Below are 137,348 nucleotides of genomic sequence, written 5' to 3'. Positions count from 1 at the left end.
TGTAAATGAATGAAATTAGCACACTTCCTAACACCATACACAAAAATAAACTAAAAATGGATTAAAGACCTAAATGTATGACCAGACACTATAAAACTCTTAGAGAAAACAAGCAGAACACTCTATGACATAAATCACAGCAAGATCCTTTTTGACCCACCTCTTAGAGAAAGGGAAATAAAAATAAAAATAAACAAATGGGACCTAATGAAACTTAAAAGCTTTTGCACAGCAAAGGAAACCATAAACAAGATGAAAAGACAACCCTCAGAATGGGAGAAAATATTTGCAAAGGAAGCAACTGACAAAGGATTAATCTCCAAAATAGACAAACAGCTCATGCAGCTCAATATCAAAAAAAACAAACAACCCAATCCAAAAACGGGCAGAAGACCTAAATAGACATTTCTCCAAAGAAAATATACAGATCGCATGAAAGGATGATCAACATCACTAATCATTAGAGCAATGCAAATCAAAACTACAATGAAGTATCACCTCACACCAGTCAGAATGGCCATCATCAAAAAGTCTACAAACAATAAATGCTGGAGAGGGTGTGGAGAAAAGGCAACCTTTTTGCACTGTTGGTGGGAATGTAAATTGATACAGCTACTATGGAGAACAGTATGGAGATTCCTTTAAAAACTAAAAATAGAACCACCATATGGCCCAGCACTCCCACTACTGGGCATATACCCTAAGAAAACCATAATTCAAAAAGAGTCATGTACCACAATGTTCATTGCAGCACTATTTACAATAGCCAGGACACAGAAGCAACCTAAATGTCCATCAACTGAGGAATGGATAAAGAAGATGTGGGGCTTCCCTGGTGGTGCAGTGGTTGAGAGTCCGCCTACCAATGCAGGGAACACGGGTTCGTGCCCTGGTCCGGGAAGATCCCACATGCCGCGGAGCGGCTGGGACCATGAGCCATGGCTGCTGAGCCTGCGCGTCTGGAGCCTGTGCTCCGCAATGGGAGAGGCCACAACAGTGAGAGGCCTGCGTACCACAAAAAAAGAAAAAAAAGAAAAAAAATGATGTGGCACATATATACAATGGAATATTACTCAGCCATAAAAAGAAACAAAATTGAGTTATTTGTAGTGAGGTGGATGTACCTAGAGATTGTCATACAGAGTGAAGTAAGTCAGAAAGAGAAAAACAAATACTGTGTGCTAACACAGATATATGGAATCTAGAAAAAAAAAATTTCTGAAGAACCTAGGGGCAGGATAGGAATAAAGATGCAGATGTAGAGAATGGACTTGAGGACTTGGGGAGGGGGAAGTGTAAGCTGCGATGAAGTGAGAGAGTGGCATGGACTTATATACACTACCAAATGTAAAACAGATAGCTAGTGGGAAGCAGCAGCATAGCACAGGGAGATCAGCTCGGTGCTTTGTGACCACCTAGAGGGGTGGGATAGGGAGGGTATGAGAGAGACACAAGAGGGAGGGGATATGGGGATGTATGTATACGTATAGCTGATTCACTCTGTGATACAGCAGAAACTAACACACCATTGTAAAGCAATTATACTCCCATAAAGATGTTAAAAAAAAAGAAAAATAAGAAAATGCATGGTCCTACTCTCTAGGAGCTTACAATATAGTACTGGAAAGACAAAATAAACAGTTTACAAAGTAAAATTATTAGCAAAAATGAAGAGTGATATGCATAAGGTATAGTGAGAGTAAAGAGAAAAAGGAAGATCCACTCCAATTGTGTAAAATCAGGAAAGACTTGATGGCAGAAATAAAATTTGAGCAACGTTTCTGATGGCAGGTACAATTTTAGTATGTCAATGTTGTAGAAATATCTGTCCAGTTTTCTGGAATAGTATTAACAAAAGGATAGAGTCTGGCTGGAACACAGTTTCCTCAGTGGAATAGCTAGAGAGAAGCACAGATTAGGGGCTTTTCTTACTAGACTATGGGGAACGATTAATCTTTCTATCCAGATGAGTGTCATAAGTAGAGTTGTGTTTCAGGTACATGAATTTGACCACAATGTGTTGGCTGAATAGGAATAGGGAAGATTATAGGCAGGCATAAAGCAATACTAGATTGCCTTCTAAAGTTTACATTCTCACTCTTACATAAGTGGCAGCTTGATAGAGTGGAAAAAGCACTGGATTTTAAGTCAGAAGGCATTCTCTGACTATGTCTCTTACTAGCTGTGACTTTGGCATGTTAGTTAATATCTGTATCCTCAGTTTCTTTCCCTGATAAGTGGAATTAATGCCTGTCTTTTAGAATTGCTTTGGTAAATGAGATACGCCTCAGAACACAATGCCTTGTACAAAGTAAGTGCTCAATGAATGGTTGGTTTCCCTCCTTTTCTACCGAATTCATATTTGAAAGGTGTTTATTTCTATGACTGTCTTTTAATACAGCTTGAGTTAGTGAACACCCACATAGTTTATTTCAGTATTTTAGATGATGCCAAAGTTTGTGACACAGAAGGAAAGATTACATGACATTTACACTTGGGAGAATACGTTTAAAATCAGGAAATGAACAGGTCTTTGGGTTCTCCAGACAGTCTGAGTTTGTTCAACATTCATTTAACAAATATTTATTGAGCCCCTACATGGGTCTGTGACTGTGCAAGAAGATAACAAAAGTAGATACAACTCAGTCCTGCTCTGGAGAAGTTCCAAGTCAAATATCAGAGATATATCAATACACAGAAAATTTACGAGTTTATGATAAGTGCTAGGAGAAGTTTATACAAAGTGTTACTGGAGCACAAAAGAATGTGTAACTAGCTGAGTTTGCCATGGTCATGGAAAGCTTCACAAGGAAGTAATCCTTTTAGATAAGTCGGAGTGTTCATCTGCTACACAGGTGAAGAAAGAACATTACTGGCAGGGGAAATAGTGTGTAAAAATATGAAGAAGGGAGGGATTGCATTTGACTGCCTTTAACTGAAAACAAAAATAACAGAGGTTTAAACAAAGTTGGGCTTTATTTTTCGTATATACGAGGAAACCTAGAGGTTCAAGGATGTCAGGTTCTAGGTCTTTGAGATTCTTTTGGTCTATATTCCAAAAGAAGCTGAGAAATAAATGTTTTCCTTTATTTATTTATTTTACCTTTTTTTAAGTTGGGCACAAAATTACCCCCAACAAAATCAAAATTCTGTTAAAAAGCAACAAAGTGGAGATGATATTTGGTGTAGGCAACAAACAGCACTGTTGTAGCATTTTTAGGGGATTGCAAATAGTGTGGCAGGATGATGGAATTTCAGAGAGTGATAGATGAGGCTGGAGAGGCAAGCAGATGAGGCAAGGGAAAATCTAAAAGTTTATTTGTGCAATTTTTTCATGAGAGGTCCAAGGTTCCATTGATGGGATATCAGGAAGATTTGCTTAGTTACAGTCACAGCAATAGGAATGAAAAGTTCTTCATTCCCATAACATTTTGGCCAATTGATCAGAAACCTCCCAAGTCCTTGAAATGTAGCCAAGTGCAGGGTTCCCGCAGGAAATACTGGTTGTTTTGTATAGGCTGCAATGACCTGTTTTTAATCTCATGCCTTGTTAAATGATAAAAGTCACCACAGACAACAATATTTCTTTTTTCTTTTGTCCCTCTATTTCTTTCTTCTTTTTGCCTTGAATTTACACCAGTGTGTGGCCCAGTGACTTCATGTCTTCTTCTTAATGAGTTTTCAGCAAGATTCCAAACCCATGACTGAAAGCCAGGCATGTTATTTCTAGGTTCCAAAGTTTCTGAGACTTAATTTTTTTTAAATATTTTTCAAGTTTCCATTGTTCTCTCACATAGTTGCAACTCCTCTTCCTCTTCCCCTGCAGCTTTCCACAGTTCCCTGTAAGAAACGCCTTCAGCACACTCCCCTTCTCCCTCCTGACTTCTTCCCTCCCTGCACACTCTTATCCTCTCTTGCAGGAGGAAAGGTCAGGGAAGCATTTAGTTACCTGTAGAGTTAAGTGCTTTCTAGTTCCTGACTAAACCCCTCCTACCACCAAATTAAACCTATATCCAACATTGTTGATATACACAATGTTTTGAAGATTCTTTTTTTCATCTCAAAAGCAATACCTTTTTCTTATAAAAAACTTGAAAAATACAGACCAACCAGAAAAGAAATGGGACTCATCCATAATCCCACCATCCAAAAATACCCGCTATTAACACTTTGGTATATGCGGTTTCCTTTTAATCTTTCTGTTATGCAAATAGATTGTGTACATTTTTTGATGATATCATTCTGTATATATTGCCTTGTAACGTGCTTTTAGTTAAAAATGCACCATAATGGCTTTCTTTTTCAGTGATTCTTAAAATTTTGAATTTAATATTATTTAAATTACATATATATGCGTGCATATGTATATATATGTATACATATATATTATAGTTTGAAAATCAAATACTATGACATAATGAAAAATAGCAGCAGGTCCCTGCCCCAGTCTGCCCCATCCTACATGTTCATCCCTCAGGGTCAGACACTTGCAACTGTCTTAATTGCTTCTCTTTGAATAGATGTATTTCTAAATAGTAATAATCATAACCTTTATGATTATTTCTGGGTTTTAAATTTCAGACACTGAAAATGTCTACTATAATGGAAGACAAGGACTTAGAACTCATAAACTCCTCCCTGAATGCACATAGGTATTTCCTCTCCTCTTGGAATTGTATAACAATTTTTACTAAATCATCATTTAGTGTTTACATTAAAATGACATCAACACTGTGAATGTACTTAATGCCACTAACTGTACACTTCACATGGTTAAAATTGTACATTTTATGTTACGTATATTTTATCACAAGTTTAAAAAAAATAGCTGCACAAAATAAATAATATCAACATTGTTCAGTTAGTCATTTAATACACTCTGCTACATTTCTAGTACAACTTTTATTTTTCCTAGAGTCGGTAATTGTCTTATGGATTTTTTCCCCTTATTTTCTTAGTTTTTATGGAACTGATCCCAAACTTTCCAACAGAACTATAAAGCCTAAATCAGTACAGCTAAATACATCAGTTCCTTTTGTATGTGTGTGATAACACCCCTTTTGGAATCCTCCATAATCCTGCTCCTATCTGAACTGGAAACAACCTTTGGGACTTCCCTGGTGATGCAGTGGATAGGACTCCACACTCCCAGTGCAGGGGTTCTGGGTTCGATCCCCAGTCAGGGAACTAGATCCCACATGCATGCTGCAACTAAGAGTTCACATGCCACAACTAAGGAGCCCTGGAGCCGCAACTAAGGAGCCTACATGCTGCAGCTAAGAAGCCAGCGAGCTGCAGATAAGGAGCTCGCCTACCGCGACTAAGACCCGGTGCAACCAAATAAATAAATATATAAACATCAAAAAAAAAAAAAAGAAACAACCTTTGTTTCCATCTCTTGTTTCCTGAACCCCAACACTTTTTTATTGCTTTATTGCCTTATTGATGAAGCATATACTTGGGTAACTTCTGGGAAAACTCTATATGGAAGGTAAATTTTTTGTGCTCATGAATGGCTAAAAATGTCTATTATAAACTACCCTCACTTGATTGGTAGTTTGGCCAAGTATAGAACTTTATGTTGCAAATAATTTTCACTCAGAATTTTGCAGGCCTTACTCCACTGTTTTTCAGTTTCCAGGACTGCTGTTGATATATCTGCCATTCTGATTAACTGAAAATTTTCCATGATATCTGATTTGTTTGTGTGGTTTTTTTTCTCTTTAAGATTCTCTCTTCATGCCTTGGGATTTGAAATTCCACAGTGGAATGCCTTGGTATGGATCATTTTTCATTCAGTGTCTGGGTCACTTATGTTCTTTATGCTCTTTCAGTTTAGAAATTTGTTTCCTTTTGTTCTGGGAAATTTTGTTTTTCTGAGATCACTTCTGTCCTCCACTTCACTTTTGTTTTTGTTTTTTCTTTTTGGAGCTTAAATTGCTCAGATATTGGCTCTTTTGGATTGATAATTTTATCTTGTCTTTTCTTTCCTCTTTTCCATGTCTTATTGTTTTCTGGGAGATTTCCTCAACTTTATCTTCTAACTCTTCTATTGAATTTTTCCATGACTATTATCCATGAAAGTTTCATTTTATTTCATTCCTTCCCTTCCTTCCTTCTTCCTTCCTTTTTTTATAAAAGAAAATTCTTTTGTGTATCATGGAAGCTAAAGCTATTAGTGATTTAAAAAAATTTTTTTTCTTCTCCAGTTACTGTTTCTGTTTTTTGGGGTTTTTTTCTAGTTCCTTTGTTTGTTTTGGTCTCTTTGTTGGAGGCATTCCTCAATTGTCTAGTAATCTTTTCTGTTCATATTGAAAGAATCACTAAAAAACTGATTTAATTAGAAGCTCTGTGTGCCTAAGTGAAGCTTGCTGACTGATGAGTTCTCTGCTGTAGAAGGAATAGGACTCCAAATCTAATTGCAAGTACTTTCTCTTAGACTGATCAATTTTGCTAGAGGAGTGTCCTCCATTCTCTTATTTAGGGATGTAGGCCTGACCACCAGTCTAGAATGTAGCCTTACACATACTTACATATAGACATTATTTTTCACAAATGAGATCATACTACACATGTTTTCTGAAAGTTGTTTTTCTTCTAACATTATTATCTAAGACATCTTCCCATGACTGTGTGCATAGGAATACATAGGAATATAAAATGGATGCTTAGAATTTTATAGTATATACGACCCTTAATTTACTTAAACAGTTTCTAATTGATAAACATTTGAGTATTTTTTTCCCAATAACAACCTGCAATTGTAGCTGTATCTTTCTGTACTTGTGCAAGAATATTTGTATAATAAATTTCTAGAAGTTGAATGGTTGGGTCAAAGAGTGTGCATATTTAAAATTTTTACCAATGCTGTCAAAATTACTCTCCAAGAAAGTTGTACCAGTTCACACTACCACCAGTGGTGTGTAAGAGTGCCTGCTTATGGGCTTCCCTGGTGGCGCAGTGGTTGAGAATCTGCCTGCTAACGCAGGGGACACGGGTTCGAGCCCTGGTCTGGGAGGATCCCACATGCCGCGGAACAACTGGGCCCGTGAGCCACAACTACTGAGCCTGCGCGTCTGGAGCCTGTGCTCCGCAACAGGAGAGGCCGCGATAGTGAGGGGCCTGTGCACTGCGATGAAGAGTGGACCCCGCTCGCCGCAACTAGAGAAAGCCCTCGCACAGAAACGAAGACCCAACACAGCAAAAATTAATTAATTAATTAATAAACTCCTACACCCAACATCTAAAAAAAAGAGTGCCTGCTTAATTATATTCTTGAAAATTCTAGGTATTAAACTTTCTCAACTTCGCTATTTTGACAGGATATTTTGAAGTGCATCTAGTTCTTGCTATAAAATACATTTCTTTAGGGCTTCCCTGGTGGCGGCGCAGTGGTTGAGAGTCCACCTGCCGATGCAGGGGACACGGGTTCGTGCCCCGGTCCGGGAGGATCCCACATGCCGCGGAGTGGCTGGGCCCGTGAGCCATGGCCGCTGAGCCTGCGCATCCGGAGCTTGTGCTCCGCAACGGGAGAGGCCACAACAGTGAGAGGCCCACGTACTGCAAAAAAAACAAACAAAAAAACAAAAAAAAAACACATTTCTTCAATTATTAGTGAGGTTAAACAACTTTCTACTATTTTTACTAGCCATTTGCATCTTAGTATAAACATTTTCTTTGAATTCACTGCACATTTTTCTATTGGGTGATTAATCTTTCTCTTATTGTTCAATTTTTCTGTATGTTAAAGAAATTAGGCTTGGGCTTCCCTGGTGGCGCATTGGTTGAGAATCTGCCTGCTAATTCAGGGGACAAGGGTTCAAGCCCTGGTCTGGGAGGATCCCACATGCCGCGGAGCAGCTAGGCCTGTGAGCCACAACTACTGAGCCTGCGCGTCTGGAGCCTGTGCTCCGCAACAAGAGAGGCCACGATAGTGAGAGGCCCACGCACCGCGATGAAGAGTAGCCCCCACTTGCCACAACTAGAGAAAGCCCTCGCACAGAAACAAAGACCCAACACAGCAAAAATAAATAAATTATTTAATAAAAGAAGCTCTGCCCCTTCCTAGCTGTGTCCTCAGGTAAAATTGCTAAAAAAAAAAAAAAAAAAAAAGAAAAGAAAAAGAAATTAGGCTTGTGACCATTATTTACTCTATTTGACTTTTTTTTCACTTCCTTTCTTCCTAGGTTTATTTTTTCCTAATGGAAAATTTATATATATATATTTAATATATTTATATTATATATTTTTATATATGTTTCATCAAGTGTTTCATGATAGTTTTCATTATATGGAGGCACTATAATTTATTTAAACAGTCCTCTATTATTAGAATTTTATGTTGTTTCCCATTTCCTGAAGGCCACATCCTCTTGTTTTGTCCTGGGCTCCCTGAGAACTGAAGAATAGGTGAGTTTCTTCTCCACAGAGCCTCTTCATAAATATGTAAAAATTTTTCTTCTCTAGTTTAAATAATCATAATGACTTTAACCACATTTCATTTCATTTTTTGGATTCATTTTTGTTACTCTACTCTCAAATCCTCCCTCCCATTTCACATGTGCATTAAAATGCCAGTGCCCAAACTTGGCATGATACTTTAAGGTTGTGACCAATTCTAAGTTTAGCAGAGGGATACTTTCCTAACTCTTATATGTCACAGACCTATTAATATATTTCACTATCATAGTTAGCTTTATAAAAACAGCCACACTATACTGCTGACTCATTCGCAGCTGGTGGTCCCAGTCTATCGAATTCATAAAACTAGAAAAAATGTCTCATGCGTTAGATGAAAGAAAAAAAGATTCAAAAAGAGCCTGGAATGTTGGAACACTGAGCCAAAAGATGAAACTTATCAGGAAGAAATGAAAAGCTTTGCATTGAATTTAAAACTGAAAAAACCCACCTGAGTACAGGATAAGAATAATTTCACTTAACACCTAAACACTGAAACATTTTCATTTACTGTAAACTTAATATGTATCAGCAAAAATGTAAAACAGCTGCCAACAAATTTAATGCATTTTTTTAAATTTAATTCATTTTTGACACGAAAAAAAAAATTAATGTCTCTCCCCTCCCTCCTTCAGCCAAGGAAAGTTCTTGTTTGGCAAGGTCAGTTCCTGAGCCTTTTCAAGAGATTGGGGGCTTGGGTAAGAGGAAAAGATTTGATTGTTCTATTGGAAAATTTGGAAAGTTGCAGAAGAAAAAAGTCAGATGCTGAAGACAAGGGGAGGCACTAGAAAGGCAAAAGGCAGTTAAGTGCTGGATAGGAGAGAGGGTTTGGGAGTTTATAAAAGAGAAAAGAAAAATAAATTGGATTAGCTGCAGTTCTGTGGCAAGGGAGTCTTTTTAGATGAAGAAAGAGATTTTAAAGGAAGTGTTGCCATGTGTAATGAATATTGTGTCATGAATATTGTGTCATTTTGTGTGTGTTCTAAGAGACTTTAATAAAACTTAAACATTTTTTCCCAACCATTTTTGGATGTCTGACATGTGTATCTTTGGATGGAACTCTGAGCTGAGAAGCTGCCAGGAATATCTGAACTGTATACAGGTTACAAAATCTTACATGACATCAACAGAACTACAGTGTTCACCATGATAAAGATGTCAATTTTGTCATTTGGTCACACCTGTATTATCTTCAGCCCTGGGTACCACATTTTTACAAGGTATACTGGTTTGCTAGGGCTGCCATAATAAAGTACCACAGACTGAGCGGCATAAACAACAGAAATTTATTTTCTCACAATTCTGTAGGCTAGAAGTTAGAGATCAAGGTGTTGACAAGTTTCTTTTCTCTGAGGCACCTCTCCCTAGTTTATACACTGCCACCTTCTCCCAATGTCTTCGCAAGGCCCTCCTGTTATGTGTAACTGTGTCCTAATCTCCACTTTTTATATGGATGTCAGTTTTACTGGATTAGGGCCCACCACAATCACCTCACTTAAATTTAATTACCATTGTAAAGACCTTGTCTCCAAGTAGTCATATTCTGAGGTACTGGGGGTTAGGATTTTAACATACAAATTTTAAGGGTATACGATTTAGACCATAACACAAGGCTACTGACAAATTCAGTCTTTACTCTCATTTTTAGATCCCTTTGAATTTTTTCTTTTTTTTTAAGTTAATTAATTAATTAATTAATTAGATCCCTTTGATTTTTTTTTTTTTTTGCGGTATGCGGGCTTCTCACTGTTGTGGCCTCTCCTGTTGCGGAGCACAGGCTCCGGACGCGCAGGCTCAGCGGCCATGGCTCACGGGCCTAGCCGCTCTGCGGCATGTGGGATCTTCCCAGACCGGGGCACGAACCCATGTCCCCTGCATCGGCAGGCGGATTCTCAACCACTGCACCACCAGGGAAGCCCGATCCCTTTGAATTTTATCTCTGGTCTTTTGGGACTCTGACCCAAATGCTTATAATCTGTAGACAACCAGAATAGTTTCAATTTTTCCACTAAATTATTAATGCACATAATTTCTATTCCACTCAAAAGTATTTACATTCTGTACTTTGTTAGGTATGTGCAAAATGGTATTATATAAATTGGTCCTTTGGAGATGAAATACATATACACATGAAGAGAAACAATTTCCTTTTCTGCAAAATGAGCAAGTGGACTAGATAATCTGTATGGTCTCTTCCAGTCCTAAAAATCATACAATTCTAGTTCAAGGACAATGAAAGTATGCTGTTAAATATAATTTTTAAACATTGGATATGTTTTATGAAGAAAAGGCAGAGATCAAGTTAGGAACTGTGGAAGTTTTTCTCAAAATTTCAGTGGACAACCTAAAATATCTTGAAGGAAAGTCCTTTAGGTCCGATTGCCAACCTAGCGTTAAGCCTTCAGAATCATAATAACTCATACTGACAGCAATTCAGGCACCTAGTTTCATATTGTTTCTCTAACCAGCATTTTCTTTCAGAGTTGTATATGTTTCAAAACTGACCCAGGAGCGTTGACCATGTACATTCTTGACCTGTTGTACATTTCATGTCTCTTCACAGCTATTGGAAAAATGCAGCATATTTCCCATTTCCTTTACTATTATATCTTATAGTTTGTAGAAATATTAACATTTAATGAGCATTAAATGATTGTCCATATATTTAGGCAGAGAAGAATAGATAGTAAACTTCTGCAGTACACAGTTAAATATCTGCGTTTGACAGTATTTTACACATATTTATTCATATTTCCCAAGCTCATGTGGAAATCTATTCATACTTTCCAACAAACTGGGATTACACAGAAGATCTGCCAAACCTTAAAATTAGTTTTTTAAATACCTTGTACAAGTCAGAAAATATGTCTCATCTCTTTGAAGGTTGAAGACAGGCTAATATTTTACTTTTCCTTTAAAAAAAAAAGATAAGGACCAACTATCAGGCAAAAGTTGTGAAAATGTAGCAGTAATTCTAGGAGGTTGCTTTCTACAGTGCATTATTACACTTTGAGACTTTCATATAGTACCGAGGCTCACTTCTGACATCAAGTTAAAATCACTTTAGCATTAATAATTTTTATTTTTTATAAATTTATTTATTTGTTTGTTTGTTTTTGGCTGCGTTGGGTCTTTGTTGTTGAACACAGGCTTTTTTTGTAGTTGCAGCGAGAGGCGGCTACTCTTCATTGCGGTGCACAGGCCTATCATTAAAGTGGCTTCTCTTGTTGCAGAGCATGGACTCTAGATGTGCGGGCTTCAGTAGTTGTGGTTCACGGGCTCTAGAGTGCAGGCTCAGTAGTTGTGGCACACGGGCTTCGTTGCTCTGCGGCATGTGGGATCTTCCCAGACCAGGGCTCAAACCCGTGTCCCCTGCATTGGCAGGCGGATTCTTAACCACTGCACCACCAGGGAAGCCTGCGTTAATAATTTTTAAGTGAAACATTTTCTGAGGGTGGAAAAGAGCCATATTGGATTTTATCTTGTTATGAAATTTTAAAAGTGCCTTGTATCAAGAAAGTAGATATTGTGCTTAGCATTATTAACATATTCTATTTAGAAAAATGACATTGTTATTCATATGAAAACAGATTTTGGTCTAGGTAAAGTTAAATGACTTCACAGGTTTCAAACATGTATACATGAAATTATAAAAATTAAATACAGTTCAAGCAAGGACTTGACTGCTCTTCTGCTATAAAGAGAATATTTGATTTATCTATTATTGTAAAGCAAACTGTCCCAGAACTTAATGGCTTAAAATAAAGACTTGGCAAACTTTTTCTGTAAAGGGCCAAATTGTAGATATCTTTAGACTTTGTGGGCCATATAATCTCTGTCACAACTATTCAAGTCGGCTGTTGTAGCACAAAAGCAGACATAAACAATATGTAAACAAAGGGGTATGGATATATTCCAACATAACTTTATTTATAAAAAGAGACAGTGAGCCAAATTTGGCCCACAGGCTATAATTTATCTCTTGGTTTATTAAAGGCTCAAAATTCTATGGGTTGACATTTTGGGCAGGGCTCTTTGACGATGACTTGTCTCTGATCTCCATGGTTGGCTGGGTTGATGCATATGTTTCTAATCAGTTGGCAAGTTGACTCTGGGGCAGAATGGTCTCACTCACATGCCTGGCAGTTGACTGAGGGCCTCATTTGCCTCCATATGACCTCTGTAGTAGGCTAGCTTGGGGTTTCTCACATGGCAGCTAGATTCCAGAGGGGCAAAAGCAGAAGCTTCAAGTCCTCTTTGAGGCCTCAGCTAGGAAGTCACACAATGTCATGTCACCATATTCTACTGGTCAAATTCTCAAGACTGGCCCAGATTTAAGGTGTGTGGAAATACACTCTACCTCTTGATGGGAAAAGCTGCAAAGAATTTGTGGCCATTTAAAATTCACCACAGGGAGTAAATTCTGTTAAGTAGAACTGTAATATTGTACACATGAACTATATAAGGTTATAAACCAATGTTACCTCAAAAAAAATAAATTTAAAAAAAAAAGGAGTGAGAGGGCAGACAGCAGAAGCAAGAAGAACTACAATCCTGCACCCTGTGGAACAAAAACCACATTCACAGAAAGACAGACAAAATGAAAAGGCAGAGGGCTATGTACCAGATGAAGGAACAAGATAAAACTCCAGAAAAACAACTAAATGAGGTGGAGATAGGTAACCTTCCAGAAAAAGAATTAAGAATAATGATAGTGAAGATGATCCAAGACCTCGGAAAAAGAACGGAGGCAAAGATCGAGTAGATGCAAGAAATGTTTAACAGGGCTTCCCTGGTGGCGCAGTGGTTGAGAGTCCGCCTGTCGATGCAGGGGAGACGGGTTCGTGCCCCGGTCCGGGAGGATCCCGCGTGCCGCGGAGCGGCTGGGCCCGTGAGCCATGGCCGCTGAGCCTGCGCGTCCGGAGCCTGTGCTCCGTGACGGGAGAGGCCACAGCGGTGAGAGGCCCGCGTACCGCAAAAAAAAAAAAAAAAAAAAAGAAATGTTTAACAAAGACCTAGAAGAATTAAAGAGCAAACAAACAGAGATGAACAATACAATAACTGAAATGAAAAATACACTAGAAGGAATCAATAGCAGAATAACGGAGGCTGAAGAACGGATAAGTGACCTGGAAGACAGAATGGTGGAATTCACTGCTGCAGATCAGAATAAAGAAAAGAGAATTAAAAGAAATGAAGACAGCCTAAGAGACCTCTGGGACAACATTAAATGCAACAACATTCACATTATAGGGGTCCCAGAAGGTGAACAGAGAGAGAAAGGATCCAATAAAATATTTGAAGAGAATATAGTCGAAAACTACCCTAACATGGGAAATGAAATAGCCACCCTACTGCAGGAAGCAGAGAGTCCAATACAGGATAAACCCAAGGAGAAACATGCTGAGACACATAGTAAGCAAATTGGCAAAAATTAAAGAAAAGAAAAATTATTAAAAGCAGCAAGGGAAAAATGACAAATAACACACAAGGGAACTCCCATAAGGTTAACAGATGATTTTTCAGCAGAAACTCTACAAGCCAGAAGGGAGTGACATGATATACTTAAAGTGATGAAAGGGAAGAACCTACAACCAAGATTACTCTACCCGGCAAGGATCTCATTCAGATTCAATGGAGAAATCAAAAGCTTTACAGACAAGCAAAAGGTAAGAGAATTCAGGACCACAAAACCAGCTCTACAAAAAATGCTAAAGGAACTTCTCTAAGGGGAAAACACAAGAGAAGAAAAGGACCTAAAAAAACAAACCGAAAACAATTAAGAAAATCATCATAGGAACATACATATCGATAATTACCCTAAACGTGAATGGATTAAATGCTCCAACCAAAAGACACAGGCTTGCTGAATGGATACAAAAACAAGAGCCATATATATGCTGTCTACAAGAGACCCACTTCAGACCTAGGGACACGTTCAGACTGAGAGTGATGGGATTGAAAAAGATATTCCATGCAAATGGAAATCAAAAGACAGCTGGAGTAGCAATACTCATATCAGATAAAATAGACTTTAAAATAAAGAATGGGGCTTCCCTGGTGGCGCAGTGGTCGAGAGTCCGCCTGCCGATGCAGGGGACACGGGTTCGTGCCCCGGTCTGGGAAGATCCCACATGCCACGGAGCGGCTGGGCCCATGAGCCATGGCCGCTGAGCCTGCACGTCTGGACCCTGTGCTCCGCAACAGGAGAGGCCAAAGCAGTGAGAGGCCCGCGTATTGCAAAAAATAAAAAAATAATAATAATAAAAAATAAAGAATGTTACAAGAGACAAGGAAGGACACTACATAATGATCAGGGGATCAGTCAAGAAGAAGATATAACAATTATAAATATATATGCACCCAACATAGGAGGACCTCAATACATAAGGCAACTGTTAACAGCTAAAAAAGAGGAAATTGACAGTAACACAATAATAGTGGGGGACTGTAACACCTCACTTACACCAATGGATAGATCATCCAAAATGAAAATAAATAAGGAAACAGAAGCTTTAAATGACACAATAGACTAGGTAGATTTAATTGATATTTATAGGACATCCCATCCAAAAACAGCAGATTACACTTTCTTCTCAAGTGCACACTGAACATTCTTTAGGATAGATCACATCTTCGGTCACAAAGCAAGCCTCAGTAAATTTAAGAAAACTGAAATCATATAAAGCATATTTTCTGACCACAATGCTATGAGATTAGAAATGACTTACAGGGAACAAAACGTAAAAAATACAAACACATGGAGGCTAAACAATACGTTACTAAATAACCAAGAGATCACTGAAGAAATCAAAGAGGAAATCAAAAAATACCTACAGACAAATGACAATGAAAACACGACAATCCAAAACCTATGAGATGCAGCAAAAGCAGTTCTAAGAGGGAAGTTTATATCTACACAAGCCTACCTCACGAAACAAGAAAAATATCAAATAACAATCTAACCCTACACGTAAAGGAACTAGAGAAAGAAGAACAAACAAAACCCAAAGTTAGAAGAAGGAAAGAAATCATAAAGATCAGAGCAGAAATAAATGAAATAGAAACAAAGAAAACAATAGCAAAGATCAATAAAACTAAAAGATGGTTCTTTGAGAAGATAAACAAATTTGATAAACTATTAGCCAGACTCATCAAGAAAAAGAGGGAGATGACTCAAAACAATAAAATAAGAAATGAAAAAGGAGAAGTTACAACAGACACCGCAGAAATACAAAGCATCCTAAGAGACTACTACAAGCAACTCTATGCCAATAAAATGGACAACCTGGAAGAAATGGACAAATTCTTAGAAAGGTATCACCTTCTAAGACTGAACCAGGAAGAAATAGAAAATATGAACAGACAAATCACAAGTAATGAAATTGAAACTGTGATTAAAAATCTTCCACCAAACAAAAGTCCAGGACCAGATGGCTTCACAGGTGAATTCTATCAAGCACTTAGAGAAGAGTTAACACCCATCCTCCTCAAACTCTTCCAAAAAATTGCAGAGGAAGGTACAGTCCCAAACTCATTCTATGAGGCCACCATCACCCTGATACCAAAGCCAGACAAAGATGTCACAAAAAAAGAAAATTATGGACCAATATCACTGATGACTATAGATGCAAGAATCCTCAACAAAATACTAGCAAACAGAATCTAACAACACACTAAAAGGATCATACACCATGATCATGTGGGATGTATCCCAGGGATGCAAGAATTCTTCAATATACGCAAATCAATCAGTGTGATACACCATCTTAACAAATTGAAAAATAAAAACCATATGATCATCTCAATAGATGCAGAAAAAGCTTTTGACAAAATTCAACACCGATTTATGATAAAAACTCTCCAGAAAGTGGGCATAGCGGGAACCTACCTCAACATAATAAAGGCCATATACGACAAACCCACAGCAAACATTCTTAATGGTGAAAAACTGAAAGCATTTCCTCTAAGATAAGGAACAAGACAAGGATGTCCACTCTCGCCACTATCATTCAACATAGTTTTGGAAGTCCTAGTCCTAGTCCTGGCAATCAGAGAAGAAAAAGAAATAAATGGAATGCTAATTGGAAAAGAAAAAGTAAAACTCTCACTGTTTGCAGATGACATGATACTATACATAGAGAATCCTAAAGATGCCACCAGAAAACTACTAGAGCTAATCAATGAATTTGGTAAAGTTGCAGGATACAAAATTAATGCACTGAAATCTCTTGCATTCCTCTACACTAATGATGAAAAATCTGAAAGAGAAATTAAGGAAACACTTCTATTTACCACTGCAACAAAATGAATAAAATACCGAGGAATAAACCTACCTAGGGAGACAAAAGACCTGTATGCAGAAAACTATAAGACACTGATGAAAGAAATTAAAGATGATAGAAACAGATGGAGAGATATACCATGTTCTCGGATTAGAAGAATCAATATTGTGAAAATGACTATATTACCCAAAGCAATCTACAGATTCAATGCAATCCCTATCAAATTACCAATGGCATTTTTTATGGAACTAGAACAAAAAATCTTAAAATTTGTATGGAGACAAAAAAGACCCCAAATACCCAAAGCAGTCTTGAGGGAAAAAAACGGAGCTGGAGGAATCAGACTCCCTGACTTCAGACTATACTACAAAGCTACAGTAATCAAGACAATATGGTACTGGCACAAAAACAGAAACATTGATCAATGGAACAAGATAGAAAACCCAAAGATAAACCCACGCACCTATGGTCAACTAATCTATGACAAAGGAGGCAAGGATATACAATGGAGAAAAGACAGTCTCTTCAATAAGTGGTGCTGGGAAAACTGGACAGCTACATGTAAAAGAAGGAAATTAGAACACTCCCTAACACCATACACAAAAATAAACTCAAAATGGGTTTTAGAGACCTAAATGTAAGACCAGACACTATAAAACTCTTAGAGGAAAACATAGGAAGAACACTCTGACATAAATTACAGCAAGATCTTTTCTGATCCACCTCCTAGAGTAATGGAAATAAAAACAAAAATAAACAAATGGGACCTAATGAAACTTAAAAGCTTTTGCAAGGCAAAGGAAACCATAAATAAGACGAAAAGACAACCCTCAGAATGGGAGAAAATATTTGCAAAGGAATCAACGGACAAAGGATTAATCTCCAAAATATATAGACAGCTCATGCAGCTCAGTATTAAAAAAACAAACAACCCAATCCAAAAATGGGCAGAAGACCTAAATAGACATTTCTCCTAAGAAGACATACAGATGGCCAAGAAGCACATGAAAAGCTGCTCAACATCACTAATTATTAGAGAAATGCAAATCAAAACTGAGGTATCACCTCACACCAGTTAGAATGGGCATCATCAGAAAATCTACAAACAACAAATGCTGGAGAGGGTGTGGAGAAAAGGGAACCCTTTTGCACTGTTCGTGGGAATGTAAATTGATACAGCTACTATGGAGAACAGTATGGAGGTTCCTTAAAAAAATAAAAATAAAATTACCATATGATCCAGCAATCCCACTACTGGGCATATACCTTGAGAAAACCATAATTCAAAAAGACACATGCACCCCGATGTTCATTTCAGCGCTATTTACAATAGCCAGGTCATGGAAGCAACCTAAATGCCCATCGACAGACGAATGGATAAAGAAGATGTGGTACATAAATACAATGGAATATTACTCAGCCATAAAAAGGAACAAAATTGGATCATTTGTTCAGACGTGGATGGATCTAGAGACTGTCATACAGAGTGAAGTAAGTCAGAAAGAGGAAAACAGGGCTTCCCTGGTGGCGCAGTGGTTGAGAGTCCGCCTGCCGATGCAGGGGACACGGGTTCGTGCCCCTATCCCGGAAGATCCCACATGCCGCGGAGCGGCTGGGCCCGCGAGCCATGGCCGCGGAGCCTGTGTGTCCGGAGCCTGTGCTCCGCAACGGGAGAGGCCACAGCAGTGAGAGGCCCGCGTACAGCAAAAAAAAAAAAAAAAAAAAAAAGAAAGAGGAAAACAAATATCATATATTAATGCATATATGTGGAACCTAGAAAAATGGTACCAATGAACTGGTTTTCAGGGCAGAAACAGAGACACAGATGTAGAGAACAAATGTGTGGACACCAAGGGGAGAAAGCAACGGGGGCTGGGGGTGGGGGTGTGATGAATTGGGCAATTGGGATTGACATGTATACACTGATGTGTATAAAATTGATGACTAATAAGAACCTGCTGTATAAAAAAATAAATAAAATTAAATTTAAAAATTAAATTAAAAAAAGAGTGCTATCAATTATTACAAAACTTTATCAGCTGCTTTTTTACCTTGAAATATCTGTCAGAATCTCATGTATTGTGGTCACAATTCTCCCTGTAAATCATATAGCCACAACTTAAGCAAGAAATAGGAATTCAGGGACTTCCCTGGTGGTGCAGTGCTTAAGAATCCACCTGCCAATGCAGGGGGCATGGGTTCGAGTCCTGGTCCAGGTAGATCCCACGTGCCATGGAGCAACTAAGCCCGTGTTCCACAACTACTGAGCCTGCGTTCTAGAGCCCGTGAGCCACAACTACTGAGTCTACGTTCCACAACTACTGAAGCCTGCGCACCTAGAGCCCATGTTCCGCAACAAGAGAAGCCACCACAATGAGAAGCCCATTCACCGCAACAAAGAGTAGCCCCCGCTCACCAAAACTAGAGAAAGCCTGGGCACAGCAACGAAGACCCAACACATCAAAAATTAAATTAATTAATTTTTAAAAAAGACTTCATCAAAATTCCCATTCAAAATATTTTAAAATTTTTGTGAAAAAGAAGCAGCCATGAAAGTAAAAGAGATCTATTAAAGTCTCAGAATCAAATTATCTCATTTTTATTTCTAATAGGGTATTTGGTCAAGATGGTCATTTGAGGAGGAGATGGTGAGGGAGAATGTGGAAGGCAGTGAACAGGGATGGCTGGAATTTTGATCCTTGGAGGTGAAAAGATTTGGTTTTGAAGTGACTTGTTTTGTTTTAGGACACTCTTCTCAATGGGAGAGTTACATTTGATTAGTTACATTTGATTAAGGTGGTGTCTATCAAGCTTCTCCTCTGTAACATACTTTTTTACTTTCTAATTCATAAGTATTTTGTTAAGAGATTCTTTATCCCATTTTTCATCAAATTTCACCAACTAGTTTTAGCATTCATTGATTTTCTTTGCTGAATTAATTATGATGATGATGCTTGTCAAATAGTGATTTTCTAAAATTCCATCATTCCTTCTACATTTACTAGTTATAAGAAAAAAATTTCTCCTTCCTACATTTATTTATATCAACATGAATTCATGAATTCTTATTTTATTCGATTTTATAATCCATACTGTCACTTATTTGGACAACCAAATGATGCCAGATTTGGCCAGTGGGAGCCTTTGGAAGCTGGCTTTTCTGTTCTTTTAACATCATCATCATTCTTTGAGCACTTCCTTATTTTCTGACACAAGATGTTCCAGGGTCATTTCATACCTTCCCTGCCTCAACTCTGCCTTGTTTCTTTTAATGGAGAATGGAATTTAGAAAACAAGATGTGGATGCTTAATGTCCTCATTGCTATTGGGATATTGCTGTTTCCAGGCCCTCACGGTGGACAGAGCTAGGGATGTCTGTATATACATATGTATGTATACGTACATTTACAACTATATCTATCCATCTATATATCTATATATCTACCCCCACCCCCCACCTACTGACATCCATGAGTTCACTGATACTGCCAATCCAAAACACAGGGTTCATTCTAGTTTTCTCCTTTGTACTTACCTGCTCCAACAATGAGAGTCTGGGCAACCATTATCCTCAATATATGGACATACTTATCCAGTAACCCAGTACGTCACCACTTTCCCATTGTTGCTGCCTCCCCTCCACGTGAACACCCTCCTCACTCCATTCACGCTCTGATACCTGTTCCAGGCTGCCACTGCCACATGGATACCCTTCTCATGCTGCTCAGTCTCCAACAGTGCATGCTAGCCCACCACACACCACTGCTCAGGGCACTGCCCCTCACTGCCCACACAGAGTTTTGGGCTAAATCCTGAAGGAAGGAAATTAGTGCTGTTTCTTGATTTTTTTTTCTCTCTATAACATGGATTAGGGCCTACATAAAACGTATTTGCATAAATGCAACGCAAAGCTTCAAAAACAGTTTGTGTGTGCCTAAAACGTATTTGCCTAAATGCAATGCAAAGCTTCCAAAACAGTTTGTGTGTGCCTAAACCTAAAATAACTAAGTATTATCGCAGCATATGCATTTCCAGTGACATAGTTGTTACACTCTTGCTGTCACTGGTTAAACCATCATTCTTTTTAATAGTTTCGTTGTTTGGATGCTACAATTTTAGACTTCCAGATAAATGATCTGCCACTGTAAGTATGTTCATATTTTTTATCTCTTTAAACTAGATATGTTAATCGACAGTTCCTGCCATGCCCACAGCCCTCCTGAAAAAGCAGCCTATTAAATTCCGTTCAGTATTACATAACTACAATCCTTATAGGAACCAAAGCTGATTACACACTGACCCAAAGTCCATCAACCTATGATTTGACCAGAATAGGGCTGTAACAGATGCTGCTGATTCCCTACCTGTATCCCCTCCCTGATGCACGTTATGCTAACAGCATCCTTCTATAAACACCTGCCACTTTCTACCTAAGGGAAATGGGGCAGACTGGATGCCCATGGACATTAATGCCCCGAACCAGCCCTGAGCCAATGACAGATGGGAGTTGGAGGACAAATATCCAACTTCTTTGCCTCTCAACTGGGATAACTCTGAGAAATATTCTACACTGTCTCTCAGAGTTCCCCCTTGGAACTGAAATCCAGTTACCCATAGCAGTAATCTGCTCAATAGTGAATCCTTTATCAGCTTATTTTCCTTCCTTGTCTGAATTCCCTGCTCCACTAAGAGTGATGCCAGGAACCACCTCCAAAGTTAACTACCAGCTCTCAAATCCTTGTTTCCTAGTCAGCTTCTGTGGGAGCCCAACCTAAGAAACTACTCAAATGTCATGATAGTTATTAAGAAAGATGTCCTTTCTCAGGAATTTACATTGGAAGTATATACCTTGAAGAAAACAAACTGTTTTTAGTTGGACAGAGGGAAAGAGATGTGTAAACACTGTTTGAACCACATAAATGGTGGAGCATAGAGAGAAAATATAAAAAGTCACTGCCCAGAGGCATTGCCCTTTGGATCTGGAACCACCCTCCAGTTCTAATCTGGATTAGATTGTGCCCTATTACAACTCCTCTTGGATTTCCCTGAGATTCTTTCCCTCTATAACTTTAGATATGCCCTAAGTATGATGAAACTAGCACTCCCACTCCTGCTTACCTGAGTTTATATTAAGAATCTGTTCCTTGGGCTTCCCTGGTGGCGCAGTGGTTGGGAGTCTGCCTGCCGATTCAGGGGACGCGGGTTCGTGCCCCGGTCTGGGAGGATCCCACATGCCGCGGAGCGGCTGGGCCCGTGAGCCATGGCCACTGAGCCTGCGCGTCCGGAGCCTGTGCTCCGCGGCGGGAGAGGCCACAGCAGTGAGAGGCCCGCGTACCGCAAAAAAAATAAATAAATAAATAAAGAATCTGTTCCTTGACACTAAACTACAACATGGGAGGCATCGACTTTGATTTCTATTTTGCTTCCTGACTTGCAACGAAAATAAAGCCTTGCATAAAGTAGGCACTCAGTTAACATTTGTCTAATGAACAAATGAGAGGAGTATTTAAGAGGTATACATGGAGGTACCTAGGTTCGGAACTACTCTCTAAGTCTTGGCTATGAAAAGCAACAAAAATTCTTCCTCTTTTTTTTTCCCATGGAGCGAACACTTGAACAAGTTTTCATACCTTGTAACTGGAGGGCCAATTATTGTTTGTGTATGCTCATCATTCCTTTCTGCCCTCTTCTGGTAAATGCCTCCCCTTCACCACACTCCCCTTCCTCATACACCCTGTCACCACATACATTTCTTTTAGTCAGCAACCTGTTCCTGGATTCGTGAGGCTCTGTCCCTGCCTCCAAGAAGATAGTCAATCATAATCCTCTGTATTCTGGAGGGTTTGTATATGACCTAGACCATATCAAACTTCTACCCCTGGATTTTATAAATGGACTGTGGAGAGAGAAACTCTTTTCATCTCCTGAGTTAGCCAAGCTGTGGTCATATAAGTTTGAATTTGTTTATGCCTACTCCGATACCCACCCCCACCAATCCACAAGAAGGAAATTCCATCTTCAGGAGAAGCGGTTGAGAGAAACACACAGTGAAATGCAACAGAGACAGAAAGATAGAGGGAGGGAGGGAGGGAGGGAGGGAGAGAGAGAGGAGAGGCAGGTGGGAAGAAAAAGAGGGAGAAGAATATCTAGCAAGGGTTTTCTGAGTCTCCAGAGTCCTATAAACCAGCTTCACCTTGTATTTCTCTTTTATAAGAGCCAGTAAGTTCCCTTTTACCTTTTTTTTTTTTTTTGTGGTACGCGGGCCTCTCACTGTTGTGGCCTCTCCCACCGCGGAGCACAGGCTCCGGACGCGCAGGCTCAGCGGCCATGGCTCACGGGCCCAGCCGCTCAGCGCCATGTGGGATCTTCCCAGACCGGGGCACCAACCCATGCCCCCTGCATCGGCAGGCGGACTCTCAACCACTGCGCCACCAGGGAAGCCCTACCTTATTTTGAGGTGGGTTTTTATCACTTGAAACCAAGTAAAATTATATATATAATATAAATTATATATATATATATATATATATATATATATAACGAAGTCTGAAGCTCTGACAGTAATACATTTTAAAGTTTAAATTGCTCCCCCACAAACATTCCACCAACACCTCAGTTCTTAGGGCATGACAGATCGTCAAAAGAAGGCTGTGATTCTGTGTCTCCCACTGCACTGTGTGCTGGATGTCTGGGAGCCTGCAGCAGAGGCCATTATGCACCACGGGATTCTTTAATACAAGTTAGTGTGTATCCAATGGAAGGGGATTTCAGAAGGAAAAGAGAAGACCCTTAAGTAATGCATAAAGGGAAGATTATGAAGGAATATTAATACATCTTTGTAGGGGTTAGATGGAGTGGAAAGCTATTTTCTTTTCCTGATAAAAAGGGATTTAGGGAAATTTAGCCAAGTGTGAAAGATGATTTGTCCCAAAGCCTTTAATAAATATATCTGAGTAAATCAAAACAATGTAAGTGTCTTTTGGCCAGTTCCACTTAGATGTCTCAAAAAGAACTAAGATTAATCTGAAATTGAGACTGTATCTCCCAAAGCTGGTCTTCTTTTAATAACCCTTATCAGTACAATGTCACTACCATTTATCCAATTTATGTGTAAGCCAGAAACCCGGGGGTTAATTTTAATAATGTATTTGCCTTCACTTCTTCCATACCCAACTAACCACCAAATTGTATTTATTTTATCTTCTAAATGACTCTTGAATCTCTCTGCTTATTCCCAGCTCTGCTACCACTTCCTCTGTCCAAGTTATCATCATAATGGACTACTAATCTAACCTACTAATTGGTCTTCCCTGTGTGTACTCTTGCTCCCCTCAAATCCATTCCAAACCATTTCCACTCTGAAGGCCATCTTTGTGTGTGTGTGTGTGTGTGTGTGTGTGTGTGTATGAATGCAGATCTGTTTACGTTACTTCCTCTATTCTTATCTTTCTTAAAACTCTTCAAAATTCTGTTGGACATCTGATTTCTGTCTAGAAAATTTCCACCTTCCTTAAGGTACTACCCCTCTAAATTTCTTTTAGAAAACCCCCCCTCCCCTAAGTAGTTTGGGATTACTTCTACCTCCAACTCCCAAGTTATGGATGCCCTAACTGGCATACTCTCCCCTCACCACAGAGATTGTTTTAACAAAGGGCACCTAACCCATACCTAAACTAATCAAAGTACTTCAGTCCCCTAGCCAAAGGAATTGGCTCAAGGTGGGCATGTGATTTAAGCAGACCCAGTCAGGGACATTGACTGGTTCATGTGACCATGATGGGAACCAAACTGAAGATTAAGGTAGCACAAGGATGACAGCAAAGTCAAGGGACCCCAGAGAGCAAGAGCTGGGGAATGAAGACATCACCCTCCTATGGGTAAAACTGTGCTTGGGTGGGGTCTGAACTCTGAACTTCACTATTACATAAGCCAATGACTCTTTTTTTTTCTTTTTTGACTTAAGGCAGGTTGGACTGGGTTTCTTATTGCATGTAGCTGAAAGATTCTTAGCTAATATCCATCCAAGCTAATGTATCATTGCACATGAAACAAAAGGCAAAAGTCCTTCATACAACTTGAAGCACATTTGCATTTGCTCCCTGGGTTCAAGCCACAGAGGCCAAACTTTCACCTCTGTTCATGTCGTTCTCTCTTCCTGAAACCCTCTTGGCCTCCCACACACCCAATATTATGCTTCTTATCCCACTTATCCTTTAATTCTCAGCTCAAATCCCTTCCATGAGTCATCAAACAGACTGGATCCTTGTTATTCACTCACAAAGCACAATAACGATTCAGTTTTATAGCTTATAAGTATAGAAATTGTACATTTATTTGTGAGGTTCTATCATGAAAGTCTGTCTCTCTCACTTAACTATAAGCTACATCTGAGAAACTGTCTCTCTTTCCACACACTGATTGAAGTTCCTGACACATAGTGAGTGCTTTATTATTTTTGTTGTTGTTGAATGAACTAATGAATTAAAGAAGTCAATGAGAGGAAGACATTCTCTTAGCATAATAAGTTTCATTTAACATGACACTTTATCAAATAACTAGAATTGCATTTGAAAAGAAGCAGAAAGTCACAGTGAATATCACTTGTTCACTTACAAAATGAAAATAAGTTAATAAAATTTATTATAAAGCCATGGTGGGAGGAACTTTACTGGTTATATCCAAGCAATTTACAAAAACAAAAATAATTTTAAAACATATATATCAGAACACATACTATTTTATCTAAAGAATAAGTTAAATAGCTGAGTTAATATCCTGGTAGGGTAAAAGGTTGAAGGATAAATTTGTTTTTAATGTAACTCAACCAAAGGGGGCAGAATACTACCAATGTATTGATTTAGAAGTAGATGCAATGATTTGGGATAAAGCAGGATTTCTGGCAAAGTTCCTCCGCTAGTTTAAGTTCGCAACAAAGAAACTGATAAATGTTTGCAATTCCATTTCAATGTTGGATCAAATCTCAACACACAGATTTTCTCTCAGCTATTGGAAAAAGAATTTGGAGTGATTTAGTTATACTACAAATTGTACAGTCCTTCATCATGGTCAAAAAACAATTTCAGATGAATTTCAGTTTTAAGAGGTCTTATTTCTGCATCAATTTTTCTTTCCTAGTGTTCCATCTTCACACCAGAGAAACAATTCGGTGTGTATGGGGAAGTTAAGCTGAAAACATTGTTGCTCTAATGAGAGTTTCACAAATATAACAAAATTTACTATATACTTAATAGAAAAATACTTTGTTGTTGCTATTTTCAATAATGATTGAATGAAAATATATTACCATGACTCAATTTGGACTATTAATGAGCTATGATTCCATAATTAAGGACACCTAGAAAAGTAAAGTCATAATGCTTATATCTCTAAATTTATTTTTTCTTCAACCTAAAATGTCTTTCCTTCTCAAACAACATGCTGAACTCACATCTTAGAACCTTATTATTCTGGGTGGTTCTGGTACTTCTAGACTAGTATACTTATTGTGTGGGATCAGTGGCTCCCAACTGTCAATCCAAGGACTACACTGTCTATATTTGAAATCACCCAAAAACATTTTAAAATACATCTTCTAAACGGCTCCTCACTCCTCTTCTCCCACTTCTAAGATTTTGACTCAGTAAGTCAGAAAATCTAAGAAATCTGAAAATTTAAAAACTTTCTCTGTATATTTGTGTTCATAGCAGCATTACTCACATAATAGCAGCCAAAAGGTGGAAGCCACCCAAGCATCCATGGACAATGAAAGGATAAACAAAATGTGGTATATACACACAAGGGAATATCATTCATCCCTAAAAAGGAATGCAATTCTAACATATGATACAACATGGATGAAACTTGAGGTCATTATGCTAATAATGAAATAAGCCAGTCAAAAAAGGACAAATAGGGTTTCCCTGGTGGCGCAGTGGTTGAGAGTCCACCTGCCAATGCAGGGGACATGGGTTCGTGCCCTGGTCCGGGAAGATCCCACATGCCTCGGAGCGGCTGGGCCCGTGAACCATGGCCGCTAAGCCTGCGCGTCCGGAGCCTGTGCTCCGCAACGGGAGAGGCCACAACAGTGAGAGGCCCGCGTACCACAAAAAAAAAAAAAAAAAAAAGGACAAATATTGTATGATTCCACTTATGTGAAGTACACAGAATAGTCAAATCCATAGAGAGAGAAAGTTGAATAATGGTTGCCAGGGGCTGAGGGGAGGGGAGAATGGGGTGTTATTATTTAATGGGTACAGAGTTTTAGCTATTAAGGTACGAAAAGTTTTTTTGTTTTTTTTTGGTACGCGGGTCTCTCACTGCTGCGGCCTCTCCCGCTGCGGAGCACAGGCTCTGGACGCGCAGGCTCACGGGCCCAGCCACTCCACGGCACTAACTCGCGTGTCCTGCTTCGGCAGGTGGACTCCCAACCACTGCGCCACCAGGGAAGCCCAGAAAAGTTTTTTTTTTTTTTTTTTTTTTTTTTTTTTGCTGTACGCGGGCCTCTCACTGCTGTGGCCTCTCCCGTTGCGGAGCACAGGCTCCGGACACACAGGCTCCGCGGCCATGGCTCGCGGGCCCAGCCGCTCCGCGGCATGTGGGATCTTCCGGGATCGGGGCACGAACCCGTGTCCCCTGCATCGGCAGGCGGACTCTCAACCACTGCGCCACCAGGGAAGCCCCCCAGAAAAGTTTTATAGATTGTTGTGCAATGTGAATGTAGTTAGTACCAAGGAACTGTACACTTAAAAATAGTTAAGATGGAAATTCTTATGTTATGTGTATTTTACCATAATTTTTAAATGGCTAAGATGGTAAATTTTATGTTATGTATATTTAACCACAATTTAAAACTAATTCTCTAGATGTGGGAAGTGCTGTTCTCAGTAATTTGTATTGGTTCTTCATTCTCCTTCATTATAATATTTTACTCATATGTTCCTTTCAATAAATATTTATTGAGTATCTGCTATGCACCAAGCATCATTTCAAATGATGGAGATGTAGCCCTGACTCAAACAGACAAGCTCTCTGCCCTCAGAGAGCCATAATTCTACTGTCTATGATATGTATCTGTAAGAATTAGGTGGTGTAGCATGAGACAGAAAACCCAGTTTCACTGGGCATTTAACATTCAAGATGTTATTCTCTCACATAAAATGTCTAACTGGTGGGGACCAGGTTCCTTCTAGCTTTCTTCTTTATCAACACGAGGATATGACTGCACAGGCATGGTTCAAGGTGGCTGCTGGATACATGGTCATTGCATCTACATTCCTACCAGCAAGATGTAGAAAATACAACCCAAGGGGGATAACTTTTACTTTAGGGATAGTCTCTGGAAGTGACATCTCATTGACAATAACTTAGTCATATGACCATGCCTGGCTGCAAAGGAAGCTGAGAACTGCAATCTTTATTTTTGGCAGCCATATGCCTGGATAAACTTCAACTGTTCTCTTAGTGAAAAAGAGGAGAATGTTTACTTGAGAACTATCAGACTCTGCCACAATTATTTTCCCAGCAGATTTTGAATGCTTTGAAAGCTGAGAGGTCTCTCAAAGTATGGAATTAATAAGAAGAGGCCAAGAGGCAAGGTAAAGGGAGCATTTGGAATGATATTCTTCTGAGCATTTCACTAACATACCACTTCCTATCGACAAGGATTGCCTTAGAGTAGGGGTCATCAAATTTTTTTCTGGAAAGGACCACATAGTAAATATTTTAGACTTTGCAGGCAATAGGGTCTCTCTGTCAACCACTCAACTCTACTGTGATTGCATGAAAATAGCCATAGAAAGTACATAAATGAATGAGTGTGGCTGTTTCCAATAAAACTTTATTTACAAAAACATGTGGTAGGCTGAGTTTGGCCCATAGGCCATAGATTGCTGACCCTTGCCTTATCTCACAATATAAGCCCTTAAAAGCTCCTTTTATATTACCCATATGTTTTACATTGTGTCACCTTCATGAACTAGTAATCAAAGCCAAATGTGTGACTCAGATCCCTCAGGAATGTGGGTTTTATTCATACCATCAGGTTAGCCACTGAAACAAGTAGAGGTAATAGTTAAGCATTAGGGGAATTTAGAATCGACAGTAGAAGAGGTTTGTGGAGGAGGGCAAATATTTTCTCCGATTCTTGGAGTTGTCTTTTCACTTTCTTGATAGTGTCCTATGAAGCATAAAAATATTTAAGTTTGATGAAGTCCAATTTTTCTTTTTTTCTTTGGTTGCTCGTGCTTTTGGTGTCATATCTAAGACACCTTTGTCTGCTCTAAGGTCACAAAGACTTATACCTATCTTTCCTTCCAAAAGTTTTACAGTTTTAACTCTTACATTTAGGTCTTTGGTTCATTTTGAGTTAATGTTTGTATATGGTATGAGATAGGGGTACAACTTCATTCTTTTGTAAATGGATATCCAATTCTCTCAGAACCATTTCTTGAAGACACTGTTCTTATTACCCCTGTTGACTTGTCTTGGCACCCTTGTCAAAAGTCAATTGTCCATGAATGTATGGGCTTATTTCTGAACTCTCAATTCTATACATCTATCATTATGCCAGTTAATAATTATTTTTCCTAATCATGATGTCTATTTTTCCAGTAGGATGAATAACATATTCTTTTATTCATGCAATCATTTACCAAATATTTTCTAAGCATTTTCTATATGTCAGGCACTATGCGGGTGCCTGGGGGAAAGGAAAAATACTGTCATTTAGATTAGGTGTAGGTAAAGTTAAGTCTTGGATATGTGTCCTCCAATACAGCACCCTAGGAATAGTTCCTTTTGATCGTAGACCTGTGAACTAAAGAGACAAAATAGCTCTTCTGCACATTCCCAACACACAGTGATGGGATAGGCTGCAAAATAACTGCAATGGACACTGCCATTCAAAAAGGGGGAAAATGAAGCACACAGGAGTTATTGGTCTAGAGCAATGCTAAAATCCAGCTGGATATATGTTGCCAGTTCCTTGATTAAAGGATCAGTCCTACTGTCCAGGAATGATTCACCATGGCTCTTGGCTCTATTTTCCATATTCTTGACCTCTTCATTTTCCATAGAAAATAGCCCACAGTAGCAGCTGAGTAATTTTCCCAGCCTGCTTCTGCCCACAGAAATTTGGGGATCCAAAGAACTCTTTCAGTTTTGTATCATCACTATCTCTTTCAGTCCAAGTTGACATAATTCTTTTAAAACCTTTGTGGATTTTTTCATGAATCAATTTATAATCCACTCCATTAAACAAAATCTATACCCAAAAGTCTCGAGATAAGCCCTTCTCTAACTTTGGTCCTCCTATTAGGCTCCCGAGGGACAGCACCTATAAGATTCCTAGAAGTCCTTTTTAAATAGAGGCACACTTGAGATCCTCATCAGATATGCCCAGAAATAATGTTTTAACAGCTATCTGGGAACACCTCAGCCTAGTCAAATCAACACATGAAATTAAACATCAAATGCACACTGCTGAGAAACCCTAGAGCTGGATTCAGTAACTGGCATAGAGCCTGTGGAGGAAGGGAGTTTTGAGGCGTACGTGGAAGAGCTGCACTATTGTGGGTGGGGACACATGACACTGTATGCATTAGAGAAAGAGTGTGTGTGTGGATATTGAACTGTCAGGAAGATTATAGTGGAAAGCAATTGTTTTTGCCTGCCCTGCATCCCAATTTTCCCTTATAAAACACTTCTTATCCAGTGCTTGAGCCAAACAGTTCTAGAAGGTCTGAACCTATACTTCTCCAGTTCACTTGACATGTAACACAAACCTAGTGTGTTAATTTATTCCATCTCCCTCGCTCAATGAATGATTTAGGAAAGCTCGTGCAATCCAGGTTAAAACAATAAATTCAACCACAGATTTCTGATGGAATCATTGGGAAAGAGACACAGCCTTTACACAGGAACTGCGTGGATGATATGTAAATTTGTAGCTCTCAGGAACCAGCATGCCACCATTTTGGGGAGAACGGTGCTTGGGCAGAGAAAAGCAGAGTGAGAATGAGAGCCAATAAATGTCCCTTTTGCTTAGCCATTTGGAGGAAGTAAGTGGGCATTTGTCTGGGGCTCAGCAGATTGGGAACACTCTCCCTTTGGATAGAGAGTTTCCTTCCTTCCCAAGTTAAAAGTCAGAAATCATGCTTCCCTCGTCTCCCTTGAAGTTGAGCACAAGCATGTGACCCAGGCAACATCTGTCACCCTTGTAAAACTTCCTTTGAGAAGAGACCAATCTGAGGGAGAAATGCCACAAGGAATCCATTTTTGCCAGTGAGAGGAGCACCACTGCCACTTGGCCTTCGGAGGTGGCACTGTTAAGTTTCTGGTAACAGAGCTGGCAGCAGCATCTGCAACAGTAAAGTCAAGTTCCTGCTGGCAGTATAAAGTGTAGCACTGAATTCCAGGAGGGGGGGTGTGGAGGCAGTAGCGGTGTCCTGGAAGTTCAGCCTTGAACCTGGTTCTCAAGCCCATCTGGCAATTCTGTGACCTACCAAATATCCTTTAATACATTTCTTTTCTGCTTAACCAATGAATTAGATTTGTCACCACCAACTAAAACTTCTGGTGCTAATATAACAATCAGTAAAAATCTTTTATATGGATAAATGAATGACAATTCTGTGAGGTAGGCATTACTGTTCTCATTATACAGATGAAAAATAGGTCCAGTAATAAGTGCATCCTGCCCAAGGTCACACAGCTAGTAAATCCTAGAGCAGAGATTCGAGTTCTAGTCTCTTTTTTTTTTTTAATCTCCAAAGTTCATGTTTTTTCATATGCCACTTGAAACATGCTTTCAGAAATAATCTTGTGACAGATAGACTGACTTGCTCAGAATTCATCCCAATCTCCTTCTAGTGTGCCTGCCCATACTACAGAGGCTGAAAAGCTAAAAATGACATTTCCCAGACTCATTTGCAACTAGGAATATGATTTAGGCTCCACAAATTAGACACATGTGTGAAAAGCAAATTTAGAACTGAGTCAAGTAGGAAGGAAGGAAGGTTTTCATTCTGATGGTACAAATCAGGTACATATGGTTTGGGGCCAACAATTGGGGTTACAACTTTCTGATTCCTGAATTATGGCAAAGGTAGTGTGATCTTGGAGCTGGCAGGTGGCACACAGGCTTCTTGATTCCCCAGCTTCCAGATTGTTGCAGAGATAGTTCTCTAAACAAACAGGTCAGCTCTGGGTGGTATTCGGGAAGTCATCCCTGGAGGCCCAGCCTACAGCCCACTCCTCCATCCCTTCTAACTGTGAGCATCTGATTCCCTGCATCCAACCCTTTCCTGCTTAAACCACTAGGCTGGTTTCTATTTGCTTCTGACTCCTGTCTAATACAAGCATGTACAGAGATCAAGTACCATATTACCAAGCAGCACTGCACAGAGATTCTTATATTTTCTGAGTCACAATTAAGGGGGAAAAGTATATATTCAAGGAAAATTGATACACAGAAATAATAAGTACCATGGCCTTTCCAATCTTGCCACATTTGTATCTCAAGAAACTGAGTGTATCAATCAGGGTACAGACAAGCAATAGATGGCTCATTCAAACTGCATCATTTGGGGAGACTTGAATAAAGACCAATTTTTAAAGATATGCACGGAGCATAGAGAACCAGAGGGGTTATGCAGTACCCCTAGACCTGAAGTAGCAAGAAGGAGCCTGTTATGAACTGTTTATGGCTCCCAAAAATTCATATGTTGAAATTCCAACCCCCAGCGTGATGGTATTAGCAGGTGGGCCCTTTGGGAGGTAATTAGATCATGAGGGTGGAGCCCCCATGAATGGGATTGGCACCCTAATAAAAGAGACCACAGAGAGCTCTCTAGCCCTTTTTCCATCACATGAGGATACAGCAAAAAGTCGGCAGTCTATAATCAGAAAGTGGGCTCTCATCAGACACGGAATCAACCTGCACCCTGATCTAACTTCCAGCCCTTAAAATGTGAGAAATAAACTTATATTGTTTAGGGCTTCCCTGGTGGCGCAGTGGTTGAGAGTCCACCTGCCGATGCAGGGGACACGGGTTCGTGCCCCGGTCCGGGAAGATCCCACATGCCGCGGAGTGGCTAGGCCACTGAGCCATGGCCGCTGAGCCTGCACGTCCGGAGCCTGTGCTCCGCAACGGGAGAGTTCGCAACAGTGAGAGGCCCACGTACCGCAAAAAAAAAAAAAATTTATATTGTTTATAAGCCACCCACTCTATGGCACTTTGTTGTCGCAGCCCGAACTGACTATGAGCCATTATGGAAAACTGGAGACAGTGATGTAGAGAGGATGCCTTCCAGGAGCTGTGACCTTTGGTGAGGGATGCAGCTGGTTCACAGCAACCTCTCACAGGCAGGGAGAATGGAGGGGGCAAAACCTCACACTCTGCCCTCCTTTCAGTCACCTGCCCAGTGGCTGAACCCACCTAGAAGTCAGAGGACAAGACCCTGTTGTAATCTTCGCAGGACAACCTCCCAGGGTGGAGAACAATGGACAGTTGATCTGAGGAGCAAATGGGAGATATCCCGCACAGCAAGTGAAAAATCAACAACCCCAGTGCAGTAAGAGATCATAAAGTTTGAAGGGTTTCGGTGCTACTGAGTATTTTAATGTTCACAGGTTGACTTCATTCATTCTTTTTAAAGACACTCAATATAATATGCTTTATGAGATTTGAGGGCATTTCCCCCAGTTTAGCAAAGAGTGTGAGAAGTAGAAGCACCTGAGAGGTCTCGCTGAACATTTCTCATTTCATAGGTGATGAAACGAAGACTTACAGAAATGAAATAAATTCCTTCAAAGTCACATGTCCAAAAAGTTGCAGATCCAGAAGGCACACCCAAGTCTAACGATGCCTGGTAAAGAACTTCTTCCACCATCTGCAACTAAAATCCATGCTGGACACATGCTCATTGCAAAGTGCCAGACTATGATGTGGCCTCAGTCTCAGCCTTGAGCATCCTTATGCCTTGGTTTCATTTTTCTCTTCATTGGAAACATTTACCTGAGAAGCTGAATTGCAAAGACGCTTTTCCTAAAAATAACGAGAAGATATGCAGGAGAAATTAACATAATGTATTTTATCTATAATTTACAGTGTGTAATCCAAAAATGTGTGACAATGCTAGTAGTGCAGAGAAAATTCCCCTGGGATATTTGGTTCCACTTAAAAACACCTCAGTATGGGGGGATGTGGGAGCAGCAGCCTGTGACACACTTCCATCAGGGCAAAATGTTATTCCAGGGATTCACAGCAAGAGGCCTGACAAACACTTTGAATCGACATAAAGGTTCTTGCCATCAGAATGAAATGACAATTGTAGTGGGTAGTCCCATTCTAGCCTCATGTCTCCTTCTCTTCCGCCCTGGCTTAGGTGGTTGCCCTGGAAACCATGGGGTGGCAAACAAAACCATGTGGAACAACTTTTAGGAAGCGTTATGCACGAAGGCCTATTGCTGCTGCCTTTTTTCTCTTCATTTTTTTTAAATAAATGTTTTTATTTATTTTTGGCTGCATTGGGTCTTCGTTGCTGCACGCTGGCTTTCTCTAGTTGAAGCAAGCAGGGTCTACTCTTCGTTGCGGTGCGTGGGCTTCTCATTGCAGTGGCTTCTCTTGTTGCGGAGCACGGGCTCTAGGCACGCAGGCTTCAGTGGTTGTGGCACGGGGGCTCAGTAGTTGTGGCTTGCGGGCTCTAGAGCGCAGGCCCAGTAGTTGTGGTGCACGGGCTTAACTGCTCCGCGGCATGTGGGATCTTCCCCGACCAGGGCTCGAACCCGTGCTGCCTGCATTGGCAGGCAGATTCTTAACAACTGTGCCACCGGGGAAGCCCCTTTTTTCTCTTCTTAAAGATGACTTTTCCAAGGATCATTCCCTGAGAGGGTGTGCTCTTCAGACTACCTTGAAAGCTGATTCATTCTAAAGTCTTTGGCAAGGTCCAGTTGGAGGGCTGGGCAGAGTTTGGTAGATAGCAGGGGAAAGGGGCTTTATTTCTCATTATTCCACTTTGGATCCCAACACAGATGGTCCTGATCTCCTCCCCCACCTAAGAATTTTTCTAAAATGACACCCAAGTTTTTCTTGGCAGAAGTTATAATCCTGGCAAACAGTTCACTGCAGCTCTAATTATGATGACAGCTTTAATGGAGAAGATAATCATATTAAATGGTTCTTATTCAGTTCCATGTGATGAATTAGTGATTACCATGAAATGTGTTAAGCAGCCAAAAGTAAGGGGAAGGGATAATATGCTGAGCTACAAGTTGAGGTTTGAGGGATTGCAAAACTGGGTGGGAGATAGGACAAAATGACCTGTAAAGAGGAGATGCTGATTCTAATGTTTCTCGTGGCTTATTTACTGATTTAAGAAACCCCTTTTGCCTGATGTGTCTTTTAAAGAAAAAAATTATTTTGACACATGTTAAAACAGTAAAGAAGACTTTATTCAAGACTATTGTACCAGGAGCTGAGTCTATTGCAACAGGAGAGAGAGACAGGGCTCAACCTCCAATACAACAGGACAAGTGGCGATTTACAGTCAATGAGCAAAGTGAGGGGGTCAGTGGATTGAAAATTACTAAGAGGAGACATCAAGAATAAAGGGGTGATTTTTTAACGGGTTTCCTGCAAAAGGCAGGTGAAGGACGTATACATCAAACATGAGGGGTGAGGGACTTGACCATGTATTGAGAGGGATCAGATAGTAAGAGTGGGGGGGACCTTGACTAAACTTATTCAGCAGCATTCTTGTTAAAACTGGACTACTCATGGCAAAGACAAGACAAGGCTGTGATGATGGCCTGAGAGTTTGTCAGCCCCTCTTCTTGTTCAGGGAAAGAAGAAACATTTTTCTTTCCTCTGAAAAATATAAGTCCATTTCTCGTTCAGTCTCCTTTTGTTCATTAAGAACAAACTGAACCATCTGTTGGGACTTGGTAGTAGAGTATATTTGCTGGATAGTGTAAATCATCAGGCATTTAATAAGGGGAATTTCTATGAAAATAAAAAGAAAAGCAAAGATTAAAGGTTGGAACAAACTATGAAACCAGTTTCTGAGTCCAGAGGGAAGCCAGTTGAGAAGATTTTTAAATGTTGGGCTTGAAGTGTCTTTAGATGGTATAGTGAGAACAACAGTGGCAATCTGACAAATTTCCTGGTTTCCAGTTTGAATATCCTTGGTGATGGCATAGAAATCAGTGTCACAGTCATGGTTATTTCCCAGAGAAGAGCATGGAAGATGAGAAATTTCAGTAAACTTCCTGAGTGGCCTACACAGCGGCAGCTCCAGGCATGAAGGTTGCCTGTCATCCAATTTCAGCTTGCAAGACAATCTAGAGTTCCAGTAAGGAACTGGGCAAACATGTTTTTGGTTCTCAGTGACACCAAGCTGGGAAAGTGGGAAAACAGTTGGAAACGTTAATTTGAAGAGTTGTAGCCAAATACTGGAGGAAACTGTAAGAATCTAGAATTTGGTAAGGACTGACAAAATGTGCAAGATGGCAGGATTCAGTCCAATTTACAAGTAGATAACAAAACCTGAAAGATAATGAACAGGACTAGAGTCATAACCCACAAGGGTATGCTATAGTTTTCCACTGACATAAAATTTCTCTTTACACCCACGTTTTTTTTCATTATTCTTAAGTCTGGTCTCATTAGATTTGGTGTATTATTTACATAAGTGCAGCAAGAACAGTAATCGACCACAAAGACCTTTGAAAGTTTGCTTTGCTGGAACTCTTCAAAAGTAATCTCAAATTAGATTTTTAAAAGCCTTTCAAGGGTAGGAAGCCAAGCCAAGAACTTGCCACCAGGCATTACCTGTAGAACCTATAGATTTGGGTAAATTTCTCTTTTCTCTAGGTCCCCAAAATAGCCTAAGCTTCCTGGATTTGCCAGGAAGCAACTTTCCTTATTCATCGTAAGGCTTGGAACCCTGTAAACTAGCTACCAGCCCAGTTTTCTCAAAAGGGCTTTGTAAGCATTGGCTCCATAAAGTCAGCCTGAGTTCCTTAAAAGCATCTGTTTGTATATGATTCTATGTACAATATTCTCAAATACGACATTCCAGTAAAAGCCTTTGTTATATAACCAATGTTTCCAAGTAAATTCTGTTCAAGGAGGACAGACTCTTACTGAACTTATGCAAATAATTATATTGCCATTAAAATGAGAATTCTCAATAAGAGTTTCTGAAGTCTGGAGGGATCAGGCAGGGAAAAAGATAAATGTTTCACTTCTGTTTATAAAAGTATTATCTTCTAAATTGTTGTGAGTGATAACTTAAGAGAAAAGGGAAAGAGGTTCCTTAAATCCAGTAGCAATATTCCAAACAAAGGCTATAATCCTCCTCCATCAGTTCATTCAAACTCATGCAATCAATTCTCATTCTGCTTGGTCTTGGGTTAGCAGTTTTATGCACCCATCAGATTCTTTACTTGAGTTCTGGAAATCCTTTCTCAGTTGAATGGTATGGTCTCAAAGTTATTTAAACAATGCCATCAGAAGCCTGTATCCCAGAGACCTGTCATAGCCAGTCCTTTCCATGGGTCTCAGAGACAATCCCTTTTTGCTGAAGATGAAGCACTCTGGCCTATAGCTGATTGCCAATGCTTTCAGAGAAGAATCAGAGTAAAACAAAAACTATCTGTTGCTGACAAAAACTTAAAATGGCAGTGGTTAAAGCTCTGATGACAGTTCACTATAAAAATGATGCAATTGACAAGGGAATTTGGTATTTCTATGGCATAAAACATAATAACTGGAATTATGACTGATAACATTATACCAGAACATATCATAGACAGTGAGGGTATTGACAAATTTCATGCAATATCTTAAATACTTACATTAACAACATTTTATCCATGCAAATATAACCTAGAGAAGGTTAAAGCATCTCTTATTTGACAATGCTTTTCATGCAACAGAACAAATCAAATAAAACAAATTGCCTTTTGGCATCTCTCTTTTTATAAGACGAAAGAAAAAATCCTTTGAGATTTTCCAAAAGCCATCTGAGAAATCTCAGGGTCAGTTCAAAATCAAACTTTCACTTAGGATTTGATTCTGAGAAGGCAAAATTGTCCAAAATGTCAAAAGGTTTGAATATTTGGCTAAATACAATCCCAGGTTATGGTTACTTAGCTACCTATTTAACCAAAATGATGATAAAAGAACTCAAAAGTAAATAGAGGAGATAACAGGACTATTTTAAAAAAAAAGAGTCAGCTCTTTTAAAAGTGAGAAGATTTGGTTCTCTTAAATAATTAAGGACACGATAAAGGTTAACATAAAGCATAGTTAATTATTCTGATAAGACACCATATCTTTCTTTCCTAGGGGGATTACTTAAAAGGTAAAGAAAAACCTTTTACAATCTCTTCTTAAGAGCAGACCAAAAATAAAAATAAAAAAACAAGAATAACTTTGTTATTTCGGGCTTCCCTGGTGGCGCAGTGGTGGGGAGTCCGCCTGCCGATGCAGGGGACGCGGGTTCGTGCCCCGGTCCAGGAAGATCCCACATGCCGCGGAGCGGCTGGGCCCGTGAGCCATAGTCGCTGAGCCTGCGCGTCCGGAGCCTGTGCTCCGCAACAGGAGAGGCCACAGCAGTGAGAGGCCCAAAACTTTGTTATTTCAACAGAGAGAAAACCAAATTCTAGCTGTGCATCAGTGTACTTTTGATATTAAAGTTCATTTTGTTTTTTTTAAAAAAACCCTATAAATAAATCTATCCAGTCTTAACCAACTTTGACCACATGAGATAAGATTCCTTTTCCAAAATTCCTTTCCTGCAAACCTTCTACAACTTTTTAATATCCATTCAGTTTTTGTCCTTTATTTTCCTCTTTCACTTTAGGGCATAATTACTATCTTGTTCCAGTAACAAAAACCTATCCTACATACCTTGAATACTTTTTCTTATCAAAAATACAATCTACTTTCCTTGCATACTTTTCATACAAAGTTGTTTCCCTTGACCCTTATTGTTTCTAGTAGTTTCATTTACATACACTGATTATAATTTTTAACAATTAGTAGCCTTTTTTAAACAGAGAAAAATACAAAGTAAACAATTGTGAATTGTGTCTTATACCAGCATTCTGCAGCAGACTAGCAAATTTTATGAATATACCATCTCAAGTTTTATGGGTATATGTTTCCTGATAGTACAATTTTTCAACATGTCAAAAAGATGTTTATTAACAGACTTAAATATATTTAGCCTCTCTGTACCATACAAAAATAAGAAGCCAAAAGCAGATAAACTTGTGCTTAGTAATTTAAGGTTTAGTAGTTTCTCCTCACTTAGAAAGTGATATAGATATTCAATGAATATCTATTACTTAACTTAGTACAACTCTAAGGTTGCAAGTTACCACAAAGATTTTGGAAACTATTTTTAGGGACATACATTATAACATTAAACAAAGCAGGACATCATCACAAGCTATTTCCCTGTTAACTATTTTCACAGTACATACATGTTAGACAAGTATCAAAAAAATCACAAAAGCAAAGATACCTAAAAAGAGTTAAATGTAAAATATATGCTGCTGTTATACTTAATGCTGATAAGTCAGAAGACATAGCTGTTCTTATTAAACCAATGATATTAAACTAGTCTTATTTATCTAAGATTTTTCCAAATTGCATAAACTTGAAAAGCATTTGGGTTAGTTTCTATATTTCTGGGAATTTTAGAAATATTTAATTTATATAATCACTTACTTATCTCTAAGCCAATCAGAATAGAGCTCTTTTATGTGATTTTATAAATTACTTTGGTGATACCATCTAGAAGTAGAAAAATATCACATATATATAAAACATACATATACAAACAGGCATACATAAACATACAGACAGATGCAAATATAGACCTTAGAGCTTTCCTTCTAAAATTTTAGCCATGAGTCAGGTAAACATAGTAATATAAAACTCAGTGGTTTATATAAAATAGTTGGCTCTTGTCTTTGCTCCACTTTATACTTTTACCCAAATTGTATTTCTTACAGATGGAACAAGTTAAGCTTACCTGCTCAGTATGAGGGCTAATGCTTTTTACCAATATTTGTGGAGGAGACTTATGAGATATTCTTTTACCCTGATATGTAGTTTCTTTTGGAGGGTCCCTGAGTCTCTTGAGAGTCCCCAGTGGGGGACAGGTGACCTAAATTTCAAGTGACTGTAAGAAAATGAGGGGCTGAGGTGGGAAGGCAGTCTTGCAGGAGTGGACGGAGAGATGGAGGAGGGAGGGAAGGCAGTCATATCAAAGGATTCAAGGTAGCTGAAGGGAAGATTGAAGGTAGTAAAGAAGGAAGGAGGAACAGAAGCAATTGTAAGGGAGAGGTCTTAAAGGAACCAGTTTGGGGAGGTCACTGAAGTTCCAAATTATCCTTAGTAAAATCATTCCAACAAGAAAGGAAATGGACAGAGTTAGTGCCATAGTGGTGGAGCTTACAGTCAGCAAGGGTATGAGAAGGGGGTTTCAGTCTACTGAGAAGTTCCTGTATTCTTAACTAATGGTAACGTGTAAACAAAGAAACCTGGGACTTTAACCCAGTTTTTAGGCTAGAGGCCTCCAAAAGAGCCAGGAATTTCCCATTCAAGGGTCAGGGACTATATCCCTAGTCAACAGGATGCAAGAAGACTTCCACCCAGGAAGATACTTGCTCAAACAGATACCTTTCAACCAAAGAATCCTGGGACTCTAACCCAGCCTCAGAGAGTATACTCAGAATCTTAAGAATCAATCCTGGACAAACTGAGATGTTTGGTCACCCTACTTGTAAAAAACTCTGAAGGTACTTCCAAACAAGAAGTTCCCAAATCATTCTGAGTCATTGCACAAGACGAACTAGATATCTGGCTTTAAATTTAAGAGTTGTTTTAAAAAAAAAAGCAGCCTCATTTATTTAGTCACATATCATGTAGGAAAATAAATATTCATCCTGACTCCTATTTAGTTAGAAGTACGTTTACTTAGATATTTTAATTCAGCTACAAGGCCCAAACACCTCTCCACAAATGTTTGGCTGAAGGAAGTTTGATTACAAAATTAAGATATTTGTGTACAATTGTGCATGTTTTCTTTTTTATATTAATAGGCCTCTTTATTTTGCTACAAAAGTCTTACTGGCAAAAAAGACATTTAAATTTGCTATTCATTCATCTGTAAGCTGCAATAAATGTAGATGCTAAGTTGCTATGTGTAGTAGTGACCAAAGCGTGTGTGTGTGTGTGTGTGTGTGTGTGTGTGTGTGTGTGTGTGGTCTTCCATGGGGAAGCAACCTTCCTTAGCCTCATCTTCTCTAAATCCTAATTCATCTGTACTTTCACTCATTTTCACAGGGGAGGATGTGTTGTTCTTTTAGACGACTTCTTTTTTTTTTTCTCCTTCAGAGCCAAAGATGGATGAAAAAGATTAAATGGCAAAATCTTGCTCAGAAAGCTCTGCTATTGCTGCTGCTGCTTTGATTAATCAGTGACAGCTTATGGTGACATTAGTTAATCCTTTTAAAATCTATTTTACATGTTCTCACATTTGTGTAAGGACCTTCCTCCCTAAGAAGCAGGGACCAGGCAGGGAGGAGATATGGTAGCTGGGAGCCTGGGACATGGTTGAGGCTCACTGGAGACAAAGAGGTGGAGATTCAGGAGGAAGCAACTTAGGGAGAGGCTGAATTAAACAACACTTAATTCCAAAGTATCCAAATATGAGGACAAACTGGGAAAACCACTGAAAACAAGCAAGTTAGGTGCTTAAAACATTTAAAGTTGTTTTCTTGATTTTTTATAGGGTGCCAGCAACGTCAGCCTGTCAATGGTGAACGTTTTAACCATGACTTATTCTTCCTCCACCTCACACTCCACTAGGTTGTATTGTCCAGTTTGGGTAGCTGAAAAGCCTTAACGTGTTCAGGTAGATTCTGAGTTCAAATGGAGTAATTTCATGTATTTGCTTCTCTAACTGGTATCCTTTCTAGTGGACCAAGTACCAGAGCTGGCTGTGACACTGATGGGGATCCAGAATCTTTCATAAGATAAATGGGTTCTTCTTTTTTTTAAATTTTTTATTGAAGTATAGTTGATTTACAATATCACCTATCAGGTGTACAGCACAGTGATTCCGTTTATATATATATATATGTATATATGTATATATATGTATATATGTGTATAAAATGTTCTTTTCAGATTCTTTTCTCTTATAGGTTATTACATAAAATGGGGTATAGTTTCCTATGCTAAAAAGTAAGTCCTTGTTGGTTATCTGTTTTATATATAGTAGTGTGTATATGTTAATCCCAGTTTCCTAATTTATCGCTCCCCCCAACCCCCTTTCCTCTTAGGTAACCATAAGTTTGTTTTCTGTGTCTGTGAGTGATAAGTGGATTCTTCCAACTCAGTTGTCATGGTAAAATGATGGGGATCTGTGTTGAGAGCAGGGTCTGCGTAAGCTGGGCTAGTGGGAACTGGTGGAAACAGACATCATCTCTACTTTTACCAACAAAGTAGGAGCAACCAGAAGACAGCTGTGACAGTTTCCCATCAGCACATTTACTAATTTTTGCCTTTTCTCCTCTTAGGACAGAAGAACTGTCCTGTAGTGTAGGTCCTCTTAGACGTCACAACTTAAGCCCTGGATCCCCTCTTACCTATTCAAAGGCTTTCCATCATCCACTCTCTCCAGCATTTCCACATTTCCCCTTTCTATTAGAACATTCCCATCAGCATATAAACATGCTATAATATCTCCTATCTTAAAATAAATCTGTCCTCCCTAAAATCTATGCCCTCCTCCAACTCTCACACATGCTTCTCAGGTCCCCTTGCATCACCTTTTCTAAAATGAGCTGTCAATACTCAACGTGTCCACTTCCTCACTTCATAGTCTCTTTTCAGTCTTCTCCAGTCATGATTTCTTTGCTACAACTCTAGTGCAGATGATATTCTTCTCAGGATCACCAATGAGCTCCATCTCTCCAAATCCTCTGAACAATTCCCAGTCCTCCTCTCACTTGATCTCTCAGCAGCATTTGACTCAGTCAACCACTTGGTTTCTCAGTCAACATACCATCTCGGTCTTCCTCCTACATCCCTGACTGGCTTCTTCCTCTTATTCCCAATTTTTAAATTTGTTTAAGCCACTTCTGTTCTTAAATATATTCACTCATTTTAGAGGAGACTTTATCCAGTCCATGGCTTTCATTTCTATTTCCTTGTCAGTAACTCCCAGATCTACATATTCTTCAGCCCTGGCATTTCCCCTGAACTCCAGACTTAAACATCCTGTTACCTACCTGACATTTCCATTAGTTGTCTAGTAAGCATTTCAAGTTGAACACTTTAAAGTAGAACTTGATCTTATGTGTCAAATTCTAAACCCCAAAGGGGATGGTATTAGCAGGTGTGGCCTGTTAAGAGGTATTTAGGTCTTAAGGACAGAGCACTCATGAATGGGTTTAGTGCCTTTATAAAAGAGGTCCAGAGAGATCCCTAACCTCTTCTACCACATGAGGATACAGTGAGAAGGCACTGGCTATGAACCAGAAAGAGGCCCTCACCAGAAGGTGACCGTGCTGGCACCATGATCTCATACTTCCAGGGTCTAGAACTGTGAGCAATAAATTTCTGTTGTATAAGATACCAGTCTGTGGTATTTTTTTAGAGTAGCCAGAATGGACCAGTAGCTCAGGATATAAACTTAAACCATTTTATTCCTCTTACACTTAGAGACAATAAAAATCCAGTTGTGTGGGCCCTGTCTGTGCCTGATTATCTATTAGCTAGGACTGGATGTCCTTAGAATTCCCATCCAGATGATATCCAGGACTGGTGATGAGTCTTCCCTCATGGTTCTATGGCTTCCAGGACAGGGTGTGAAATGGTAAACCCAAAGTGCTTGAAAAAGGTGACCTTAGTGCAAAAAGGTGACCTTAGTGCAAACTGAGTTTCTGAATCTATCTTAGCCCCTCTAGCCTCTTTGACAAATGAGTTTTGTTCCCAAGGAGGATAAGCAATTGAATTTTCCCAAAAGCCAATTTTCCAAAGAAGGAAAACCCAAGATGTGGAGGAAGAGAGCTGAATTTGAGTCCTCCTGGGGTCTAATGTCTCCCATCTGTATGGTTGGAGATATTCATGTGGGTTGGGCTAGGTCAGGTAGGTTAGGGGAAAGTTGGAAAAATTAAACAAGGCTTATTGGAAGGTGGCATCTGCCTCTGAGCACCAAAAATAAAACAAAACAAACAAAAAAAAACCCTCCTCTCCTTTGGAGAATGTCAGTTATTACAACAGGCAAGAAGAAGAAAGGTGTACTGAATTTTGTAGTAAATTCCAGGAATTGCTAAATATATTTGCTGAGCCACGGGGATTCTAACTCTAGGACCATAAACCCTTGAAGCATAATGCAGATATCTTGGCTTTACAGAATACAGTCCAAGAATTCTTCCATTTTTCTGGCCATGTACTTTTCAGAGTTGGCCTGCAGGTGGTGTTGTAGCCCACAGAGGACTGTATGGACAAGGGATTGATGGGATGTTAGAGCCAGATAAGTTCATTAGGATTTTGTCCAAGTAGATCTGGCCTCCTCCATCCCAGATGTGATTCATTCAGCACAAGAAGATGGGTAGGGCACTGCACAGGCAAAATGACACTATGATTTGCCAGACTGGCCCTCTCCCATTGATCTCAAAGCTGTTGGACCAGTAGGCTAGAGTATCTACAACCTCCTCCATGTCCAGGCAGGTAATAAGAGAAAAACTGCCTTCCAGATAAGCCACAAATGACCTTCCCACGTGAGGTGGCTAGTGCCTTTGAAGAAAGAGTATGTATGAGTTAAGTGGCCAATTCTGTCATGATGCTGGCTCCTAGGCTCAATACAACAGGTTAGCAACCTCACCCCAATGCCTATCACATATTCTACCTCTGCTAAAGCTTATGAATAGGACTGCTGTTCAAACTGGCTTAGCAGGAAGCCAAACATATTTGTAGTGGGGTCACAAGTTCATTCACTGTGCGCTTAGATGTGCAAAGAAAATGCAGCCTGTTTATTTTTCCATAGCTCATCTGCTCATCCATAGAAAACTAGGAAAAGTAACCCTACATTTATCCCATTCAGTTAAACTTAGGTCAGTTCAATAGTTCAGACAACCCCTTTATGTTAACTCTCTTTAGTTGCTTTAGGGAAAATGTTGACTTTCTAATTTTCTCTCCATCTCTTTGTTCTCCTTCAAGATAGTGTCTGTATATTTTGGGGTCTATAAGAGTTTAGATGACCAATGGCAGCAGAGGTGGGATTATCTGGATCTTCATTGGTGGATAGTGAGTGGCTGGATTTTCTGTTCTCTAGACTGGTGACCACTGAAGTACAGTTTTTCTGGTGTAGTTTTTTAGATGAAGTACTATCTAGCTCTGAAATCTGTAGTTCTGGCCTTCTCAAATGTCCTACGCAGCTGTGTCTTTGTTTTAACTAGAGCCCTCTGACATACCTCTGTGCTCTCAAGACCTTTGTGTCTCATCAGAACACATGGGACTTGCTGGGTCACTCATACACCCAGGTCATGCAGGCCCAGGAGGACTGGCTCAAGCTCATCTATCAACTCACCTCCCACTACACCTCCTCACCATCACTCCTTGCCAAGACTCTGCCCCCTAACCTTGCCTCTTCTTTGTCTTCCATATTTCTTCCATAGTCTCTTAGAACTGGAAGGGGCAGTCTCTAGGCAATTCATTTGTACATGTAATAACTCCCTTGTAGGCTACAGCAATGAGCCTCATGGCTAGCTTTCATAGGTGGAAAGGATATCTTCTCCATACTTATGAAAAACACTGATTTCAGTTTCCCCATCTAGTTCTAGATATGCCTTAAATCTGAATTTAGAAAATCCTTTCTGGACAAAGCCTAACTTTAATTCTTGATATAGAATCAATGCAAAATATAATCAAAGCACCAAAGGTCAGAAGTTACTTTGCTGTTCTAGATCTGCACTGTCCAATATGGTAGCCAGTAGTCCCATATGGCTATTTAACTTTAAATTTAAAATAATTAAAATTAATTAAAATTTAGAAATTCAGGTCTTCAGTCATATTAGCCACATTTCAAGTTCTCAGTAGCCACATGTGGCTACTGGCCACTAGACTGGACAGCAAAGATACAGAACATTAACATCACTGAAGAAAGTTCTATCAGACAGCTATTCTAGAACTGTACCCTCTCACTTTCCTGAAGCCCTAAAATGCTTTATTTAGAGGGACGCTTCCCATAAGAATAAGTTTTGCAGGATATAGCACTACATCTAAAAAAATATTTTAAAACCATGACTCCTAATGGTTGTTGCCCTGGATGCCTAAGAAGCTGGGTTAGTCAATAAGCCCCACCCACTTCTCCAAGGATCAGTAATGTTCTCTGTTTCTACCAAGGAGAGGCTACATAGTTTGCAGAGCCTAGTGCAAAATCAAAATTTTGAAATTTTATTCCAAGTTTACTTAAAATTTCATAGCAACAGCAGAGTATTAATCCAAGTACTGACCTTTCCGAGTGTGGGGTCCAGGGTAACTGCATAGGCTCACACCTAGGAAGCAGGCTTTGTTCCAAGATAATCACACCTGAAAGAGAAATCAAGGCAGGCCTGTGGGCTCTCTGGGGAATTTCCTCACGAGTGGCAATGCCAGGACCCACAGCTGCGCCTGTGCTGGCCAAATTCAGATGTTAACTCAGACAACTGCTCAGGGGGTGCCTGTGGCCGGAGGGAGCCACCTAGTCAAAAAGAAGGGACAGGGAATAAGGGCCTCCACATGTTGCACTGGAAAGCCCATTGCTGGAAGGCCTGGGCATGCCAGCTGCTTCCAGCTGGGTATGTTTCCATCAAAGCCAGGAGCGTGCCCAGCCAGGAAGGCCGAGATCTGCAGGGCCATCACTTCAGAAACTGCTGGAGGACAGAGGAAAGGCAGTGCACTCAGGAACTTCAGCACAGTGAAGTATGTCTAGTTGTCCTACCTGGACTGTGGACATAAACAGAGCATGGTACCCAGGAGCTTGTGCACGGGGGAAGGCTTACCTCCTCAGTCTGAGAGACAGGTGATATGAGGGAAGGCCAGAACAATAGCCACTCAGAACTTCAAAATGAATCATCAATGCCAAGGAGCAAGACAGAGAAAAAGAATCTACTTGTAGGTTGGCTAAACAGGAACTGAGGAAAACAAAGTAAAAACAGCAAGATCTGAGGTGGCAGATGAGACTTGAAACCTGTAAACATTCCGTAAGATAAGTAAATGAACTCCTGCAGCTTTTTAGAGTGTAGCAGATTGGTACCTACACATGGAAACGCTGCTTAATATGCAATGAGAATAATTTTTTAATAAATAGCCAGGCTCAAAAGGAAAAAAGAGGCTACAGAATAAAGAGAGATAACAAAGCCACAGTGGGTTCAGTCTGAGTTGACCCTCTGATTCATTTGATGGTCCAAAGAGTTCTTGTTCAGGGTTTTCTTCAGGCGCTCTTGTCTCTCATATCTACCCCCAGCTTTGGACAGAGAAGGCCTGGTCCTGTGCCCAGCCCAGGCTCTTGGTCATCTTCTTCAAGGTTCAAATTCAGAAGCTGCATAAAGGATCACCCTGAGCTTCCTGAGACAGACTCTGGGGACCCAAGAGATATCCTTGGATTAAGACCCTTGAAGAGCTACCCCTGCCATGAAAAGAGAAGTAGAGAAGTCCAACCCCCTAGCTTGGGAAAGTAGTATGAAAGTCTGGGGTTTTAATTTCTCACAGGGAACTTTTTAATTTTAAATCTAACCTTAGACAGATAGCGAACTTTCAGGAGAGAGGAAAGGGGAGAATAAAATTTTAAAACTAGATCAACCTAATATAAACTAGAGAAGAAACAAAAGAATCAAAGTTAGATAATGGTAAATAGAAAACACAATTTGAATGGTAGAAATAAGTCCAAATAGGTCAATAACAAAAGTACATATAAATATTAATATTTTGAACTTGTCTACTAAAAGACAGAGATTCTCAGAAGGATTTTTAAAAATTCAACCTGGTACTGCATATAAGAGACACGCCTAAAACATGATGACAGAGAGGTCATTATGTAAACAGATGGATAAAATGTACTAGAAAAATATTAATAAAAATTAAATTAGTATAACAATATTGATATCAAATTTTTTTAACTTTAAGGCAAACAGAATACAAGGATAAGTAGAATAATTCACATCAAAGAAATAGTAATTTTGAACCTCAAATATATATTTATGTATGCGTGTATAAATCTATAATCATATTTGTAGAAGACATAAATAATGTAAGTAATCCCATACTCCAAATTACAAGAAACATATTCATTCTAGCACACATGAAATATTTTTTAAAAACTGACTATGTCATTACCAAAGGGGAAAGGATGGGGGAGGGATAAATTAGGAGTTTGGAATTAAAATATACACACCAATATATATAAAATAGATAACCAACAGGACCTACCGTACAACACAGGGAACTATACTAAATATCTTGTAATAACCTATAATGGAAAAGAATCTAAAAAAGAATATATATATATTCTTTATATATATATATTTGTATATATGTATAACTGAATCACTTTACTGTACACCTGAAACTAATACAACATTGTAAATCAACTATATTTCGACAAAAATATATAAAAAAAGAAAAGACTATCCACTGAATTGCCTTTGGAAAAAAACTTTGTCAAAAAGAAAATTTCAAACAAATATCAGTGACTCACAATCACATAAAACATGTTCTCTAACAATAATGCAATAAAATTAGAAATCAATAGAATAGTTATACTGCCCTATTCATTTTAGAAATTTCTGAATAATTATAAAGGGAGAAAAACTAATAGAAATCAACAAATGTTTAGTACTGCTCAGACAGTGAAAACACTAGTACTAAAATGTGTGGTATGCAGTTTAAATGGTATTTAGAAGAAAATTTAGAGCTTCAAATCCATATAATAGAAGAGAAGGAAACATATAGAGGAAGGTCAATCAGAACGGAGAAAGTAGAAGGAAAGAAATAATAACGAAAAAAGAGAAATAGATGGAAAGGGGAAATCAATGAGGAATCAATAGATCCTAGTTCTTTCAGAAGACTAATAAAATAGACAAACTTAGTAAGATTGATTGAGAGAAAAAGAGAAAAAAGTAGGAAAATGACATAACTATAAATAGTCAAGATTTTTAAAAGCACTAGAGAATACAATGAGTATCATTAGACTAAAAATTTTGACAATTTAATGAAACAGTCAGTTCTCTAGAAATAAATAAATCACTAAAACTGACTTGAAAAACAAAGGTCTATCTATATATTTACGTATAATCATTAAGTGAATTGAATCTGTAATTTTAAAAAATTATACCCATTACTGGGCTTCCCTGGTGGCGCAGTGGTTATGAATCCGCCTGCCAATGCAGGCAACACGGGTTCGATCCCTGGTCCCAGAAGATCCCACATGCTGCGGAGCAACTAAGCCCGTGCACCACAACTGCTGAGCCTGCGCTCTACAGCCCGCGAGCCACAACTACTGAAGCCGTGCTCTGCAACAAGAGAAGCCACCGCAATGAGAAGCCGGCACACCACAATGGAGTAGCCCCTGCTCGCCACAAACAGAGAAAGCCTGCACGCAGCAACAAAGACCCAACGCAGCCAAAAATTTTTTTAAATCTACATATATATACCCATAAAAAAAGCACCATGCCAACCAAGTACTTACCCAAAGAGGTGAGTCTTGCCAAATCTTCAAAGATTATTTCCTGTATTGGTCAGACTTTTTCAATGAAGACAAAAATAGAAGAGCTCCTTATTTCATTTTATGAGATAAGTATATTCTTTTTTTTTTTTTTTTTTTTTTTTGTGGTACGCGGGCCTCTCACTGTTGTGGCCTCTCCCATTGCGGAGCACAGGCTCCAGACGCGCAGGCTCAGTGGCCATGGCTCATGGGCCTAGCCGCTCCGCGGCATGTGGGATCTTCCTGGACCGGGGCACAAACCCGCATCCTCTGCATTGGCAGGCAGACTCTCAACCACTGCGCCACCAGGGAAGCCCGATAAGTTTATTCTTGATACCCAAACTGGACAAAGACAGCATAAGAAAAGAAAATACTGGTTATCCTCACCACTGAACACATGTAAACAAATACTTGAAAATATTAGCTAAATGAACTAAGCAAAGCCTTTAAAACATATCATAATAGATAAGACACAAAGCAAATATAGCATAATAAAATGTAAATTGTAGAATCTGGGTAGTGGATATATGGGTGTTCACTGTACAGATCAACTTTTCTGTATGTTTAAATTTTTTTCATATTAAAACCTTGGGAAAAGTAAGAAATAAAATGTTTGGACCTCTGCAAACTCTAAGAATGTATCATGACAGAATCCCAAGGATGGTTGAACATTAAAAATCTATCAATATAGGGGCCTCCCTGGTGGCGCAGTGGTTAAGAGTCCGCCTGCCGATGCAGGGGATACGGGTTCGTGCCCCGGTCTGGGAGGATCCCATATACCGCGGAGCGGCTGGGCCCGTGAGCCATGGCCTCTGGGCCTGCGCGTCTGGAGCCTGTGCTCCGCAACGGGAGAGGCCACAACAGTGAGAGGCCCACATACCGCAAAAAGAAGAAAAAAAAAAAAAATCTATCAATATAATTCATCTCTTTAATACAGATCAGCAATTTATAAAAACACAATTTATGAAAAAAAAAACTACTGGCAAACTGGGAATTTATCACTCATTATACTGATAGTGTTGTAAGATTGGACTGGGTTTGACTGGCAGAAAACTCTGAACTATCTAAAAAAATTTTTATTTCCCTTACATGTAAAAGACTGGTTGGGTAGCCCAGAGCCAAGTTCTTACTATCATTTTGTTATGTTTTGTGTGATCTTTATTCCTTAAGATCGCTTCAAGTCCAATATGATTGCTCCAATTCTAGTCATCACATCTGCATTCCAGGTGGCAGGAAGGAGAGAAGGGGAAAGTGGTTATGTTTCCCCTTTAGGGATATGACTGGAATTTGTGTATATGACTTCTATTTACACCCCAGTGGCAGAAACTAATTGTCCTTATTTGCAGACTATAGGATTATTTACATAGAAAACTGCCAGAGAATTTGTGGGCAAATAATTCAAACAAATAAGAGAATTCAGCATTCTGGATCCATGTTCAGGGTGTAAGAGAAAAAAAAATTATACACACACACACACACACACACACACACATATATAAAATTGCTAATTTATAGTAGATACCTAGGCAAAAATCTAATAAAATACATGCAAGACCTATTTGGGAAACATTACAAAACATTACATAAAAGATGCACTGGATAAATTATGAGACACATAGGGATTGAAAGATATAACAGTGTAGCTCCAATAGTTCCCCCCGTGACTTTATAATGGATCTATGAATCACTACAGCTCCAATCAGAATCCCAACAAGACTTTTCAAGGAATTTAATAATCCTACCCTAAAGTTCATGTGGAAGATTAAAGAGACAAAACTAACAAAGATAGTTTTTAAAAAGAAAACTAAGGACTGGAGTCTTGCCCTACGAGGCTAATTAGAAGGCTATAACTATTTAAGCAGTGTGGTATTGGAACAAGGATATAAAAATAGGTCAAAGGAACAAAATAAGTTGATACTGACCTACACATATATGGAAACTTGGTATGGGACAGAGATAGCTGTACATGTCAGCAGGGAGCCGTGACCATTAGATAAATGGTGCTAAGACAACTGGCCATAGCCAGTACATATAAAGTTGAAAAAATATAAATCTCCACTTCATGTCAGAACAAAAATATATCCCACATGGATTAAAAACTTAAATGTATGGGGGAAATCATAAAAGTTAAAAAGAAAGTATAGGAGAATGTCTTCATTACGTTTCTTTGTGTTTCTTTTTTTTTTTTTTTTTTGCAGTATGTGGGCCTCTCACTGTTGTGGCCTCTCCCATTGTGGAGCACAGGCTCCGGATGCGCAGGCTCAACGGCCATGGCTCACGGGCCCAGCTGCTCCGCAGCATGTGGGATCTTCCCAGAATGGGGCACGAACCCGTGTCCCCTGCATCGGCAGGCGGACTCTCAACCACTGCGCCACCAGGGAAGCCCCTTCGTGTTTCTTAAAACACCAAAAGCACAAACGATAACAATGAGAATTTGAATACATTAAAATATAAAACTTCCATTAGACAAAAGATAGCATAAACAGTAAAAAATGCAAGCCACAGACTGGAAGAAGTTATTTATAATTCATATTACTGGGTATTAGTATCCAGAATATAAAAAGATCCCTATCAATCAATAAGGAAAAACAAGTACTGTGGTAGAAAAATTGTCAAAGGTTTCAATAGTTAATTATTAGAGGGAGCTAAATAGCCAAAAAAAATAAGACAAGATACTCTCAGTAACAAATACAAATTGAAACCATAATGAGGTACTATTTCACACTTAGACTGGCAATATTTTAGAAGTCTGAGAAGCCCAAGTGTTGGTAAGAATATGGAAAAAAAGAGGGGAGTACCTTTAAACATGGCTGGTGTGAATGCTGTATTGTTAAAAACTGTGTTGGAGAGCAATGTTGCAATATCAAATGAAGTTGGTAAGCACATACCCTATGAACTAGCAATTTGACTTGTGGGAATATCCAAAAAATTTGCATATATATGCCCGAGGAGACATGAAATAGAATGTTAACCTGTAGCATTGTTTTTAACAGTAAAAAAATGGAAACAAACTAAACTTTCAAAAACAGAATTGAGGATAAATAAATGGTGCCATAGTCACACAATGAAATACTAAATACATATGCACTAAATATATAAAAATCAGGCGGAAAGGATACATGCTAATTTCAGTATAGTGATTACCTTTGGGCAGGGAACAACGGGGACCTGGGCAGCGAGGGTATGGTTAAAGTATATCTGTAATGTTGAAACAAAACCAAAACCCCTAAAACCATTATGGCAAGATGTCAACATCAGTTAAATCTGTTAGAAACAATGAGCCTGGTCCATATATGCAGTCTGATAAGAAATGATTTCCAGGGTATATTGTTAAGGAAAAAAGTAAGCTGCAGGGGCCTCCCTGGTGGCGCAAGTGGTTGAGAGTCCGCCTGCCGATGCAGGGGATACGGGTTCGTGCCCCGGTCTGGGAGGATCCCATATGCCGCGGAGCGGCTGGGCCCGTGAGCCATGGCCGCTGAGCCTGCGCGTCCGGAGCCTGCGCGTCCGGAGCCTGTGCTCCGCAACGGGGGAGGCCACAACAGTGAGAGGCCCGCATACCGCAAAAAAAAAAAAAAAAAAAAAAAAAAAAAAAAAAAAGTAAGCTGCAGAAGAATATGGAGAGTGGATTGCCACATGTATAAAAGCTAAAGGGGAGGTTCAGCTTGAATGTGTCTGAATGATACAAATAAACTGACAACAATGATGGCCTATGCGGGGAGGAGACTGGGGACTGGGGTTCGCAGTGGGAAAGAGACCTACTTTATGTACCTTTTTCTATTATTGGACTGCTTTTATCACTTGCATATATTTTCTCAAAAGTAAAAAGTTAAAGCAAAAAAAATTTTTAATTACAATAATTCCTACCCCAATAACGCACTTAAAGTCAAAATTACTGTTTTGAGGACTATTTTGCATAAAAATGTAAGTGTATCCTTATGTTTGCCATCTTCCCAAATGACTGATTTTTCCAAAGAGTTCTTGATAATAAGTTCCTTATGATCAGTCACACAGAAATATACACCTTGCCTTCTGCATCTGCTTTAACTGTGCATCTATTTATATGGGATGACGGATACTTTCCCTAATAAATCTTACCATTTCCCCTGCTAAGGAACTGAGCGCCGACTAAATAGTTGGTGATACATGGGAGTTATTCCTACATTTTCCACACACGGTAAGACAAATCAACACAATGCTGACTTCGTCTATTATAAACACTAACAGCTTTGGGGCATTTGGAAAAGTGGGGAGTGGGGCTGATGTACAATGAATCCACAGTTCTAGACTTTCCTACCAGAGACAGCCTGAGGCAATATGAGAGCAAAATCAGGATTTGGAGTTCCTAACCTCAGATGTTTTATTTCCATGAGCTAATTTACAATCAAGAGAGCCCTGACACTGCCAGACCTAGAATTTAACTACTTCAAACAGTGATCTTTCCTCTTATATTCTGCACTGAGTTTTAAAAGCATTGGGTTGTTGGAAGGCTAATCACCTAAGTAGTGATTTTCAAACCTTTTCGTGTAGGACAACTTTAGGAAACAAAACAACCTAAAACAACTGATTTACACTGCCTTCCGTTGCCCCAAGCTAGACCCCTAGGGTGCCACATCCCAGTTGGTGTAAAGTGCAAGGATCTGGTTTATACCACTTTACAGGTGTCAGGGAAGCAGGAGAGACTCAGGGTAATAGGGGAAAAGAGGAAAGAGGATCACAGTCAGTCATCTCTTTTTCATGTCTTTCATTTCACAACTTCTTCCTTCCCATGCCTGCTGGTATGCTCCCTCGCCTTGTTTCAGAGCCAAAAGACAGGTCAACTTCACTGCTTCTTATCCAAGTTGGCAGAGGCTGTGGCAGCAGGGTGGTAACTCTGCCTGATGTTCTCAAGCTACAGTTGGGACATGTCCAACAGCAAAGTCACTCAGTAAACAGTTCTCTGTTTTCTCTTTTCCTTGAGTTGGCTGGAATATCTCTAGGCCCTAGTATCACCCACTCTTTAATTCAAGACAAGCCTACAGACAAGAAATTCACAGTTCACCCTGTCTTAAAACAGTCTTTTGCTGGGTACAAAATACCATCTACAAAATCACTGATATGCTACATTACTTCAATTCTAAGCCCTATAGATGTCTTTTTGATGGCCTGGTTTTTCTATTTTTAGTAATATTCCTGTACGTCACTCAGTTCAATATTCAAGAACATTATTAAATGACTATTTTGTGCCTAGCTTTGTCCTGAGGTGGAGCTGGGTAGGGGAGATTAACAAATGTTGCATGTAATAGTTCTTTATTTTAAGAAGTTTACAAACTAATTGGACAGAGAAAAGTCAATATAAAACAAATAAAGAATAACTCAAGACAAAATATGTTTAAACACCAAAAGCAAGGGTGTTGTAAATATCAGAGACCTGGAGAAGTTAGGAAAAGCTTTAAGAAAGATATTGGACTGGAGCTGGGTTTTTAAGGAGGGGTGGGGGGTTAGGAAGGGCTTTCTAGGTGTGACAAGATGGTCAAGACCTCAGAGACTGCTCTCAGCAGAGCAGATTGTGAGATTGTCAGAGACCAGTCTAATGAAGCAATTCTGATACCCAGAAGACAGGTAAATAAACAAAAACCAAGAGGCAGAGATAGATTAATAAATTAGCTACGAATTACTTATCTTGCTACATATAGACTTCTAGAGATCAAAGGGACCTCATGAATCATGTCACCTGCCTTCTGCCTTCATTTTACAGATAAGAACACTGGGGATTAGAGCAGCAAAGTGATTTCACCATATCAGGTAACAAATTAGTGCCAGAGCAGAAATTCAACCCCAGGGCTTCTGACTCCCAACGCATCATTCTCTGCTTCAAACCACCACTCTATTATGTTCAGATGACTCAAGGCCAGTTGGGATCAGTGACATACCAAAAGTAACAATATGATAAGTACCAAAACAGAGACATGCAGAAGTGATAAGCTCATTTTGTACACAGATACTTGGGATATTTCTAAATTTTTCTTTTCTTGAATTGCAGCATTTATTGCATCATGTTTCACCTCCTCTGATTGACATTCAAAGTCTTCCATAACATGGCCCCGCCTGGCCTTTCTGACCTTACTTCCCAACACTCCCCACTCTACAGCCTCCATTCCAGCAAGATATGACCATTTACAGTCCCCATCTTTTGCCAGGCTCATTCTCACCTCTGGAGTATTGCTCCTATCATTTCCCCCTTCTCTAAGGCTCTTTCCCCTTTTTCAACACTGACATAAAACCCAGGTTTTATAAACCCTAAGATCTTCAGCTACCCCAAGTCTTCTCTACACTCCCCTTTAGTTCAATGCAATCCAATTCATTTCAGTACAATTTTATGGACAACATGCTGAATGCCAGGCACTCTTACTAGGCACTCAGAATTCCAAAATAAGTAAGGCACTGGCCGCCCTCAAAGTGCTAAGAGTCTAGAAGGGGAATGTAGACATTACAGCAAATCACTACTACCAAGAATCTTAACAATAGGTACAAAAGACAGCACAAACTAGAGGATGGAAAAGGAAGAGATCTCATTAAGAGGCTAATATCTGAGGTTAGGTTAATGGATGAGAGGGAGTTTGTCTGACCTAAATCTGGGGAAAAGGGGGGAAAGTGCTATTCTAGGCAGAGAAGATAGGATATGGAAATTCATAGTAGTTGGTAACTTTGGTTTTGTTTTGTTTACTAAACCAGGTTTGGGTTTGGTATCAGGATTTGGTTTGCTTTCAAAGCAGCATACAAACAGAAGACAAAGGGGAGATATGGCAAGAGAGGTAGTCAGGGGCTCTTCACCAGGCTCTGGAGGCTGGACTGCATCCTGTAGATCAGAGGTCCCCAACCCCCGGGCCGAGGACCAGTACTGGCCTGTTAGGAACCTGGACACACAGTAGGAGGTGAGTGGCGGGCAAGCGAGCAAAGCTTCATCTGCTGCTCCCCATCACCCACATTACTGCCTGAACCATTCCCCTGTCCGTGGAAAAACTGTCTTCCATGAAACTGGTCCCTGGTGCCAAAAAGGTTGGAGACCACTGCTGTAGATGATGAAGTGCTGAAGACATTTTAAGTGTCAAGAGTTAGGGTGGGTGGTTCAATGAAATATGAGCCCCACCTTACATTGAAGCAATCAAGTAAAGCTAAATGAAGGAAAGTTCTAGAGACAGACCTTGAAGAATGGGTAAAATTTCAACAGACTGAAATGGAAGTCATTACATCATTAGTGGAAAGAGCAAAGTGACCATTTAAGTGTTACCTGGTTGCTCTGGGCATGTTAATTTTTTCTCCTGAGACATGTTACCTAAATTCTTCAAGGACAGGGATTATTTTTCAAAATTCCTTTTAATAGCTCCGAGGAGCTAACACAGCTCTGGATACACAGTGGCCATTTGGTCAATTATCAATGACCTTTTGGGATATGGCAAAAAAAGGGAAGAAAGAGAAAAGAAAACCCCTCATATCTGTTCATGGCAGGAGCTTGTTTTTATTCCTAATCTGTTGCTAAGAATGAAAATTCATAAGGTTTTATAAATCCATATTTGAAATGAAGATGGTGTGTATAATTGGAAGCTTATGGTTGTCTAATAAAGGACAGAAGATTCCAGTTAAACACAGAATTCCATCTCTAAGCATCCTTCCTCACTGTGTGGGCATCCCAACTGCTAAGTTTGTTTAATAGATCAAATTAAATGGATGACTGCTTTTGAAGGGCATCTTAGGGACTTGGGACTTAGCTTTGCTTCGGTGCACGTTTCCCTAAGCTCACTACTGACAGAAGTATTCAATCTTACTATCAGAAAGTCAAACCACTTTTAGATATTGGGGAGAGTGATAATATGACATAAATACTTCATGAAGTACTATATATACAGGTTATTTATATTCTTCTTAAGAAGAAACAAAGAGCATTCACTTGGTTTCACCAATTCTCTTTCCCTGCTCCAAAGCTGATCAAGCTCTGAAAATTACCCTGCCAAAAAAAATTTTAAGTGCAAAGTAATTTTTGTTCCATAAAGATAAATCACTTTATGTGTTCAACAGTGCTCATATTGCATTACGTATGTTATTTTTAACTCATAAGTGGTGGAATGCTGTCATGCAGGGATGATATTCAAAATAGTTAACAATGGTACAGCATGTACACCAGCCATTTAGAATAGACCCCTGAGCTATCTGGATGGATGCCAGCTGGTTCATCTGACCTGCACATACAAGCTACATCTCAGCCCTGGTGTAGTGGACTGTTCAGCTACTTTTGTCCATACATTTTCCATCTGGTAATAGCCACACATTTTCCTTTGGAGAACTGCCCTACCCCGTGCCAAGTGATCTTGAAGGAAAAGGACCATCATGGGACTCCACCTTCCCTTGGCCACAAGGTTAGGACATGTGATCCAGATTTAGCCAGTCAAAGTAGTCCATTCTTTCACCACAGTAATTGATTGAAAAATGGGTGCATGACTCAGTTCAGTCCAAGCAGAGTCCTCCCCATAACTTTTCCTCTGGAGTTGATTGAGATTTCCCCTACTTTGGAGATTGCTAAACTTGAAGAATGGGAACCCGAAGCAGCCGGAGGCCATGTTGCCCTCATAAAGGAGAAATCCTATTGAAGAATGAAGCCAAAAAAGAAATAAGTGAAACTGAGAGACAGAGAGAGTCCTGACAACATTGTTTGAGCCTCTGGAAACAGCCATGCCTATAGCTAGATGCAATCTCCTGGACTTCCCATTTACTCAAAGAAATATCGTCTTCCTTCCTTCCTTCCTTTTTTTTCTCTTAAACTAATTTGAGTTGAATTTCTGTCCCTTGCAGTCAAATAAGTACTGATTAATAATTATGCCCACATAACATAATTCTATATAATTTCTGTTACACAATGCTGAAGAAATCTTGGACTTAATTGAAAACTCTGCTTTTCATTAGATTGTCCTAAGGCTTCAAATCAATACATTATGCAACTACAAGCCATCATAGGTCTTAATAAGGGGAATAACAAAATAAAGATGGTGTTTTAGAAAAGTTTGCTTGGCAAGAGATGTGTGGAAATAATCAAAACAACATATGCTCATACATGTACTCAGGAATATCTATATATATGTTTATATGTTTACATATTCTCCTTAATTTTCAAAGATGCCAGATACCATTTGTTTTTGTGTTAAAACAACTGAAAAGAACTACTATTGCCCATACCTTAAGAATGTTTGGAAATTATTTTATATACTTTGCCTTTAATTACTTAGAACGCTGAATCATAGATTTACATCATCCATTTATCCGATAAGCATACAGTAAAAAATTGCTATGTACAAGTGACTGTTATAGGCTCTAGGGATAAAAAGATGAATTAGACAATTTCTCTGCCCTCCAGGAATTCACATTCTGGTGAGAGAAGCAGAAGTGTAAAAAGATAAACAGTGTAAGAGTTGGCAGGACTGGAACCCTTGCTTTTGCTGGAGGTCTCCTTCTCGGAGGTGCTGTTAGGCGAGAGCTGGACGCAATGAATAGGGTAGGTGCACACAGCTCCATAAAAGCAGCTCCTGAGTATTCCTGGCTAAGCTTCTCAGTAAACCATGTAGTCCTGGATTTTCTGGCATTTCAGGCACAACTCAGATTGCTTTGGTCTTTTTTATGTAAAGAACTTTCTCATGGGAAAAATAAAGAATTAGGTATCCCATGGTTGATGAATGTGGTCTTAATTCTCTTTACAAGGCCAGATATAATCTTCAGCAAGTTTGTTTGATTCATATTTCAAGTTGTAAATTAAATTTAATTTTTTAAGTTTAATTGTGAACAAAATTCTTGAGAACACAGGGGGGAACGCTCTAAATTTACATTTTCAATCATTGTGAAGCCCCTGTTTATTTGGAGCCACTCCTTCCTTAAAGATGCACAGCAGCTACATCTTCAGAGTGGATTCTGTTAAAAGAAATTCCTCCAGGCTGTCTCATTTTCCTCAGTTCCTCACTGGAATTTCACAATAACTTAACCGTAGCTGGAATTCATTTACAAATTCCTAAGAGCTAGAGGCTAAAAAGATACTGACAACAATTTCTTTCACCTTTTTTTCTTATCCTAGTTCCTGCATCTTTCCGTGAGTGTTGTTTGGCTGCGGTGGATTACTGGAGTGTTTGAAAAGGAGAAAAAAATAAGTCTTTCACTCCTTTTCCCTTCTTTTCCTAACTGTCTTTTTAATTTTTCATGTGGAGTTTCAAATTACATGTTGTCTAAAACAGCCTATGTTTTTTTGCTCCCAAACTAACTGTTAAAAGGGGAAAAAAATATTTTGTGTGTCAGATTATTTATTATAAAGGATTTAGTGCTCGACTTCTAAATTCAATCATCTGAGGACTAGAAAACTCTTTAAAATTTATCTAGTCCAATTTCTCATTCTACAAATATTCAGACAGGTTAAATTACTTGTCCAATTCACAGAGCTAGTAAGGGACAAAGCCAAAAATAGAATCCAGATCTCAGAAAAGTTCTCAGTATTGCTGATGAGGTACCTGCCCATTTCTCATAATAGCTATTACAAATCTTCACCAGTGTCTTCATAAACCTTATACTACGACCCCCATCCCATCACTCTGGCTCTTACTTCATAGAAAATTAAAAGCCACCAAGCATGACTCCAGTCCCACTTTTAAACTTCTTCATATCTCATCTCAAAGTAACACTATCACTACTGTTTCAAGGGTAAACCTGCCATTTGCTATCTGTATCACATTGAGTCCCATCTCCTTTGAGACCTTTTTCTGTTAATTATTTTTTCTTATGTATATGAGAACCCTATCTCCATTAGCCCCTTCTTTTTAGTACATAAACATGCTCAGGGACTTGCATTTACAGTGACTTTATGTCCCATTCCAGAAACATTCTTTTCCTTTTATCATAACCAAGTTTATTTTAAGAAAGGTCTCCTCTCACTGTTCCTACATCCTTGCCTCCTATTCACTCCTTTACTTTCAAAAATATGACTTCTGATACTATCATTCAACTGAAAATATTTGAGCAAAGACCATCAGTGCCTTTTAAGGACATTTCAATTCCCTCCTTTTAAGTACTCTCTTCTCTTTGGGTTTCCTTATTCTCCTCTTAACATTGGGTTTCTAAGTTTTTCTCTTTCCCTTCATTCATTCCTTAATTACTGTTGCTTCTCAGGGTTCTGTTCTCAGCACACTTTCTTTCTCATTCTGTACTTCCTCTGGAGAAGTCCCACTTAAATCCATGGCTCAGCTCTCATGCACAAATTTGTATAATGTACAGAAGCCTTTTAAAGGAAAATTTTCTCTGAATTTTTGCATTGTTGACTGAAATTATTTTTATTATAATATTTACTTACTTACATATAAAACTAAATATAAATTTCTTATGCTTATAGTTCTTACACAAGTATGCAAACAAGAAATTTATAAAATGAATTCAAATTAAACTAAAAAGCTAAAACAAACTCAAAAAATGAAATAAACATTAATATGTGGATGGTTGTGTTGTTTTCTGGAAACTTACTGCCAACTCAAAATGTGAATATGGGGCTGGTTGCTAAAACATAGCGTTCTTTTTAATTTAAATAGAACTGTGTATCATGTGATGATTCAGTTCTCCCACCACTTTTCTCTATTCAAACTACTATGAAACATTCATTCATATGGACAAGCACATGATGACAACAATTAATTTTCACCTGACCTGATTGCATAATTTACATGGTAAGCCTGGCTCTGTGATACTTGACACCAGCAAGATTATAAACATAAATACAAATGCAGACACTGAAGTAAGTTAGTAACTCATAAGGTGGTCATCCAGATTTGTTGAAATGAAAGCATGAATATAGAAAGCAATTTAGTGAACATATAGATCCCTGAAAATATATTTGATGGATACTAGGAATCCCAGAACCCTAATTTTGTGAATCCCAAATGTGTATCTATAGCCCCAAACAATCTCCTGAGCATCTGCCCTATATTTCCAACTGCCTAATAAAAATTTCTCTCCCTACGTGCATTGTTATCATTCCCCACACACACAACCACCTTAACCTGTATTGCCAGTCTTAGTTAATGACATCATCATCTACCCAGTTGCATAAGCCAAAATCTTAAGTCTCATACTAGATTCCTTTCTCTGACTCACCTCCTACATGCAAGACTTATTGATTCTATTTCCTAAACTTCTTTCAAATCAATAGTCATTTTTTTTTGATCTGGAAATTCTACTCAAAAACTACCCCAAGGAAATAATCTAAATATTGATAAAGCAACAAATAAACAAAGAACAGAGATGTTCCTTTCACTATTATACTTAATAAAGAAAAACTAAACAACAAAATCATTTAAGAGCAGGGGAAAGATAAGCTAAATACAGTACAGATTATCCTTACTCAGAAACAATATAAAATTATTGTTCTTAGAACCCAATCCAAAAATGGGCAGAAGATCTAAATAGACATTTCTCCAAAGAAGATATACAGATTGCCAACAAACACATGAAAGGATGATCAACATCATTAATCATTAGAGAAATGCAAATCAAAACTACAATGAGGTATCATCTCACACTGGTCAGAAGAGCCATCATCAAAAAGTCTACAAACAATAAATTCTGGAGAGGGTGTGGAGAAAAGGGAACCCTCTTGCACTGTTGGTGGGAATGTAAATTGATACAGCCACTATGGAGAACAGTATGGCGGTTCCTTAAAAAACTAAAAATAGGGCTTCCCTGGTGGCGCAGTGGTTGAGAGTCCGCCTGCCGATGCAGGGGACACAGGTTCGTGCCCCGGTCTGGGAAGGTCCCACATGCCGCGGAGCGGCTGGGCCCATGAGCCATGGCCGCTGAGCCTGTGCGTCCAGAGCCTGTGCTCCGCAACGGGAGAGGCCATGGAAGTGAGAGGCCTGCGTACCGCCAAAAAAACAAAACAAAAACAAAACAAAACAAAAAAAACTAAAAATAGGGCCTCCCTGGTGGCGCAGTGGTTGAGAGTCCGCCTGCCGATGCAGGGGACACGGGTTCGTGCCCCGATCCCGGAGGATCCCACATGCCGCGGAGCGGCTGGGCCCGCGAGCCATGGCCGCGGGGCCTGTGTGTCCGGAGCCTGTGCTCCGCAACGGGAGAGGCCACGGCAGTGAGAGGCCCGCGTACAGCAAAAAAAAAAAAAAAAACTAAAAATAGAACTACCATACGACCCAGCAATCCCACTACTGGGCATATACCTTGAGAAAGCCATAATTCAAACAGTCATGTACCACAATGTTCATTGCAGCTCTACTTACAATAGCCAGGACATGGAAGCAACCTAAGTGTCCATTGACAGATGAATGGCTAAAGAAGATGTGGCACATATATACAATGGAATATTACTGAGCCATAAAAATAAACGAAATTGAGTTATCTGTAGTGAGGTGGATGGGCCTAGAGCCTGTCATACAGAGTGAAGTAAGTCAGAAAGAGAAAAACAAATACCATATGCTAACACATGTATATGGAATCTAAAAAAAAAAAAAAGGTTCTGAAGAACCTAGGTGCAGGACAGGAGTAAAGATGCAGACGTAGAGAATGGACTTGAGGACACGGGGAGGGAGAAGGGTAAGCTGGGACGAAGTGAGAGAGTAGCATTGACATATATACACTACCAAATGTAAAACAGATAGCTAGTGGGAAGCAGCTGCATCACACGGAGAGATCAGCTCTGTGCTTTGTGACCGCCTAGAGGGGTGGGATAGGGAGGGTGGGAGGGAGATACAAGAGGGAGGGGATATGGGGATATATGTATACATATAGCTGATTCACTTCGTTATACAGCAGAAATGAACACAACATTGTAAAGCAATTATACTCCAATAAAGGTGTTAAAAAAAATTATAGTTCTTGGAAGACTAGCTATCAAAAAAAATTTTTTTAATGCCCAGTGCAAAACATCTTTAAAATGCTGGTTAAATTTTAAAAAAAATTTTCTAGATGCATGGCTGATTTATCAAGAATGCAAGAGAGATCCTCAGAAGCCAAAATAAAGAGCAGTGGGGAAGGGATCATGAGGCTGGAGAGATATGAGAGATCCAGCCACGTCAACCTTTGGTAGCCTAGAGGTTTAGCCTTAAAAGATGATGAGCAAGGCAGACAAGAGACAATGTAGGCCCAGGGAAGGTAGGATATTATATTGGACTTTGCATAAAGCAAGGAATCCCCAAAAGGCAGTATACTTGGTGAGTAAACTAGAAAACAATTCACCCCACAGAGGAAGATGTTAAAGAAAATTTTCTGTCTCAGTCTTGGCCATAAATGGAGGCAAAAAATAAGTCATCCTTGATAATTCAAGACTACAAACCCACCCTCAAATGGGTTTGGTGACAGAATTTATAGAATCTGAATGGTCCCCAAAACACAAGCAGACATTTTCATTCAAATTAGTCCTAGGTTGGTGGTGCCCCAGACATTTAGCAAAATGTAAATCAAATCTATCTCAAGAAATTCCACTTCCATTTAAACCTCAAAAAAATGAATTAAACCACTAATAAAATTTCAAGGAAAATAAACCCATACTACAACATGATGAGACACAAAGAGCAAGTTATTGTGAACAAGTATAATTATAAAAAATTTCAGGGGACTTCCCTGGCAGTCCAGTGGTTAAGACTTTGCCTTCCAATGCAAGGGGTGCGTGTTCAATCCCTGGTCAGGAGCTAAGATTGCACATGCCTTGCGGCCAAAAAACTAAAATATAAAACAGAAGCAATATTGTAACAAATTAAATAAAGACTTAAAATCTTAAAGAAAAAAAATTTCAGGACAAGACTCACAAAAGCATCAGTTATAAAAATTATTGATGCAGAATATAAAATAAACACATTTAATATATTTAATGAAATAGGAGAAAATATAGCAAAGAATGAGTCTATAAAAAAATTAGCTGAGTTATAAAGAACCAAAGGCAGTCACCTTGCTCCACCCTACATAGATGTTTAGGTGGCTGTCGCCTCCAAGCTGTGGGCCCTACAGGGCAAAAACAATCTGATTTTCCCAGGGCCCCATCACTCAGAAAAGCCTGGCATGCAGTGACCTCAATAAAATATTCCTGTATTGAGTCTGCCCCTTCCATGGCCCCAGAGCCCCCCTGGTGCAATGGACTCTGGCTGCTAGCATCCTGTCAGTGTGCTCTCTGGAATGCAAAATTTAATTAATGAATTTTTAAAAATAAAAAAAATCACAGTGTGTGGATTAAACAGCAGATTAGACAGAACTGAAGAAATAATTAGTAAATTAAAAGATCTGAAGAAATTACACAGAATACAACAAAGAAAGCCAAAGAGATAGAATATATGTAATAAAGATAAACAAACAGCACAGAGGGAGGTCTAACAATACTGAAAGATGAATGGGAAAATAAAGGAGAGCTAATAATATTTCCAAAATGATTAAAGATATGAATTTTTGGATTCAAGAAGCCCAATATAGTACAAACAGTAAGAAAACAAAACAAAGCAAAACCAGAAATCTAGACTTAAACCATCACTGGAAAACAGTTAACATTGTATACAACGGTGAAAGACTAAAACTTTTCCCTCTAAGATCAGGAACAAAACAAGGATGCTCACTTTCACCAATGCTATGCAACACCAGACTGGAACTTACAGCCAGGGCAATCAGGCAAGAAAAAAATAAATAAATAAAAGACATACAAATTGGAAAGAAGTAAAACTATTTCTACTCACAAATAATATGATCCCCTTTGTAGAAAATACCCCCCTCAAAAAAAATTTAAAAAACTAATAGAGGTAATAAACTAATTCAGCAAAGCTGCAGGTAAACACTCAAAAATTTGTTGGGTTGTAGGGACTTACCTGGTGGCCCAGTGCGTAAGACTCCGCACTCCCAATGCAGGGCACCCAGGATCAATCCGTGGCTGGGGAACTAGATTCTGCATGCATGCCACAACTAAGAGTTCGCATGCCACAACTAAGTCTGCATGCTGCAACTAAATATCCCAAATGCCGCAACGAAGATCCTATGTACCACAACTAAGACCCGGCACAGCCAAAATAAATAATAAATAAATAAATAAACAAACATTAAAAAAAAAAAGGTCTAGATCCTTAAAAAAATAATTATTAAAAAAAATCAGTTGGGTTGCTAATACCAGCAGTAAACATTCTGAAAAGGAAATTAAGAAAACAATTCCATTTACAATAGCATCCAAACAGCAAAATTGGCTCAGGATAAATTTAACCAAGGAGGTAAAAGATTTGTACACTGAGAAGTATAAAAAATTGCTGAAAGAAATTAAAGAGCTAAAGGAATGGAAAGATATCCTTTGTTCATGGATTGGAAAACAATATTGTTAGATGGCAATACTACCTAAAATTATCTACAGATCCATAGAAATTCCTATCAAAATTCCAATGGCCCTTTCTGTAAAAATAGAAAAGTCAATCCTCAAGTTCACATGGAACAGCAAGGGGCCCCAAATAGCCAAAATAATCTTAAAAAAGAAGGACCAAGTTGGAGGCCTCCCACTTCCTGCTTAGAAACTTACTACAAAGCTACAGTAATCAAAGCAGGGTACTACTGGTATGAGTACCTTAGACCTTAGACCAATGCAATGAAATTGAGTGTCCAGAAATAGACCCATATATCTGTGACCAATTTATTTTCAACAAGGATACCAAGACTATTCAATGGGGGAAAGAACACTCTTTTCAATGAATGGATATCCACATGAAAAAAATGAAGTTGGACTCCTACCTCACAGCACACAGAAAAATTAAATCAAAATGGATCAAAGACCTAAATGCAAGAACTAAAGCTACAAAAGTATTACAAGAAAAATTAGGAGTAAAACTTCATGTACTTGGATGATGTATTCTTAGATTAGCCACTAAAAGTATAAGCAACAGAAGAAAAAATAGATAAATTTGACTTCATCAAAATTAAGAACTTTTGTACATCAAAGGACATTATTAAGTAAAAAGACAACATCAAAATGGAAAAAAATATTTGCAAATTATATCTGATAAGGGTCTACTGTCCCAAATATATAAAAACTCTTACAACCTGACAACAAAAAGACAGATAATCCAATTTAAAAATGGGCAAAGGACTTGAATAGACATTTCTCACAAGAAGAATATACTAATGGTAAACAAAAACTGCTCTGCATCATTAGTCACTAAAGAAATGCAAATCAAAACCACGAGGTACCACTTCATACCCACTAGGATAACCGTAACAATAAAACAAAAACAAAACAGAAAATAACTGTTGGTGAGGATGTGGAGAAATTGGAACCCCTATGCATTGCTAGTGGGAATGTAAAATGGTGCACCCACTGTGGAAAAGTTTGGCAGTTCCCAAAAGCGTTAAACAAATAATTGTCATATGACCCAGCAATTCTAATCCTAGGTATACACCCAAAAGAATTGAAAATAGAGACTCTAACAGAGACTTGTATGCTGATGCCAACATTCATTGCAGCATTATTCACAACAGCCAAAAAGTGGAAACAGTCCAAATGTCCATCAACAGATGAATGGATGAACAAAATGTGATATATATATATCATATATGTTATACATATAATTATATATGTGTATAATAGAATATTACTTGGACATAAAAGGAATGAAGTACTGATACATGCTGCAATATGGTTAAACTTCAAAAACATTATGCTAAGTGAAAGAAGCCAGACACAATAAGTCACATATAGTATGATTCCATTTTTATGAAAAATCTATAATAGATAAATCCATAGAGATAGAAGTGAATTGTAGTTGCCAGGGGCTGGAGGGAGGGTAGAATGGGAAATGACTGCTCAATGTATACAGGGTTTTCTTTTGGGGTGATGAAAGTGTTTTGGAACTAGATAACCATCATCACAATTCACTCCCCGACTATGCCCTCCTTGCCTAATCTATTACCACTCAATATCTGAAAAAAAAAAAAGGGCAATTCCATTAGCAAGGGAGAAGAAAATGACTGTTAGGGTGGCATCCAATATGATGCCAACAGCCATTTTTAATTTTATGTATGTACCATGATTTAATTAAGAAATTCCATGTTGAAGGCTATTTATGTTGCTGCTAATTTTACACTGTTATACAGAAAGCTGCAATGAACATACTTGTAGCTTATTTATATTTCTTAATTTTTCCTTAAGATAAATTCTTAGAAATAGAATTCTTGTATCAAAGCAAACTTGTAACATTAAAAAATGCATATTACCAAATTATCCTCCAAAATGTTTAAGCAAATACATGCTTTCATCAGAAGAGTATGAGAGCACCCACTTCTTCACACTCTTAAAAACATTAATTAGATTATCACTATTTTAAATATTTGAAAATATAATTTAAAATTGTATAACTTCTTTTAAAACTTAGTTTTTAAACTACAAAAGCAAAAGTTGCTTTTTGGAAAAAAATTAACAGTCCAAACATGTAAAAATAAACATCCTTCCTCTCCCACCCACAACTGCCACAATCTCATTCACCAGCGGTAATCACGTTTAACAACTTTTTAATTCCACAACTGCAGGGACCTTATCTTGTTCTTTGCTGAATCCCTGGTTGATGGCCCAGTTCCTGGTATATACTGCATTTAATACATATTTATTTGTAAAAATGGCATCATAGCTGGCATTATTTTCTGAAACTTGACCTTTTCCTCCAATAAATTATAAATATCTTTCTATTCTTTGCATATATAGATCTGCTTCATTTTTTAAAAATATGAATAGTATTCCATTGTATGGATGTAACATAATTTATCAACCCCCTAGATTATCCCAGTTTTTCACTATTTTAAGCACCAGTGAAATGCATATCCTTGGAAGTATATCTTTGTTTTGTAGTGCAACTACTTCTGAGGGAAAAGGGCCTATAACAGATTCAAGGTCAAAAAATATGTGCCAAATTACTTTCCAAAAGATTGCCCCAATTTACATTCTCTTCAACATGTGAACGTTTCCCTATTCTCAAGCCAGCATTTGATATCTTAAATATTTTTACCTTTGCTATGCTGAGTTGTTAAAATTTTATCTCATTATTTCAGTTTTAGGCATAACCACTTAGGCAGTGGTTTAACAGTTTCTTACAATTATTGCCATTTGTATTTCATCTATAAATTGCCCTTTATATTCTCTACCTATTTTCATATTAGTTTTTTATTTTGTCTTTTTCTTATTTATCTGAAGGAATTACTGATATATTAGAGATAGTTACCTTTTTTCTACTAAATATTTTGAAACATTTTCTCCCCAGGTTGTTATTTGTTCCTTAACACTATTGATGGTATCTTTACCATACATGAATTTCAAAATCAAAAATGTCTTTTTTGGTAGAGTACTTAATATGGTGACTTAATTGCTGTAGTTTACAACATAATATTTTGCTATCTGGTATGGCAAGCCCCTTCTCAACACTCTTTTTTTAAATGTCTTCACTTTTTGCATAGCCAATATAATTTACCAGATTTCAATGAAAACTGCTTCTCTTCTTTTTCAAAAATGTTGTGAATGGACTACCATGTTAAATCACCCAGTTCAAATGCTCTGATTCTTTCCTCTCTCTCCCCAGTAGTCTATCTCTTCAAGAATTCTCAAATGTTGGGACTTCCCTGGTGGTCCAATGCAGGGGGGCCTGGGTTCGATCCCTGGTTGGGGAACTAGATCCCGCATGCATGCTGCAACTAAGAAGCCCGCAGGCCGCAACTAAAGATCTTGCACACCACAACTAAGACCTGGCATAGCCAAAATAAATATTTTTTAAAAAAAGAATTCTCCAATCTTTTCCCTTTTCACTGTTCCCACAGTCATGGCCTTAGTTCAGGCCTCAACACTTATGAACTGAATTACTGCAATAACCCACCACCACGTTTCCCAATCTCCAATCTGACCCTCATCCAATCCATTCTCCACAATGTGATCAAAGATATTTTTCTTTAAAAAAATAGATTATGTGACTATGTATTTGAAATTCTCCAGAGTGGTGTTTGGATCTTTCAGTTTATCATGACAATGTCTACCTATTACTTTGGTCTCTATAATTTCTTGCTGATTCTCTTTCCAGTCCGTTATTACTCTTCCTTCTGTCTAGAAACTTTTCCTTTAGTTTCTCATCTAATCATTTCTTTCTCCCCTAAAAACTCGGCTCAAGATTCGCCTTTTCCAGAAATATCCATTTGTGATGACACAGTGTCTAGTACGTATGTTTGTAACAGCACCTATCAAACCATTCTGTATAGGAATGTTCAGAAATTTTGTTCATAATAACCAGAAAACCTAAATATCCAGCAGTAATAAAGTTGGTAAATAAGTTATAGTTTATTCATGCACTGGAATGCTAAACATCAATAAGTAAACAACAAATTACTGATACATGAAACAATATGGATAAAACCTTACAGACATCATGTTGACTAAAGAAAGACAGACACAAAAGAGCATCCCACCAGCCATACTGGAAAATTTAATGAATCACTGGCATTGGGTAGAGTACACAGAAGGATCATGCCTCTAAAGTAGGGAATAGTTAGTTACAAATTAAGCCTTACTTCAATCCTGCCTAACAAATCTTAAAACCAAGACTAGAAAGGATCAAACTATCTCACAGTAACTTAACTGTGTCCAAGGACAAAACTCAAGAATATTCATAGGAATACAAAAATACCCAGAATCCAATAAAGTAAAATTCAATGTCCAGACTCCAATCAAAACTTGTCAGACGGGCTTCCCTGGTGGCGCAGTGGTTGAGAGTCCGCCTGCCGATGCAGGGGACGTGGGTTCGTGCCCCGGTCCGGGAGGATCCCGCATGCTGCAGAGCGGCTGGGACCGTGGGCCATGGCTGCTGGGCCTGTGCGTCCAGAGCCTGTGCTCCGCAGCGGGAGAGGCCACAGCAGTGAGAGGCCCGTGTACCGCAAAAAAAAAACAAAACAAAGAAAAAAAACAACTTGTCAGACATGCAAAATAGCAGGGGGAGAAAATGGTCCATAATGATGAAAAAACCCAGTCAATAAAAACCAACCAAGAATTCACAAAGATGAAAGAATTAGTAGACAAATACATTAAAACTGTATGCCACATGTTCAATTTTCAGTAAAGACAAGGAAGACATGAAAAAGATCTACTAAAACTTTTAGAGAAAAAAACTAGAATGGATGAAATGAAAAATATATTGGATGTTATTAACAGCAGATTTGGCGTGGTAGAAGAAAAAATAATGACCTTGAGCATATAGCAATAGAAACTACCCAAAACTGAACATAAAAAGACAGTTTTTAAAATGAGCAGAAAAAAAAAATAAATAAAAGGAGCAGAGCATAAATCATCCACAGAATAACTTCAGGAGCCTAATATATGTGTAATTGTAGTCCTCAAAAGAGAGGAAAGAGAGAGGGAGACAGGAAAATATTTGAAGAAATAAAAGTCTAAAAATTTTCAAACTTGATGAAAATTATAAACCCACATATTCAAGAAGCCTAACCAACCCCAATATAAGAAACATGAGAAAAACTACACCAAGGCACATCATAATCAAATTGCTCAAAAACAGTGAAAAAGAGAAAATATAAAAAGTAGCCAGAGTGGAAAAAGGACACATTATGTAGAAAGGAATATAGACAAGGAATATAGCAGGGTTTTTTCCCAGAGACAATGCAATAGAAAAGACAGTGATGCAACATTGTTAAAGTAGTAAAAGAAAAAACTGCCAACCTAGAATTCTATACCTAACAAAAATATTTTTCAAAACCAAAGGCTAAATACAGACTTTTTCAGATGTACAAAACCCAAAAACACTACAAGGAATGTTAAAGGAGGTCCTTAAGGCAGAAGAAAAATAATACCAAATGGAAATACAGATCTACACAAAGAAATGCAGAGCAATGGAAATCATAACTCCTTGGATAAATATGTAAGAATTTAAAATATAAATCCCTTTAAAGATAATTATTTAAACAAAAATAATAACAATGTATTGTGAGATTTGTAATATATGTAAAAGTATGGCAACAACATTAATATACACAGGCTCTTATACTACACATGAGGTGGCATAATATCCCTTAAAAGTAATTGAAAGAATTTAAAATGTATGCTATAAACCCTAAGATTTTTTTTAATTTTTAAAAATTAATTAATTAATTTCTTTTTGGCTGCATTGGGTCTTTGTTGCTGTGCGTGGGCTTTATCTAGTTGCGGGGAGTGGGGGCTACTCTTCATTGCAGTGCGCAGACTACTCATTGAAGTGGCTTCTCTTGTTGCGGAGCATGGGCTCTAGGCACGTGGGCTTCAGTAGTTGTGGCTCACAGGCTCAGTAGTTGTGGCTCACAGGCTTTACAGCACAGGCTCAGTAGTTGTGGCGCACGGGCTTAGTTGCTCCATAGCATGTGATCTCCCGGACCAGGGCTCGAACCCGTGTCCCTTGCATTGTCAGGCAGATTCTTAACCACTGCACCACTAGGGAAGTCCCTAAACCCTAAGTATTAAAATCACACACACACACACCACACACACAAAGAGTTATAGCCTAAGATAATACTAAATATAAATGGTCTAAACACACCCAATCAAAAGACAGAACTTGTCAGATTGGGTAAAAAAAGCAAGATAATTACATGCTGTCTATAAGAAATATACTTTAAAGACAAAACATCAATAGGTTAAAAGTAAAAGAATAGAAAAATATATCATGTTAATATTAATTAAAAGAAAGATTAATATTAACATTAATTATCAGCAAAGTAGATTTCAGAGCAAAGAATGTTACCAGAGATTTTAAAAGGTCAATTTTTTTAATGATAAAGGGGTAAATTAATCAAGAGAATATAACAATCTAAAGACATTTATTCATCTAATAAGAGAGCTTTAAAATACACGAAGCAAAAATTAATAGAATTACAAGGAGAAATAGAAAATCCACAATTCTACTAAATGACTTCAATAACACTTTTTCAATAATTAATAGCAGAAAATCAGTAACAATATGGTAGATTTTACAAACACTATCAACTAAGTTGACCTAACTGACATATATAGAAAACTATCCAACAACAGAAGAATACACATTCTTTTCAAGGGCATATGGAATATTTTACCAAGGTAGACCATATAAAGCAAGTTTCAATAAATACAACAATATTCAAGTCATATATAGTATGTTCTTAGACCAAAGAGAAATTAAATTAGAAATCAATAATGGAAGATCTCTGGAAAATCTCCAAATATTTGGACACCAAATAAAATACATACAAGTAACACATGGGTTAAAGCAGTAATCCCAAGAAAAATAGAAATTATTTTGTGCTGAATAAAAGTGAAAACAAGCATATAAAGCTCTTTAATATTTACTAATGCAGCACTTGGGAGAAATTTATAGCATGAAAAGTTATTAGAAAAGAAGATCTCAAATCAATGATTTCAGCTTTTACCTCAAGAAACTAGAAAAAATGGGCAAGTTAAACCCAAAATAAACAAGAGAAAGGATAAGAGCAGAAATCAAAGAAATAAAAACCGGAGAAACCAAAGACAAAATCAGTGAAACTACAGGCTAGTGCTTTGAAAAATTAACAAAATTGATAAATCTCTAACCTGATCAGGGAAAAAAAACACAAATCATCAATATCAGGAATAAGAAGATGACATCAGTATAGATTCCACAGATACCAAACGGATAATAAGGGAACATTATGAATAACTTTAAGCCAACAAATTTGACAATTTAAATGAAATGGACAAACCCATGAAAGATACAAACTACCAAGGCTCACTCAAGAAGGAGTAGACAACCTAAATATAGGATTACCTATTAAAGAAATTGAATTTTTGGTTAAATCCTTCCCAAAAATCTTCCCTTTCAGATCCAAATGGCTTTACTGGTGAATTCTAAGAAGCATTTAAGGAAGAAAGAATACTAATTCTATACAAACTCTTCCCAAAAAATTGAAGAAGAGGAAAACTTTTCAACTTATTCTGAGTCCCATCAGACAAAGACATTATGAAAAATGAAAACTACAAATCAATATCCCTCATGAAATCAATATCCCTCAGAAATGCAAAATTCTACACAAAATTTAGCAAATTGACTCCAAAAATATATACAAAGGATAAAACATCATGACCAAGTTGGGTTTATCCCAGGAATGCAAGGTTGTTTTACATTTGAAAATCAATTGATATACTTCACCATATTAACACAATCTTAAAAGAAAACCATACAATCATTTCAACAGACACAGATAATGCCTTTGAAAAAAATCCAACATCCAGTCCTAATAAAAACTCTCAGCAAACTAGGAATAAAAGGAAACTTTATGGACCTATAAAGGGCATCTACAAAAAAAATCTACAGTTAGCATTATACTTAAAGGTAAAAACAGAATGCTTTCCCCTAAGATTGGGAAGAAGACAAGGATGACTGCTCTCACCATCTCTATTAAACATTTTATTGGGGGTTTTAGCCAATGCAACAAGGCAAGAAAAAGACAGTAATGCCACCCAAATTGCCACCCAAATAATAAAACTCATTATTTGCATGACATGATTGTCTATGTAGAAAACCCTAAAGAAAAAAGATGCTAAAACTAATAAGTGAGTTTGTGATTAGCAAACTTTCAGGATACAAGATTAATATATAAAAATCAATTGTATATCTATATACCAGTAATGAACAATTGGAAAAATAATAAAATAATAACATTTATAACATCAAAAATATAAAACATCTAGGGATAAATCTGACAAAAGATATGAGACATTTGTCACTGGAAACTTCAAAACATTGCTGAGACTAATTAAAGAAAATATGAATAAATGAAGATTTATACTTTTTTCATGTTTCAGAAGCCTTACTATTATGAAGATGAAAATTCTGCCAAATTTGAGCTATACAGAATCAATGAAATACTAGTAGGCTTTTTTTTTTTGGTAGAACTTGAAAGGTTAATTATAAAATTCATATGAAGTGCAAAAGACCTACAATAGCCAAAACAATTTTGAAAAAGAACAAATTTGGAGAGCTAATACTACCTGACTTCAACACTTATTATAGCACTACAGTAATAAATATAGTGTGGTATTGGTGTAAAGATGACAAAGAAATCATTGGAACATAACAGAGTCCAGAAATAGAATCATACATACATATATGGACAACTGATTTTTTACAAAGGGCAAAGGTAATTCACTGGAGAAAAGACACTGCTTTCAACAAATGAGGAAAGGACATGGGAGAAAAGAATACTATCTTGAATGGAGAGAATTTCAAAGGGCACATAAACAGAAAATGGATTAGTGGTTGCCAGGGTCGGGGCTGGGAGTGGGGGCAAGAGTAGGGTAAATGGGTGAAGGCGGTCAAAGGATACAAACTTCCAGTTACAAGAGAAATAAGTTCTGGCATGTAATGTACAGTGTGGTGACTGCAGTTAACAATATTGTATATTTGAAAGTTACTAAAAGAGTAGATTTTTAAAGTTCTCACCACAAAACAAATTATAACTATGTGAGGTGATAGATATGTTAACTAACTTTATTGTGGTAATCACTTTGCCATATATACATATATAAAATCACTACACTGTACATCTTAAACTTACACAATTATATCAATCATATATGTCAATTATATGTCAATAAAGCTGGAGAAAAATAAATTTAAAAAGTTGTTCAACATCATTAATGATTGAAGAAACAAATTATTTTCCCACAGTCTTATCATTGATCCTATGAAAGGTTGACAATAGTCCCCCAAATCCAGGCCAGTCCTCCAGTGTGCTCTTAGAAGTGGGGTGTCCCGTCTGTAGGCACAGAAGGGTAACTGAAACATGATAAAACTTATTCTGTTTACATCTGTCTATACAACCTTGAGAGAAACATATCAGTGTACTGGGTTTCCATGCTCAACTCTGGGCAACAGGGGAACTAAATAAGATATTCCCTCAGTCCTTGCCAACTCTAATATATCTTCTCAGATTGACTTAAAGGTATATTTTCTCTTAACTCAAGGGAAGATGACTCACCTTTCTGGAGTGGCCACACGGTGACAAATGCTATGCCATGGACCTTACATTAACTATTTCATTTAATCTCTACCACTACACTGCAAGGTTATTATAGATGAGAAAATTGAAGCTCAGAGAACCTAAGTAACAATATACTTCAGTATTCTTGTTTTTATCCACTGTATTATAAAGAATCAATGAATTTTCCCCTGCTTATTTGCAAATCAAAGTATGAAAAAGGCTCTGAAGGACATCCAATTGATTAAAATTATAATAATTAGTAGAAGTTTCACATGAAATACTGAAAACAATTTTAACATTGTGTATTCCTGTGATAGGCCCTGATATTTATGATTTTATGTGTTGCAGTTTTAAAGTAAGAAGAACTCTGGTCTTGGAGACAGAAAAACTTGATCTCAAATCCCAGCTCTGCTGCTTACCAGTGGTATAATATTGATCTGATTCTCTATGCTGAACCCTGACTTCACAGTCTTCCATACGTATGCTATCCATAATTCTATGATTACATTAACCATCATTTGACTTGTTTTGAAGTTAGTTGTTTGTGTGACCCTCTTCTCAATCAATGTATTGCAAGCTGTTGGAGGACAATCACTTTGCGTCACTGACAGCACCCAAAAAGTTACTTGTATGAAAAAATTCACCATACATATTTATTAGATTAATATCTTATTATAAATAAAACCAAGAAAGATTGGCAATACTAAGAGCTGGCAAAAAATAGGGAGGCAATCTGGTCAGGAGAACAATTTGTCAATGATTATTAAAAGGTGTACTATAAAGAATAAGACCCAAATATCCCCCCTACACCCTTCCACACTATACTCCAGGCTTCCTCCACCCATATCTCAATCCCCTGACTTTCTTTCAATTCTTTGAATTGAGAGGAAACTAATTAAGAACAGGGACCATGTTTTATTTGTCTTTAAATTCTCAGAGATAGCACAGTATAATGCTCAATAGATGATTGTTGAAGTGAACTGAACGGTAATTTTGAGAAGGAAGAGATCGTTGCATGCAGAATATTCATCTCTAGAGGTAAGGTTACAGTTTTAATTTATTTTCAGTTGCTAGTCCTCCATAAGTAGGGAAATTCTATACCAAAGCCTGAAAAAAAGTGCATCATAAAACATGGTTCAGTCCATCTGAGTACTGTTTCAATTTTAGCACAGAATGTGTTGAACTTCAGTGTTCCTGATTCACACTTTTTAATGCAAATACATCAAACTTTCAATTATTCAAGGGTGAATTATCAAATTTGTAGGTTAGCTAGGCTTTTTGCTTCTTCTACTCCCTCTAGCTACATAGATCTTTGAGTGCTTCTCCTTCCTTCCTTGTGCATGAATGGCAGTGGGATTAACTCATTACGAATAAAGGAAACATCTGTGATGTTTAAATGGCGGTAAGGCATGCACAGAAATCCAATACCACCTGTATGTAGTTCTATTACTGGTCATAAATTGTATTGAAATAAAACTGTCACAGTATTCAAAATTCAAAGGATATTTCTTGAAGTAGTTCATCAGAGAACAATGTTTCCTCATATCTTCCAAAGAAATAACTAAATTAAGCATTTTATTTATAATAATAAAAAATGTTATACTGATTCAAACCACTGGCAGCATCTACAGACACAACAGAAAGCGGATGTTGACATCATTGAAAGATTTGGTGAGTCAGGCTTATCCCAGCTTGCCTATGTTTGTAATTTAGTGGTAGGAAATCTACTATGGGCCCCTATCACTTAATGGTCAATTAATTTATTGTTTTGGTTCTATTCAAATCCTTTGCTTTGATCCAGCTGTAATCATCTCGTAATAGAAAAAGCAATCCTATTTATAAATTATGAGCATTTTCAATCCTAGTAAATATAATTTATTCTTTATATTCTTACTTATATTTTTATGACTGTTAATATTTCACATAGGCGTGAATATAAGCTTCTATGCACACAAACACATACAACTTCCATTTGAATATCAAACCTTTGGAAAGGAAAAAAAAAGACGTATAGGGGAACCAATGTGTAAAGCTTTAATGTGCTTATTCATCTAGTGAGTATACATACTTACATATATATGAAAAAGAAAACAATACAAAAACTGAGGAAAAGTAAAAAAGTTAAAGTGACTGAATGGTGGGCTTCAGAGCTACCATGTATGGCTGCATGGATCATCAACTGCATAATTTCAGGGATAGCAGTTACTCTGACTACAAGGTGGATGGCGCCTCCTAGAGTAGTGCAATACGGTAGTCTTGGTGGACTTCCTTTTCTTTGGGATTTAAACATCTTGTTTTATAAAAAGAACGAGACTGTAACTACAGCTCCAGATCACACTTCTTAGTCTCCTAGCATCGTTGGAAATAACTTGTTCACTCACAAGGGGATAGGGGAAGGACAAAGAAAAGTAGAAAGAATAGAAAAAAATATCTATATAGAGGTAATAGTGATAAAATAACAATAGCTAAAATTTTTGAACAATTATTATGTGCTAGGTATGGTTCATAGCATTTTGAACACGTTAACTCTTTTAATCCTCACAACTACTGTAGGAGTAGGTACTATTACTTTTCACATAAAGTACCTTCCACTTTTCACAGATAAAGGAATTGAGGCCCAGAGATGTTAAATAACTAGCCCAACAGTACACAGCAGTAAGTGGGGAAGATGTGAGGTGGAAGAGTGAGAGCTGATTGGCTCCTTTGCTTTGCAAAATTGTGACTATCAGTTGAAGGTCAACTAGAGGCTCCTCTCATTTAAATCTGTATTTGCTCTTGCTAAAGTAAATATTTTTATGGGGAAAAGCAGTCCTTTAAGAAGACCTTCTGGGTACTTCCCTGGTGGCACAGTGGATAGGACTCCACGCTCCCGATGCAGGAGGTCGGGGTTCGATCCCTGGTCAGGGAACTAGATCCCACATGCATGCTGCAACTAAGAGTTCTCATGCTACAACTAAGAAGCCCTGGAACTGCAACTAAGGAGCCTACATGCTGCAGCTAAGGACCTGGTGAACTGCAACTAGGGAGCCCCCTTGCCTCAACGAAGACCTGGCGCAACCAAAATTAATTAATTAATTAATTAAAAAATAAAAAGAAGACTTTCTGTATTCAATCATAAAATCAGATTGAAAAATAAAGAAAAAATAAGATCCAAATATAATTCTGAAAAAATAACAATTGTTCTCCAAAATATGCCCCCAAATTGAAATTAAAATGTCTAGGGTACATTTATAGTTAGCACAAATACTAAAGGAATAAACAATAATTTTTAATTGATTAACTAGCATTTTGTGAAAATGTCTGGCTTTTAGAATGAATAAATAGAAATGTTAGGAGGAGATGGGGAAACATCAGAGAAGCACCGACTTTTTTTTTTTTTAAAAAAGGAGCAATCACATATAGAGAATCAGTCACAAGAGTCTCTAAACTAAAGGAAATGAGAGTTGGCGGTGGGGTACAGTTAGTAATACACAGCAAAAGAGGCCTAAAATATTTCTTTTTTTTTTGAATTTTTGTATTTTATTTTATTTAACTTTTTATACAGCAGGTTCTCTCTAGTTATCTATTTTATACATATTAGTGCATATATGTCAATCCCAATCTCCCAATTCATCACACCACCACCACCCCCAGCCACTTTCCGCCCTTGCTGTCCATACGTTTGTCCTCTACATCTGTGCCTCAATTTCTGCCCTGCAAACCGGTTCATCTGTACCATTTTTCTAGGTTCCACATATATGTGTTAGTATACGATATTTGTTTTTCTCTTTCTGACTTACTTCACTCTGTATGACAGTCTCTAGATCCATCCCCCTCTCTGCAGAGGACCCAATTTTGTTCCTTTTTATGGCTGAGTAATATTATATTGTACATATGTACCACATCTTCTTTATCCATTCGTCTGTTGATGGGAATTTAGGTTGCTTCCATGACCTGGCTATTGTAAATAGTGTGGCAATGAACATTGGGGTGCATATGTCTTTTTGAATTACGCTTTTCTCAGGGTATATGCCCAGTAGTGGGATTGCTGGGTCATATAGTGGTTCCTTTTTTAGTTTTCTAAGGAACCTCCATACTGTTCTCCATAGTGGCTGTATCAATTTACATTCCCACCAACAGTGCAAGAGGATTCCCTTTGCTCCACACCATCTCCAACATTTGTTGTTTGTAGATTTTCTGATGATGCCCATTGTAATTGGTGTGAGGTGATACCTCATTGCAGTCTTGGTTTGCATTTCTCTAATAATTAGTGATGTTGAGCACTTTTCATGTGCTTCTTGACCATCTGTATGTCTTCTTTGGAGAAATGTCTATTTAGGTGTTCTGCCCATTTTTGGATTGGGTTAGTTGTCTCTTTAATATTGAGCAGCATAAGCTGTTTATATATTTTGGAGATTAATCCTTTGTCCGTTGATAACTTTGCAAATATTTTCTCCCATTCTGAGGGTTGTGTTTTCATCTTGTTTGTAGTTTCCTTTCCTTTGCAAAAGCTTTTAAGTTTCATTAGGTCCATTTTTTTTGTTTGTTTTTATTTCCATTACTCTAGGAGGTGGATCAAAAAAGATCTTGCAGTGAATTATGTCATAGAGTGATCTTCCTATGTTTTCCTCTAAGAGTTTTATAGTGTCCAGTCTTACATTAAGGTCTCTAATCCATTTCAAGTTTTTTTTTTTTTTTTTTTTTTTTCTGTACGCGGGCCTCTCACTGCTGTGGCCTCTCCCGCTGCGGAGCACAGGCTCCGGACACACAGGCTCCGCGGCCATGGCTCGCGGGCCCAGCCGCTCCGCGGCACGTGGGATCTTCCGGGATCGGGGCACGAACCCGTGTCCCCTGCATCGGCAGGCAGACTCTCAACCACTGCGCCACCAGGGAAGCCCCATTTCAAGTTTATTTTTGTGTATGGTGTTAGGAAGTGTTCTAATTTCATTCTTTTACATGTAGCTGTCCAGTTTTCCCAGCACCACTTATTGAAGAGACTGTCTTTTCTCCATTGTATATCCTTGCCTCCTTTGTCATAGATTAGATGACCATAGGTGCGTGGGTTTATCTCTAGTCTTTCTATCCTGTTCCATTGATCTATATTTCTGTTTTTGTGCCAGTATCATATTATCTTGGTTACTGTAGCTTTGTAGTAGAGTCTGAATTCAGGGAGTCTGATTCCTCCAACTCCGTTATTTTCCCTCAGGACTGCTTTGTCTATTGGGAGTCTTGTGTCTCCATAAAAATTTTAAGATTTTTTGTTTTAGTTCTGTAAAAAATGCCATTGTTAATTTGATACGGATTGCGTTGAATCTGTAGATTGCTTTAGGTAGTATAGTCATTTTCACAATATTGATTCTTCCAATCCAAGAACATGGTATACCTCTCCATCTGTTTGTATCATCTTTAATTTCTCTCATCAGTGTCTGATAGTTTTCTGCATACAGGTCTTTTGTCTCCCTAGGTGGGTTTATTCCTAGGTATTTTATTCTTTTTGTTGCAATGGTAAATGGGAGTGTTTCCTTAGTTTCTCTTTCAGATTTTTCATCATTAGTATATAGGAATGCAAGAGATTTCTGTGCATTAATTTTATATCCTGCAACTTTACCAAATTCATTGATTAGCTCTAGTAGTCTTCTGGTGGCATCTTTAGGATTCTCTATGTATAGTATCATGTCATCTGCAAACAGTGACAGTTTTACTTCTTCTTTTCCAATTTGGATTACTTTTATTTCAATTTCTTCTCTGATTCCTGTGGCTAGGACCTCCAAAACTATGTTGAATAACAGTAGTGAGAGTGGACATCCTTGTCTTGTTCCTGATCTTAGAGAAAATGCTTTCAGTTTTTCACCACTGAGAATGACGTTTTCTGTGGGTTTGTCATATATGGCCTTTATTATGTTGAGGTAGCTTCCCTCTATGCCCCCTTTCTGGAGAGTTTTTATCATAAATCGGTGTTGAATTTTGTCAAAATCTTTTTCTGCATCTATTGAGATGATCATATGGTTTTTATTCTTCAGTGTGTTAAAATGGTGTATCACATTGATTGATTTGCGTATACTGAAGAATTCCTGTGTCCCTGGGATAAATCCCACTTGATAATGGTGTATGATCCTTTTAATGTGTTGTTGGATTCTGTTTGCTAGTATTTTGTTGAGGATTTCTGCATCTATATTCATCAGTGTTATTGGTCTGTAATTTTCTTTTTTTGTAGTATCTTTGTCTGGTTTTGGTATCAGGGTGATGGTGCCCTCATAGAATGAGTTTGGGAGTGTTCCTTCCTCTGCAATTTTTTGGAAGGGTTTGAGAAGGATGGGTGTTAGCTCTTCTCTAAATGTTTGAGAGAATTCACCTGTGAAGCCACCTGGTCCTGGACTTTTGTTTGTTGGAAGATTTTTAATCACAGTTTCAATTTCATTACTTGTGATTTGTCTGTTCATATTTTCTATTTCTTCCTGGTTAAGTCTTGGAAGGTTATACATTTCTAGGAATTTATCAATTTCTTCCAGGTTGTCCATTTTACTGGCATAGAGTTATTTACAGTAGTTTCTTAGGATGCTTTGTACTTCTGTGGTGTCTGTTGTAACTTCTCCTTTTCCATTTCTAATTTTATTGATTTGAGTCCTCTCCCTCTTTTTCTTGATGAGTCTGGCTAATGGTTTATCAATTTTGTTTACATTCTCAAAGAACCAGCTTTTAGTTTTATTGATCTTGGCTATTGTTTTGTTTCTATTTCATTTATTTTGCTCTGATCTTTATGATTTCTTTCCTTCTGCTAACTTTGGATTTTGTTTTTTCTTCTTTCTCTACTTCCTTTAGGTGTAGGGATAGATTGTTTATTTGGGATTTTTGTTTCTTGATGTAGGCTTGTATTGCCATAAACTTCCCTCTTAGAACTGCTTTTGCTGCATCCCATAGGTTTTGGATCATTGTGTTTTCATTGTCATTTGTCTCTAGGTATTTTTTGATTTCCTCTTTGATTTCTTCAGTGATCTCTTGGTTATTTAGTAATGTATTGCTTAGCCTCCATGTGTTTGTGTTTTTTACATTTTTTTCCCTGTAATTGATTTCTAATCTCATAGTGTTGTGGTCAGAAAAGATGCTTGATTATGATTCCAATTTACTTAGATTTACTGAGGCTTGATTTGTGACCCAAGATGTGATCTATCCTGGAGAATGTTCAGTGCGCACTTGAGAAGAAAGTGTAATCTGCTGTTTTTGGATGGAATGTCCTATAAATATCAATTAAATCCATCTTGTATATTGTGTCATTTAAAGCTTGTGTTTCCTTATTAAGTTTCTGTTGGGATGATCTGTACATTGGTGTAAGTGAGGTGTTAAAGTTCCCCACTATTATTGTGTTACTGTCGATTTCCTCTTTTATAGCTGTTAGCAGATGTCTTATGTATTGAGGTGCTCCTATGTTGGGTGCATATATATTTATAATTGTTATATCTTCTTCTTGGATTGATGCTTTGATCATTATGTAGTATCCTTCCTTGTCTCTTGTAACATTCTTTATTTCAAAGTCTATTTTATCTGATATGAGTATTGCTACTCCAGCTTTCTTTTGATTTCCATTTGCATGGAATATCTTTTTCCATTCCATCACTTTCTGTTTGTATGTGTCCCTAGGTCTGAAGTGGGTCTCTTGTAGACAGCATATACATGGCTCTTGTTTTTGTATCCATTCAGCAAGCCTGTGTCTTTTGCTTGGAGCATTTAATCCATTCACGTTTAAGGTAATTATCGATATATATGTTCCTATTACCATTTTATTAATTGTTATACATTTGTTTTTGCAGGTCCTTTTCTTCTCTTGTGTTTCCCCCTTAGAGAAGTTCCTTTAGCATTTGTTGTAGAGCTGGTTTGGTGGTGCTGAATTCTCATACCTTTTGCTTGTCTGTAAAGCTTTTGATTTCTCCATTGAATCTAAATGAGATCCTTGCCAGGTAGAGTAATCTTGGTTGTACCTTCTTCCCTTTCATCACTTTAAATATATCATGCCACTCCCTTCTGGCTTGTAGAGTTTCTGCTGAGAAATCAGCTGTTAACCTTATGGGAGTTCCCTTGTATGTTATTTGTCATTTTTCCCTTTTTGCTTTCAATAATTTTTCTTTGACTTTAATTTTTGTCAGTTTGATTACTATGTGTCTCAGCATGTTTCTGCTTGGGTTTATCCTGCCTGGGACTCTCTGTGCTTCCTGCAGTTGGGTGGCTATTTCCTTTCCCATGTTAGGGAAGTTTTCAACTATAATCTCTTCAAATACTTTCTCAGGTCTGTTCTCTCTCTCTTCTCCTTCTGGGACCCCTATAATGCGAATGTTGTTGCGTTCAGTGTTGTCCCAGAGGTCTCTTCGGCTGTCTTCATTTCTTTTCATTCTTTTTTCTTTACTCTGTTCCCCAGCAGTGAATTCCATCATTCTGTCTTCCAGGTCACTTATCCATTCTTCTGCCTCAGTTATTCTGCTGTTGATTCCTTCTAGTGTATTTTTCATTTCAGTTATTGTATTGTTCATCTCTGTTTGTTTGTTCTTTAATTCTTCTAGGTCTTTGTTAAACATTTCTTGCATCTTCTTGATCTTTGCCTCCATTCTTTTTTTTTTTTTTTTTTTTTTTTTTTGTGTGTGTGGTACATGGGCCTCTCACTGTTGTGGCCTCTCCCGTTGTGGAGCACAGGCTCCGGATGCGCAGGCTCAGCGGCCATGGCTCACGGGCCTAGCTGCTCCGTGGCATGTGGGATCTTCCCGGACCGGGGCATGAACCCATGTCCCCTGCATTGGCAGGCAGACTCTCAACCACTGCGCCACCAGGGAAGCCCTGCCTCCATTCTTTTTCCGAGGTGCTGGATCATCTTCACTATCATTATTCTGAATTCTTAGTCTGGACACTTGCCTATCTCCACTTCATTTAGTTGCTTTTCTGGGGTTTTACCTTGTTCCTTCATCTGGTACATAGCCCTCTGCCTTTTCATCTTGTCTATTTTTCTGTGAATTTGGTTTTTGTTCCACAGGCTGCAGGATTGTAGTTCTTCTTGCTTCTGCTGTCTGCCCTCTGGTGGATGAGACTATCTAAGAGGCTTGTGCAAGTTTCCTGATGGGAGGGCCTGGTGGTGGGTAGAGATGGCTGTTGCTCTAGTAGGCAGAGCTCAGTAAAACTTTAATCTGCTTGTCTGCTGATGGGTGAGGCTGGGTTCCCTCCCTGTTGGTTGTTTGGCCTGAGGCGACCCAACACTGGAGCCTACCCAGCTCTTTGGTGGGGCTAATAGCATACTCTGGGAGAGCTCACGCCATGGAGTACTTCCCAGAACTTCTGCTGCCAGTGTCCTTGTCCTCAGGATGAGACACAGCCACACCCCGCCTCTGCAGGAGACCCTCCAACACTAGCAGGTAGGTCTGGTTCAGTCTCCTATGGGGTCACTGCTCCTTCCCCTGGTTCCCAATGTGCACACTATTTTGTGTATGCCCTCCAAGAGTGGAGTGTTTCCCCCAAGTCCTGTCGAAATCCTGCAGTCAAATTCTGCTAGTCTTCAAAATCTGATTCTCTAGGAATTCCTCCTCCCCTTGCCAGAGCCCCACATTGGGAAGCCTGATGTGGGGCTCAGAACCTTCACTCCAGTGGGTGGACTTCTGTGGTATAAGTGTTCTCCAGTTTGTGAGTCACCCACCCAGCAGTTATGGGATTTGATTTTATTGTGATTGCATCCCTCCTAACTTCTCATTGTGGCTTCTCCTTTGTCTTTAGATGTGGGGTATCTTTTTTTGGTGAGTTCCAGTGCCTTCCTGTCGACGATTTTTCAGCAGTTAGTTGTGATTCCGGTGCTCTTGCAAGAGGGAGTGAGCGCACGTCCTTCTCGTCTGCCATCTTGAACCAGTGTCTCGAGGCCTAAGATATTTCTAATGTAAGTCATTAGCCTTTGTATATCTAATTGATCCCTTATTTCATAACTTCTGGATATTTGAATTTCTGCACATCCAATTTATTAGTATAGAGAATTGTATTTGTCTTGATATGACTTCAACTTTGTGGGAAATTTTAATCTGAAAACCTAACTTAATGAAATTATGACTTCGAATATAATAAGAAATTGCAACAATTATCTCTGTGTGTTTGCTCCTACTGTCCCCTCCCAGTGCTGCTGTGTTAAGATAAATTATTTGAGCAATTGAAATATTCAGAGCTACAAAGGAAAATTTTATAAGTGAAGATAAAATAGCATTTGCAATATGACCACTATTAAAGCTCTGGCCTGGGGCTTCCCTGGTGGCGCAGTGGTTGAGAGTCCGCCTGCCGATGCAGGGGACACTGGTTCGTGCCCCAGTCCAGGAAGATCCCATATGCCGCGGAGCGGCTGGGCCCGTGAGCCATGGCCACTGAGCCTGCGCGTCCGGAGCCTGGGCTCCGCAACGGGAGAGGCCACAACAGTGAGAGGCCCACATAACGCAAAAAGGAAAAAAAAAAAAAAAGCTCTGGCCTGCAGATTGCTGGCAAATAGTCTATTCTCTAGCTTGTCAAAACAACCCATTTTCCAAGCATGTTCAGAGCTTGCCGAGGTCTTCAATTATACCAGAATGTCAGGTACTGGAGAAACAAAAATATTTTGAAAATGATCTGCAATGTACATTGTTTTGTTGAAAATCTAATCAAATGGGGCCAACCTGTCAATGTCAAGAAATGCCCGTTGGCTACAAGGGGTAGGATGCGGACCTGGCCACCTGCTCACCAGCTGCAGGAAATGAATTTAAAGTACGTTGGTCATTTGTCCCAAGATAAAGAACAATTGCCAAATATTTTATCCCAATTTGTCAGCCCTGCTCTATTCCAGTGAATTCCATCAATCCAAGGCGAGTCACACTGTTTATTCTCTCCAGAACAATAAGGTTAACCCAATAGGTTTATTTGTTTAAGTCATTTGGTGAATTCTTTTAAATTATGTCTTGTTTCTAGTACTGCTTTCATTTTGCATTCACATAAGCATTTGCTGCAGCTGCTTGAGGAGAAAAGGAAAGAAGGCTCTTGTGGAGCAATGAAAAGAGAATACATTTTAAAATTTTCCTTTCTTTCTCCTAAAATTAGCACCTGGCATATGGAATATTCCGCAGGTGGCTCAGCAGGGACAGGCTTATTGTTTTTCCTACCTGCCACTGAGATGTTTGACATTTGGCTTGCTAAGGAACAAGACTTTTGAGGCCATCACTCTGTGTGTGTGTGTGTGTGTGTGCGTGTGTGTGTGTGTATGAGTATATGTATGTGCTGTGGGCATGCTGAGGAACAGCTAATAGAGGTCTCTTGGAGGAGAGAGTACAAGAGAGAGCCGCTATTAACAAAATAATACAATTAAGAAAAATTAAATATTAGTGAAGGGAGTATGTTTGCCCACATTCTATACTTTTATAGTTGAATAACTAATTCAAATCCTACTAGTGTTAGAGAATAGAAAACTACTTTGTGACTTAGAGAACTCCAGGAATTACACTTTATAATATAATAGGAATACTCTTTGAATATTATTTGGAGACCCAATTTAAAGTTCACTGAGGTAACTTCCCCCAGTTGTATGAAAAGCAGTCACTGAATTAGCATTCCACAAACATTTATAAACACAGCAGTTTGTGTCATGCACTATTTTAGGCAATGAACTTTAAAGAAAAAAGTGGAGTTTCAAATTTGAAAGAAATTTAGGTAGCATAACAAACTAACCATGGATATGGGCAATAGGAGAAAGAGAAGAATTTCAGATAATCTCTCAGTTTCTGGCTTGACGCCTAGGTGAATGATTGAATCATTAATGATTCCTGACAAAAACCACTAACTGCTTATCTAACAGCCACTCTACAAATTTTGTCTAATAAGACATAATGATACAAAACATAAGAAGATATCTTTGCAGGGAGCATCCATGAATATTCTCTACAGTACACTGACTCAGCAGGGTGACAAGCACTTTTTCTTTACCTTCCTTCTTTCTGCCTGTTTGGAGCACCAGCAGCCAGTTTGTTACCATGAGGTAACTTGAAGATAGACACTTTGTGATAAAGATTGTAGAAGAAAAATATGGATTCCTGATAATTGGTGAGTCACCATGTTAGTCCTGGGTTGCCTAATTCTGAAGTTTTATTTTGATAGAAAAATAAATCTTTATCTTATTTAAGCTACAATTATTTCAGGTTCTGTCACTAGCCATCGAAACTAATCCTGACTGATACTTCATTACAGAAAAACAAGTTACTTGGGGCTTTTTTGGTAGGTGGCAGGGTTAAGAGGAAGTTCAGCTTTGGATGTGTTATATGTGAGGTGCTGGTGGAACACCCAGAAACACCTGGAAACCCAAGGTAGAGATACAGATTTGGTATTGATCCAAGTGGGAGGCTAATGTCTACAGCTTATCATTTTCAGTCAGTGGTTCTTAATTTTCTTCAGATCATGCCTATGGTAAGAATTTTCTATTTTTCATTTCTGAGCATTTAACTTGCACTTTACCTTGAATACAATAAAGGCAATCTTTATTTTGCATGGCAATGCAGAACCAAAAAAATGAGCATGCAAGATGAAATTATGCAAGGTGATTTAAATAATGGAAAAATTATGATTGCTTCATGAGCTTTAAAACTTTTGTGAAATTTTAAAACTCTGTCAGTTATACATGTACAGAGAACAGAAAAAAATAGTAAAGCTATTATTTACTTAGAATATTGGAATTTAAGGCACTAGAAACATTGAGAATTAAAGTGTTTTATTTGTTAAAAATGTATTGAGTATTTTCAACACTGCTTGCCTTCTTCTTGCTGATAACTTACTGTATAGGGAGCGAAGATCTTTCATATGCCCTAGCGAATTGTCATACTCCTTCCTAAGTTTGGATCAGCTTCCAACATTTTATCCTTTGCACATTCATATTGTGAAATATCTCCAAAAGTTCCCTTAACGTGGAGGTTCTTTGGCCTGTATTACTTCTGGGACATCTTCATCCTTTTTGTCACAACTACTTTCCTTCTTTATGTTGATAAATGTGCCTTCACTAAGTTCCTCTGGCAGCATATGTAGAGTCCCTCAAATGGTGACAGTGTCAACATTCCCACTGTCAGCTATTTATTCTGTAATTCCATTTATGTTTGATACAAAATTCACTTCCAGCAGTGTCACTTTGCTGTACTTTCATCTCTGTTGGTCAATTCTCTCCTCTGATTGTCCATTTTTGTAAAATGTCATGTGGATTTATCACTTAGAGACAAGATGGTAACACAACTACACACTTTTGCTCTATCTGTGAACTGAATAACAGATGCAGAGTGACCAGTCACTGACAGACTGAAGTAAGTGGTGTGATTGGTCACTGATCATGGTGTGCATCTGTTATTTACATAGTGATTTGTGGACTGAAGAGCTAGCAACAAAGTTTGTACTTTATGCAATTACTGGACTGAACTGAACCATGGTAACTGAAATGTGAACTGTGGTGTTAGAGGACTGGGTTATTTAACTAAACCATGGTAACAGGAAATCGTGCGTGTCAGAACTATGCAAAGTGAGGCCTGTCTTCCTACGATCAAGTTCAGCACTGGTGAGTAATATCTAGATATGTTCATGTAACATTCATTCTCTCCTTTTCATACCTCCTCCTTCTACTCATGTTTTAGCCATATTATTTTTATTAGTATTACTTCCAGAGAGTGATAAGGGGAATTTTCAATGCATCCTAAATCAGTTTTGCAACTGATAGTTTTAATATATTGGCTAAAATGGGGAGGGAGGGCTTTAATTATCCTTAATCATATATTTTCCAGCCTGTTCTTGTATCCTATAACCATGGACTGCTGAATTAGCATGGCTGTAATAATGTTTTGTCATAAAGAATTTTTTATAACAAATTGTGTTATTAGACATTTTTACTAAGCAGAATTATCTTTTTACTCATTCATTCAGTAAATATGTGCTAGACACTGTACCATGTGCTTGGAATATTTGTATCAGTGAATAAAAGAGGCAATAATCCTTGCCTCTGTGGTGCTCACATTTTAGTGGTAGTTGTGATGGGGTGGAGCATGAGGCAATAATAAAGCCTGCTAGTGTTGTAGTGCTGTCAAGTTATGACAAGGTTATAAATGGAAAAAATAGAGATATTTTAGAGCATACTTAAAAAAGTATAACCTTGACGAGATGATCAAAATTAATACCACTAACACAGTGATATTATGGACACCATGTATCTCTAGATACAATACCCTATGAAGGACAAAATATCATTATGTAATATTCTGGCCAGATATGTGTAATTTTAATCTAATCATGAGGAGATATCAGATAAATCCCAAATAATGAATACTCTATACAAAAGGAAGTATTCTCCAAAAATATCAGTGTCATAAATGCTGACATTTTTTGTTTCTTTTTTTTAAGTCTCAATTTTAGGGCTTTTTATTGTCAAGAATTCTTAGTTTTATCAAAGGATAATTATTCACATTTCTGTATCTGCAGCAAATCTTAACTCAAGTTATTTACGAAATATTTTAAGCACTCATTTTGATACTGTTTTGGCTACTTTCTTAGCTTGGATCATCTAGGAAACAGAGTCTGAGCAAGTTTGAGGACTAGCACTTCATTGAGAGGTTTTTACCTTATTTCCTCACATCAAGAGTGAGGAAATAAGCAAAAGAGGCAGAAAGGGAGGGAAAATAAATTTAAGGATGCATTACTGAACTGGCCACAGTTTCATGAAGAGGGATAGTTAAGATGTCTCTGGGAAAACCAAATGTAGAAAAGAGTCTGAAACAAAGCTTATTTTTAACACTTTATTTACTTTATACCACATTTGATCATTCAGTGCTTCACTGAGCATCTGCTGGTTTGATATCAGAATACTACTGAGAGTTTATCCCTAATTCACGATCTCATGGATATCTCTACATCCTGTGTTGAGTTTTTCTGTAGAGAAGTCCTTTCAAGTGCAAATGATCTTCCACCTTCCTCTTTACTAAGGAGAGCCAAGTGGGCAGTTGAGGTTCCATTTCTATATAGGAGAAGCTTAATGGTTGGAAGTAGGTCTTAGAGCTTGCACTCTACATGGAATGACAACTAGTTTCTTGACTTCTCCTGAGTTAAGCCTTTATGATACTTACTTTTAAAACTGCTATAAATCTAAAAATATTACTAACCGGTGAATATAACAAAAAAGAAACAGACTCACAGATACAGAGAACAAGCTAGTGGTTACCAGTGGGGAAAGGAAAGGGGGAGGGTCAAGATAGGGCTGGGGATTAAGAGGTATAAACTACTATGTATAAAATAAATAAGCTGTAAGGATATATTGTATAGCACAGGGAACATAGCAAATATTTAATAATAACTATAAATGGAGTATAACCCTTAAAAATTGTGAGTCACTATGTTGTACACCTGAAACATATAATATTTAAACTATGACAATAAAAATTTAATTAATTAATTATTTAAAAAAGAAAACTGCTATAGACTTATATTCAGATGAAAGTGAAAAAAAAATAATTCTAAAGCCAAGTAGAAAAGTGTGAGGGTGTTAATATGTTTTGGGGATACCCTGAGCCCACTTCCCTTCATTGGTTAAAAAGGCCAGTTTTAAGCAAAATGGTAGCATAGTGAAAGAATTTCTTTTTGCTATTCTTCCACTCTCCTCTTTTACCATGTCTCTTCCCCTACCCCCAAAATACACAAGTGTCTGGAAAACTCATGCTGCTCCTTGCCTGTCTGTGGCACTCTACCCCCCGCCCCCAGCTTGCCCTTTCCAGATAGTGCCTTTTACTCTTACCTCCTGTAGGAGTCTGATAGGGCTGTCACCACAAAATACCATGGACTGGGTGGCTTAAACAACAGAAATTTATTTTCTCACAGTTCTGGAGACTAGAAATCTGAAATCAAGATGCCAGTAGGGTTCATGTCTGGTGAGAGCTCTCCCCTTGGGTTGCAGGGTGCTCATATGGCCTCTCTTTGGTGAGTGCATGGGGATGGTGGTGGAGGGTGGAGAGCAGTTCTGTGGTATCTCTTCTATATGGACACTAATCCTATCAGATCAGAACCCCACCCTTACGACCTCATTTAACCTTAATTACCTCCTTAGATGCCGCATCTCTAAATAGACACACTAGGAGTTAGGGCTTCAGTATGCGAATTTTGGAGGGACACAAATAAACACCCCGGTCCTAAATCTTCTCTCAAACCTTACCTTCCCCTAGCATAACCCTTAGAGACTTGTTTTTTGCTAGGTGTCTATTGTGGTGAACTAATCTGGGCTCACAGACTAGTTCTGCTCTTACAGAGGGATTCTCACAGGAAACTATATAGACTCATTCTTTGGAGAATATCAGTTTGAAAAAAGCATTTCATTAATTATCTAACCATCAAGCACTGCTGCCCATGTCCAGCCCTCCACCCAAGCATTTGCTACATGTGGCCTCAGGGACTCAGATACTTGGTGCCTAGGCATCTTTTTTTCCATTTCTGGCATATATTGTTGGATTTTTTGTTATTAATTGTATCAATGATGTTCAAAGAAGAAACTCCACATAAGAATGGGAACAAAGACATGGAAATTGAACATTCTAGATTTAATTTCCAGTTCCACAAATAATCTATGAATAATCCCAGAAAGAAGGTAATAATAAGTGTTATACTACGGTGACTTGTGAAGATAACTAAGATTTATTTATTATTATTATTTTGTGTGTGTGTGTGTGTGTGTGGTACGCGGGCCTCTCACTGCTGTGGCCTCTAGCATTGTGGAGCACAGGCTCCAGACACGCAGGCTCAGCAGCCATGGCCCACGGGCCCAGCCGCTCCGCGGCATGTGGGATCCTCCCAAACCGGGGCACGAACCCGTGTCCCCTGCATCGGCAGGCGGACTCTCAACCACTGCGCCACCAGGGAAGCCCAGATTTATTTATTATTTTGAAAGAGTTTGTGCCAGTTATCAATTTATTCCCTCTCAGCTCTAAATCCACCCTTCAGTACCTGCTCTGCAACATTTCTCCCTTACAATGAGCACATGTTAAACTTTATCTATAGAGAGCACAGGAGGGACATTGCAGGAGGAAGTGGGCTTCTCTTCCTGGTTCCTGATTGTTGCATACTGCTTTTTCTAGTTCCTGCTGCACCATCTATTAGTGGTGCAAATGTGTGGGGAGAGACTTCAGGCTCTACTCCAACTGCCCACAGTCCCTCAGCAACCTTGCAGACCCCAGCTCAGGTCTAGTGACCACCTCAGCGTTGTCCTTCCAATGCACACACCATGCACTCTGAGCCTCATGCTCACAACAAGACCTCAACTTCCTCTAAGCCCAGCAGCCTTGGCTCCCATGCACTGGGAAGGGAGACCACTTAGGATGTTCTCCCAGTAGACTAGGCAAGATATAATGACATATTTTAACTAGAGCTATTGAAGTAGAGATGGTGAGAAATGGCTGGTTGCCAATATAATTTGGAGTTAGAGTCAATAAAACTTCCTAATGGACTGAATGTGAGGTATGAATTAAAGTGAGAAATCAAGATATTTATACCAAGAAAGTGGATAAATGACAGAGATATAATTTATTGAGATGGAAAAGATTTAGGGAAGTCCATCTTTCGGAATTGGAGAAAGCAGATGGAAACCAAGTTTTCTATTTTAACCATGTTTAATTTGAAATACTTATTAGACATACAAGTGGAGAAATCAAGTAAACAGTTAGATATACTAGCATAGGGCTCAGAAGAGAAAATAATGTTGAATAAAATTACAGTCATCAGCATATAGATGATGATGGCTCTGGATGAGATTACATAAAATCTAGATAGAAAATGGAGAACGGGGAAGGAAAGAGGAGGGGATGAATGGGGAGGAGAGAGTGCTTTGGGATGAATTAAGAGTAAGCTTAGGGGGCTTCCCTGGTGGCGCAGTGGTTGGGAGTCCGTCTGCCGATGCAGGGGACACGGGTTCATGCCCCGGTCCGGGAAGATCCCACATGCCACGGAGCGGCTGGGCCCGTGAGCCATGGCCACTGAGCCTGTGCGTCCGGAGCCTTTGCTCCGCAACGGGAGAGGCCACAACAGTGAGAGGCCCGCGTACCGCAAAAAAAATAAATAAATAAATAAATAAAATTTTTTTTAAAAAAAAAGAGTAAGCTTAGGAGACAGAATTAACCATTGGCTTTGGTATTAGTTTTTCATTGGTTGAGATGGTTGGTAAGAAACTTTTCAAGGGCACCAGTATAAACAAAACCAGTTTAACACTAGTACTAGCTCTAGTCCTCTGAGGGTTGCTTTTTTCAAATCTTATTTATTAGACAAGTATTCCTTCAAACCAACCATCTCATTATTACAATAAACCATTTGGTACTGTATTTTTTAACTTCAGCTGTTGGTTTGTCAGCTAACTGGAAAGCACAGGTAGAAATTGATGACATTTGAGACATTTTTATTTCCAGGCATTTGTACCAGCTATTATTACCATTTGATTTCCAGGTCTTGCCCTGACAAATTCACACTGATTAAGTGAAAATCAGCCTGGGAACTGTAAGGATGGGTAGGGTCAGGTTCCTCATGGTAGTGAGTTCTTGGCTGGACTCAAGCTCTCCCATCACTCTTTGCCCCACCTTGCTTCTCCCAACACTGATCACACATTAATTGAGCTCCTCTCCTTGCTCTATTTTTCTTCCCCAAAGCTATCATTATGTCTCACTCTATTATGCTATTTATTTTCTTATCTTTTTATTATCTGTCCTACCTCACTCCCATGTAAGCTCTATAAAGTCATAGACTTCACTTGTTTTATTCACCCCTACTGTATCTGCTATCCCTGTACCAGAGGCACCTACAACGTACCCAATCTTGTTGAACAAATTAACTTGTCAGAAGTTAGCTTCGTTGAAACTGGAAAAATCACATAGTGCAAAAATTAGTTCATTTCCTCCTCAAAATTAAGAGGAGTATATTATGTAATGAATACAATTATTATAATAAATACACACAATATACTTCTGTGTCAGCACAAGTTACAACTAAGTTTTTTAAGAGATAGTATGCACTTCAGGGAGTTATCAATTCACAGATTACTCAGGCCTCTGTCATTGTCTCTGAGGCTGGACAGTTTGGAAGGGATATGTCTCTTCTTCCATTTATATTTTCACCCTCAGTATGAGATCAGAAAAAGAGGACAAATATGGTAAAGCAACATCTGAAGGCCAGCTCTAGGGACACCAAATTAGGAATGACCTTCACAGACATCACAGATCCATCATATTCCCATTCTCATTCATTCATTCTCTGTCTGTCTCTCTTTCTTTCTCTAAGTTCTGACTTCCCTTGGCCAACTAAACACTCACCCTATCCCTAATTTGCCTTCATTGCAGTATATCTTTCTCACTCCAGAATATGCTCTTAACTAATATGCCAATTTATAAAGTCTATTAAGCACATCAACTTATAGTTTGTTGCAGATGCTGCATTTTTTTCCCCTGGATTCTATTTGTCTTTTAATTTTGTTTAACTGGCTCCAGTACAGGAGTTGGAACCAAATAAAAATGTTAGCTCCAGTTTCTCCCTCCCTTAAGACATACATGAATTAAGCATATACTTCAGATCAAGCACAATGCTGGGTACTGGAGATACAAAAATTAACAAAATACAATCTTTTTCTCAATGGGCTGACTCTTGCTGGGATGATAGCAGTGCTGATACTGATGCAGATAAAGTAACTTTTTGTTTTTTCCTGAACCTTCCTTCCTTGTCTCTGTCCTCAGGGGAAAGTAGAGGCTTGTTCACTTCTATCACTTCTCAAAGATGACCAACAGTATGTTTTCTAAATTTTATTATTACTTTATTATATAGTTTATATTAACTATATATTTGTGTACAGACACCTTCAAGGGTTAACTATGTAGCTTCTTTGTATAAAGACTCAAAGTCTGACAGTCATTGCATCGCAGTGGCCTGCTTTTAGTTTTGGTAACATTCCAAGCTTTTTCTTCTTCAAAGCCTTGTTAATGCTCTTAGTACGTATGAGGCTCTGCTGGAATGATCTTCCCTTGGCTCTTAGGCACAGTTAGCTCTTCCAACATGAGGCCACCATAACCACCTGACATAACAGCCAATGCCACCACTATCCCCTATCATAAGACTCATTTGTTTCTTTCATGATATTTAACACAATTTTTAGTCATTTCAGTAGCTCGTTTTCATGTGGACTGTTTCCCTCACTAGACTGTGAGTCAAATCCTTGTCTGTCTTGTCCACAGCCATAACCCCAATGTCTAGCAGAGTGCCTGGCATATAATAGTTGTTGAGTAAATATTTGTCAGATAACAGGAAAAGTAAGGAGGAAGAGAGCAAAGGGAGAGGAAAGGAGGGAGAGAGAAAGAAACCTCCCCAACCTTCAATCATCTTGTACTTCTTCTGAACTCCTAAAGGGTCTACTGTCTAGTAATCTTCAAAACACTTTGCTCATTTACCTCCTAAAATAATGAATTTAAATGACATATGCCCTCACACATGTTTAAATTGATATCTAAAATTTGTTGTCATAAGTTTAAACAAATGCAAAGGATAAACATCCTACATATTGTAAATATTAGCATTTAAAATAAATCTATTACATGATATTCTTTGAAATGTATCCAATGGGACCTAAACACAATAGAGATTTCATGTCTACCACCATCCATTTTAAAAAGGCACAAAGGGACTTCCCTGGTGGTGCAGTGGTTAAGAATCCGCCTGTCAATGCAGGAGACACAGGTTCGATCCCTGGTCCAGGAAGATCCCACATGCCACGGAGCAACTAAGCCCATGCACCACAACTACTGAGCCTGCACTCTAGAGCCTGTGAGTCACAACTACTGAGCCTGCGTGCCACAACTACTGAAGCCTGTATGCCCATGCTCCGCAACAAGAGAAGCCACCACAGTGAGAAGCCCACACACCACAACGAAGAGTAGCCCCCACTCACTGCAACTAGAGAAAGCCCATGTGCAGCAACGAAGACCCAACACAGCCAAAAATAAATAAATAAAATAAATTTATTAAAAATAAATAAAAAGGCACAAAGATTCAGCCATACCACTCCTAGACATCCTAGACTTCTCTTCTAGAGAGAAACTGGTGTAGAGGTCCTCCACAGGATATGTACAAGAATATTCATAACAACTTTATCAATAATAATTAAAAGCTGAAGAGAAATCAACTAACTGTTCCTCAGCAGTAGAATGGGTAAATAAATTATGGTGCATACAAGCATACTTACACAGGGATATTATACAGCAATGGTTCTCAAATGTTTTGGTCTCAGGACCCCTTTATACTCTTAAAACTTAATTGAGGACACTAAATTGTTTTAGTCTATTTAGGTGTTTCTATCAATATTTGTCATATTAAAAATTAAGACCAAGAGATTTTTAAATTTTTGTATTAGTTTATTTTTAAAATAAAAGTAACAACATGGATAAACCTTGAAAACATTATGCTAGTGAAACAATCCAAACACAAACGGAAAAATACTGTTCCATGTATAGGAGGTACCTAGAGTAGTCAGATTCATAGAGACAGAATATCAAATGGCCATTGCCATGGGCTGGAGGGAGAGGCAAATGGAGAGCTTTTGTTTAATGTTAAAGAATTTCTGTTTGGGAAGATAAAAAAAGTTCTGGAGAAGAATGGTGGTGACAGTTGCACAACAATGTGAATGTACTTAAGGCCACTTAACTATACACCTAAAAATGGTTAAAATGGTAAATTTTATGTTATGTAGATTTTACCACAATTAAAAGTAACAATAATAAATCCATTACATATTAATGTACATAATTTTATGACAACTATATTTTCTAAACAAAAATATTAGTAAGAAGAAATGGCATTACTTTAGATTTTGCAAATCTCTTTAAGTTTGGCTTAATAGAGGACAGCTGAATTCTAATATCTGCTTCTGTTTTCAATCAGTCATAATATGTTATTTGGTTGAAGTATATGAAGAAAAGTTGGACTCACAAAGACATATAGTGGAAAAGAGAAGGATTATTCCAGTAGCCTTTTCAGAAAATTGCAAACAGTCTTCTTTAATACTACATCAAAACTTGGTAAGTGTGGGCTTCCTTGGTGGCGCAGTGTTTAAGAATCCGCCTGCCAATGCAGGGGACACAGGTTCGAGCCTGGTCCGGGAAGATCCCACATGCCGCGGAGCAACTAAGCCCATGCGCCACAACTACTGAGCCTGCGCTCTAGAGCCCACGAGCCACAACTACTGAGCCTGCGTGCCACAACTACTGAAGCCTGTGCGCCTAGAGCCGTGCTCTGCCACAAGAGAAGCCACTGCAATGAGAAGCCCGCGCACTGCAACAAAGAGTAGCCCCCGCTCACTGCAACTAGAGAAAGCCCGCACACAGCAACAAAGACCCAATGCAGCCAAAAATAAAATTAATTAATTAATCAATTTTAAAAAAAACTTGATAAGTGGTAGTTTCTTAAAATACTGGTTCACCAAAATATTCCAAATATTGACACACTTCATTGTATAGCAGAAAAGTCACATTTGTTAATATCACCACCAATCTCAACAGAAATGTCATGAAGTACTGGGAGGCTGTTAAGTGAATATAAACATTCCAAATTTCTAATTTTTGTCTGGAAATGCAAATTTTAACAATGTCCACAAATATAGTCAGTTGTTTGCCTTGCAGGAGCAGGCTCACAAAATTTTTTTTGACAAAATACCTGCCAAATATCTAAGTCGGAGTAATCATAGTTTGTTCTTGGTTCTTTTAGGTAAAAATGGTGTTCTATGGAAAAGCGACCATTTCAGTTCACAACTCAATTGCACAAGTGCTTTCTCCTGAGACAATCATCATACATACATACGCAGAAGTAATTTATGTGTACTTCCCATTTAATCACAAAGAATATTAAGAAGACAGGCACTAATCTCAGCAACACAGGAACAAAAGGGAACTTCGTCAACCTGATAAAAGACAAGTAAATTTACTAGTTATTCCTAATATCATAATTAATGATAAAAGACTAAATGTTTTCCCTCCAAAGACTGAAAACAAGGCAAGGATATCTGGTTTCCTTGCTTCTACTTAATACTGTACTCAAGAATCTAGTCAGTGTAGTAGGAGAAGAAAAAGAAAAAAAAGCATATGAACTGGACAGGAAAAAAAAACTGTCTTTATTCACAGATGACATAATTATATACATTAAAAAATTTCAGAAATATCTACGAAAAGCCTGCTAGAATTAATAAGTGGGTTTAGCAGGTTCACAGGATATCATGCTAATATATAAAAATATGTGCAGGGCCTCCCTGGTGGCGCAGTGGTTGAGAGTCCGCCTGCCGATGCAGGGGATACGGGTTCGTGCCCCGGTCTGGGAGGATCCCATGTGCCGCGGGGCGGCTGGGCCCGTGAGCCATGGCTGCTGGGCCTGCGCGTCCGGAGCCTGTGCTCCGCAGCGGGAGAGGCCACAACAGTGAGAGGCCCACATACCGCAAAAAGAAAAAAAAATAAAAATAAAAATAAAAAATATGTGCAATTAACAACTGAAAGTTGAAATGTAAATAACAATATAATTTTCAAAAAATATAAAGTACTTAAAAATAAATCCAACAAAATTTGTGCAAGATTTCTATCCTGAAAACTGCAATAGATCCATAAGAGAAACTTAAGAAGATGTAAATAAACAAAGAGATATACCATGTTCATGGATCTAAAGATTTAATATTGTTAAGGTGGCAATTTTCCCCAAACAAGTGTATGGATTCAATGCACTCTCAATCAAAATCCCAGCCTTTTTATAGAAAATGACAAACTAACTTTAAATTATATACAGAAAAGCCAAGCATCCATAATAACCAAATGAATTTTGATTTTTTTCTTCTTCAGTTCTTTAAAATAGGCATGACTGTTTAAAACAAAGAGGCTGTCAGCATGGATCCTAAGACATTAGAAAAGTAATAAGAGAACACTATGAACAACATTATGCCAACAAATTCAACAACATAGATGAAAAAGACAAATTTCTTAAAATACACATTGTATCAAAATATATACAAGGAAAAGCAGAAAATCTAATAGGTTTACATCTAATAACCACATTGAATTTATTATGAAAAACCTTCCCCAAAAGAAAACTCCAGGGCCAGACAGTTTCAATGGTGAAAACACCAGTTATACAAATGTTTTTCAGAAAAGAGAGCAGAGAACACTATTCACCTCATCTTATGAGGCCAAGTGTTATGGGCTAAATTGTGTCCCCCAGAAAATTAATATGTTGAAGTCCCAACCCTCATTACCTCAGAATATAACCATATTTGGAAATAAGGTCCTTACAGAGGTGATTAAGTTAAAGTGATACTGTTAGGGTAGGGCTCTAATCTGACTGTTGCCCCTAAAAGAAGAGGGAGTGGCACCATGGGCATGTGCTTGCACAGAGAAAAGGCCATCTGAGGACACAGCATGAAGGCAACCATCTGCAAGCCAAGGAGAGAGGCTAATGAGAAACCAAACCTGCCCACAACTTGATCTTGGACTTCTAGCCTCCAGAACTGTGAGAAAAGAAATTTCTGTTGTTTAAGACACCCAGTCTGTGGTTTTCTGTTATGGTAATCTTAGCAAACTAATACACCAACATAAGCATAATACCAAAACCTGACAAAGATGGTATAAAAAACTACAGATTAATATCTTTCATGGATAGAGAGGCAAAATTCGTAACAAAACACTAGCAGACCAAGTCGATAGTATAAAAAAAGAATAAAGCTTCAAGACTAAGTAGGATTTATCCCAGTAACACAAGATTAGTTTAGGATTTTAAAATCAATTGTTAATTCACTATAGTAACAGACAAAAGGAGAAAACCTATATGATCATTTTAATAGACACAGAAAAAGCATTTGAAAAAATCCAACATTTATTCCTGATAAAAACTTCCAGCAAACCAAACATAATATGGAACTTCCTCAAATGAATATATGGCATCTATAGCATAATTAACGGTGAAAGATAGAATTGTTTCCTCTACAATGGGAACAAGGTAAATATACCATTATAACTACTTCTATTCAACATTGTACTAGAGGTCCTAGTCATTGTAAGAAGGAAAGAAAAAGAAATAAATGACATTAAGATAAAAAAGAAGTAAACTGTCTCTATTTGCAAATTATATGATGATTAATGTTAAAAATCACAGGGAGTCTAGAAAACAGTTACTAGAACCCATAAGTAAATTTAGCAAGGTCATAGGATACAGGGTTCATATAGAAGAATCTGCTAAAAGTAAACATTAAAGATATATCCTTATATACTAACAGCAAACTTGGAAAATGAAATTTTAAAAGCCATTCCATTTACAATAGCACCAAAAAAATTATGAATAAGTCTAACAAAAGATCTTTATATTGGAAACTGCAAAACATAGTTAAAAGAAAGTAAAAAATATCTAAATAAAAGAGAGATATACAACCTTCATGGATCAGAGGATTCAATATTGTTAACATAACAATTCTCCCCAAACTGTGGTATTGGTGAAAGGATAGACATATAGATCGATGAAACTGAATACAAAGTAAGAAACAAGAGTGCGCACACACACGTGTGTGTGTGTATATGTGGGGCAGGAGAGAGTGTTTTGACAAAACTGCCAAGTTAATTCAATGGAGAAAGGGAGAAAGAGTAGTCTTTCCAATAAGTAGTACTGTAACAACTAGATATTGGGTATCCATATTTTTTTTAAAAAAGGAGGGGGACTATCAATCCTAAAGTCATACCATATGCCAAAGTTAACTCAAAATGGATCATAGTCCTACTTGTAAAACCTAAAACCATAAAACTTATAGAAAAGAGTATCATAGAAAATATTTATGTCCTTGGGTTAAGCAAAGATATTTCAGAAAGACATAAAGAGTATGAATCTAAGGAAAAAATAGTCATGCCAAGGTGCCAGGAGTTTTAACCGTCATTGCTTTTGTACCATCAACAAAAACGTCAACGCACTGAAAAAGGCAAATAACTAAAACCCTAAATGATTATGAAAATAATTTTGACTCATGGAACCCCCAGAAAACTCTCAGGTACCCCCTTCAGGAGTTCTCAGACCCCACTTTGAGAATAGCTATTTTGCAATAATTAAAAAGAATGAACTCTGATGTATGCAACAATGGATGCATCATACAGACATAATGTTGAACAAAAGAAGCCTGGAACAAAGGAGAACATACCATATAATTACACTTACACACTTCCAAGAATAGGCTACAGTACTCTATAGTGTATGAAGTCAGAATAACGGTTAACTCTGGAGTCAAGGAAGAAGGAGATTAACTGAGAAAGGTCATGATGGGAGGGCATCACCTATATCTAGATTTAGGTGGTAGTCTGTGTATGTTACTGTATGGATGTTATACCTCAATAAAAATACAAAAAGAAGTAATATAAACAAGTCCTTCTTTAACAGTTTTATGTCTTTCTTTTTCCTCCTTGAACTTATATTTCAATTCCACTTCCTTACAGAATATTATCCTAATGAAATAGATTTCTATATTTTAAAGTCTTTTATTAAACATCCTCTAACATTTTTATGCAATATTTCTAGGCATATTCTCAAGTAGGTCAATTTTAAGGAAGAATTCATAGTGAAGCTAAGAATCCGGAAATTCTAGTTTGAAGATAATGGATTATAACATTAATTTGGCATTTTATACCTTAATTGTTAAGTATATTTTTATCTGTATAGTCTTGTTTCACTAGAAGGTTAGTTCCTTAAAGGCAGGGATGAATCTCGAGTCTTCCATAGCAAAGGACCTGACATGCAGTAGGTCATGGCTCATTGATTTATTTTCTCATTCATTCATGCAACAAAGATTTCTTTACCATTTATGTGTAGGGTACTTGCTAGGCCCTAGACATATAATAATGGGTAGATGCAGGGCTCAATAAATTCCTGTTGATAACTGATTGATAATTATCAGCTACATTTCAAAAAGCGTGTAATTCTCTTTTCTTCTGAACTCAAGTGCAGGTGCACTACAGGTCTGATTAACCCTGTCATAAAAATGGGGACACCAAGACACAGAAATTAATTAACTGCCTCATTTAGGGTCATGCACTTTGTCATGGCTTGAGTGAGGATTAAAACCCTTACAGGTTTTTTCCTGGACTGAGGTGCTATGGGAATTCATTCAGATTGACTGGAGTTCATATTTCATTTAAATGCTCTCATTTCACTTGTGCTATATCCACCTTCCCTAACTCATATTTCAGGACCTGCAGTCTGAATCAGTTTATTTCCACTTCAGACACTGTCAAGATAAATTAGACACTGACGGTCCATGGCACCCTCTGAAGCAGAAGTGCTATTAGTAGAAAATATATAAGCAGGTTTATTTTCAATATAGTGTAGCACTTTTTTGGAGAACGTATTTTCTACTACAAATGAAGTAGGAATAACAAACCTGAGTGAATTTTGAAAACATTTAAAAAATTAAAATTTGATTTTTACTATATATCCTCAGGCAAGCATAGCCAAAGGAAGGTAAGCAACAGTAAATATTTTTATCTCTGACATTGCATCTCCAAACCATTCTGCTGAATAAGGTCTGGCAGGTCCCTGACTGTGAGCAGAGATAGGGTAACAACTCTGATGACACATAAACTTGTATCAGATACAGCCTCCATTTTTGCTGTAATCATCCATCTACAGCCTAGCCTGTTCAGCTGACAAGGCATGTTATTAATAAAGCCTACTGTACCATAAGTGCCTTGCCCTATGTGGTATTTATATTGTTGGAAACTGTAATTGTCTGAAACAATGGCCTCTGTGAAAAGATGTGATATGTTTTGAGCTGTGTAAAGATCAAAATAATTTAGACTAATAATGGTAGCTGTTTGTGAAGGATTAAAACATGGGTTATGCTGCAGAGTTAACGACTTGGCCTTGCTTTCAACGTTTTACTTCCATTCTGGTCCCTGTGAGATAACCTGGAATTTCATGCCAAGTTTCCCCACCAGAATGTAAACTCATTGAAGACAAGGAACTCTGACTTATTCACCAGCATCTTCCCAGCACATAACACAATACTTGGAAGAGAGTCAACACTGAATATTTGTTAAACGAAATAAATGAATGAGTATGAGTATAGGAAAGAAATGGAACAAGTTTCAGGTTCAAGCCATTATCATAGTTCCTGCAGGTTGTGACTTGGAATAGTAGAGTGGGACCCAATCGCCAGGAGGTCAGTACTAATGGGGAGGGAGAAGGTGAAATGGAAGCAGTCTGAAACCAAGTAGCTGAGGATACCACGTGGCACTCACAGATTGCTGAGCCAGACATAAAAGTTCTGGGTAAAGAACCCTGCTGGGAAAGAAAAAGCTTGCCCTTGTTCCTCACCTCTCCACCCTCACCTGATAGGATTTAGACGAGTTCTTGCATCTTTCAACCTGGATTCTCCTGAGACAACAAAAGGGGCTTCAGATCTCCTCTAATGCTCACTAATGGAGTGCTAGGTAGAACAGCCTGCAAGTGATGGCTTGTGGCTTAGGGACCACCGTGAGTGGCTAGGATAAGAGCAAGGTGTTAGATAGGTAGATAGACGGAGGACCAAGTCTTGAAATGGAGCCAGATTATCTCTCCATTGAACTAGTAAAGACAGAATATGAAGGAAGATTTAAAAATTTAGAAGTAATGAAGGAGAGTAGATACAAAAACATATTGAAGTAGAGAAAAAGAAAAATGAAGGAAACTTTTGAGACCTAAGCCGCAACCACTTTTCCTAATTTCTTTCCTTGCAAAATCTGATATTGTTTGGATTATACCCTCCTGCACGCTCATGGAAGGTAATTTCCCTTCCCAGTATGCAGGGTAGATTATGTTTGGCATCCCGGCATGCGAGGTAGATTATGTTTGGCATCGTTCTTTCAACAAGTAATTAGTTTAGGATGTGTGTTTGACACAAGTCTGCCCAATGGGACTCAGTTCTACTAGAGGCCTCTAGGAAAGGTTAACCTTCCTTTATTATGAAAGAGACAGAGACAGAAAGAAAGAAGTGGGAGACAATATCCCTCTTTGTTGGATTCCCTTGACTGCATTTGATGCCAAGAAATGCTGAAGCTATGATGCTGCCTTGAAGGGAGAGAGCAGGAGAAATTACCACTGTCTGAGGATGCCAAGAGCAGAAAAAAGAAATCTAGTTGGGGCCTCAGTGACATACTTGAGTTACTCAATTAACCAGTAAAGGAACCACCTTCCTCCAAATTTCTTATTTGATGGGATAATAAATTCCTTATTTTTCAAAAGCTACCTCCAGTCTGGTTTTCTGTTGCTTGCACTTATGTTGATAGCTTGACTTTTCTAATAAAGGTGAGAGCATGTGTTATGAATGTGAAATGCGGGACTTGAAAAGTTTGAAACAGATATTTCAGCTTTTACCCATAGCCTCCATCTTCTTATCCCTTCCCCACTCCTACTGGACTCAGACAAGGGCCAGGAGACACAGGACTGGATGTAAAGGGACCTCTCCCTTCTCAAGACTTAGTCTTTGTTTCCGGCTCAAGCTCGGTGTGTTTAACTCTTTTCCTGAGGACATGTTCTGTCTCAGGAAGCTCCTCATTCACTCCAGTAAACAAGCTTCTGGCACCTTGCCCCATCAGTTCGTCAGACATACCCAGGTGTGTCTGAACCCCAAGCCACAGCTTAGGCTCAAGTGGGGAGCTCCAAGCACAGCACCTTTCTGTACCAATATCTAGCAAGGCTTTGTGGCCCTTGAGCAGAAACAGAATTAAAATGGTCAAGACTTAGTGATGGGAACTGGCACAGGCATGGGATAAGGTCTCAGTGCAGGAGTTAGCATTGAACCTTGAACAATACAGGTTTGAAATGCAAGGGACCACTTAATACGAGTATTTTTTTCAATAAACATACAGAACTCTTATGAAGACCACACAGCACCAAGCTTAGAACTCTGCATCTACAGTTAGTGTCAATAAGTTTAATTTAATGAGCAGGTTGTGGGCTGAAGGTCCAACGGTTTCCTTTTACAGACTCTTCTGTTCAGAGAGTGTCTTTCAACTACCACCACCACCTTCCCCCACAGAACAAAATCTTCAAAGTTTTCACCTCAGTTATCTAAGTTTATTTTTATAATATACTTTGAGATTGGAAGTGGTATAATAGTTTTATTTAACTTACCAGGAAGAAACCGAAGACACAAGAGATGATGTGACTTGGCCACGGTCCCAGAGGGCATGCGTGGCAGAGCTAGGATGGTCTCTAAGTCCCTGGGGGCTCTCAAGCCATTGTTCTGATGTCCCTGTATGTAATTGTTTTGACAGCAATTTCCCTGGTTCTCTCACTAGCCTGCTAATCACGCACGTCAATCATATGCAGGAACGCCATGGGCCTAAGGTCAGCCACAGTCTCAGGAGGACGTAATTCAAAAGAGAAAACAAGGCACCACAGAGCACTTTCTCCTTCCAGCATGTATGTCAGTTGTGGCCTCATGAGTCTGACAACGTGTGCAGAAGAGAATGTTGTTTTCTTTCCCCCCAGAGGGAGAAAGGCTATATCTAGTGTTCCGACCACAGCTGAAAACCAAGTGAGAAATCCAGCAGTTTAAGGTTCTCTGACTAGAGAACACTCAATGATATAGGAAGAGTTCTCCACCCAATCTCTAAAGAATCAGGAGGGCTGTCCTCTTTCTTCCTCCTCAACGACAGTCTCCGTAGTTTCACTCCAGTCTTTTAAGCGAGCCTGAGGGTGGTGAGGCTTAATGTGAACCTTGACACAGATGGTTAACACTAATTACTCTTCTCCTGCAGACCACTCGGCCGTCCTTCCTCATTTCACTTTCATTTTGGCGAGCAGCACCGAGGAGGCCAGAAGCCACGGTCCAGGCCCAGACCTGGGAAAAGGCCCCGAAGAGCCGCGCGCGTGGAGCCGGGAGGGCGGGGCGGGAAAGGGAGCTTGCGCGGGGGTGAGGATGTTCGTGTGAGGCGTGGATCCTGGAATGCGCGTGTGCGCGGCCCCCGAGCACCGCCCGCGCGGCGCCGATTGGCCGGGGGCGCGCGGCGGGGGAAACCCTTGGCTAATCTCCTGCCACTCAGCCGGGTCGACTTCGGATCCGGACCGCAGCGCCCGCGCGGAAGGACAAGTAGTCCCGGCGGCGGTGCCGCGTGCCCGTCCAGGGCTGTGCTTACCCCGCCCGGGGCTGCGGGGGCCCAGAGGCCCGGGCGGCGGGGGAGGGGCGTCCTCCGCTGCTCCTCGACCCCCGCCCCCTCCTCGCGACCAGACGGGTGGATTGCGCTCCCTTGGGAAACGTAATTGGATTCCGGGCTCCCTCCAGTCAGGATCAGCGGAAATCGGAGGCTGAGCCTGCAGTGGGAGGGGCGGGTGGGGAGAAGCCGCCGGGGAGGGAAACTTGGTGAAAACACCACTATGCCTTGAAGTGTCGGCGTGCTGGTTTCTGTGCAGGCCGCACTAGAAGGTTGGGTGGTAACGAAGGATCAGTGAAGATTGCCCCCGGTTCCCTTTTCCGCCTGGCATGTGACTCCTGCCCTCTCCACGTTGTTATTCTGAAATTCACCTGGATGCCGATCCCCCGGAAGAAAAATATTTTGGAACCTTTGAGACTTTCAGACACCACCACTTCGTTTTTCTCTCAGAGCTCTACTTGGAGCTGAGATGGTGAAATAACCCTGTCCAGTCTGGGATTTGGAGATGTGTCTTCTTAACTCAGGAGAAAATAGCATTCTTACCAGAATCGTCCGGGAACGAAGAATATTAAGTCCTTGCTTTAGCAGTAGTAAACTTCCCTAATTCCCTTTCCCTTGCGGAGGTGGAGCAAAAGTGGGAGCTTTAAGCAGATTTTTTGGCTGAAATGATAGGAATGTTCTAGGAATTTAAGAGACTAGCTCACCCGTCTTGTGATTTTTTCCCCCCGTCTCATTTACTGCATTTCACTCATTCATTCATCATCAAGCAAGCTTTCATTGGGGACTTTCTATGTGCCAGGCTCTGTTGTACTTACCAAGGATACCTCAGTGAATAAAACAAGTACCTGCACTCATGGAATCTCATTGCAATTCCTCCAGTGGGGGAGACAGACTATACATTTACATAAACAAATAGATACACAATATAATGTCATGTAGCGGTAAGTGCTGTGGAGACAAAGCAGAGTAGGACACACAAGGATGCAGGTGGAAGTAGTGCGTTTATATTTTAGCTAAGTTGATCTAGAAGGGCCTCTTTGAGAAGTTATGGTTAAATAGTGGTCTGAATGAAATGAGGAAGAAAGCCAAGTAAAAGTTTGGGGGGGCTTCCCTGGTGGCGCAGTGGTTGCGAGTCCACCTGCCGATGCGGGGGACACGGGTTCGTGCCCCGGTCCGGGAAGATCCCACATGCCGCGGAGCGGCTGGGCCCGTGAGCCATGGCCGCTGAGCCTGTGCGTCCGGAGCCCGTGCTCCGCAACGGGAGAGGCCACAACAGTGAGAGGCCCGCGTAATGCAAAAAAAAAAAAAAAAAAAAAAAAAAAAGTTTGGGGGAAGAACTTTCCAAGCAGAGACAAGAAAAAGTGCAAAGGTTTGGAGGCCGGAGAGTGGTGAGTTTGAATTAATAGGAAGCAAGGAGGCCAGTGTGAATGCTGTGCAAAGAGCAGGAAGAACAGTTGTAGATGGTATTTCTGACTTTCTTCTGGCTCTGTTCCAATCACCTGTGAGAATAATCATTCTAAATCTTTACTTTTAGCACATCTCTTCATGCTTCAATCACTTCATGGCTGTATTTTTCTAGTGCATTACATTTACTCTTCTGACTGATTTGGTTCTGCCCCCATCTAGTTCCCTCTTACCCTGTAAACGACTCCTCAATCTACCCCTTCAATTTTAGTTGGATCTGCCCCTCAAGAATATTCATGTTCACTTATTCCTATGTATATTTATTTATGGTTCTACCCTCACACAGCTTAGTATTGATTCAGTAAGGGTCTGTGGTTGCAAGTGACATAAAATCCAACTCAAATTGGCTTAAGTAGGGAAGAGAATTTATTGGCTCACATAACTGAAAAGTTCAAGATTGAATGAAAAGTTCAAATTATGTTATCAAGATTGGAATTCTCCCTGATACGTTGGCTGTTTCCTCTGCTCTTGGCTTCATTCTCAGGCTCCACAAATCAGCAACCAACAGCTCTAAGCTCACACTGTCCTCACTACCCGCAAAAATTGTGTCCATTCCTAAACCAATCACTGTTGCCCAGAGAAGATGCTCAGATTGGCCTGGTCTGAATCAGAAGCCCATCCCAGAAGTTGAGTCTTTTCATAACACGTGAATGGCACAAAAAGATAATTCCACTTTAGAAAATGGGACTATGGTTATCAGAGGAAAGGTGGATATGTCCTGGGTAATGGAAATGGGACATACAACACATCCCTGTTCTTCTGTTGATGTCCCCAAACATTCCTCTTCTACATATGCCTTTAAAAGTGTTTATGGGGCTTCCCTGGTGGCGCAGTGGTTGAGAGTCCACCTGCCGATGCAGGGGACACGGGTTCGTGCCCCGGTCTGGGAATATCCCACATGCTGCGGAGCGGCTGGGCCCCTGAGCCATGGTTGCTGAGCCTGCGCATCCAGAGCCTGTGCTCCGCAACGGGAGAGGCCACAACAGTGAGAGGCCTGCGTACCGCAAAAAAAAAAAAAAAAAAAAGTGTTTATGTCTACTCAATGCAACAATATTTTTTCCCACCACAAATGTACTCACTTCCTCCCCAAAGAGAGATGATCCAAAGATCATCTAGTTACTGCTGATAACTTCAAGTCCAAGATAGCAGGATAAAGCATGTTTCCCCAGCTTGTAGCAATATAGTTCTTCATGGTCTAGCAACCTAAGGCTACATGATAAAATTAGCTACAAAATACTTAATTTATAATAGAAAAAAAAAACTTATATTTGGAAAAATGACTATGGCAAACACACAGTGGTCTCCAATTCATTGGCTATATCATATCTTGCTGGACAGGAATAGCAAAGGCTTCCTACCACGAGAGAAGAAAAAGTTCTTTGATCAACCCATCTGGCTGCCATATGTTCTGCTCTTGGAGAATCTCTCATCCATTGTTCTTCCATGCCATATCTGTAATGGACAATGGGGAGGATAATCCAGAATTCTAGGGACCATACCTCTTTAGCATTCTGCTTCTTGATACAGTGGGTGTTGAAAAATCACTTGCTATGTCAGAGTTAACTAGCTTTCACCAGCAAACAGCTGGGATCCTCTTCTGTTATGTAGAGTTGTTGCTAGGAAGTAGCTATATAGTCAGGGACTATATTTCCCAGCATCCCTGTTAATCTTGGTAAAGTCATATGACTATCTCATTGACCTATGAGTGGAAGTGATGTGAATCACTTAACAATGTGGTTAAGAACCAGGTAAGCCTTCTCTGGTCTCTTTTTCCTCCTATGGCTGCACTGAAAGGACTCTAAGACCCTGGAGGATACATAAGAGAGCCATGAGATGGAAAGAGTCTGAGTAACTAAATGACCTTGTAGAAGACCACCTGCTGATCAGAAATACTGATATTGGACTCTACAAAAGTGTAAAATAAACATTCATTGTATTAAGCTACTCAGGCTTCTCCATTGCCTGTTATAGGGGTAATTAGCCTCGGTTTTGTTCTCTAGATTTAAGGTTTCTCTCACAATACAATTTCCTTTACTTCTTAGTAAGCTTGCAGTCTATTTGTATGTCTCCAGTTCCATAGTGGAAAAAACTCCAAAGCCAGAGGTCATGTAAAACTGCAGTCTTTGCATCTAGATTCCAATATGGCTATTTTTGTGTTTTGGTAATAGGCCTTGGTAATCTCCTCCCTTAATGGCCTCCATTTTGGTTTCTCCCTGAGAACAATTTGAAACAATAGCCACTGTTTTTGCAAGGGGGCTGGAGGGGGTGTGTGTGTGGGTGGAATGGCGTAGTAGTGCTGGAGGAGCAAAGTGAGATAATTATCCTTCTAAGCAGGCAGTAATTGCTTGAGAGAGGACTGGGTGTGTGCAGACTTCTTCTAAGTGCCAGTCTTTTCCATGTCTTGCTTCCATTGGCATCAACATTCTTTGGGGGCTTTTCCACCCTTAATGGCTCTGGATTATTGAAGTTTCTGTCATATTCGAATGCAGTCTATAAGCAAAAATGGTCTTTTATAACAAAGCAGTATTTTTTTTTCTCTCTGCCTTAGATAAATAAGGCTCAATCCTAAACCTGAGTCTTTCTCACAGGACCTAACTAAAAGCCAACATGTAATACTTGATGTACTCTTGTATCTGTACTCTAGTATTTGGCCCTTTTATGTTTCATACTTGATAGGCACATTTCTGAATCCTAGTATACAACAGGTGCCAGTTTAACCTACTACTTTGCTATTGAATTCCCAGCCCAGTATAGATGGAGCCTCCTCTGAATCAACCGATTCAACAGTTTAAGGTCTTTCTGTTACTAATCCCCACTCACAGTACCAATTTATGAATTGTTAGAGCTATTTTAGTTGCAGGTGACAAAATAAAAAACACAACTTAAACCGACTTATGCAAAAAAAAGAATATTTTGTCTATTGGCTCATATAACTAAAGAAGGAGTGATATATTTAGCTTAAGGCATAGCTTGATCCAAGGGCTTAAGCAATGTCATTAGAATTCTATTCTGCTTCATCTCTTGGCTCTGTGTTCTGTGTTGGCTTCTTTCTCAGGCTCCATATGGTGGCTCCTGGCAGCTCCAGTTCACATAATCCTCACTGTTAGCAATCTCAGTGGAAGAGTGCAGGCCTCTTTCCCAGAAGTGCCAGCAATAATCTCCTTATATTTTATTGGCTTTGATTAGGACATGTGGCCAGAGGAATGATTACTCGTGTTGTTGAGAGTGGAGTCCACTCCACCTAGAAGACATTGACTGAGAGAGATAGAAGAGGAAAATCAGGGTACGGTTATCAGAAGAATGAATTGATGCCGAGTGGCAAAAAACCAAATGTCTCTTGGATACCAATGTGTAGTGTTTCCTAATTGCTTCACATGTGTTGGTTTTATCTCCTTCACTGGACTGTAAGTGTGTCTGGAGCAGGATCATGTATTATATGTCTTAACAGTGCCAGCCCAGCAGGCAGTCCTTAGATACTGGCTGATTGATTGCCTCTTCTTATAACACTAAAGATGGCACACTCAAAAGGGTAAAAAGAGCTTAATAAAGGGCTAATTTACAGAGGTAAATATATAGTGGGAAGGGTTAAGGGAACCAACTAACAATGGTAAAGTACTTAAGGACTAATAACAATGAGAAGCCTTAAGCCTGAAGGAGCAGGGGAAGGGAGATTTTAATGGAACCCAATAAAAGCTGTAGTTTGGAAGGGGATTTCTGACAAAAGCTGTGACTATAAACAGAGAAACATAGCCACTGCCAAATGTGGCCCATCAAAGGACTGGGAAATAAACACTTGTCCTCTTTTTCTCCCACTCTTTAAACTTCTTTTGGTACCTCCTATAGGCCAAACCCAGCCAGAAGCTAGAGGACTCGGATAGTATGGTCTTTAGAGGTCAGCCTCCAGTGTAGAGCAAGGCAAACAGGATGAAAAACGGGAAAATGGATCTGGAGGAGCAAATGGAAAATAACCAGGACATCCCTGTTATATTCTTTAGAGCAACCCTGAATAAAAACAATTCTATATGTGTTAACCATACAGCCTGGGTTTACCAGGAAAATATAATTTGACTCTTTCCAATAAACTTGTTAAATATATAATTAATGTGGTTTCATTTTTATAGCACTTTAAGACTTTAACATTCATGAATTCATAAATCATAAAAAGTCTTTTGTTAGCCTATGTACTTAAAAAGTTATCATCATTGTATTGATATGGAACTCATCAAGAATATTGTACCTGGCAATCCATCAGAAAGCCCTGGCACAGCACTTGTCAAATAGTGACAAATTTGATCAATGTTTGATGATTTGAAGAATGATTAAATGAATAAAGCATTTCGGGCTTCCCTGGTGGCACAGTGGTTGAGAGTCCACCTGCCGATGCAGGGGATGCAGGTTCGTGCCCCAGTCCAGGAAGATCCCACATGCCGCGGAGCGGCTGGGCCCGTGAGCCATGGCCGCTGAGCCTGCGCGTCCAGAGCCTGTGCTCCACAATGGGAGAGGCCACAACAGTGAGAGGACCGTGTACCGCAAAAAAAAAAAAAAAAAAAAAGAATAAAGCATTTCAAGCTAGACTTTAAGTGGGAAACTAGATGAGTTTTCTTTGTTACAGGTTGACGCTAACATACAATATCTGCCAATCCTTCTTTGAAGTCTGACATTGGCATCTTAGCTCTTGATCAAGGTGTTATAGGAAATAGAAATGCGATAAATTTTCTCTGTCAATCTTTAGAAGTAAGAAGTTCTATAATTAGCTGTCATGCTAATAAACTCACTTTAAAGTCCATTTCAGTTAAGGGACTATTATTTTTTTAATCTAAAACTGGATTTCTTCATGGAATTGTCATTCAAATATAAGAAAAATAAATATACTTGCTTCAGTATATAAGCTGGAATTATAAAGTGTCAGTCCAAACTATTTCTCTAAAAGATTTTAGTGAAGCCAAAAAAACAAACTTTTGTTCTTTGGCAATCCTGTGTATATAGAGCTTAAAACAGTTTACAAAATGCTTGCACATGTATTACCATTCATTTACTCATATAATAGTATTGAGTACTTACTATATGCCACACATAATCCCTGCCCTCACTGAACTGGCAGTCTTGAGCAGTGTTTCTCACACTTAAATGAAAATATGAATCCCCTGAGCATCTTATGAAAATGCAGGCTCTAAATCTGAGATGGGGCCCAACACTGCATTTCTAACCAGCTTCTAGGTGATGCTAATGCTGCTGGTCTAGGGACCACACTTAGAGTAACAAAAGTCTGATAGACTCATTTAATCCTTTCAACAACAACAAGTGTTTATCTTATTATCTTGAGTAGTTACTATGTATAAAGCACTGTGCTATACATTGTAAATGAACAGTTCAATTAGACATAGACCTCCTGGAGACTCACTATATAGCTGAAAAAAACTAGTGTAATGAATAATTATGGATGTGTGATTCTATTTATATGAAATATCCATTTATCTATTATAAATATCTATTTATCCAAATATCCATATGATATAATGTGAACAAATGTAATAATAAACATGTAGTCTAAATGGAGCTCACAGACTCTAAGTGATTAGCCCTAAGTCACATAACTAGTTAATGAGAGGGTTAGCATATAAACCTAGTCCTATCAAGCTAAGACTGGTCATTGTCAGAAACCTCCTTGCCAGAGGAGACATAGAGATGTATGTCAGGAAATAGACATCATTCCACCAAGTAGAGATTGCACCTGTCTCAGAATTGTCCTCACCCTGTGAGGCAGAGATCATCCTGAGTGGTGACGTTGGTGGCATCCATACACATACTGCCAGTTGATGGGCTGTGCCAGCTAGCTTCTGGCGGATTCTTTGGTTTCATCAGTGTTCTTAGTTTCAAGCAACAAAAATCAATTCTGACTGATTCAGTAGTAAAGTGTGCAGCTCACAGAATCATTATGAGGGTTGAAAACCAAGCTCAGAACTGCCCCAAATCATACTGCAGAAACAGCCCGGGAGAAGACTGCTATTACTGATGCTGGTCAGCATGCTGGACTCTGCCACCTTCCTCCGCCACCAAAACTGCCCTGGGAACTTAACTTGGCAACTGCAATGCTGCAAGAGAAAGAACTGACTGCTGTCCTTGCTTCTTTGTGTTACTAGTTCTCTACTCAAGGCCATGCAGGTGCTTCTGATTGGCTGAGGGTGGGCCGTGAACCTGAATCCAGGGTGGAAGGGAGGACAGTAAAGTATTTGACAACTTCTTTCACTTTCTAGATAGTAAGAATTGGGATTAACTTTCTTTCAAGCCTCACATATCAGTAAGTTCTGAAGCTCAGAGAGTTCAGATGCTGGGCTACCAAAAAACAAACAAACAAGACAAAAAAACAACCAAACAAACAAACAAAAAATATGTTCATTACAGCCTTGCACAAATAGTGGCTTATGAAGTAACAGCATCAACATTAAGCAAGAGCTTGTTAAAAATACAGAATCTCAGGTCCTATTCCAGATGTGCAGAATCGGGATCTGCTTTCTAACAAGCAGCTGAGGTAATTTGTATTAGAAGTGTTGCTTTACATTATACAACATATATTCTTTTTAATTTTTAAGGATCAGTGACCATTAGGCTTTATTAATCCATAGAGTTGCCAGATTTAGTGCAGGATGCCCAATTAAATTTGAATTTTAGACCAAGAACAAATCCATTTTTAGAATAAATATGTTCCATGAAATATTTGGGACATACTTATATAAAAAATTGTTACTTGTGTATATGAAATTCAGATTTAATAGGGTATAGTTTTTATTTTTGTTTTTGTTTTGCGGTACGCGGGCCTCTCACTGTTGTGGCCTCTCCCCCTTTGCAGAGCACAGGCTCCGGACGCGCAGGCTCAGTGGCCATGGTTCACGGGCCTAGCCGCTCCGCAGCATGTGGGATCTTCCCAGACCAGGACACGAACCTGTGTCCCCTGCATCGGCAGGCGGACTCTCAACCACTGCGCCACCAGGGAAGCCCTGGGTATAGTATTTTATCTGGCAATCATACTCATCCAAAAATTCTCTCTCTCCACAATGAATGGAAATGGACAGAAACAGTAATTGTCTACAGGAAAGCATTCATACTGGTTTTCGATTTCTGGCATGGTAGATTGTAAGTACTGAAATCAGAACATGGAAACTCTACACAGTTTCAAGTCTGCTCTGAGTTCTGCTTAAGTATTTAATGCTTGAGGCCCCCTAATAATATGAAGGGTGAATGTTCTGTTAACCCTAAGTGAAAACTCTTTTGTTGGATAAGAGTTAATTTTTAAATATACCTATGAACTAACTTATTTAATGAGTTTTGACCAATATCACCTGTATCCCACAGAACCTGACCACATGAACTGAGTAAATAAAGAAAATAAATGATGACAATCACTGTTGGCTTCCCTCTGGACACTGCTACTCTAATTTAATTTTCTTCCTAAAGAAAAGGGTTGCAGCCTATGCCCAGGAGTTTTAGAAAAATAGCTTTCAAATATTCTGTTTGGAAAAAATTTCACAATTTGTATGGAAAAACTAAAGACCCCAGAATAGCCAAAGCAATCTTGAGAAAGGAAAATGGAGCTGCAGGAATCAGGCTCCCGGACTTCAGACTATACCACAAAGCTACAGTAATCAAGAGAGTATGGTACTGGCACAAAAACAGAAATATAGATCAATGGAACAGGATAGAAAGCCCAGAGATAAACCCACGCACATATGGTCACCTTATCTTTGATAAAGGAGGCACGTATGTACAATGGAGAAAAGACAGCCTCTTCAATAAGTGGTGCTGGGAAAACTGGACAGCTACATGTAAAAGAATGAAATTAGAGCACTCCCTAACACCATACATAAAAATAAACTCAAAATGGATTAAAGACCTAAATGTAAGGCCAGACACTATCAAACTCTTAGAGGAAAACATAGGCAGAACACTCCATGACATAAATCACAGCAAGATCCTTTTTGACCCACTTCCTAGAGAAATGGAAATAAAAACAAAAATAAACAAATGGGACCTAATGAAACTTAAAAGCTTTTGCACAGCAAAGGAAACCATGAACAAGACGAAAAGACAACCTTCAGACTGGGAGAAAATATTTGTAAACGAAGCAACTGACAAAGGATTAATCTCTAAAATAGACAAGCAGCTCATGCTGCTCAATATCAAAAAAACAAACAACCCAATCCAAAAATGGGCAGAAGATCTAAATAGACATTTCTCCAAAGAAAATATACAGATCACCAACAAACACATGAAAGGATGATCAACATCACTAATCATTAGAGAAATGCAAATCAAAACTACAATGAGGTATCACCTCACACCAGTCAGAATGGCCATCATCAAAAAATCTAGAAACAATAAATGCTGGAGAAGCTGTGGAGAAAAGGGAACACTCTTGCACTGTTGGTGGGAATGTAAATTGATACAGCCACTATGGAGAACAGTATGGAGGTTCCTCACAAAACTAAAAATAGAACTATTATACAACCCAGCAACCCCACTCCTGGGCATATACCCTGAGAAAACCAGAATTCAAAAAGAGGCATGTACCACAATGTTCATTTCAGCTCCATTTACCATAGCCAGGATATGGAAGCAACCTAAGTGTCCATCATCGGATGAATGGATAAAGAAGATGTGACACATATATACAACGGAATATTACTCAGCCATAAAAAGAAACGAAATTGAGTTATTTGTAGTGAGGTGGATGGACCTAGAGTCTGTCATACAAAGTGAAGTAAGTCAGAAAGAGAAAAACAAATACCGTATGCTAACACATATATATGGAATTAAAAAAAAAAAAGATCATGAAGAACCTAGGGGCAGGATGGGAATAAAGACACAGACCTACTAGAGAATGGACTTGACACAGGGAGGGGGAAGGGTAAGCTGGGAAAAAGTGAGGGAGTGGCAAGGACATATATACACTACCAAATGTAAAATAGATAGCTAGTGGAAAGCAGCCACATAGCACAAGGAGATCCGCTCTCGGTGCTTTGTGACCACCTAGAGGGGTAGGATAGGGAGGGTGGGAGGGAGACACAAGAGGGAGGGGATATGGGGATATATGTATATGTATAGCTGATTCATTTTTTACACAGCAGAAACAAACACACCATTGTAAAGCAATTATACTCCAATAAAGACGTTAAAAAAAAAAAGCATTCTGTTTGGGAAAAAAGTAGATTGTATGATATCTAAATTGGAATCAGAAGTATCACATTCAAAAATTAAAGAAAACTTTTAGTACTCCAAAATGTATACCAATTGCATTTATTTGGAAGATAGTTTAGTTCACTTTAACATTTTAGCCAGTCGAAATATTTCCAGTCAGCCAAGTAGGGAATTTTGGGTGGTTGAGAGATTGCATCTATGTCACCTCTCATATTGTACCTCAGGGTAACCTAATAGTTGATGAGAAGAAATTTCTCTTTACAGAGTATTCCAGCTAATAATCGATGCAGAAATGATAGAATATCATTATATTGTAAACTGTAATGAAATGATGCAACTAGGAAATGATCATCAATAATGGCTAACTTCACGAAAAGAGAGACAAGCAGACATTACTTGCCTCCTGTATATAACATCACTATGGAATATTCTTGCCAAAAATCAAACTAGAATTTTATCAATCCTATATATATAAATAATAATTTGCAGAATTTACAGGTGATAAAGGAACATATTAAATGACACCAGGAGAGTTACAATCAGAAAACCTGGGCTATGCAAAATCCTACAGGACAAAGAACACAGTTTTGCTTTAACAAATCAATTGAAAGAGGAGGGAGAAGCCATGGATTAACAGACTTACATATCAGACAATTCACTGTGTGGATCTTTTTTGGATCCCAGTTTAAACAAATCACCTGTAATAAAAAAAATTTGTGAAACAATTTGGGGAAACTTGATTTGAAATCACTATCTTGAAGAGATATCTGCATTCCCATGTTCATTGCAACGTTATTCACAGTATCCATCTACATTCAGTTCCATTCTGAATATTTGATATTAAAGCATTTTTATAAACATTGTAGATGTGATAATGATATTGTCATTATAATTTTTAGAAGCATCCTATCTTTTAGATGTAAGTGCTGAACTGTTTGTGGATGAAATGATTTGATGTTTGCTTCAAATTAATATGGAGGTGAGGGTGCTTGAATAATTGTTGAAGCTGGGTGGTAGGTTCAAGGGCATTCATTATACAATTCTTTCTACTTTTGTATGTTTGAAATTTTTCATAAGATAATTAGGTTTTAAAATTGTGTTTAGAGTATAATCTCAATTTTAAGTTTGTATATAAGTGCAGAGAATTAGTTCCCATTTGAGCATACGTCCTCCCCTAACCCCCCACTTTCTTACCAATTACTCAATCACCTTAATGTTTTAAATAGTTCTCTAAGTTCTATGTGTACCTATCTCTAAATCAGTTCAATTCTATAGATGGAGAAAAAAAAAAAGGCAACACACAGATGACGTTATTGATGGGCCAGTTGCATTCTTATGCTCTGTCCTTCTGGGACCAATACTTTTTGAGATAGTCAGGAATAGAAGACAGATCTGTAGTGAAGAGACCCCTGCTTCTCTGAGAGAAGTTAACAGATCCTTTGGGGATAAGCTTATGATTTTGATCTCATTAGTATTCTGAGCTCCATTCAAGTGTGACTGACAGTCACACAAGTCAATACAGGAGCATTTTGGGAGAGCCAAGATAGATAGTTTTTTTCTTATAGATTAGTGCTCCTGTTCTTATGGAGTTCATTGGAAAAACAAATCAGAGCACTTCTGATTCAACAAATGAGTGTAATGAAGCTATATTTCTAAGAAACCTGCATTATTGGGCTAGAAAGATAAAATTCTAAATCGCTTGTACAAATAAAAAATGTTACTGAAGGAAATGCAAATATATTCTAGATGATTATTAACTCTTTCATTTTCACTTTCTTTAATCTTAGGTCGACTCATAGCTACAGACTAAATGCAAGCTTAGAGATTTAGAAAGCAAAGAATATTTATATCTTTGATGGTTTTAATCCATCAAGCATACTTCATAAAAAATAGAGTAAAATCAAGACGGAACACCATCAGACCATTAGAAATGGAGTAGAAGAGGGTAGCCAAAGATCTGGGAAAGGATATCAGTCCCATCTAGTATTTTCCTCAGGTTTCATTCCCAATTCCAGAAGAAGTAATAGATGTTTAAAATATTCAATGGCATCCTTTTATCATGAATATAGTTTGAAAGCTTAAGGTGATATGTTTAAAGATTAGAAACAATAAAGAAAAATCCTGCAGGCTTATAATGCAAATGAAATAGGGAAAATTGTAGTAAGGTATTTTGGATTTAGAGAAGAATGTGCCAATCACCAAAACTTAATGTGTAATTGCATAAAAATGTTTTTGCAGTGAAATTAGAAATTCAACAGATGGTCTCAAAATAAAATATTTCTGCAGTATATGAGAACAATTGTTCCCTAACTCCTCTCAAAAGAAAGTGTGGATAATTAAGTGCAATCTAAATCATCCAATCCAAGACAATTCATTTTATCAAATCACCCAGGGGAATGAACTCAAGAAAAGGCAACTTTCACTGAAAACACAATTTCTCATTTAATTGATTAGACAATTACTGAGGGATTATTGGGGTTAGAGAGAAGATACAGTTATTGATAAGAAAGAGAAAATACATCCTTTACCCCTGAAGAGCTCCTAGTTGAGAGAAACTGAGACTATGCCCCTAAGAACTTGAGAATATTGACCATGTATTCTCCTGATTTTTCATAAATGTTAAAATAAACAATAAGTTCACTATAATAGACTAAATTTGTCAAAGATACCAATGACTTGTAAGAAAAGATTTATAAGATCTGACATGTGCTGAGCTGAACTTGGTGTCACCTAGCTTCTTTTTCTGGACTTTTCACCAGGAATAACTTTTGCTTTTAGCAACCATCTTAAAATGGTTAATTTATAGGCATTTTATTCCTTTCAGCATTGCTCTACCTTGTTCAGTACATTTCTCTAATGGTCTTTATTCAAGGTAACTATACTCTAGCAGCCCACTTCGTGTTCAGCTTTATTATTCTGAGGCATTACGGGCCCCACAGGGACACCATTCTAAGGCACTGTTTCTCAAACTTGAGTGTGCATCAGAATTACAGGAAGGACTTGTTAAAAAATAGGTTGCTAGCCCCACCCTCAGAGTTTCTGAGATGGAGTTACACTCACAGAGTAGGTCTAGGATGCAGCCCAAGAATTTGCATTTCTGATTGGTTGCCAAGTGCTATTTATACTACTGGTCCAGGGACCACACTTTGAGAACCACTTTTCTAAGTGCTATCTATCTGCTTCTTCTCAGAAGTAAGAGAGGTGAAGTCACAAAAGGAGTTGAGGAAGCCAAAAAAGAGTTTTTTTACTCCTATGAAAATCTCAGGTCTGGCTCTGTCTGTTTCTCCTCTTTCTGGAGGGTTCTGGTATTGAGTATCTTTTTAAGGTAGGTAGCTCCTAACACACATGTGCTCATAATGGTATGATGGAAGTCAGCTTATATATTCAGGGAGATGTGCAGGTCACACTCACAGATTAAGGATTAATCATTTCCAAAATAGATAACAAGATAAAAAGTAGGAACTGAGATGGATCTAGAGATTGTCTTACTGAGTGAAGTAAGTCAGACAGAGAAAGACAAATATATGATATCGCTTATATGTGGAATCTTAAAAGAAATGGTACAAATGAACCTATTTACAAAACAGAAATAGAGTCATAGATGTAGAAAACAAACTTATGGTTACTAAGGGGGAAAAGGGAGGGGATAAATTGGGAGACTGGGATTGACATATACACACTACTGTATATAAAATAGATAACTAATAAGAACCTACTGTATAGCACAGGGAACTCTACTCAATTCTCTGTAATGACCTATATGGGAGTAGAATTTTAAAAAGAGTGGATATATGTATATGTATAACTGATTCACTTTGCTGTATAGCAGAAACTAATACAACATGGTAAATCAACTATACTTCAATAAAAATTAATTAAAAAAAAACAAGAACAGAGAATCCATACCATATTAAAGCACATGTAATTAGTGCCTTCTCACTCCAACAAAGGAAAACTTCTACACACTAAAAACCCAAGTACTAGAGGGCTGGTAAATGATCAGAATAGGGAAGGATGGCACTTCTTAAAATAATTGTTAGGAGTGTTATCAACTCCAGACACCAGGTTGCCTTTCCAGGTGATAAGGAATGTGCTTATCACTGAGAGTAACAAGATTCTCACAAAATGTCAACCTCTAAACTTAGAGCTCTCCTGATTATCCTCATTTTCTTTCATCTCCCACTTTTCTTTGTTGATAATTGAACACAAGTTCTTTAATACAGTGAATTGGGACTTCCCTCGTGGTGCAGTGGTTAAGAATCCGCCTGCCAATTCAGGGGACACTGGTTCCAGCCCTGGTCCAGGAAGATCCCACGTGCTGCGGAGCAACTAAGCCCATGCGCCACAACTACTGAGCCTGCACTCTAGAGCCCGCGAGCTGCAACTACTGAGCCCGCGTGCCACAACTACTGAAGCCTGCGAGCCTACAGCCTCCGTAACAAGAGAAGCCACCACAATGAGAAGCCCATGCACCGCAACGAAGAGTAGCCCTCACTCGCTGCAACTAGAGAAAGCCCGTGTATAGCAACGAACACCCAACGCAGTCAAAAATAAATAAATTTAAAAAAAAAAGAGCTCTGCATATCAATAAAGAAAAGACTAACAATCAAATGACAAAATGGCGGCTTGAACTGTAGCTTGTTTCCTTGAGCAGGTGCCTAGGTCACAAGTCTGTGTCCTGGCTGCAAAAGGTCTTTGGAATTTTGGGCTCTAACTTACATGTTAGGAAGGCAGGAGTTATGTCACGGGAACGTTCTTTAATACAGAAAGTCTGTTTAAAAGATGGTGGACGGGGCTTCCCTGGTGGCGCAGTGGTTGAGAGTCCGCCTGCCGATGCAGGGGACGCGGGTTCGTGCCCCGATCCTGGAAGATCCCACATGCCGCGGAGCGGCTGGGCCCGCGAGCCATGGCCGCGGAGCCTGTGCGTCCGGAGCCTGTGCTCCGCAACGGGAGAGGCCACAGCAGTGAGAGGCCCGCGTACAGCAAAAAAAAAAAAAAAAAAAAAAGATGGTGGACGGGGCTTTCCTGGTGGTGCAGTGGTTGAGAGTCCGCCTGCCGATTAAGGGGACATGGGTTCGTGCCCCGGTCCGGGAAGATCCCACGTGCCGCAGAGTGGCTGGGCCCGTGATCCATGGCCGCCGAGCCTACGCGTCCGGAGCCTGTGCTCCGCAACGGGAGAGGCCACAACAGTGAGAGGCCCGCGTACCACAAAAAAAAAAAAAAAAAAAAAAAAAAAAAAAATGATGGTGGACGTTCATGACTATGACAAATATTCACTACCATTCTTTTGCACGTTTTTTATAATGGTGGTCACAAGGAAATTATGGATGCAAATTTAATTTCCATTTTCAAAAGCCCAGCTACTTACTTACTTAAACATTCAGTTGTTATTTTCAAGACTAAAGTGCCTTCTGTCATTCATTTATTCTTTCAGTTTTTCATAAGCCCCCAAAATATTTACTATGCATATACTATCTACTTGGCACTGTCTTCTAGGTGCTTGGAATACACTAATGAACCATACAGAAAAAGATTTCTGCCCCATGGAGCTTACATTCTAGTGAGATCTCTTCAGTCGTTGTTGGTACTCCACATCAGTTTTCAAACTTTTATTCCAAACAAGGACAGGTTAAATGGATGGAGCAAAATAAGTAGTCCAGTGTTTGTCAGCTTTTTTAAGACACTTCTATTAGTTTGTTTAGTTCCTAGGCACCTGCCTCTTCAAATACATGGCAAAGATATTTTAAAATCTGGTTAAAATATTTTAAAATTTGATGTATTAAAAAGTACCCGGGGGCTTCCCTGGTGGCGCAGTGGTTGAGAGTCCACCTGCCGATGCAGGGGACGCGGGTTCGTGCCCCGGTCTGGGAGGATCCCACATGCCGCGGAGCGGCTGGGCCCGTGAGCCATGGCCGCTGGGCCTGCGCGTCCGGAGCCTGTGCTCCGCAACGGGAGAGGCCACAGCAGTGAGAGGCCCGCGTACCGCAAAAAAAAAAAAAAAAAAAAAAAAAAAAAACCCGGAATTCCCTGGCGGTCCAGTGGTTAGAACTCTGAGCTTCCATTGTAGGGGGCCTGGGTCCGATCCCTTGAGGGAACTAGAAACCTGCAAGCCGTGCGCCGCAGCCAAAACAAACAAACAAAAAACCAAAAAGGTGTTTGTTGTTTGGATGCTTACCTCATTGCAGTGAATAACTAAGATCAGACTACCAGAAATATGTATATTAAATTTGACTATTCAAAAGAGAATATAATAATTAGAGGATTCTTTGCTTGCCAAAAGTTAATAATATTTTAAAAATTCTTCAGAGATGCTGAGAAAAGAGAGCAAAACTGTATGTGTATTATTTGTAGGTGAGGCCGCTGTGTGTTCTATCTGGGACCCAGTTGGGTGTATCTTTATCCCTAAGTCACATTGACTTAGTCACATTGATAAAGTCACATTAACCAGAGAAAAGTAATATTTGCTTTAAAAATGATATGACATATAGAGTTACTTAAAAAAATACTTCCAAACCATTACTTCATTTAGTAATTTTCTTTCTTCAGAATGTTTGAAGGCCTTGTTCCATTGCCCACTAGCTTCTAGTGTTGTTGAACAATGGCTGGCATTTTGGTTCTTAATTCTTTGTGTTTGTCCTGTTTTGTGTTCTCTTTGGAAGCTTGAAGATCTTATCTTCGTCTTCGGTATGCTCAAATCTCCTGATCACATGCTTCGGTATAGATCTATTTTTATCTATTTTGGTGGGCACTTCGTGAACCCATTTAATTTGGTAACTCATGTACTTCAGTTCTGGGAATTTTTCTTAGATTATTTCATTGATGACCTTCATCATTTTTCCCCCTTATCTCTCTTTTTGGAGCCATTATTATTTGGATTTTGTACTTCCTGAACTTGTCCTCTCTGCTTTCTAAGAGATTTCCTTAACTTCCTCTTCCAAAGCATTTATCAATTTTCTCTCCATTTATACTCTCCCGTTTTCAATGCTAAATGCTCTAAATGTCTCACATGATAGTGGCTTCTCTCAAATGTCTGATAACCAATACTTGGTTGTCTGCTCATATTTAAGAACAGGACAATACAATGCTGACTGGAAACTCTGAGTGATTGGGTGGGGGGTTTGTCAGGTATAAACATCTCTATAGAATTACTTGTTTGGGTTAATAGGTGGGGAACCTCCCATGTTAATATCTTCAGGTCTTTCCTCTTGGGTGATCAGATTCCACATAGAAGGATCTTCTAATCTCATCCTTGGAAGTTGAAAGTCTGGCTGCTGGAATCTGGTAGCCAAGTTGGTAAAGATATCTGGGAGCCTCAGCAACCAATGTACAAATGTTCACTTAATCCCCCTACCCTCTAGAGATCTCCTGCTTTACCTTCTGCAGAGAAGTTTGCAGTAAAGCCATTTAATGGCTTATATAATAAATGACACTAGCAAGGAGAATACTCTTTTTAGCTATGAACAGAGAGGAAAGGCAAAATCCGTACCAGGAAATCCCCCAAAGGTGAGGGATTCTTGCTGGCTGATCAAAGAGAATGAGGAGGGGATCATTGATGACTAGTAGAACCTGGCTTATGATAAAAGTGGAAAATCTTAGCTTTTAATTCATCTTTGATGTGAGTGCCATGAAGTTAACGTAATACTTCTTATTAAACTAATTGTTACATAAAATAGTTCCCTTTAGTCCCAAGGGGACAGCTGTGGAAAAGAAAGCATAAACTCCTAGCTGCTGTCTTACAGAGCACGGAGCTACAAGGGAGTCTATTAGCCATTAACCTTGGTTCTAAGGGGAAAATGTTAGGAGGCCAGTCACTCCATCTAGATAGCAACTTGCCACTTGACTTGATTGGCTCTATTCTCTCCTCCTCCTCCTTTTCCTTCTCTGAGCTTTCTAGAATTCTTGCCTTCTGAATGAGAGGCCAAGTTCAAGTCATTCTCCCAAGGGAGCAAACTTCATTGTTTTGGCTGCTTTTTCTTTTGACTGTAAAGGTTTCTTTGGGTATTTCAGGTCTCCCTGATAAAATTGTTTGTGTGTGTTTTCGAGTATAGAGTGGCAGGGTGGGTTTGATATTTTCTGTTCCTAAACAGCATTTAGCACCATGCCTTGCATGTAAGAAGCGTTCATTAAATATATTTCAATATTGATTTATTGATATTAACTTATACTATAGAAACAGTACTATTAATTATCACTGAATTTGTGTTACTGACTGTTTCTCTCTGAGCTTTTTTTTTTTTTTCTTTTTCTTTCTTTTTTTTTTTTGCGGTACGCGGGCCTCTCACTGCTGTGGCCTCTCCCGTTGCGGAGCACAGGCTCCGGACGCGCAGGCCCAGCGGCCATGGCTCATGGGCCCAGCCGCTCCACGGCATGTGGGATTCTCCTGGACCGGGGCACGAACCCATGTCCCCTGCATCGGCAGGCGGACTCTCAACCACTGCGCCACCAGGGAAGCCCAACTCCAGTTTTTATATTCTTTTTGTCTTCCATATATGTCCAGAGTATTATAGAAAATCCATTGGTGGGGAAAATATTCCCCTATTAAAAATGATACATGACAAGACTGTATTACAGGATAAGAAATATATTCATGTTTAATGTCAAATGACTGATAGAATTCCAGCCTCCCTTTTTTGAGTGTGTACTATACACCTGGCACTATGCTAGGGGCACAGTATAGACAGATGCATAGCAGTCCCATCCCTCAAGGAGTGTTTAATCTAATGAGGAAAATAAAGTATATAACAATATGGGCCATAATAGAAATGAAAAACTTCAGTCAGTCCCTCAAAGGAGTGAGGAAGCCCCCATGACCGAGGGTTTGGGCAGACAGTAATTTCTTCCTCTAAGTTAGTTGTATGAGAAGGATGAGAAGAAACTGGCTTTCCTTTTATCTTGAGATGGGATTATATGCCTTCTCCTTTCCCCAAGATTTCTCTTCAGTTTTACTACTGAGAATCTTTCTATTGGTATGGGGCCTTAAAAGTTCTAGTCAGACTTTTCATCTTGATGTTTAGGTCTTTGCCACAAAAAATAGCCATTGGGCCTATATCGCTTAGAACACATTAGATTACAAACAGCAGAATACTCTAATCCTGTTGGTTCCGTCAATGACAGTAGTCCTGGGTTCAGAAGCTGTGATTAGAGACTCAAAAACATCACCAAAGCATATGTTTTTCTGCCTATGCTTTCTCCATGTCTGCTTTATTTTCACCTGGCTGGACCTGGTGGTTGGAAGATGGCTGCCCAAAGTCCAGAGGTTCCTTGCTTTTTTTTTTTTCCATAAAATATGCTGGTGATATTCCTTCACATTTTTTCATTGTTTTTATGCTCCTGGATTTCTTGAGTATGTGCAGAAAGAGAAAGCTGCCTCTGAAGCTCTCAGAATATGAAAAAAAAAAATAAACAAAAACTTTCCCCAAAGCCCCCAGCATTGGCCCAAATTGTGTCATGCACATTGCCAACCAGTAACTGTAGGATGGAATGGGACTGTGATGCTTTATTTAGATTGGAATTTTGCTCATTTGCTTGGAATGGAACCGCATTCTCCAGTAGGCAGCCAGGCCAGGGATGTGATGCTAAGAAAGGGGGTAGGTGTTTACCTAGATAAGGAGTAGTAGATACAGGGGAGGTTACCACAGGATCTGGCCAGGTGCAGGGTGTAGCCGGTGAGAACGTAATGGAAACCCTCACCCCCAAGCTACAATTGCCTTCTTCCGCTGGACAGCTCTGTTTGTAATAAAGTACAGTAATTGCATATTTGCAGCTAAGCCTATCTCCTTGTTTCCATGCAAATCTGGGATCCAATAGCTCCTTCTTGCCAGGTTGTTGCCCTCAAGGCGTTGGCTGCATTTTTCAATTTGTTACTTTGGATATGTCTTCTTTCCTCACAGTGTTTCTTCCGCCTGGGGCTTACTGGTCTTTACTGCATTCACTGACCCAAAAGAGTCAAAACATTGGCTGCTATTGGAGAAAACCTTACTTTGACATCTGAATAGAATGAAATTGAGGTTTAGTTATTTTGTCCTCTTCTTACTCCGTTTGGGGTTCTTCAGGCCAAGTTCAGTACTTGCACCAAGACTGCGACTTTGTGACAGAACCTCTCTGGGCTGTCTCTATAAAATGAAGGGACTGGCTTGATCCATTTACAAGAACTCGTCCTGCTGTGCGATTCGGTGGCCTCTTTTGGGATTCGGATGGAAAGAGAGGATTGTAGACCTGGACGCTTGAGTGAGTGATGTGTTTGGGAACCTGAAGCCCACGTTGCTTTGTGTGGTTTGAGGGTTTTGCCTCTTCTGCATTCCGCTCAGCAACGAATCTGACTAACCGTACCTACTCCAAAAGCCGACCGAGGTGGCCGGTCTCCTTCCCCACACACGCATCTTCCAAGCCGAGCCCTACGCAGCCTCCCAGGGCCGGAGCCTTCGGGCCTGGCCGAGTGTGGCATCCGGCGTCCAGCGCGGCTTGCTCGGGAACGGAAGCCTTTCAGGGCTCTGCGGCCTCGGGCTGGGTGGCCTGGGCAGCGGCTCCAGATGCGCCCGCTGTAGCGTCTCCGCCGCTCCGCTTCGGGGCGGGAAGCCGGAGCAGGACGAGCCCGGGGAGGCGCCACGGTGCCCGCCTACCCTCTCCCGGGGGCCCGACCAGGCGTCCTCCCGGGCGGCCTGGCCTTGCCTCGCTGGGTGTCTGCGCGTGACTCCAGCCCCTCCCCGGCGGCTCCGACTCCGGCCCGCCTCACCCCACCGCGGGCTTTGTCCGCCAGCCGCGCGCCGGCCCCTCCCCGTTCCCGCAGGCTCCTCCCCGCCCCCTCGGCTGGCCCCACTTCCTCGGCGCAGGCGGCAGGAGCGGGCGGGGGACGAAGGGGTTAACCCGGGGCTCTTCCCGGCGCGGAGGGATCCAGAGCCGAGCCGAGCGCGGTGCTGAGGCCGCCTCAGCGAAAAAAATGTCCGCCTGAGGAGACCCACAAGTTCTATCTGGGGGGACCGCCAGCCCGCCCCGGGAGAAAGGGGCGGCCAGGCCTGAGAGCCGCCTCCCCCGCCCGGATTCGAGAGCTCGCGCGGGGGAAAGTGAGCCGAACCGCCGGGCCGTGCAAGGGAAGCCCGAGCCCGCTCTCCCGGCCAAAGTGAACTTTAATCGGGGTGGTTGGATGCGGAGACGGGGCGGCAGGTAATTGCGGGCCGGCAAGCGGGAGGGGACGCCGTGTTGGGGCTGGGGGCTGCGGAGCGCCGCCGCGTCCCTGCCGGAGCGGAGGCGCCCCCGGCCCGCGCCCCAACTCCGCGCCCCTTTGTACAGAGGCGAACTCGGGGTCCCCTCCAAGTTGGGGAGCGGAGTGGGGGCGGAGGTGAAGAGTCGCGGACGTCCAGGCCCGCGGGCGGCGCGCTCGGCCTGCGCGCCCCGCTCAGTGCTCGGCTGGGGTTCCGGGGCGCGCGGGAGAGCGGGTTCTTCGGCTGCCGAGCCAGGCTCATTGTTAGGCAGGTCCGGGGCCGGCCGGCCGCGGGCAGGGTAGCAAAAGTGGGAGGAGGCCGAGCCGGGGGAGGAGGACGTCGGGCAAGAGCGGGGCTAGTTGTCGATGTTTCTGTTTTCTTTTTAAAAACACCCCTCGGACGCGCGCGGTGGGGGGTGTGCTTTCCGACCCCCGGGGCCTGCGGGGGACATCCGGGCGGCGGCGGCGGCCGCCGCAGACGCGGGCCTGCGAGCGGCGCGTTCCCTGCAACTTGTCAGTTCTATTGTTGCCGAGCCAGAGAGTCACTTCGCTACTCCCCTCGCCGCCGCTCCGCTCGCTGGATGCCCAATCACCCCTCATCCTCGCCCCTCGAGACCCCCGCCCGGGCCGGGCCCCGCGCGTCCGGCACCCCGCGGCTGCGCGGGGTAGGGGGCGCCGGGGAGGGGGCAGGGACGGGCTCGGAAACTTGCGGGAGAGGCGGCGAGTTGCGGGAGCTACGGCTCCCGGGCCGGGCCGAGAAACGCGTGGATTCACGGACCCGGCGCGAGCGCCCGGCTCTCCTGACCCCTTCCCGCGCGGCGGTGGGGAACGAGTAGGGTATTGGAAGTCAGCCCGGCGTTTTTCCTCTTCTTCTACGCCCCTCTCCATTCCCGTACACACTTTGGGCCTCGGTGGTCTCTCGCTGAGCCTCTTTCCTCTGTCTTAGGACCTGCTAGAAGTGGCCGAAGATGAATCCCCAGCAGCAGCGCATGGCTGCTATAGGGACCGACAAGGAGCTGAGCGACCTGCTGGACTTCAGTGCGGTATGAGAGCTTTCTGCGGCATCTTGGGGTTCTGCTGAGGTTTACAGAAAAAGAAAGAAAGGGGGGAGAGCGACGTGGAGACTAAGCGGCGTGAACTCCATCTGCTTTGAGCAGTAGTTCTCAGGGCTGGAGTCCAGCTCCCCCAAGTTGGACACCTGAACTTTGATGTAATGTCTAGACTTGCAGATTTAAAACTTTAATGCCAGAGGGGTCATTTGATTTAGCCAGTTAAAAGGAGAACAGCGTTATCTTGAGCTTTGGTTGAGTCATCCTCTGACCCTGATGATTATTAGGGATTTTGAACTTCATATGAAAAAAAAATTGTTTTTTCTTCAACACTCCTAACCATTTTCCTTTTCAAGATGTGGTATAGTTTATGGTACCTGAAAGATGTCAGTTACAGGAAAGCTAGTGAAGGGCTAGGATTCCCAGCCTTTTGGATGGAACCATTTTAATATAAATATATATGTACTTATACATGTGTATATGTGTGTGAACATATGCATATACAAGAAGTACATATGTGTATGTACATTTAAACTTTTCTTAACATGGGAAATAATTGAGTGACTTAAAAATATCAGCTGGCCCCACTGCCCTTATTTCTAATGCGTTGAATTCTGGTACCAAACTGCTGGTACAAAACGAAGATCATTGACAGAAACTTACCACTTAAACTTAATGATCTTAGAATCTCTCATGTAACTGACTGGGTTTTCAGAACAGAAAATAGCCAGTATTTCCAAATAGTGTGAGGAAATAATATCACTAAGTGTATTTGCTTTTCTGGGTCTGAATGTATATATCCAATTTTATTTTAACTTCCCTCTGAAATACAGCAACTAATTGATGACTCTTGGTGGACTTTTGTTTCCAAGGAATCTAGAAGAATTTCACAACTCACAGATGCGTTTGGGTTATTTTGCAGATGTTTTCCCCACCTGTTAATAGTGGGAAAACCAGACCAACGACACTGGGAAGCAGTCAGTTCAGCGGATCAGGTAAGCTCATGTCTAAAATCAGAAACTCATATTTTGGTGTTGTGATGTCTAGTTAAAACTATAAACAAAAACAAACAAGCCCCAAATGGGGGCTGTTCCTTTAAGGATCCATTGACATTTCTTCAAGAATTTCAATGTGAATTTAAAAAATTATTCTCTTTTCTCTAAATTTTTAAATTGAAAATTATCTTGTTTGAGTGCAAGGGATTATAGCATGCCTCTGTATTTAGAAAAGTACCAGAAGAAAGTGCTCTTTGGTCCATGTATAGTATTTTTTAAAATTATTTATTTAAATATTTGTATTTTAAAAATTTTCTAAATTTTAGCCCATTAATGTTATTAAACTTTTGGATTCTAAAGAATTGGTAAAATAATATTATTTAAAATATGCATATGAAAAGTGGAATTGAGTCAAGCAGTAATTAGTAACACTTATTTTAAAAGATGGCTATTCCTTTTGGAAGTCTTAAGGAAGTTAACAATTTTGTGCACAGTTATTTGAAATGTTACAAATAAATGAATAGAAAGTTAGATGTACTTTCAAATAACACAGATGATTGAATTCTGTCCTACGTTCATGTTACATTAGGATGTTTAGAGTAAGTTAAATTAGATTCCTAGTTCCACACTAGTGCTTTCGTCCTCAAATTTACTTTCTGTATATTTATAACTACTCTGCTCCAATATTAACACTTATTCCATATTTCTTAAGTGTGCATTTTTGGTTTTTCTTACTTAGTTATACTCATGATTTAAAAAAAATAAATGTTCCAGAAGCAAGGTCCATTCTAGTGTACAAAAGCTATCATTTTCTGTTTAACTTAGATTTATTCCTTAGTGCTGGGAGAGGTAAAAAAAAAAAAAAAAACAAACAGAAGCCAAGACAGCAACATAAGAAAACCAGCTGTCAAGTCTCTAGGCTGAAACTCAGTAATTCCTCTTTGACCAGTGCTTTTTTATTTCCCCTAGTAAAATGATAGTTGACTTCTTAAGATACTGTGGGAGCAAAACATCAGAAAAGAAGGTCAACTTCATAACCAATTTAACCCTTTATACCACTTTACATTAAAACAAGTCTCTATTTAAAAATCAAACGCTACCTTAATTTACTAAAATTCATTTTTAATGATGAAATTACAACTTAAGGGGAAAATGTAGCATGTTGTTTAACATCTCAAATAAAAACATTTTGAATTTTAAATATTCTAAAGACTAATATTATCCGTAATCAAAAGGATATCATAAAATGTCAGCCAAACCCCAGCTCTTCTCCCACCTCTATCCATTTATTGGTAGTGGTTTGAAAATCATCGCTTTTTTGGGTTGAGGAGAGAAGATTATTAGTTAATATAGAAGAAGGCTATATTCTCTTTCTTTATTACTGTTGTGAGTACATGTCAATTTTTGCAACTGATACATTCTCAGGAACTTTCAAATTTCCTTTGTCTAATACATAGTAGATGCTTAGTATATTTCATTAAATGAATAGTGATATTGCTGTTTCAGACTGTTAGCTCTGATTTGAATTGTAGAAAATATATTTAACTGACATTCATAGATATCAAGGACATGAACTTCAGAAACTGGCTCTTAGAAATACTTTCTGTTTTTAGAATAAGGGCAAATACATATTTTTTACTTTTTAAAATTAAGGTATGATTTATGTAGTCTAAAATTTAAAAAAAAGTTCAGTGAACTCTAGCATGACATTGGAACAGTTGTGGGTCCTTCTTTCTGTAGCATGCATTATACAAAGAAAAAAATTATTTTTCTACATTGTAGAATTGTTCATAATATTTGATTCTTTAGAGCAGGAAATTTATAGCTTTAAAACTGTTAGGTTTTTTTATCCGTTGAAAATTTGAACTTAAATATTTATCTGTGTGGTTTATTTTAAATTTCAGGAAAAAATTTTAATTAAAAAAAGCTATGACCTCTAATAATCAGTGAATAGATTTAGATTTGGGGGGAAGGGAAAATAGCAAAGCAGTCATTTTACATGAAAGTATACTGGTAGATATGGTCCTATAGCCATTTCTTATCTTAAAGGAAATGTCTAAAAGAGGTTGATGTGGCAATATTGTTTTATTTGTATATTTTATTGATACTTTAATAATCTTATGATCTCATGTCAAAGGATATGTAATATGTCCTAATGTCTGATTACTTGCAGTGTATAAGGAGCTAAAGATCTGACTTTCCTTCTGAAGAGGTGACTTAAAGATTAGAGTTACCTTGTTTTTGAAGTAACATTTGCAAAATCCCAAGCCTTTTGCCTCATGAAAACCACAGTTGTGTGTATAATTTTCTTTATTGATTGTCCTTTTTGAGGATGACTTAATTTCAGTGTATATGATATAGTACGTGATGTTATTTTAAAATCTTATTCCTAAAGCGATATATAACTTGTATGATAGCTGACACTTCATCAAAAGTCTCAATGGAAAAGGCTAATGTGTATTTTCTGTTATTCATTTGTCTTGAGGAATTTTTATAGTCATATTTTTTCATCAAGGGTGTTAATTTTCTTTGCATAATGATACACTGTGAATTTGTCTGCTTGGTATGATAGAAGCTGTGAGGTATTCTTATGGTGACCTTGAGACAGAGGTTTCTCTCTGTAGGAGTTAAAGGTGAGGCACTTTTGGAGGACAGTGTATAGGAGGAAAGCTTGTTGAAAGGATTGACAAACTGGAAATAGTTCTGGTGTTTAAATCCACTGTCCCCTCCAGCTTCAGGGACTGAGTATGGAGAACTAATTTGTGATACTGGATTTAATTTTTCGTAGTTTAAATGTTTACATGATATCTGAAAAATTTCCTTTGTTAGTTTTTGAATCCAAGTAACAAGAGATGTTGGAAGGGAGTGGGATAAATTTGTTTAGTAAGCCATCTATATATATTGAGTCTGTCTCTTATATTTCTATCTAGAGAGTTATTTTAACAAGCAAGTAAAGCTTTTACTTTTCCTTGTTCAAATCAGACTTTTGTAACACTATAGATTTCTTCTTGCTCAAGATTTTTGGAAAGAATTATAAGAATTATTTTCTAGCTCTTAATTTGTAAAAGGAATACAGTTTTTCATTTGGGGGGTATTTTCATATGCACGTTTGGGATTTTTGAAAATATTGAATTCTTAAAAAATTTTCTGGGAGGCCAGAAAAATGAATTCTCATTAAATTACTCTTCAATATTTTTTTAAATTAAACTTTTTGTTTTGAGATAATGGTAGGTTCATATGCAGTTGTAAGAAACAATACAGAGATCCCACTTTTACTTTAACATGTTTCCTGCAACAGTAACATCTTGTAAAACTGTGGTACAATATCACAACTAGGTTATTCACAGTGATATACTCAAGATACAGTAACAGTTCCATCATCACAAGGATTCCTGGTGTTTCCCTATTATAACTGTATCTACTTCTCAAGTAATTTCTTAAAAAAAGGGAAAGATTAGTAAACACCTACTCACTCAATTAAAATGGAGTAAGCTTTTTAAATTGCTATAGCATTATTTGAAATATCGAGAAAGGGAACACCAAAATTTTACCAGTGTGTTTTTTAACTGAACTGTAATATAAGTAGGAATGGTAATTTTAAATAGGGGGGAAACTAGATTTAGCTTTTTCACTTAAAGTATTGTAAAGTTATGAGTAGGATGTGTTTCATATTGTGTACCTATCAGTGTTGAAGTTTGTTAACTATAGTGTATAGTAATATACATTCAAATTTAGTAGTTATTTGGGTAACTGAACCATATTAGACATTTGCTTCTGGCGAGCTGTAGTGATGAATTAGAGTAATTGCAGAGTCAGCAGGCATATGAGGAAAAATATAAGATTTTAGGATAAATATGGCCTACTGTTAAGTGGCACATGTAATGTAAAAGTTAAGTAGCAAAGGAGTCTTTTAGAGAAAATCTGTATATGAAAATACTTTATTGGAAAACAAAAATTAGAGACAAGATTATAACCATGAGTACTGTGTGCTTTTCGGAGTAGTTCCTATAGTGCTCTTTTAAGTAGTCATGGCTTATAATGGGTTTGAAAACCAGTTTGATTAGGTCATAGTATTTTAGAGACTTGTTTATTATATACAGTGAGCCATACCTTTAATTAATTATTATTTCTATCTGTTTTCGTTAACAATTTAAACATTTAAAATCATTTTCTTGGATAAGAAGATAAAGATGAAGATACTCAACTTTAAATATAAACACAGTTGTTTTCACATTTTAGGTTTAATGGGCCTATTTATGATAATCTCTTATTAAAGCCAAATAGTCTTTTTTTGTTCTTGAACAGTTGATACATCTGGAATGTCACTGCCTGCTTAGTGTTGTCAAAGACTTGGATAACTCTTGCCACAAGAGAGTAAAATAACACTATTAGAAAAGGTCTCCTGGGGAAAAAAAAAGGAGTTTCTGGACAGTGTGTGGGATATCTTTTTAAAAAAAAGTATTTAATAGGACTGCTTTTGGGTATTGCTTGAATATGTTTTTTTGGATGGGAATGTTGAAATTACAAATCTAATGCTTTTGTGCTTAGGGAATAAAATGAAAAGAAGACAAACATTTAAATATATTAGTTCAGAAGACTTTCTGCTTTGTTAAATAGTTGAGCCATATTTATCTTAGATTTATCAGTTAACCACATATTTATTTAGTATTTACTTTGTGCAGGTTGCTATTCTACTAGCTTTTGGGAAGGTGGCAAATGGAGAAGGACATAGACCAAAAAAAGTGGAGGCATTTCATTATCTAGACAGGAAGATAAAATGTAAAAATGTGAGGTAAACTTCTATAACATAAAAAATGTCAACAACTGCACATTAATATAGGTTAAATTGAGTCCATAAGAGTAAGAATGTGCTGAGGAATGAGGGAACTGGCTTAAGGAAAACTCAAAAATTTTGAATTTAAAGTTGGCTTTTAAAGGAGATATGAAAAATGAATTAGGGAAGAGAAGAACTGTCCTCCCAGTTGTGGAATAGCATGAAAAGAGACCCGGAAATGGGAGGCTTACTCCAAGGGCCTGTATGTACACAGTTCAGGGAAAGAGAAACTGATTTTTATTGATTACCACTCCTGCACTCCTTGAGTAGCTCATATTTATATACTGTTATCTGGAGCCAGACTGCATGGGTTCAAATCTAATCATTGCCATTTATTAGCTGGTGACCTTGGGTATGTATCTTAACCTCTCTGTGCTTCTATTTCTTAATCTGTAAAATAGGACTAATAATAGTAGCTATCCTCATAGAGTCGTTATGAATGTTAACCGAGTTAATACAGGTAAAGCTCCAGGAACAGTATCTGGCACAGAGTGAACTGTGGTGGAGTGAATTGTTAGTGGTGAGGCAGTAGAATAAGGAAAGCATTTACTTATTCAGGAGGCTATTGTGCTAATCTGGGGATGAGCTGGTGAAGGTTTGGACTTGGTATTAGTATAGGAAGTAGGAAGGGAAAATAGGAAGTAAGAAGGAAAAATACTAGAAGAAAAGGATTGACAGAATTTGAAGGACTGGATTTCTGTAGGTGAGAGAAATTACTTTTGCAGTTCTGGCATAATTGGAGGGTAGTAATGCTGGAGAAAAAAAATAAAGATGCTGGTATGTTTTGAGCATTTTAAATTTCACATGACTTGGGACTCTTGGCTAACTTAGGGATTTATGAGAGAAGAGTGCTGCAAGATGAGTTAAAAATTTTGGTGAAAAAACTCTTTTCTGCCTATAAAATTAATACATAATCATCATTGAAAAGAAAATTGAAGAACAGAAAAAGCAACAAGGGGAAAAAGACACCGGTTATTTTACTATACAGAGAAAATTGTTACATTTTGATTTATTTCCTTTTAGTCTTTTTTTCCTGTTCTATGTTTGCAAAGTTGAGAGCTTACTGATGGTTTCATTTCATGTCCTGCTTTTTAATTTCACTTGATGTTATGAGCATTTTCTCATGTTCTTAAAGGTTCTTCATAAGCTCCATTTAAAATTATTGTATGGTATTATTACATGGGATGAATATAGCATAACATCAAATCAGTTATATTACTGCTTGACGTTTAGAGATTTTGTTTGTTGATTTGCGTTTTGTTATAAAAAATATGATAGTGAATACCTTTTTGTACATGCATATATTTTTATCTACACTTCAGTTTCCTTTGGATAGGAGATGTAGATTTGGGTGTTTGTTCCTACAAGTTATACTTAAAACTAAGTGAGTGAATGAATACCCTTAGGAAAATGAACTCAGAGGGAGATAAATGATCAGGTCAAGAATTGATGTTAATGGTGGAGTTAGATGTATAGAATTAGTGACTTTGGTTGATTATTTAATGTAAAAATACAAATTTTTATTAGTTTACGGATGGAGTGTTTGATGATATTTGGTGCAGATTTGTATTTGTATGTAATTTGGTTGTCTGTTGACTGGAGGGAATTCCTGTCATTCTTTGACCTGTGCTTATTGAAATGGAGTGGAATCTAGTTGGAGTCTATCAGTGAGAGAGCCCTTGAATTCTTGACTTTTTATAAGAGAGGTAGTATAGTGCAGTGGGAAGAATTGGGCTCAGGAGCCAGATGACTAGATTGGAACAGTGCTTTGCAACTTATTAGCTGGGTGGCCCTAGGCAAGTCATTTAAATGATCTGAGCATACTTTTCTCCTTTATGAAGAATGGATGATAATGCTTACCTTCAGAGTCCTTATGAGGATCAAATAAGATTATCTCTATATATTGCCTGCTA

The 137,348-nt window shown here is 38.9% G+C and overlaps 1 protein-coding gene and 1 long non-coding RNA gene across 3 annotated transcripts in view; one reads left to right on the top strand and one right to left on the bottom strand.

Moving 5' to 3' along the window:
* Positions 1–33,338: 33,338 nt before the first annotated feature.
* On the bottom strand, positions 33,339–106,823 carry LOC132487564 (uncharacterized). The gene is made up of 3 exons (XR_009531655.1): positions 105,683–106,823; positions 46,284–46,359; positions 33,339–33,786 (listed from the first exon to the last, which is right to left on the bottom strand). It is a non-coding gene; the product is annotated as an uncharacterized LOC132487564 (long non-coding RNA).
* Positions 106,824–128,191: 21,368 nt separating this feature from the next.
* The window catches only part of TCF12 (transcription factor 12), a 393,224-nt gene continuing 384,067 nt past the window's right edge, over positions 128,192–137,348 (top strand). Inside the window, exons 1-3 of one of the 2 annotated variants that reach the window (XM_060097288.1) lie at positions 128,192–128,520; positions 129,504–129,600; positions 130,529–130,601. In XM_060097288.1, the coding sequence (XP_059953271.1) occupies positions 129,526–129,600; positions 130,529–130,601 (148 nt within the window). In that variant the 5' untranslated portion in view covers positions 128,192–128,520; positions 129,504–129,525. The remainder of the gene's footprint in view (positions 128,521–129,503; positions 129,601–130,528; positions 130,602–137,348) is intronic. The other variant, XM_060097287.1, reaches the window with a different exon arrangement.

This window comes from Mesoplodon densirostris, chromosome 4 (genome assembly GCF_025265405.1).
Source record: "Mesoplodon densirostris isolate mMesDen1 chromosome 4, mMesDen1 primary haplotype, whole genome shotgun sequence".
Taxonomy (NCBI): domain Eukaryota; kingdom Metazoa; phylum Chordata; class Mammalia; order Artiodactyla; family Ziphiidae; genus Mesoplodon; species Mesoplodon densirostris.
The sequence above is the reverse complement of the archived record's forward strand: the minus strand, read 5'-3'. Positions and strand labels throughout refer to the sequence as shown.